At 40.0% G+C, this 144,179-nt stretch overlaps 1 pseudogene; it reads left to right on the forward strand.

Moving 5' to 3' along the window:
• The first annotated feature begins 54,388 nt into the window (after nt 1-54,388).
• LOC142852083 (pyruvate kinase PKM pseudogene) lies at nt 54,389-56,055 on the forward strand (annotated as a pseudogene).
• The last annotated feature ends 88,124 nt before the right edge of the window (nt 56,056-144,179 follow it).

Genomic DNA, 144,179 nt, shown 5'->3' on the forward strand with positions numbered 1-144,179 from the left:
ACCAAACATAACTGGAGGGGAAAGCATCAATGAGTACATCAGTAGATGCCTGATGATACCCTGCTGTACTCATAAACTGATGCCTAGCCCAGTTGTCATCAGAGAGGCTTCATTTAGCCACTGATGGAAACAGATGCAGAGATCAACAGCCAAACATTAACAGAACTCAGGGAATTCTGTCAAAAAGGGGCAGGAAGCATTGTACAAGCTAGAAGGGTCAAGAATACCACAAGAAAACCCACAAAATCAAGTAACCTAGGCTCATAGTGTATCACAGAGATTGAACCAACAACCAAGGAGCCTGCATGAGACTGACCTAGGCAATCTGCATATATGTAATGATTGTGTAGTTTGGTCCCCTTGTGGGACTCCTGAAAGCAAGAGTAGGGATTGTCTCTGAGTCTTTTACTGACTTTTTAGAACTCTACTCCCCATACTAAGTCTCCTTGCTCAGCGTTAATTTCATATGGAAAGATACTCTTTTTTTAATTTTATTTTTATTTATTTATTTATTAAAGATTTCTGTCTCTTCCCTGCCACGGCCTCCCATTTCCCTCCCCCTCCCCCAATCAAGTACCCCTCCCTCGTCAGCCCAAAGAGCAATCAGGGTTCCCTGCCCTGTGGGAAGTCCAAGGACCACCCACCTCCATCCAGGTCTAGTAAGGTGAAGATCCAAACTGCCTAGGCTCCCACAAAGCCAGTACATGCAGTAGGATCAGAAACCCATTGCCCTTGTTCTTGAGTTCTCAGTAGTCCTCATTGTCCGCTATGTTCAGCGAGTCCGGTTTTATCCCATGCTTTTTCAGACCCAGGCCAGCTGGCCTTGGTGAGTTCCCAATAGAACATCCCCATTGTCTCAGTGTGTGGGTGCACCCCTTGCGGTCCTGAGTTCCTTGTTCGTGCTCTCCTTCTGCTCCTGATTTGGACCATGAGATTTCTGTCTGGTGCTCCAATGTGGGACTCTGTCTCTGTCTCCTTTCATCGCCTGATGAAGGTTAATATTGCTCCTGGATTGGGAGGATCAACATAGTAAAAATGGCAATTCTACCAAAAGCAATCTATAGATATTCTTTTTTTAAAAAAAAATATTTATTTATTATGTATACAATATTCTGTGTGTATGCCTGCAGGCCAGAAGAGGGCACCAGACGCCATTACAGATGGTTGTGAGCCACCATGTGGTTGCTGGGAATTGAACTCAGGAACTTTGGAAGAGCAGGCAATGCTCTTAACCTCTGAGCCAACTCTCCAGACCTGGATAGATATTCTTAAGATCTTTCAAAGACTAACCAATATGGCATTTAAAATGTTTTAATAACTTAGGATTTTTTATGAAATGTGACATATCTGCTCCTGGCAGCACCAATCTACTTCAAGAGGATAATGGGCATCAAAGAGGCTCCTTATGAAGTTTGTTAGCCATTTGGGCATGAAACTGCTCTTGCCTGGACTGCCTGATATTATTCTGTATGAACTAGACATGCAGGACACACAGGAAATGACTGCTGAAATTGCCTAAAGAAGGTGAGACAGTCCTTCAGGATTCCTGCTTCATGAAAGAGTCTGCCAGACATTCTGCAGTACATAGAAGAAAGTGATTGACATACTGCCAATATAGGTGGAACTGTCTTGGAAATTTCCTGCTTTATGAGAAAATCTGCTAGATATTATGGGTCTGTAGGCTGAAGATGGATGTCCCAAGGGTACAGAAGAACTTTGGGTGAATGTCTAGGCGTGAGATGCCTCTTTCAATTCTAAAGTTTTGGAAGTAGCTTACAATGTACTTCCTGTTTACTTAGGTAAATATTATACCCTTCTGGAGTCTTTGATGGAGTTGAAGAATAGATAGTTATAGTTTTCCTTAGTTATGTTAAAATATAAAGTAGATATAAATATTGTGACTATAATTCTTGCTTGATACCTGTTTTGTTGTGTGTAATTTTACTATGTTAATTAAAGCCTTAGTTTTATTTTAAAAGAAATGGGGAAATGGTATAAGAAGTTCTTCTGTATATGGATGCTGGGAACCAAACCTAGGTCCTCTGCAAGAGTAGAAAGTGCTCTTAATTGCTGAGCACCAGACTAGTAAGACTTTTTACATAGATCTGAGAGCTCTGACTCTTCAGTTTCCTTTGTCCTGATTAAGGATTTTAATGTGTTATAAGGATCCAGTCAGTGTAGGCAGAGATTGCTTGTTTGTTTCCTGACTGCTGAGACCTGAATAATTACACAGAAACTATATTAATTGCAATACTGTTTGGCCAATCACTTAGGCATATTGCTAGTTAGCTCTTATACCTAAAATTAACCCATTTCCATCATTTTATATTTTACCACGAGGCTAGTGGTTTGTTACCTCTTGCTTTTTGGGCAGCTACATGTCATCTCCCTTTGGCTCTGCCTTCTTTTCTCCTTTATCTCTGCTTGGAATTCCTGCCTTGCTCTATTCTGCCCTGCCATAGGTTCAAGCAGCTTCTTTATTCATTAACCAATAAAAGCAACACATATACAGAAGGACTTTCCATACCAAGTCAGCAAAGGATCACATGACGGAATCAAGGCCCCTGTCATGTAGGTACTGTAGACAGCTAACAGCCACATGAGTAAATTTACAATGGAATCCTTCCTTAGTCAGGTCTTCAATCAGACTCTACCTCTAACAGATAATGATTGCAGCTTTATGAGATTCCCAGGAACAGAGTCCGCTGATAAATGCTTGTGGTTTCAAATCACAAAGTTCGACTTCACCTACTATATACTAATAGATAAATGAAAAACAAACTAAAGCCACCTAATTGATGGCATAAACCAAAAACCCAGGTAGGTACTGCTAGAAGATGCCCTGGACATTCTAGAGGTGCAACATTGTAAAAGGTCCTTGGGTGACTGAGAGCACACCCTTTCCTATGGGATTTTGTGACTCCAGGCCCACAGCACACGTGTGTTCCTGGTTATAACCCTTTCACATACTTGCCATGATGTACCTTCTCAGGGGCCCAGATGACAGGACTACCTGATCCTAGGTTTGAACTTCCAGAGCTATGAGGCAAAAATAAATTTCTCTTTGCTTTATTAGCAACATTTATTGAGTATTTGTTAGAACTGATGCAACTTACGCCAGCATACTATCATTCCATTCCATTCATCTTGCCTCACACACCCAAGATTAGAGAAGGAGGCAGCACCAAAAGGGGGCACTAATTTACAACATATATTATGTCCTGTTAGTTCAAACCTCATAAGATGATATTTCTCAATTTACACATAAAGTGATGTATTGAATGGGCATTCAGTCAGTTTACCAGGTAATTTCCTCCTCAGAGACACAGTCAAATGGATGCAAATCTATGGATATATTTATTTTATCATAAAATAAGTTCTTCAGGCAGAGACATAAAGTATGGGCCACCATGGTAATCAATAGTACATTTATACAGCTCGACCACTGGAGGTACCCAAACAAAGCATTACAGGCGGGAATGACAAGTTTATATCTAGAATACCGTATATCTATAGGTAAACATGAAAGCATACATACTTTCTTGAAGACAAATTGCTACCTGCTTTATAAGGAAGGAAATCTGAAGTACCAACCTACATTAAGGTGACTGACTTATTCCCTAAGGAAAAGTGCCATATATACAGTTTATTGCTGGACACTGTTGCTGACAGATTGGACATTCAGCAATGGTTGTAACAAAATAACCTGTGTTATCAAGCCTAAGCTCAAAACTATAGATTATTGTAGAAAGGAGAGAGAGAGAGAGAGAGAAAGGCCACTTGTTTGTCCCAGCTGCCCAGAACCAAAATAATCTCACAGAAACTGTATTAATTAAACCACTGCTTGGCCCATTAGCTCTAGCTTCTTATTGGATAACTCTTGCATATTAACTTAACCCATTTCTATTAATTTGTGTATAGTCACATGAAAGTGGTTTACTGAAAAAATTTCGGCATGTCTGACTCTGGCAGCAGCTCCATGGCTTCTCTCCGACTCCGCCCTTCTTTCTCCCAGCGTTCAGTTAACTTTTAGCTAAATTCTGACCTGCTGTAGGTCCAAAGCAGTATTTTATTCATTAATGAAAATCACAGCATACAGAGGGAAATCCCACATCAGCTCCCCTTTTCTGTCTAAATAAAAAAGGAAGATTTTAACTTTAACATAGTAAAATTATATATAACAAAACAGGTATCACCAGGAATTAGTAACAATATTATTATCTATTTTATCTCTTATCATAACTAAGAAAAACTATATTATTACTATTTACTATTTAATTCCATCAAAGACTCAAGAAGAATATAATATTATCTTAATAAACAGAAAGTGCATTGCAAGCAACTTCTAAAACTCTAGAATTGACAGAGACATCTGGCTGCCTAAACAGTCACCCAAACATCTTCTATACCATTGGGGCATCCATATTCAGGCTACAGGTCCATAGTATATCCCGAAGAATGTCTGGCAGACTTCACATTTAAAGGGGCATATGCTATAGAGATTTGCATTGGTAAAGATCTTGGTTTATTGATACAAATTTAAGGTCAATCTTGTTATGTATCTAACATGACTACAATATATAATACAAAATATAAAGGTATTGTGATTGTGTAGTTTATTTAAAAATGTAATATATAATTAAAAATATAAGTTAATAGACAATCATCTATAATAGTCATGTTAGTTATATTTTTAGATGTATAGAGAAATATTACAGTTAGATAAGTATTCTTCACAACTTTCAGAGACCTTCAGAATATGGCATTTAAAATGTTTAAGAATTTAAGACTTTTCATGACAGTGAGACACTTCTGCTCCTGGCAGCACCAAGCTACTTCAAATGAATGATGAGCATTGAAGAGGCTCCTTATGGAGTTGGTTGACCATTTAGCAAGAAACTGCTTTTGCCTGGACTGCTTGACAAAGTTGACATGCAGGACCTGCAGAGAAATGACTGCTAAACTTGCATAAAGGTGAGATGATTCTTCGGGGTTCCTGCTTCAGATGCTCACCTAGTAAAGGAGCTCTTTGGTGTTCAAAGTGCAAAACTCAGTTACTTGCCTTTCACTCTTAAGGAGATTCTATTTCGGATTACCATATGCAAGAAACTTCCTCAATAAATCAGATTCCTGACTTGGTTGTTTTTCTTTGATCCTCTGGTACATGAGTCTCATAAAGTATATAATTGGTTCTTGGCTTGTAGAGCCCAATTATCTTCAGGTCTTCAATGTCAAGGATTAGCATGATGCTCTGTGGAATTTCAACACAATCAAATTACTTCAGGGCAGTATGAAGATAATAAGCAGAGAGGCTTTCACAGTCACATGGTAGGAGAAAAATTCCTATCTTAACCGCATGAAGGCAATTGCTGCTGATTACCTTTATAAATTAGTATTTGAAAAGAAGCAAAGCATTTTGTAAATCAACAAATCAACTGGATGCCAACAGCTATGTTGACTAGTTTCAGCAAATATTCCAGCTGTCAGCACTTCCTGACAAGGATTGTAATATACATAGTGTCTAAGGCCACTGGGATTTGCCACTGGGCAGAGTCCTATCAATGAAGGAATCACTAACCCCAAACTGTTGAGTCCTTTTATACTTATATTTATGCCCACAATTCATACTTGGAATTACTTTATTTTTTTGGAAGAAGGGCTACCAATTCCTTCTATCATAATCCAATTAACTTCATGAGCCAGCTAACCACAGTGGGATTGATTCCATCAGACTAAGTATACTGATACCCTTGTCACAGTCTCAATTTTGTATGAGTAACAAATAACCAGAACGTTATATTTATTATCTCACAGTCCTGCAGAAATTTCAGGATACCTGAAGTGTGCTCTCTGCTTGGAATCTCCCAAGTGCAAAATCAAGATGTTGATAGCCTGGGCTCCTACATGGAGGCCTCAAGAAATCACTCTTGCAAGGCAATTCAGATGTTTGAATGAATTTAGTAATCTGCAACTAGAACACAGAGATCTTCAATTCATCTTGGTGTGTGCTCTACTTCCCAAGAACCCCTACACTGAGCTGGAAGGTATAGTTCAGTGGCATGGTGCTTGCCTGGCATATATATGGCTCAATATCCAGACTTAAAAATAAAAAGTCCCCTACCTTGTTTGATATATGCACTTCACACAGCAATAACACCTGCCATCTCTTATCTGCTGATTTCTGCCAGCAGCCAGACTAGCTAGTTCTGTCCAGTTAGGTTTCTAATGCTGTAATAAAAAGGACACTAAAATCCAACTGAGGAAAGAGTGGGCTTATTTCCTCTGATAAAATCTGGTGATAGTCAAGTCTTCATATGAGTCTATCAGGAGGAAGTCACTGAAGGAAGTCAGAGCAGGAACTCAGGCAAGGCAGCTGGAGGCAGGAACTGAAGCAGAGGCCGTGGAGGAACACTCCTTACTGGCTTTCTCCCCAGGGCTTGTGCCATCTGCTTTATTTTACAACTTAGGACCACTATGCAAGGATGGCACTATCCACAGTGGGCTTCTAAATTAGTCATTAATGAAGAAAGTCCTCACAGGCTTGCCTATAGGACAAACTGTTGGGAACATTTTCTCAGTTGGGGTTCTTTCTTCCCGGATGACCCTAACTTGTGTTGAGGTGATAAATAACTAACTGATAGAAGCTCTAAGCTAATATGTTTAATGATTAGGTTAGATCCCTCAGAAAAATGTCCTTGCCCATCTCCCACCCTGAGATGTGGTGCTGAGGATAGATTGAACCTAGGATCTTGTATACACTAGCTACTAGCTGTAGCCCCAGTCCACTTTCTCTTGTATTTTGAGACTTTATTAAATTTCCAGTTGTCTTTGAACTCACTTTGTAGTCAGGCATGCCCCTGAATTTATATTCCCCCTTTCAGAGGCTCTTAAGTAGCTGAGAAAATAGTTCCTGTACCCCAAGCTTGCACCAAACTATGGCCTTTTGGTCCTGTGATGGAAAATATTAAGCATCATGTAAGTGATAGCTCTTCCTACTGCACTCAAAATAAGTGGGGTGGAGGTGTCATACAAAGGCAGAACCAATGGGAGTCAACCCTATAACTCTACCCACCATGCTGCTTATTTTGATTATTTCTTTTACTTTATAGTGACAAATTAACTATGACAATGGAGGTCACCAGCCTCTGAATTGCCTGTAAGATGGACTTGTACCAAGACTTAACTCCTTGACCTCCCAAAACCTCCACTCTGAGTAACAAGAACATATGATATTTCACCTCTGAGGATTAGGCTTCAGTTCAAAGCTAGTGGTTAATAACTTCCAGGGAGTCCAACTTCTTCTTGAATGCCATCTCACAGTAACCTTGGTAAATGGCAGTGTGTCTAGCGTGTCTTTCAGAGGAAGGTTTAGGAAAATGTTAAACAGCTGAACTCTTCAAACATTTTCCCCGAATGAATCCAGCCTCCTACTTAATGAATGGGTTTGGGGTGTGATGGAGGAGGGTCATCAGTCTATGTGTTACTTTCATTAGTTAATAAAGAAACTGCCTTGGCCCTTTGATAGGACAGAAAATTAGGTAGGCAGAGTAAACAGAACAGAATGCTGGGAAGAAAGGAAGTTAGATTATTGGGTGAATTCTTGCCTTGGTGCCTGCCCATCTCCTCCTATTGATCCTATCTAATGGTTCTTTTAAAAACCAGATCAGGTTTCCCTGCTGGCCAAGGGCTCCGCTTACGAAATGCCCTCGCTCTGTTTCCTGGTTCCTGCCGCAGGCCAAGAACCCTCTCACCCCTCCGAAGGGTCTTCAGGACAGGACCAGGCTCCCCGTTTGCCAGTGACCTGGCTAATCAGGGGCCTACCTCCTTGATTTAATTGTAGTAGGGCGATCTGCTCTCCTTATTGCATGCCTGTCCCCGCTGCTTGTGTCTGCCTCTACGGTGGTCCCGGCCGCTTGCATCTGCTGCCGCGCCGGTCCCCCAAAGCCTCTTCCTGAATGCGGTGCCTCTCCACCGCATCTGGACGCCCCGGCCTCTCCACCTCTGTGTGTCTGGACGCCGCGGCCTCTCCGCCTCCGTGCGTCTGGACCAAGAAAGGAAGTTAGGCAGACACCATACCTCTCCTCTCTGAGAAGGAAGCAGGTTAAGAATCTTCCTCGTAAGCCAACACCTCATTGTGCTACACAGATTATTAGAAATGGGTTAATCAAGATGTGAGAATTAGCCAGTAAGAGGCTAGAGCTAATGGGCCAAGCAGTGTTTAAAATAATACAGTTTCCATGTAATTATTTTGGGTAAAGCTAGCTGGTGGATAGGAGCTGGGAGGCAAGAAGTGACCCGCTGCTCCATCTACAGGGGTGCATGAGCCAGCCAAGATCCTACAAAAAGAAATACAGTCATCCTCACTATGGCAGCTTGAGGTAGGTAAGTGTGTGTGTGTGTGTGTGTGTGTGTGTGTGTGTGTGTGTAAAATAAATATGATCCAAGTATACAATAAACCTGAGCAAAATTACTATGAAACTCTATATAATGAATAGATACAAATACTTATTTTTAATAATTATAGAAAATACTTTATGATCTGTTCATTTACCCTGATACTATAAATAGCTAAAAAAGTATCACAGGCTAATGACTTAAACATCAGAATTTGATATACTTGTTCGCAATTCTGAAGGCTAGAAGTCTGAGATTAAGGTGTACAGCTTCTCATGAATCCTTGGCCTATTGATGATTTTTTTTCTCAGGTCCCCCCCCTCCCTCTCTCTCTCTCTCTCTCTCCCTCCCTCCCTCCCTTCCTCTCTCCCTCTCTCTCTCTGTGATAATCTTCACTTCTTAATAGGCTACTATTCTTATCTAATTAGAATCTACTGTAATGTTCTCATTGGATTTTAATTATCTTTTTAAAGACCCTGTCTCTAAACAGAATCACAAGGACTTAGGAATTCCACATAAGACTTTGGAAAGGAAGTATTTCATATCCTAACATGATCCTTCTTACAAAATAAATGAAGCTAGTTATTTCTCCCATTTATAGCAGGCTTACTCTGTAATGTCTTCTGGGTGATACAATGTACTAGAACTACCACTACTCCTTAAACAAAGTATTTGGAATAAAAAGTGTTTTATACTTCAGTGAGTGTTTTTATTTTAAGTCTAGAATACTTGCATTTAGGAGCTGAACTCTCTGGGAAATAACACTCTAACATAAAACTTGTTTGTCTTTCATGTATACCTTATATTCATAGCCTGAGGTGAATCATACACAATGTTTTAAATAATTTTGTACATACATTAGTTTTGAGGTGTGAAATCACCTGGCTTGGCTCTGCTAAACCATTGACCAAAACAGATTTATTCTTTAACCAATGGCAATAAAACATATTCATTGCATACAGAGGGAAAATCCCACACCAGGTGATGATCATTCTCAATCTCCCATCCCCTCTCTCTTCTCTGTGTTTTTTTTTTAAATTGGGACTCATTTCCATATACTCATTTGGCAAGCAATTTACCAGATGAGCCATTTTCATAACCAGTATGCTGGATAGTCAACTCAGGGCTTTATACATACCAGGCACTCTGCCTCTGAACTGCATTCCAGAGACCACCGCAAGAAAAGCCACCCTGCCAAACAATTATCTGCTTCATTAGTCACAACCAGGTTGAATCAAAGAAGTTAATTAAAGATGGTGGCCTTGTGCTTTCAGAAAGGAACTGCAGAGGTCACAAATTGCAGTCGTAAATAGGATACATCCAAGTAATCAGCCTGTGCCATGCCCTCTCTCAGCCCCAGAAGACTAATACTTCTTAAAGGAGCAGAATTTGATTTGATTGGAAATGTCCACTTTGGGTGCTCACTAAACAAGAGTGTGTTTTCTCAAAGGAAACTGAACATGGGGAATCAATCATTCACTGTGTGTAAGTATGCATGCGTGTGACAGAGTAAGTGGACCCAAGGAAGTGTGTGACTGAGTGTAGAACAGTGACTAGTGAGTATCAAGCATTAGCTTGCAGTCAAAGCAGGCTGCTCCCTATTTTGCTCAAGGCTGATTGACAGATTGGATACTTCAAGGTCCCCTGTGGTTACAAATTACAATTTACAATTTTGATTTGATTTTAAATCACAGAGAAAAGACTGTGTTTATATGAAAGCAATTAGTTCTATAAGACAAAATGCACATATGAACACAAACAGTAGCACAACAGTGGCTGTTCCTCCCCCAAACCAGAATTTTACCCCAAACCAGCCAAGTCCATCACCCTGTACTGTCTTTGTTAACTGTCTTAACATAATCCATCTTCAGGCTCTGGAACTCTAGATGATCTTTTCTAAAACTTTTAATAGGATTTCTAAATTAAATCAAAGTCAAGTAGACTTCATCTTCAAGCTGATAAGGGCATCTTCTGCCTTTCCTGCCTGCAGGGCTCATCAGAACTCCGCATAGGAAGCAGAATATGGCCAATAGTGCCATGTGGTCATCACCCACCACCCCTCATGGACCTGGACCTCTAGGCTTAGAATCAGCCCCTTTATCCCCTTACACTTGCTAGACTCATTCTCAGAGATCTTCAGAGAAATCAAAAATAACTCAACAGAAAAAAGCACAGGCCCCCTGTGAGAATGTGGAAACCATTGGGAATGGCCTTTTCACAGCTTCAAAACCCCCCTGGTGAGTGAAGTTTCAAAGTGGAGCGTGTTAGCCTTTGATGATTTGGTGTTTTTAAAGCAGTGTTATTAACCTTTTTCTAGGTCATAGACCCCTCCAGAAACCTAATGAAAGCAATGGCCAATACCATATAAATCCACAAACTTAATGAGTCATCAGCAATTGCAGGGTCCATAAACCCCCAGGACAAGAATGTCTTCCTCTAACATCACATCTTTTTCAAGTCTTCTCCGAAAGAAGTACTGATCCTTCTGACCTCATTTCTGAATATTTTATTTCCTCTCATTTCTTAGTACCATGCTACATTCACCCACCCACACAAAGTTGACATTCAGTAAGAAGATACAACTTAGACTGGATAACTGTGTTCATTTGTTCTTAGACAATTTCATATATCTATATAGTAAGTTTGAGGCATTTTCACCCACTACCATCCTCTTTTATCCCCCTAGCCCAGTGAAACCCTTTCTCCCCAGCAAGCCCATTCCTAGACACACACACACACACATACACACTCAGGTATATGTATCTGAAATATATATAATATGTATAGATATAGATATTCCTTTTGATTCATAGATCTTTAGCGACAGGTGTGGCTTGACAAACCCTGGATCCAAGTATGATGAAATGGTGATTAACCCTGTTCTCTGCAGGTCTTGTACAAGCAACCACAACTTTAGCAGGTTCGTGAGTGTAATAGCCATATCATGTCTAAAAGGCACTGTATTATAGCAATCCTCCCTGTACCAAGTCTTTCTCTGTCCCATCACCCAGCTCCCAAATCACAATACAGAGACTTTCATCAGTTATGAAAGCTCAGCTTCTAGCTTAGGCTTGTTTTTAGCTGGCTGTTATAACTTAAATTAACCCATTTATATTAATCTATGTGCTGCTCCAAGGCTCATTTACCTCACTTAAATATTGTCAGTCATCCTTTCCTGCTTCCTCCATGCCTCCTCATGTCCCTGCCCTTCTCCTTCCCAGCATCTTCTGTGCCTGGAAATCCTGCCTAGCTATTGGCTGCTCAGCTTTTTATTAAACCAATTCAGAGCAACATTTCTTCACAGTGTACAAAAAGAGTATCCCACAAAACCTCCCCAACCTCTGACTCTTACATATATTTCTGCCCTCCCCCAGGATGTTTCCTGAGTCTTTGGAGGTGAGATGTCCATATAGGTGGCCATTTATCACTCCACAGTCACTTGGTCTCTATGCTTTGACCAACTATGAGTCTTTGTATTAACTGCTGCCCACACTAAAGAATCTTTCCTGATAAAGGCTGAGAGAAGTGCTAAGCAATGAGTATAAAGATTAAGTATTTAAAGATGGCTTGACACTATATTTAGAAAGACAGCAATAAGAGGCTCTTCCTCAAGGCTGTGAGCTCCCCAGCACAGGTTCTTGGCCAGGTTTATATTACAAGGCAAGTCACCTGATAAAGTGGAGTACTTTAAAATGCTGTGGTGTTTTTATAGTAAGCATCCTTTCTCGTTACTCGCTCCCCTTGCCCAATAAATGCATTTGAATATTATCCCTACATTAATCGCATATCCATTTGTCTATAAAACATACTGCCCAACTACTTATTCATTCATTTATTTCCCAATCAGTCATTTTTTTCCCAATCCGTCATTTTTTTAAACTTTCCATGTTCTGGGAACTCTCCCATGTCACAGTGTCTGGGGAGACAAGAAGAAACACGCCAGAGATTTGCTACCTATAGTGAGGAGCTGTGGGCAGGCCTGCTTTTTGTCCCACCCGGGTCCCACATGGTTAGCTTTACACCTGAAATAACAACATGGAAACTGTATTATTTTAAACACTGCTTGGCCCATTAGCTCTGGCCTCTTCTTGGCTAACTCTCATATCTTGCCTAACCCATATTTAGTAATCTGTGTAGCACCAGTCTTACCGGGAAAGATTCAGCATGTCTGACCTGGCAACTTGCTTCATCGCATCTGACCCGGAGAGGAGAGGCATGGCATCTGCCTCACTTCCTCTTCCTCCCAGCATTCTGTTCTGTTTACTCCACCCACCTATGTTCTAACCTATCAGGCCAAGCAGTTTTCTTTATTAATCAACCAATGAAACAACAGATAGATAAAGACGCTTCTACATCACCTACCTTTATATCATTCCAATTGAGCTAACAGTATACAAATAAAACATAAATTATGATGTGATGGACTTAAAACTCTCTAGGAGAAAACCAGGCCCTCTGAAAGCATGCAAAAGGGATTTTATCACAGATTCAGAAGGAGAAGCAAAAGTGTGCTTCTCAAAGGTACTGGGAAGAAAGAATGGAAATACTCAACACTGAAGGGAGATTATATAGCTGTCCAGAGGCTTTTATCCTGAAGATAATAAATAACTTCTCAGTTTTAAGAAAGGTTATAATGATCACATCAGACTCTCCCTGGCCTCATTATAGCTGTCTTGATGAAAAAATGGTTTGGAGGAATCAAGACCCAAGATAAGAAAATAGTGAGAAGTTGATGTGATGGCCCATAGGGTGGTCTTGATTTGAATAATGGCTGTAGGACTGGAGGAGAGTGAGTGACTTGGTGAGATATAAAGGGTAGCACTGATAATGTGTGATTGACTGAGTTAGAGGCAAGGCTAAGGGATGATGTGCTGTTTTGTGATTTGAGCAAGTGTCTGGGGGTAGAAATAAGGGACAACAGGAAAGGTCTGTCAAGGAAGTAGGACAAGAAGATGAATGCAGCTTTGGACATGTTAAGCTTGTTTGAGGTGCCTGCAAGACATTCAAGCAGAAGGTTCACAATCAATTATGTCTGAAGTTTAAGAAAGACACAGCCTGACAACACAGACTAGGGGATCAACCACCTCATAATTACTAAAGCCAAGAGTAGACCACTCAAGCACACATTTTAAGGAGGGGCTTGCCACACCCCTTTGGGGACATTCTGAAGATGTAGTGAAGTGTTTTTTCGTTGTCATTGGATTAGCAGCAGTAGATGGGTGGGAGAGAGGGACTCTGGATGCACAGCCATACTAAAGATATTCCTACATAAAGAATGATTTTCTCATTCCAAATGACTCTCTCACTGTTTATAGTCATTTGAGATGAATTGTTACATAACTTCATTGTGCAAATACCAGAGACAGTGAACTGAGATCGCAACAACATAACAAAACAACAGCACCTGATGGGACATCCACTGTCACCAACCCATATTTAATTTTACAATGTTCAACTCTTCATTAGATCCTCTAGAACTACAACTCCTGTAAACATAGCTCATATTAAGTAACTCAAGATGCTGAAATCTTGGCTTCCACTTTTTCATCTTCTCTCTTTGATATCTCACAAGCAGCTCAAAATTAAATTATTCATTAAAGTCCCTTTCCCTAACATCTAAATGCTCCATCGTTCCCACCTATAAGAATAACAATTTGATGATACAACTTCCCTACGATCCTCAAATTTTCTTTTATTCTCACACTATATACTCAGGTCATCTGGAAATCCTCATGGCTCTATCATTAAATACCTATAGAATCAGACCACATCTCTCCAACTCAAGTCATCACCTATTCTGAGTCAAACCAACTCTCTGGCAGCTTATCACATGTCTGCAATAATAATAAAAACCATTTCGTTCAAGATCTTGTCTCTCCCAGACTTCAGATCAGTTCAGAATTTCAACTGTGACCATAATTCCAGGTCAAGTTTGTGATAAAAAGGGGAAGTAATTCAGAAAGTGCACAATGAGTAGAGAGATCCAAAAAAGTAACTCTTCACTAAAGTCTCCAAACACTTTGAACTTTGGGATGGTCTCTGTTTAAGCTTCAGTCTTACTCCTGTTAACTTTTGACACTTGGCCTTGGTTTCACTTTCTAAACTAAAAAAGAACAGTGCTTCCCTTTCTTGCACACATGGTCTAAAGGTTGAATTTAACCCCTCAACCTCTATACTTCCTCCTGCTGTCTCATCTCCTCATCTTCTCATTGGAAAATATCCTTGTCCTTCATCAATTCCTTCTGTGATATAGGTTTGATCTCTTTCTGAAACCTCAGGGTACTCTTACAGCAAAGACCCCAAAAGGCACGTAAAATTCTGGGTGTTGCATGATGGTACATGCCTGAGTGGGAGACAAACACTTCTTGGAGTCTTAGTCAATTGTCTGTCACCTTGTGCTCCTATAAAGGTTCAAGAGCTGGCCTAACAGCAATTTGGAGTTCACAGAGCTCTCCAGAGAAGAGCCTGAGCCAGCAGAAGAAAAGGAAAGGCAGGGAGACTGGAGGAGACTGGAGGAGGAAGCTATTACAGTGAGTGATGGGAAGCCCACTGTGGTACATTGGAAACCCATACTCAAAGCCCTGTAACCCATGGTGATTTGAGGCCTCCTTACACATTTGAACTTAACCCAGGTTAGGAAATAAAGCACATTTCCTCCTAAGTCCTTTAGCCATTCATTTGGATTAAACCAAAATCCTCCTCTTTGTGCATCTCTAACATGCTTACATTTAATTTAAAAAAATGTTTTCAGAAAATATGTTTGGATTATGTTTTCACCTCCCTCAACTCCTTCCACCTCACTCTTTATCCAACTTTATCTATGTTCACTATGTTCATTCTCCCCTCCTCTCTCCTCTCTCTCTCTCTCTTTCTCTCTCTTTCACGCGCACACACACACACACACATACACACACACAAACATACCAAAACCAAAACAAAACAAGAATCAGAACAAATAAACCATAAACCAATGAAACAAAAATGCTGTTTTGTTTACAAATTTTTCTTGGCCTTATTTTTTACTTGTCTGTGTGCTCAGCTTGATTATTTAGGTTTTATCCTACTCCTGCCCAACAGCATACATGCTGGCTTCATAGCGACACTCCATGCTTGTTTCATTGTGTATCCACCATAGCACTGAACTAAGAGCCCCTGGCATCCTCACCTCCTCTAATCAGTTGTATTAAGCTGCGAGGAGGAGCACTGAACTGAAAGGTGCTGTTAAAATGCTCATAAGATGTCTGGGCTCCACAAGACATTAATGTATCCATTAAAACCTTGGTACAGTGTAATTTACTGGATCAGTTAAGAAACACTCAGTATGCAAAGAAGGGCTGAAACGTGGGGCACACATGGTAGACTCCAGAAAGCCTCAAGAGGGAAGAAAAGGAGTGAGGATCAGAAATCTACACACAAATCCACTGAGCTAAGACCTTGGCAGTGTGGGCTTGGGTGTGAAATAAACTGAATTCCACTTTCAGTGCTGCTTGTTACTGATTCTGTGAGCTCTGGAGGGTGAATTAACCCCAGGACCTTCGCTTCTACCAAAGGGCGTGTGCAGCTTACCTTTCACTAACCCAAGACCTTACACATTATACAGCCTCACATGCTGCTAAATGGTTTAGAGACTGTGTCATGGAGAGAGGGGGCTCTTTGAGCCTTAGCCCATGAATGAAAAAATCTGTGAGATGCTAGCCTGACAGAGGCATGAAAGTAGGCTGAGTTATCCTCCATCATATATATATATATATATATATATATATATATATATATATATATATGTACATTTTAGTTAAAATATAATATCACTTTTTTCTTCTTCCAGTCCCTCTCATGTGCCTCCCTCAAAGGTCTCCCATGTCCCCTTTCATTCTCAAACTGATAGCCTCTTTTTCTTTGATTATCACTGCTATATGCACACATATACATATACACAAGCATGTACACATATACATACACTGTGCATTTACTTGCATGTATACATGTACATATACACATACAAGTACACATACACGTGTATATGCTTTTATATATGCATATACACATGTACATATACACGTGTACACACATGCACATACACATATACAATCAAAAATGTATGAATGCAACATGCTGAGTCTGGTTTTGTTGTTCATGTGTGTATGCTTTCAGGACTGATCTCTTCTTATTGGATAACCAATTAGGGATTAATCACTAGGAGAAGTAATTCTCCCTCTCTCAGCAGTCATTAGTAGCTGCAGTACCTTATGGGCCGCATGAGATTTCCCCCTTCTGTAAAGTCTCTACCCTCTTCCTCTGGTTAGCACTTCAAAACAGTGCCTTATTGTTTAAATACACGGGATAGGACTGAAAAGACCCTTGAGTCAGTAAAGTGATTGTGTCACAAATATGGGGTCCTGGATTTTATTTCCAGAGCCTACATAATTTTTCTTGAAAAGCTAGGAAAAATGGCAAGTTTGCAATCCAACACTGGGAAGGTGGAGACAGGCAGACCTCTGGGGCTGGCTCAGCAGTTACTCTAACTAAATCAGACCAACTGAAAGATCCTGTCTCAACAATGGGAATGTTCTATTGGGAACTCACCAAGGCCACCTGGCCTGGGTCTGAAAAAGCATGGGATAAAACCGGACTTGCTGAACATAGTGGACAATGAGGACTACTGAGAACTCAAGAACAATGGCAGTGGGTTTTTGAGCCTACTGCACGTACTGACTTTGGAGGAGCCTAGGCAATTTGGATGCTCACATTATTAGACCTGGATGGAGGTGGGTGGCCCTTGGACTTCCCACAGGTCATGGAACCCTGATTGCTCTTCGGGCTGATGAGGGAGGGGGACTTGATCGGGGGAGGAGGAGGGAAATGGGAGGCGGTGGCGGGGAGGAGGCAGAAATCTTTAATAAATAAATAAATAAAAATAAATAAATAAATAAATTATTCCAAACTAAAAAAAAATACGTACCCATCATGGTCCTCACCTATGCACCATCATCATCTGGAATCTCTTCTCACTTAGAATAAATCCTCTCAAAATGTATGCAGTCCTCCCTGAGTGAGTGGTAGCTTTCCCGTTCTGCCACTTTCTGCCATGTCCACACCACTCTCCTCTTGACTCTCTCCTGTCCCAGACTCTCTGAGGACACTCTGCCCTTCCATGTAGCAGTTCCCTTTTCTAGAACAGTCTTTCCTGCATAACCACCTGCTTCCGGCCTCACTTTATTCTGACTTGTATTTCAATGCCAACTTCCAAAAGGGTGTTCTCTGCCCACCTTCTAAAGTGTGTCCCTCTTCTTCCTTGCGGTCATCTGGAGGACTCTAAGTTATTGACCTCATCACAGACTAATTTGTTAGCATTGTTCCATTGTCAGAGTGTCTACAGAAGCCAGGATGTTCTATATTGGGTGCTTACTAAGCAGTAAAACTCAATAAAACCTTTTGACCAAAAAAAAAAAAAAGATCCTGTCTCAAAAAACAAGATGAACAGCACCTGACAAATGACACCTAAGAGTGTCTTCTGACCTCCACATAAATAACATACACAAGCACATACACACTCACACACACACACACACACACACACACACACACACTCACACACACACACACGACATGGATACTGTCATGCCTCATTTCCTTTTGTCACTGAAATTTAAAGAAAGCAAGCACCTTGCATGTCAGTATCAGGTCTTCCAATTTCCTATTGCTAAGACACCTAATGCCATTTTCACAGACTGTTACCTGGAGATGAAATCACCTGGTATTCAGCCATCACATAGAAGTTCTTTCTAGATGGCACTCTCAGGGAGTGAGGTATGGATTACTGCAGGTAAGCTTTCCCTCACTCTGCATGGGAACTTAGAGGAAAGGTTATTTTATGCACTCAGGCACCATCATCTGGTTTCTTTCCCCAAATAAACCAATAAAATGTGTTGAAATAAGGAGCTGGCTGTGTTCCAGCCCAGCTCCCGCACGGCTAACTTATGCCCTGAAATAATTACACGGAAACTGTATTCTTTTAAACATTGCCTGGCCAATTAGTTCCAGCCTCTTATTGGCTAGCTCTTACATTTTGATCTAACCCATTTCTAATATTCTGTGTAGCATCACGAGCTGGCTTACGAGGAAAACTCTTAACCTGCATCTGTCTGGAGTGGGAGAATCATGGCAACCGAGTGACTCGGCTTCTTTCTCCCAGCATTCTGTTCTGTCTAGTCTGCCTACCTAATTTTCTGTCCTATCAGGCCAAGCAGCTTTCTTTATTAGTTAACCAATGAAAGCAAGAGATAAAATACAAGACTCACCTCCATCAAAAATGCCTGCATGTGCTTACACACACCCTTCTGAGCAGCAGTAGTAAACAATTCATTGACTGCAGGAGCCAAGCACTGACCCTGGGAAGTGTGAATTTCTAGAAGCCCTCACATGCATGTGGCTCCCACTGAAGCAGAGAATTTACAGCTCATGAGTGTATGAACAGTTTTTCAATGAGGCATAATTCTTGTTTTCATCATGTTTACCTGGAGGCATGTGGAAGGAGGAGCTCTGACTAAGTGGGAACTCAACATAGCAGTTACCACTCAAGCAGTGAGATATGTTTGTTGTGTGTTCCCCAAAGTTTCTGAGTGCATAGTTTTACAATGCAAATCTCCTCCCTGATGACTAGGGGATGATTTCCTCTGGCTTGAATAAATGGGCAGATTTTACGACCACCTTCTAAATGATCACTGTATATATGCACTCACTGTTGTGTGTGAGAAGCCTGATATAGCCTGCGGCTCAATTGCCAGCCTCTGAATCCTCTTGATTCTCTCATTTAATGAAATTAAAATTTAATTTAATTTGATCCATCTCACCCTTTTAAGGCAAGCTCTCACTCCTACTAGCTGGAACAAACAGATCTAGCAGCACAGCTTGTCTTCCAAACCAAAGAGGGGGGATGGATAGAGCAGAGACAGATAGGAAGGCATTTGAGACAGGAAGCACGGTGTGATAGTGTATCTGTTTGGAGAAAAGTGAAGAAACCAGAGCACTTGGTGCCACGGACTGGCTGTGATGCAGAGGGAGATGACACTAGAAATATAGGTTGTTGTCAAGTTGTTAAGAAACTCAATTGCCCATCTATGTGGATTTTCCTTTCTTTTTTTCTTCATTATTTTATGATATCTATGGAGAACTACAGAAGATTTTAGAGGAAAGAAATTTGTCCTCATTGTGGTTTCTGTGCAAAAGACAGACAGAAGTACACACTAAAAGCTGTGGGAGTGCTTAGATGTGATCAGTTTCTTACTGAAAAAAATAGAAAGAATGTAACTCAGCCAAGCATGGTTTGTGCCTCCCTGGGTGATGGGCATTGTGTTGATGGCAAGTGTAGACAGGTGAATTGTATTGAGTTCTCACCCTAGGAATCATAATGCAATAGAGATTCATATCCAGCAAACACAATTGGACGTTTACACTCTCCATTAAAAGTGCTTTTACCACAAAGGACAGAACTCACAAATGACAGCACTTACTAATTATCTTAACTGGCTACAGAACAAAGAATCGACATACTGTTACTGTATCAACTTGTCATTCAATTGCTGTAAAACAGATTCTCCAACTTCAGTAGCTACATAGAGCCAAGCAAAGACTTTCACATGCACCCAACTGGTCTTTTCCTAGTTCCATGGGCTGCCCCATTTGTTAGGGTACCTAGGGAATGAATATCAAGTTTTCCTAGCCTACAAATCAAAATGAATTACAAGAAAAAAGATAGGGGGAGGGTCTCCTCTATAGTCTTACCTGTAAGCACTTTCATGCCCAATATTGCCTCATGATATTCATCATCTGGAATGCAGAATGCTTGCCTAGAATACAAAAGGCTGTGTGTTTGACCCCAGAATGACATAAACTGATGTGGACACAATTATAATCTCAGCATTCAGGAGAGGAAGGAGGGAAGATCAGAAGGTCAAGGCCATCCTAGCTACAGGGTGAATTCAAGGCCAGTCTGAGGCACATGAGATCCTGCCTCAAGTTAATTCAGATCCTGTGCTAGGAAGTAGAGATCATTTCCAAATTTATGGACAAAGAGACTGAACCATGGAATTGCAAAACTTATGCAATGAGACTTGTACTTGAGAAATAGACATAAATACACTACTAACTAACTATACTTCACATTAGAATGTATTTGCCTGAAGCTAAAGAGGCAGGAAAATAGCTGTAGAAACCTAGAGGAAGAATTCAAGCAGGGTTGTAAATGAGGATCTACAACAGAGAGTGGAACAAGGACATGTTAACAGCAGAGCCCAGAGTCCTGAAAATGTGAGCAGTTGTATTTTGGGGAAAGAACAAGGAGCAGTTGGAAAATGCAGAGTAACTTTCAAGAAACTAAGATCACAGCACTTATTACTCTTGATGTGTGTTTCATGACCATCTACTTTTACATGTTTAAAGAAGCCAGGTTGGCCCAAAAATCTACAATTCTAAATAAGGAAACTATTGTTGTCTGTAGATAAACTTTCTCACTGGGACCATCAGCTCCCCAATAATGATATTAATTATGCAAGATTGGTCAACAGCTTAGGCTTACTTCTAACCAGCTCTTATAACTTAAATTAACCCATGTCTTTCAATCTATATTCTTTTACATGACATATTTACTATTTACTTTTACTTAATAAAGCCCATGCTGCTTGCTCTGCATCTCTGGAGTTTCCACTTTGCTTTTCTCAGTCTCCTCTATGAGTGGAAATCTTTTTATTAAACCAATCAGAGTGACATTTTCACAATAAACAAAAAGATTATTCCACAACAGTTCTGTCAGGCCATAGTAATGAGTAGAGTCTGATGCAATCACTGGCAAAGAATTTGTATGTGCTTCCAAAATGGTATCTTGTAGGAGATATGAGAGTGTGTTGAAAGCACTTGTAAGATAAATACTAATCCAAAGTACCAATGGATAGCGTACATGACTACCAGTGACTGTGGATGCAGGGATGACCTGCATAGGTCTCCTCCATCACAGCCTACCCAGAGCTATATCCCTCCCATAGTCTCAGTTAGGGTTTCTATTGCTGTGAAGAGACACCATGACCATGACAACTTTTATAAATGAAAATATTTCATTAGGGCTGGTTTAAAGACTACTATTATTGTGGGCAGGCAAACATGGTGCTGGAGAAGGAGCTAAGAGTTCTACATCTTGATCCACATGCACCAGGAAGTGAATTGCCCCAGTAGGCATGGCTTGAGCATATATGAGGCCAAAGCCCACCTCCATAGTGACACACTTCCTCCAACAAGGCCATACCTATTCCATGAAAGCCACATCTCCTAAAAATGTCATTCCATATACACTTAGCATTCAAACACATGAATCTATGGTGGCCATTACTATTCAAACCACCACAGGTATAATAGCTATTTTCTTGCTGTGGCAAAAGAAACTTTGAGGAGGAAGAGTTTGGGGCTTATGTTTTGAAGAGATATGGTTCATCACGGTAGAACAAGCCTGACCACAGGAACTTGAGACAGATGGCCATAGCATTTACAATTAGGACACAGACAAAGATGGAGGTTGGTTCATCAAGAACTTCCTCCTTTACATTCATCTTAGGACAGTAGTCAGAGGGGTGGTCCCATCCACATTCAGGGTATGTCTTCCTTCCTCAGTTAAATCTCTATAGAAAACCCTCACAGGTAAAGCCAAAGGTTTGTTTCCTAGGTGATACTCAATCCACCCAAACTGAAAGCCAAAGTTAAGCATAATGTGATGGCAACTTCCAATGAATAGCAAGATTGTCACCTCTGATGTGTTAGCTATCCTCTCATTGTAATTTCTGCAAACTTGGAGCCAATTATGAACCTGTCACTGTCTCTTTTGTTATGGTTTTCATGCTGACAACTTTTGTAGCCTTCATAAGTCCTATCTATAAACCTAGATAATATCTTCAAGAGGGACATACTCAGTTACGAGCATTTGAGATACTTATATTTCCTGACACCTTTCATATCTGGACATTGTTTCCTGTAGTTGCACATACAAATGCTCCTTCACAACCTAAAAAAATAAAATGAGTCTCCTCCCTCATAATAGATTGCTGTGTCTTTAATATTTATTGAACAGGTGTGTAGTGAAAAAAATTCATAGTGTGTTTAGAAATACTTTAAAAGTTGCACTGTTCAAAACAACATTTAACATATGGGCTGGTGACTGTACATAGGTGGTAAAATGACAACCATGAATTTGTGAGAAACTATATCTATATGTTCTACAAATAATTCTAGAACACTCAAGATTATGAGAACAACTTTTGTAAAAAGTTTTATTGTTTCCAAGTAGTGATTGACCACTGGGTTAAATATTTTACCTTTACAATTCTAAAGTGAAGGGTTTTCCCTAACTTTTGTGATGACACTCATGCTGTAAAGTTGAATCAACCTTCAGAGTAAGAGCACTTTATTTACAGAGTCCTCGAGAGGAAACTACAACCTGTGTCCAAAAGATAGGAAGAGCAGCGAAGCTGAAGCATGGACTGGAACATTGAGCAAATTTTGTATCCAAGCCCTGCCCTTTGACTATCATGGTTTGGGAATTATTTTCTTCTAGAAGCTGAACCCTTACCCCTCTGCCTGAATGAAGCTAACTCCTACTGTTTTACTTCTGACCCTTTTCCAGTCCATATGCTCCACTTGGCACAAGATTCTGGCTTCCAATGTACAGGGTGATTTATCTTTCTACAATACAAATACAGTCAGAGGGGGAAGAGAACCAAGTGATAAATAATCTCAAACAGGAAAGCAACTGTGGAAGTTTGGAGCCAAGAGAGGAAAACAAAAACAAACCCCCAAGAAAACATAAAAGCTCAGGATGATTTATTTTATAATTTAAAACTCAAAATCGCCTTCGGGTGGTAGGACTTGTTTGCCCAGTTTTACCCTGGAGTGAGTCATATATAGCTAAGTTATATACCCTCAGAAAAACCAGGGCTTTTCTAGTGGGAGCACTAAGATGCCATTAAGCCCAGCACTGTGTGCTTGTGCCAAAATCAAATGTCCTTTGAAATTGAGAGCAGCAGCAAGAAAGCCTCAGGGCTATGCTAAGGTCCCCACAGTCTCATCCAGGAGGTGACAGAGAAAAAATAGCAGGAAGGAGAAAATCACTTTGGCCTTAGGAGCAGGGCACAAGAGAGATAAAGACAAAGTTCATAAATTGAAGGTTGGGTGGGCAATGGGGCAAAGGAGAAAGAAGATTCTTATGGCACTGAACAGATTGAATTTTGTCTTCCAAGAGTCACAGACTGGGAGCAACCGCAATAAGCCTAAACATGCATCAATTATCCATTGCCACAACAGCACAGCATAACAAACAACCCCAAACATTAGGAACAAAGTTATACTAGACAGCATTAATCTCTCTCTGTCTCTGTGTGTGTGTGTGTTAACTTACAAGTATTAAAGTCTATTTGGCTATTCTCAGCTGGTTTTGCTATTATATCTTGGTAATATAATGAGTCACTGGGGATTGCTGATTGACAAAGCTTTTATTATCATTGTTTGGAAATTGGTTGCTACCAGTGAAAGAGAAGAGGTAAGAGGCTCCTGTGTCTATTACTATCCAGAAGTGTTTTTCTGGGCTTGTTCAGGGAGTGATGGCAAAATTCCCAGAAAATAGTGGAAATGCAAAAACCTGAATCTGAAGGCTACCCCAGACTCAAACAATGGAAAAATAGATCTTACCTCCTGACAAGAGGAGATGGGAAGATCAGTAGCAACAGACACAGGTGCAGAGAGAAATGCAGAACTGGGGAGAAAGGGAGCATTTTGCCATAAATCTCCTAGAACAGCCCAACTGGCAATGCCTCAGAGAGGAGCAAATACCTTATCATTGGATCACAGGCTGTGGATGAAGAAAACAGAGACCAACCATCTCACAAGAAAAGAATGAGAGTCCAGTCTATCTGGTGATAAAGTGGACTGCCTCAGGAACCAATATTTTGATATAACAACAATTACTAATGTTCATTGAGCACGTGTTATATGCATCAGATAATGCTCCAGAGGTCCACAGAAACCCAACATCACAATAATGCTTGGAACTGTCAACTAGGCATGCTGGGCTGAGAAGAGCCTGCCTAGCTGAGAACAAGGTACACCAAACAGCCCAGGTGTGTCACCAGTACCAACGGCAGCAGGAAAATGTTTTTCTAATTCACATCAATCCAGGTGAAGTAAAACCTAGCAATAACTTTGTCTACTTAGGAGGTTAGCATTATTCTGACTTTCATAGGAATGAACACTATAAAGACTGAGAGAGTTCCTGTCAAAGACCCTGCAATACTCATGTTTTGAGTAAAATGTAGATTTGCACTAAGGCCACTTAGTCCACAGGCCACACCATGGACCATGATGATCCATAAGAAACCTATTAGAAAGAAGATAGCACTTCTATCTCCCAACTCAAAAAACATTAGAATTTGGTGAGAGAATTTAATGTACCAGCACCAATGGAAATTTAGTGTCCATTCACCTCAAAGGTGAAGTAAGACAGGCTAAGATCAGTCCTTGTTGTGCCAATCCCCAGTGGTCAAAAGTAAGAAAAAGCACACACATGGTTTCCCATGTGAAAATAAAACAGGGAAAGATCCAGATAGGACATTTACTTTCCCCTTTCATTATTCCCAATAACCAGGCTGGAGGCTTCTGAAGAACTGTCATCTCATCAAGATGCTGCTCACTGCCTACTGTATACACGGGCTCTAAACTGCAATCTCCTTTGGGACCTTTCAACCTGCTGTACTATTCTGGTGACCGCCAATGGAATCCTTTATAATAGCAGTTCTCAACCCTCCTGATGCTGTGACCCTTTGATACAGTTTCTCATGTTTGTGGTGACCCCAACCATACAATTCTTTTCATTGCTACATCATAACTGTAATTTTGCTACTGTTATGGTTTGTAATGCAAATACCTATGTTTTACATAGTCTTAGGGGACCCCTGTGAAAGGGTCATTCAACCCCAAAAGGGTCATGAACCACAGGTTGAAAACCACTGCTAAAGAGAACAATTTAAAACAAAATGCCTGGACCCCGGAGTAGCATCCCCATGTGTGCAACCATCCCCCACAGGATCTGTGCCCAAAAGAGCCTTTACCAAGACTGTCCCTAAAGAGGTGAGTGTCTGGGTTCCCAGTTAGAGGGCTCTAATCTCTAGGCCCTAGCCCTGGGAGGTACATCCCATGATCCACCACTGCCCACCAAACACCAGAGACCCTGGGGCAGACTCTACACACATTCAATTGTTCTTCCACTGCATCTATGACAGCCAGAGTTTTAACTCTGACTGCTCCTAGAGAGAGCCTTTGCCCCACCTACACCTGGAGGAAACCTAGAAACATCAGTGTCTGCTAGAGGCATGTACCCGACTGTACCTGGAGGAAGAGAAACCACCTGAGTCACAGACCCCACCTTAATCAATCACAGGAAGCGGGAACCCCTGAAGCACAGGACCCACCTGCATCCACTAGAGAAAGAGATGCACAGATGGCAGTGTAAGAAAACACTCAACATCATAAATAGCAATATGGAACCACGGAACCTGGCATCCCTACAACAAGAAGACCAGAACATCCTAACCCAGAAGAAGAATAAAATGACCTTAAATATAACTTTATGAAGATAAAAGAGACCCTTAAAAGGGAAATGAAAAATTCCCTTAAATAAATGGGAGAAAAGACAAACAAAATGGAAGAAAAAATAAATGTCTTAAAGAAAACCATGAAAGAAGGGAGACACACAAACTCTACTACCAAAAACAATAAGAATAACTGGAGTAAACAACCACTGGTCATTAATGTCAATATTAATGGACTCAATTCACCTATAAAAAGCCACAGGCTAAGAGATTGGATACGAAAACAGGATCCAACATTCTGCTGTTTACAAGACACATCTCAACCACAAAGACAGGCATCTACTCAGAATAAAGGGTTGGGAAAAGGTTTTTCAAGCAAATGGGCCCAAGAAACAAGCAGGCGTGGCCATACTAATTTCTAATAAAACTGATTTCAAACTAAAATCAATCAGAAGAGATCGAGATGGACATTTTATACTCATAACAAAAACATATTCGTCAGGATGAAGTCTCAATCCTGAATATCTATGCCCCTAATATAAAAGCACCCACTTATGTAAAGGAAATATTACTAGAACTCAAGGCAGACATCAAACCACACACACTAGTAGTAGGAGACTTCAACACACCTCTCTCACCAATGGACAAGTCAATCAGAAAGAAACCTAATAAAGAACTAAGAGAATTATTGGAGGTAATGAAGCAAATGGACTTAACAGACATCTATAGAACACTCCACGCAAATAGGAAAGAATATACATTCTTCTCTGCAGCTCATGGAACCTTCTCGAAAATTGACCACATACTCTGTAACAAAGGAAACCTCCACAAATACAAAAAAATATCAGTGTCCACCTGTGTCTTATCAGATCACCACGGATTAAAGTTAGAAGGCAACAACCACGCTACCCCCAGAAAACCGACAAACTCATGGAAACTGAACAGTCAACTACTGAACCACACCTAGGTCAAGGAAGAAATTAAGAAAGAAATTAAAGTCTTCCTTGAATTTAATGAAAATAAAGAGACAACATACTCAAACCTATGGGACACGATGAAAGCAGTGCTAAGAGGAAAGTTCATAGCACTAAGTGCCCACTTAAAGAAAATGGAGAAAGCATACATTGGAGACTTAACAGCACATCTGAAAACTCTAGAAAAAAAAAGAAGCAGATGCGCCCAGGAGGAGTAGAAGACTGGAAATAATTAAACTGAGGACTGAAATCAGCAAAATAGAAACACAAAAAACAATCCAAAGAATCAATGAAACAAAAAGTTGGACCCTACAACATATGGGCACAGGAGACCACTTCCTATGTATATCCCCAGGAGCACAGACATTAAGAGCCTCATTGAATAAATGGGACCTCCTGAGACTGAGAAGCTTCTGTAAAGCAAAGGACACTGTCACTAAGACAAAAAGGCAACCCACTGACTGGGAGAAGATCTTCAAGGTCTGATCTCCAAAATATATAAAGAACTCAAGAAACTAGACTTTAAAAGTCTAATCAACCCAATTATAAAATGGGGCACGGAGCAGAACAGAGAATTCTCAACAGAAGAAGTTCAAATGGCCAAAAGACACTTAAGGTCATGCTCAACTTCCTTAGCAATCAGGGAAATGCCAATCAAGACAACTTTAAGATACCATCTTACACCTGTCAGAATGGCTAAAATAAAAAACACCAATGATAGCCTTTGTTGGCGAGGTTGTGGAGTAAGGGGTACACTCATCCATTGCTGGTGGGAATGCAAACTTGTGCAACTACTTTGGAAAGCAGTGTGGCGGTTTCTCAGGAAATTTGGGATCAACCTACCCCTGGATCCAGCAATACCACTCTTGGGAATATACCCAAGAGAGGCCTTATCATACAACAAAAGTATATGCTCAACTATGTTCATAGCAGCATTGTTTGTAATAGTCAGAACCTGGAAACAGCCTAGATGCCCTTCAATGGAAGAATGGATGAAGAAAGTATGGAATATATATATATATATATATATATATATATATATATATATATATATATATATATTAGAGTACTACTCAGCAGTAAAAAACAATGACTTCTTGAATTTTGCATGCAAATTGATGGAAATAGAAAACACTATCCTGAGTGAAGTAAGCCAGACCCAAAAAGAGGAACATGGGATGTATTAACTCATATTTGGTTTCTAGCCATAAACAAAGGACATTGAGCCTATAATTCATGATCCTAGAGAAGCTAAATAAGAAGGTGAACCCAAAGAAAAACATATAGGCATCCTCCTGGATATTAACCTTCATCAGGCGATGAAAGGAGACAGAGACAGAGTCCCACATTGGAGTACTGGACAGAAATATTATGGTCCAAATCAGGAGCAGAAGGAGAGAGAGCACGAGCAAGGAACTCAGGACCGCGAGGGGTGCACCCACACACTGAGACAATGGGGATGTTCTATCGGAAACTCACCAAGGCCAGCTGGACTGAGTCTGAAAAAGCATGGGATAAAACCGACTCACTGAACATAGCGGACAACGAGGACTGCTGAGAAGTCAAGAACAATGGCACTGGGTTTTGATCCTACTGCTTGTACGGGCTTTGTGGGAGCCTAGGCTGTTTGGATGTTCACCTTACTAGACCTGGAAGGAAGTGGGAGGTCCTTGGACTCCCCACAGTACAGGGAACCCTGACTGCTCTTTGGGATGATGAGAGAGGTTGAGTTGATTGGGGGAGGGGGAGGGAAATGTGAGGCTGTGGCGGGGAGGAAACAGAAATCTTAAATAAATAAATAAATAAATAAATAAATAAATAAATAAATAAATAAATAAATAAAAAGAAAACCATGAAAAAACAGTCAAGTAGGTGAAGGAAACAGTTCCAATAGTTCATGACTTGAAAATTGAAATAGAGATAATAAAGAAAACAAACTGAGGGAATTCTGGAAATGGAAAATCTGGGTAAATGAACGGGAATTACAGATGCAAGCATAACTGACAGAATACAAGAGATGGAAAAGAGAATCTCAGGAGTTGAAGATATATATAGATATATATATATATATATATATATATATATATAGATATATATAGATATATATAGATATATATATATAGCCAAGAGTCAATATTAAATACAATGGAGAGAAACTCAATGTGAGTCCACAAAAATCAGGACCAAGAAAAAGTTGTCCACTTTCTCTATATCTATTCTATATAGTACTCAAAGTTATAGCTAGAGCAATAAAAACAACAAAAGGAAATCAAGGGGATACAAATTGAAAAGAAAGCAGTCCAACTTTCACTATTTGCAGATGATTTTAGACAATATACATAAATGACCCCAAAACGTCTACCAGGAAACTCCTACAGCTGATAAACACCTTCAGCAATGAGGCAGGATACAAGATCAACTCAAAATATCAGTAACCCTCCTATATATAAATGATAAAAGGGCTGAGAAAGACATCAGAGAAGCACCACACTTTACAATAGCCACAAATAACATAAAATATCTTGGGGGTAATGCTAACCAAAGAAGTGAAAGACCTTTCAAAAAGAACTTAAGTCTTTGAAGAAAGAAATTGTAGAAGATACCAGAAAATGGAGAGATCTCCTATGATCTTGGATAGGTAGAACCAACATAACAAAAATGACAATCCTACCAAATGCAATCTACAGATGTAATGCAATCCCCATCAAAATCCCAACAAAATTCTTCAAAGACCTTGAAAGAACAATAATCAATTTCATAGGAAAAAACAACAATAACAAAAATCAAGATAGCCAAAACAATCCTGTACAAGAAAGAAACCCTCAGAGATATCACCATCCCTGACTTCAAGCTCTATTATAGAGCTATAGTAATGAAAATAGCTTGATATTGGCATAAAAACAGAAAGGTGAACCAATGGAATTTAATTGAAACCCTAATAGTAATACAAATACCTATCAATATCTGATTTTTGACAAAAAAACTGAAATTATACAATGGAAAAAAGGCAAGCATCTTTAACAAATGATGCTGGCATAATTGGATATCAACATGTAGAAGAAAACAAATAGATCCATATCTATCCCCACTTACATAACTCAAGTCTAAATGGATCAACAACCTCAATATAAATTTAGTCACCGGAACCTAATTGAAGAGAAAGTGGGAAGTACCCTTGAACACAGGAGACCATTTCCTAAATATAGCACCAGTAACACACACACACACACACACACACTGAGAACACCAACCAATAAATGGGACCTCCTGAAACTGAGAAGCTCCTATAAGGCAAAGGACACAGTCAACATGACAAAATGGCAGCATACAGAATGGGAAAAGATCTTCACTAATCCCACATCAGACAGAGGACTGATCTCTAAACTAAAGAACTCAAAAAACTAGACATCAAAGTACCAAATAATTCAATAAAAATGGGGTATAGATCTAAACAGAGAATTCTCAACAGAAGAATTGAAAATGGCCAAAAGACACTTAAGGAATTGCTCAACATCCTTAACCATCAGGGAAATGCAAATCAAAATGATTCTGAGATACCATCTTACACCTGTCAGAATAGCTAGGATCAAAACCACCAATGATAGCTTATGATGGAGAGGATGCAGAGTAAGGGGAACCATCCTCCACTGCTAGTGCAAGCTTGTACAGCCACTTTGTAAATCAGTATGATGGTTTCTCAGAAAATTGTGAATCAATCTACCTCAAGGTATAGCACTACCACTCTTGGGCATATATCCAAAAGAAATACACCCATGCCCCCAAGGACATTTGCTCAACTGTGTTCATAGGAGCATTATTTGTCATAACCAGAACCTGGAAACAGCCTAGATGCCCCACAACCGAATAATGAATAAAGAAAATGTGTTACATTTACACAATGAATTACTACTCAGAAGTAAAAATCAATGACATCTTGAAATTTGCATGCAATTGGATAGAACTAGAAAAAAAGCATCCTAAATGAGGCAACCAGACCCAGAACACAAACATGGTATTACTCTCACAGAAGTGGATATTAGACATAAAGCAAAGGATAACCAGCCTTTAGTCTATGATCCCAGTCAGAGAAGCTAGGTAACAAGAACTTAAGAGAGACATACATGGATCCCTCCAGGAATGGGAATTAGACAAGAACTCCGTAGAAAACTGGGATTATGTACAGGCAGAAGGGAGGGTGGAAGGAGATGGAGAGGGGGAAAGGGAACGGAGGAGAAGAACATGAGGGAATGGGATGGTTGAAATGGGGATAGGACAGAGAGAGAGAGCAAGGAAAAGATTTTTTGATTGAGGGAGCCATTATGGAGCTAGAAAAAAAACCTGGCACTAAAAAAATTCCCAGGAATCCACTAGGATGACCCCAGCTAAGACCCTAAGCAATGGTGGAGAGGGTGTCTGAACTGGCCTTCCCCTATAATCAAATTAATAACTACCTTAATTTTCATCATAGAACCTTCATCCAGCAACTGATGGAAGCAGATGCTAAACAATAGGCCGATATTCCAGATATTCCAGTCCAAGAGAGGGAGAAGTAATAATATGAGCAAAGGGGTCAAGACCTTAATGGGGACACCTATAGAAGCCGCTAACCTGAGCTAGTGAGAGCTCATTGACTCTGGATGACAGTGGGGAAAACTGCATTGGACCAAACTAAACCCACTGAATGCGGGTGACAGCAGTGTGACTTGAGCAGTCTGTGGGGCCACTGACAGTGGAACCAGGATTTATTCCTAGTGCTTGAACTAGTTTTTAGAGCCCATTCTTTTTGGAGCGATACCTTGCTTAGCCTAGATATAGAGGGGAGGGCCTCCGTCCTGCCTCAAAGTGACTTGTCAGACTGTGTTGATTCGCCTTTGGAAGCTTTACCCTCTCTGAGGAGTGGATGGGGGTGGGGTTGGGGAATTTTGGGAGGAGGAACAGAGTGAGAACTGAGATAGTTATGTAAAATTAGAAAAGATTGCTTTTACAAAATTTAATTTATTAAAAAAAAACCAAAATGCCCATTTGACAAGATGGCTCAGTGGGAAAAGGCACTTACTTGCCCTAAAGCCTAATGCCCTGAGCTCAATCCTCAGAATATATGTAAAGGTGGGAGGAGGGAACCAGCTCCACAATTTGTTTCTGACCTCCACACAAGCACACTGAAAGTGCCCTCCCACATCTCTCTTTATATATAAATAGATATAGATTCCTCCCTTCTCTTTCTCTCCCACACACACTCACACACACACACACACACACACACACGTATCACATACATAGACTAATAAAAATAAATAAATAAATGTTTCTATGTGATGGAGTCTCCAACATGGACTTAGAAGGCTCATGAGTAGAAAAGGAGGAAAGAGAATGAGTCACCAGAGGAAAAGGCAGCATGGAAGCACACACCATCCTGATTCTAGTTCCGATCCTTCTTAAATCGGATATGGCAGCCTAAAACTCTTGTGGATTTGGGTGTGTAACTCATTCCTCCTTAATCCTAGCAGGATACCCTGTTTTACTTCTGCATATTTTAGCTGACCTACTCTGCCAAATACCTGCTTCTCCACTGGGAGACATCACACAGTGTAATCACTGACATTGCAGATCCCAGGCTGTCAACCAACAGCACCAGTGGCCACTGTTCAGGCCAGGTGATTGCTGAGTCTGAGACCTTTATCTATAACTAGTTTTCTCAGTCACAAAAGAGGAAAATTCCATCTCCCAGGACCATATTAAGAATCTAGTGACTCGGCTAAGCATTGGGCTGAGCTTCCAGAGTCCACTCGAAGAGATGGAGGAACAATAATATGAGCAAAAGAGTCAAGACCATGATGGGGAAACCACAGAAACAGCTGACCTGAGCTAGTGTGAGTTCATGGTCTCTGTACTGACAGCTGGGAAACCTGCATAGGACAAAACTAGTCTCTCTAAATGTTGGTGACAGATGTATGGCTTGGGCAATTTGTGGGCCACTGACAGAATTTATCCTTAATGCATGAATTGGTTTTTGGAGCCCATTCCCTATGTAAGAATACCTTGCTCAGCCTAGATACTGGGGAGGGAGGGCTTGGTCCTGTCTCAAATGATGTGATAGACTGTGTTATTTCCCATGAGAGGTTTTACCCTCTCTGAGGAGTGAATGGGAGGAGGGAGAATATAATGAGGAGGAGTGGGAAAGGGGGAGGGAGGGGTAACTGGGATTGGTATGTAAAATAATGAAAGATTGTTTTAATAATAAAAGGAGGTGAACTGTCAAAAAAAAGAGAAAAGGAAAATAATCTAATGACCAAAATCAAAAAACACAAAGTTTAATTTAAAAGAAATATATTTTGAATAATAATATTGATGACTATAGCTAATAATGATGCAGCTTACATTTCAAAATAGCTAAGACAGATTTAAAATGTTCACACCAAAAAAGTAAGTATGTGAAGTGAAAGAGGTGATCATTAACTTGCTTTAATTACTAGATAATCTGTGTATATATCAAAACACATTGTTAACACATAAATATATACAATTATTATTTGTCATTTAAATTTAAAAATTATCAGATGATATATTTAAAATGTGCTGGCAATTAGCAAACACTCTATTAATTTACATATCCAGTCTAAGCCCTCTCTAACCCCAAACTGTCTATATCCACATTGAGATCTAGACTTGTACCAATTATACACTCATTTTTTTTACTGGATTCTGAATGGACTGTTTCAAAATAATGTGTCAAACCAAACAGGATGGCACACACGTGAGATCTTAGCAATAGGGAGATGAAGACATAAAGGACAATAGCTCAAGGCCAACCTTGACGCACAGTGAATTTGAGATTACCATGGAGATCTTGTCTTTAAAAAAAGAAAACCACAACTAAATACTGGTTTCCCATTGCTGTTGCACACCATTCCCAGTCTCAATGGATAACAAGGCCAAGTGTCCATAGGCTCGGGTATGACTCAGTAGACAAGAGTGCCTACTCCAAAAGCATGAAGACCTGAATTCAAATCCACAGCTCCCATGTAAAATGCCAGGTGTGGCTGAGCAGACCTTTAATGCCAGCATTGATGAGGTGGAGACAGGAGGATACCAAGAACTCATGGGCCAGATGGCCTATGTGAAACAGTAAGCTTCTAGTTCAGTCAGTGAGAAGCCCTGTCTCAAGGGAGTCAGACAAAGGGTAAGTAATATAGTTCAACTCCTAATACACTATTCTGACTACCACATATGCATACACTGGTGTGTGATCCTGCACACTCATAAGCATACACCAAACCTATCACACACACACACACACACACACACACACACACACACACACACACACACACCACTCCACACAAAGTAAATAAATGAAATGAAATCCTGACTCTTAATGCCAACTGGTAAACCAGGACACCTCATTGGTTGTTTTCAGAGTATAACCAAACCTCTCAATCCTCCAAGGATCTCAAAATGACTAGTTCACCAGTGTATCTTCCCAGGTTGACTGTGTGCCTCCAAAGTTCTTGTTTGTGAAACCTCATCTCCCATGCCACACTATCAGGAAGTATGTGTGGGTTCATAATGATACTGCAGCTGCAGGATCGTTAATCATGAGAGTAGGTTTGTTATGAAAGTGAGTTCAGCCTTCTCTGCTTCCATGCTGTCTTCTATCCTTCCTTCTTCCACCATGGGATGACAAAACAAAAAGCCTTCAACAGCTGCAAGTCTTTACTATGGGCTTTCTAGTTTCAAAATGGCAGGAAAGGTACTTGTATTCCTTATAAATTATCCAATATCTGGAACTTTACTACAATAATGTAAAACAGGCTAAGATACCTGGATTATTCATCAACCCTATTAACTGTCTCCCTTATTCCATGACTGCTGATATTTGAGAGAGAACCTCTCCAATTATAAATACTACCAGGTCCTTTCAGCTGCTCAAAAACGTCTAGCAATCCATTTCACTCTGCATCAAAGCCAAGGTTCTGGCGATGGCCTTCCAGGTCCCATGTGCTGTGCCCACTCCTACTTTCTATCTCCGGCTCCCCTACTTGTTCATTCCTCCCCAGCCACAGGAGTCTCTTTGTTATGTCTTGTTGCATCCCATGTGCACTCCACCTCAGGGCCTTTACATGAGCTGTTCTTTGGTTGCAAATATACATTCCCAGTTCACTTCCCCCTTCACATCACATGCCTTCTGAAAAAACAATCTCCCCTACATTCCATTTGCAACTGTTGCTCTTACCTTCAGACCCTGCAACTGATTTGTTGTTGTTGTTGTTGCTATTGTGTTGTAATATGAGCGGCTTCGGGGCTGCGGGGTTGAGTCCCCAAAACCCCAAGCCGCATGCCCGGCTAGCTTATGCCCCAAATAATTACACGGACACTGTATTCTTTTAAACACTGCTCTGGCCCATTTCTAATCATCTGTGTAGCGCCCCTAGGTGCGCTTACCGGGAAGATTCTAGCCTAAGTCCATCCTGGGTCGGAGCTTCATAGCGTGCGTCTTCCCTGGAGCAGGTAGCATGGCGTCTCTCTGGGGCGTCTGCTCTGGAGAGGAGAGCTGCGGAGTCTGACCTCACTTCCTCTTCCTCCCAGCGTTCTGTTCTGTTTACTCCACCCACCTAAGGGTGGGCCTATCCAATGGGCCTAGCAGTTTCTTTATTGCTTAGCCAATGAAATCAACAGATTGATATATGACACTCCCCCATCACTTCCCCTTTTTCTGTTTAAACAAAAAAGAAAGGCTTTAACCTTAACATAGCAAAATTACATATAACAAAACAGTTATCAAGTAAAAGTTACATCAGAAACATTTATACATATAGCAAAATTGACCGTAAATCTCTATCAATAAAGCAAAATCTATACTAATGCAAATTATTCATGTCTATATCATATCCCCCTTTAAATGTAAAAGAACATTTATAAACCATATTTGGGAACATGGGCGCAGTTTTTTCTCTCCAAACTGCTTCCTGCTGAATGGGGGCGTCGTTAATTAGGTCTTTCATGGTATAACCTGTGTGCTAGTTTCATCTCAGTTGGCAGTTGAGCAAAGCAATTTTCTGAAGATGTTCACAGCAACCCTTCAGGAGGACATGGTCCATCATACCAAATCAGGATAGAAGAAATCCAAAGGGTCTGGTCCTCTGTGAAAACAAAAGAAGACTCTCTCCAAAGCATCATATCCTTAGACCCAAATTCTGAAATCATACCCTCATGATATCCGTTCTGGTTCCACTTGGCAGCCCATATAATGAAATGTCTCTCTGTACTTAGCTCCTTCACAGTCAAAAATTTTAAAGAAAACACAATGTACATAATCCAGACTCTCTGTGAATTTTTCATTTTTACGCGGCTAATTTTTATTTATATCTATAACTATCTGTACTCTGTCTCTTTAAAGACTTTACTTTTACTTTTTTCTTTTTAAACCATTAACTTTATTCTCTATATTCTTTTTCTTCTCTCTCCCAAGCCAACATACATTCATCCAACAGTGTGACTCATTCAGTGGTCTGAATCTGTCCTATTGTGAATCTGCAATTTTTTACTATCTAGGAGCACTTTTGATTTGCGCCTTTAAATCATTAGGCGCTTAAGAATCTAAGCTGAGACATTCCTAAGTTAACTTTTTGCTTTTTGAGCATTTATCTGTGGACCTGGAATAACCCTGTAGACCAGGCTGTCTTTGAACTCTCAGAGATCCGCCTGTCTCTGCCTCCCAGGCATTGGGATTAAAGGTGTTTGCTACTACAACTTGAACTCACAGAGATCTGTTCGTCTCTGCCTTCTAGGCACTGGGATTAAAGGCGTGTTCTACCACACCTTGAAGTCACAGAGGTCTATCTCCCTCTGCCTCCCAAGTGCTGGGATTAAAGGTGTGTACTAGGACACAAAACAACTCTCTTCCTTTTTTGTTTTTTGCTTTAAGAACTTCAACTTTCAGCTTGCATATATTTTAACACACTTTAAACCATTCAGAAATTTTCTCTGTCTTTGACGCTCTCTTTACTGTATATCTCTCTTTTTCTGACCATATGAGCCTTTAAATTACTGAGCAATATCAGTAGGACTAAAGGCGTGGCTTTGACGGCTGGATCCAGCCCATTCCTTAGCTTTTCAGCCTCATGGCTGAGGTACTGGCTGCAAGGTCCCTGCCAGCCAGCAAGCTACAACAGACAACACTCAAGTCCTCTCTCAGTAGCCGGCCCTCCTGCCTCAAACAGTCAGAGTTTGCCCTGGCAGGATGGCCCAGAAAGCCGGCATTTTTAAACAACACAGGTTTGTTCCTGCTGCTGAGTCAGGAAAATTTCAAAATGGAGGACGTACCATTTTGTGCTAGCTCTGGGGCCACCAGGTAGGAGCGGCACTCAGCACTTTAATTCTGAGACTGAGCGTGCAGCACAGAAATTCTTTTCATCCAAGTTACATCCAAATCTGACACGCAGAGCACTGCGCAGTCTGAAAACACGTCCCTGTATGGCGGCAGGAATCTGCCATGCTCTTCAGCCTGCCTAAGCCTGATTCTGCCTTCTGCCCAGGAGCAGTCGGGGAGCTCTGAGTCTCAGAGCACTCTCCTTCCGATCCCAAGCGGGAACACAAACATAAAGCCAGAGTTTGCACTGGCGGCACAGCCCCAGGAAGCAGCGCTTTAAGATAACGCAGCTTTTTTTCTGCTGCTGTTGCCGAATCAGGAAATCTCTCTACAGCACGCCACCAACAAACAGCAAAAATCTGTGTTAAACTCTCTCTCCCTTATTTTTAAGCCTTCTCAAGTTTTTTGTGGACTCAGTTAGCCACACGTCTGGGCGTCATTTGTTGTAATAAGGGCGGCAGCGGGGCTGCGTCCCCAAATCCCCAGCCGCCTGGCTCGGCTAGCTTATGCCCCAAATAATTACACGGACACTGTATTCTTTTAAACACTGCTCTGGCCCATTTCTAATCATCTGTGTAGCGCCCCTAGGTGCGCTTACCGGGAAGATTCTAGCCTAAGTCCATCCTGGGTCGGAGCTTCATAGCGTGCGTCTTCCCTGGAGCAGGTAGCATGGCGTCTCTCTGGGGCGTCTGCTCTGGAGAGGAGAGCTGCGGAGTCTGACCTCACTTCTTCTTCCTCCCAGCATTCTGTTCTGTTTACTCCACCCACCTAAGGGTGGGCCTATCCAATGGGCCTAGCAGTTTCTTTATTGCTTAGCCAATGAAATCAACAGATTGATATATGACACTCCCCCATCACTATTGTTGTTGTTTTTGTTTGGTTTTGGTTTTGAGTTTTTGAAGACAGGGTTTCTCTGTATAGCTTTGGAACCTGTCCTGGAGCTCACTCCATATACCAGGCTTGCCTTGAACTCATAGAAATCCTCTCACCTCAGCCTCCCAAGTGCTGAGATTAAAGGCATGTTGTACACTACAACTTGGTTTATAAAAATTTTGGGTGTTGTTTGGTTTCTAGAGACAGGATTTCTCTTTGGCCCTGGCTGACCTGAAACTTGCTTTGTAGATCAGGCTGGTTTTGGGCTCACAGAGATCTGGGTACTAGGATTAAAGCCTTGTGCTACCACATGTGGCTCTACCCAACCTCTTTTATTATCTCTTGGAGGCCTATTATTTTCTGAAAAGGAAATGGAGAGGGAGTGGATCTGAGGAAGAGGAAAGATAGGAAAGAGCTGAAAAGAGGGGAGGGAGGCAAAACTGTGATCAGGATGCAGTGTGTGAGAGAAGAATCTATAATAAAAATAAAGCTTTTTAAAATATTTATCACTTTCTAGCACATTGCATAGTCACTCGTTATGTTTATTATGTACTGTCTCTCTTGGGGATTTGTCTAGCCTCTTTCCTGATAAATCCCAAGTACTGGACACAGTGCTTATCTTGAAACACACACAGTTGCAGAAGGAAGGAATGAACCAATGGAAATTGTCCGCAATGTTTTGCTGGGTCCCTTATACACAGGAAGCAAGTCTCATTATGTCTGGATCCACAATCCTTACCTCAGGTATTGATATTGCTGAGATGCTCAGTGTAGGTTCACTGAGTGAACAAAACTAGAATCTTCATTCTCTGAAGGAGGGAGATGCTAAACATTGAGCCTATACAGGCTGCCTTAAATGAAAAGGTCCCCAAGTCATGTCCAGAGAGCAAAATTTCCTCAGACATGCATTTAAAACCTGAGATACCTGGATATAATGTCTTCCTCAAGTAAATGGAATCAAGCACAAGCATCAGGGCATTTCCACTCTACCAAGTGGATATTCTGGGTTTGATGCAGACTCACAGACCCTTCTAGTCCTCTCAGATAGCCACCCTAGGGGAACAGGCCAATAAAGCTGACATAGTTGCCATCCAGAAGCTAGTGACCTTATTTCAGGGAGGTAATCACCAATTATATCAGGGCCTCTCTTGAATCAGAGAGTTACCTTCCAAAATTCTATGCTGAATCACTTCCAGCCAAAGAAGCTATAATCTTATGATGTCTTCAATGCTGCAGAATGTGATTCCACCTGAGCCCACAAAACTATCAGACTCCTCACACTACTTTACTGTGGCTAATTATGTTCATAACTCAATGGGAAAGGACTGGCTTCGGTGTGAATTTCCAGTTGGCTAATTACTCACCATGTGGCCTTGAGCATGTCTGTTAGCCTTTTGCAGCTTAAATGTGGTGTACTCCTTGTAGGCTCAGGTGTTTACCCACATGGTTCTCAGTTGGAGGTGCTACTTGGGAAATCATGGAAACTTGTGAATGGGAGGCAAGGTTGGTGAAGGTGGGTGACAGAGGATAGGGTCATTGACATTTACACCCTATCCTAGATCCAGCTCAAACCTTCTTCCTGGTCAGCACCGTGGAGGAAGTCACCACTGAAAATTGCTGCTGACATGGACTGAGCTGCCCCAACCATCTACTTGATGGACTATATCTCCTGAACCATAAGCCAAAACAAAGTCCTCCCCCTGCTAGGTATTCTATCACAGCAATAAGAAAAGTAATTAAAACAACCTCTGCAGAGGTCTAATTCCATCTATAAACCAAGTATTGTAGTGAGAAGGAGGCCGCTTGTTCATCCTGGCCATCTGGTTAGCTTAGACCCAAAATAATCACACAGAAAACTATATTAATTAAATCAATGCTTGGCACATTAGCTCTAGTTTCTTATTGGCTAACTCTTACATATTCATTTAACCCATCTCCATTCATCAGTGTATCACCACATGGCAGTGGCTTACCGGCAAAGTTTCAGCATGTCTGACTCTGGCTGTGGCTCCATGGCGTCTCTCTGACTCTGCCTTCCTCCTCCCAGTCCTGTAACCCTACAGCTCTGCTATAGGCCCAAAGCAGTTCCTTTATTAACCAATGAAAGCAACACATAGACAGAAGGAGCTCTTATACCAAAGTATGATGAAACCTGGCATACATCATACCTATACATTCTAGGTACATGCACTTTGACTAGTAAACCAGAGTTCTCCAGTATGAAGGCTTTCTCCATATTTTTTCAATTATGTTTTTTTCTGAGATCTCCATGGTCTCAACACACAAGCATTTAATCACTATACCTAGCATACAAGAGTTCACAGCTCATTAATAAGCTATCATGAGGTCATGCAATGAGGGAGTGAATAATCACTCTGAGAACACAAAACAGGAAATTACTATACTTAGGGGCTGGGAAGATGACAAGCAGAATGTGACTTATGAATAGTTTTGATTAGTAATTTTGTTGGTGGCCAGATGAGGGGCCAGGGAGAAGGAAATCCAAGGCATCCTGGGATAATATGATGTTTTATAGCCTTCATGATTATAACTCTTCAACCTCCAACACTGAAATCCAATAAAGATTCTAAGCAAACAAGTGCTAAGTAAACAAATATGTTTTAAGGGCTCCACATTCTCATCATGGTCTTTCTATCTACAGCATTCCAGAAGTTTGTTTTGATTCACACCCAATTTTTTTTGATACTGAAGAGAGTCTTGCACTGGAGTTCCTTATGACTGTTTTCTCAAGTCTGTGGAACAACTGATAAGATTTAAGAAAACTCATTGCAAACCAGAGATGATATATTTGAAACATCCCATGGTTTCTGGGATGATGGTGCTATTTTATCCACACACATGGCCTCAAAACCTGCTGCTTTAATGTCTCCTTCTCTGACCAATCCATCCTGGAAAGATAAAGTTTGAGTTGGAGAGATGCAAGATATTCATTAGTATGGCTATAGGATAGGGCCATTTCAGGTTCTCTCTCCTCAGCTGCCCAAGGACCTAGCTGGGGACATTTCTCTGGACCCCTGGGAACCCCTCTAGAGTCAAGACTCTTGCCAACCCTAAAATGGCTCCCTTAATTAAGATGAGTATATATCACCATAAAACGTTCATCTGGCGATGAATGGAGATAGAGACAGAGACCCACATTGGAGCACTAGACTGAGCTCCCAAGGTCCAAATGAAGAACAGAAGGAGGGAGAACATGAGCAAGGAACAATGACTTGAAGTAAAAGCAATCAAAATATAATTTCTTTCCCACAAACATAGTTGTATGAGGTTCTTGCCCCCTTAATCTTAATGAAAATGCTCACCCTAGGAGGATAGGACTTTGATTTTCCTTCCGTCATCGTTTACTGCTTTTGGTCAGCGTGGACAGCACCAACACATAGCAACAAAAGTCAACCGGAACTCCATTGGTATCTGGGACCAAAGAGCAAAAGATGTCAAACAAGGAAGGCAAAGGCCACACACTACCATCTACAAACAACAGTCGAAGAGGGATACCGAGGTCTGTGATTTCATTGTTACATTATGTGATACCTCAAAAGACATCAGCTCTGATGCCTCAATCTTATGACTTCACCCTAACAATTCTAGGACTCAAACAGGTCATGATCTTCTTTTCCTTTAGTTTGGTGCACTTATTTACAACTATCAGAAAAGGACTATCAATACATTTAAATAAATTAATTAATATAATATAATATAATCTTAAATCTTGATGAAAGCCAGGCCTGGGGCAAGAGGAATGGGATAGCTTTTCCCTCAGCATGATGTTCTTAAGGCATCTCTAGTCAACAGACATCCAGAGGAAAAAAATGGTAAAGTTAGGAAGATGTAGTCATTTTAAATAAACTTTAGTCACTTTTATTATTTTTGTAGCATAAAGGCATGTGTGATATGTGGAGCTCAGAAGACAATTAAGGTCACCAGGCTCATGGTGGCTTCTGTTACCCACTGGGCCATCTCTCTGGCTCTCAATCTTATTATTAACTAAGAAGTACAAAAGGAGCGCCCATGAATTCTAGTCTAGTCTAGTCTTTCAGTGTAACTGTCCAGATGCCCACAATTCACTGCAAACAGTACTGGGAGATATGTTCTAAGCTGAACAAAATCAGAAGCAGGAAAATTGATGAGAACACCAGCACACGTGTTGGTTACCTGTTAGTTAATATTTTAACTTAGAAATCCATTAATCATTGTTTGTGCTCCATTATATTAACATACAATTATTAAAATGCTGCTTTGGGGCACGTCTGACTGAATCTGACCCACAGCTCTAGCATTTAATCTTGGACCCTGGGCAAGTTAACCTCTGTAGAATCTGAAAATAGTAAGACTACTCACCTCTTAAGAATGTTACAAGAATTCCAGGAAGTAGTTCAGTGCCCAGGATTGCTGTCTGTTACTATGTAATTATAGGAAAGAGAAAATGTTCTCCACATTAGAGCTGGAGATACAGACTCCTCTAACCGTGCAAGCAGAGTCTGAAGTGTTTTCATGGTCTGCAAACAAAAGGAATGAATAAGCTAACTGTGCCTATCTTCTGGTTTCCATTTATTTACCAACTGCAGTGAGATGGTTGCTGTGTAACATTTCTGTCCCATCCACTTTCCTGAGTGCTTCGGAAGGAAAACAGACGAAAAACTGCAAGGTGCCACTCCTGACTTTTTTGCATTGTAACTAGAATCTAATCAAACAATCATATCCCACTTGCTGGGTGGGTGCCAACGAGCCATTGGAAAAAAGACAGAAGTATCACTGAAAGAATAAACACCAACCCACAAATAATTAATTAAGACTGTCACCCCTTCATGGGCACCAGCATGCACCAGCAAATGCATAATCAGAGTGTTAAAATGAAAACATATTTTGTCATCTCATTTTGGATTTATATGATGAATTTTATGATACCTGAGGCTGCCTACAGGGGACCAGGATGAGACCCCTCTGATTAATGGAACTAAGGATCTTCCCAGAGAGGTTCAGGTTGCTTGAAAATTCAATCCATTAATTAGCAAAAATCCATAGCTGCCTGGGCTGGTCTAGGCCTTATGGAAAGCTATGGAGTTAGTCTCATAGGAAGATCCATGCTGGAACCTGTGGAACCTTAACCTGTGGAGAAGGCTGTGAGTGAGAACTGTTTGAGAGAGGAGGCTCTGGTTGTTTTGAGCACCTTTCCATGCTACGCACTTTAAATGAAATTTTATTTGGTTAAGCCTCAAACAAACTATACAAGGAAGATATTTTCTTCCCTATTTTATAGAGGACACTGAGGTCCTGAAAAGTGAAGTGAAATACCCAAATGCTTAGCTGGTGATAGGGTAGAGGCAGAAAAAAGATTCACCTCTGCTTGCCTTCCAAACCTAAGAGAGGTTTTTTAATTGACTTTCTGCAATTTTGATATGAATTGGCTGCAGTCCTGGAGAAGCTTATGAGAGATCAAACAAATCATCTGAAACACTGAGACAATCCCAGGAAGCACCATGGCAATGCATAGTGCAGGCAATAGCGACCAGCCAGGCTCTGAGAAAAGACACTACAAGGTACCTCAGGAAGTAGGTAGCAAAGGCAAAGCTAAAGACAATTTGTTATTCTGAGGCATGAGACTGACGGCATCTTGTGAAGGTGAGGATTTGACTGAGTTGAGATGGGTACACCTCTGAGTAGAGAAGGAGGAATGCATGAGCTGGATGGAAGCGACCCAAGAAAATCACGTGAGGAAGTGACACTCTCTTCACATACCAGAATGTTTCGTTTCCCTGCCATGGCCACTGATTCTCTATCCTTCCTCCTTCCATCATCTTTTACCTCCTGGCTGTCCACTTCCCCATGCTTTTGCCTGCCCTGTAGCTTTCTTTTGGAAAGTCTACGGAACTCATGCCATCCTTTCTTCAAGGTCACTACCACTCGTCCATTCATTGAACAGATATCCATGGACCAAGTAATCTTGGCAAGTAATCTTGGAGATACTGGGGATGTAGTGTGGGTCAATTTCTAACCTCTGCCTGGTGCAACTTACATTATAGCTGGAGAAGACAGACAGCAAATAAGTATATAAATAAACAGTCTGCTATGTCAAATGGCAGCACAGGCTACAAAGAGGAATAAGCCAGGGAATAGTGGGTGGAAGAAATAAGTAGGACAACTTTAGACCCAGTTGGCCAGGGAAGACTTCTCTAATGAGAAGTGAAGTAGTGACCTATGTGGACATTACAGAAATTTATCTCACCAGATCACTAACCCTACATCAGACAGAGGTCTGATCTCCAAAATATACAAAGAACTCAAGAAATTGGCCATCAAAAGAACAAATAATCCAATAAAAAAATTGAAGTACAGACCTAAACAGAGAACTCTCCACAGAAGAATCTAAAATGACTGAAAGACACTTAAGGAAATGTTCAACATCCTTAGTCATCAGAGAAATGCAAATCAAAACAACTCTGAGATTTCATCTTATACCTGTAAGAATGGCCAAGATCAAAAACACTGATGACAATTTATGCTGGAGAAGTTGGGGTGTAAAGGGAACACTCCTGCATTGCTGGTGGGAATGCAAGCTCGTACAACCCCTTTGGATATCAGTGTAGCTATGTCTCATACAATTAGGAAACAGCCTTCCTCAAGACCCAGCAATACTACTTTTGGGTATATATCCAAAGGATGCTCAATTGTGCCACAAAGACACATCCTCAAATATGTTCATAGCAGAATTGTTTGTCATAGCCAGAAACTGGAAACAACCTAGATGCCCTTTGGCCAAAGAAGGGATAAGGAAAATGTGGTATATTTGCACAATGGAGCACAATGGAGAAAAAAATAATGACATCTTGAATTTTGCAGGCAAATGAATGGAGCTAGAAAACATCATTTTGAGTGAGGTAACCCAGATACAGAAAGACAATTATCACATGTCCTCACTCGTAAGTCTCAATTTCTTCAGCAATGTCTCATTAGTCTTCACCCACCCAATGGCCCTCTCAAGAGACATCATTGGGGGACTCTGGTGCAAGGCATGTGAGACACTTAATAGTGTCCTCCTGTGGTTATAGAAATAGACAGTCTTGGTGGGTGTGGGGCATAATATTAGGTATTCATCACCACATCCTGTAGTCTAGTCTGCTGGAGTCAGCCATCACAGCATCCTGTACTCATCAGAACTGATCTACAGGATTTCAACAGCCTCCTGCAAGGAGCTGGACCCTGTGTATATGCCATATTCAGATTCTAATCATATTACACTGCTTCAATGTGCCTGTTAATCAAAGAGTACCTGCATTGGGGCCTGGACTCCAGGAAGTTGCTAAGATATAGGTAAGAAATTAAGAAGCTAAGATTAAGGAAAGTGGTGTGTTAAACAGAAGTGAGTTTCACATCCCAATAGGCAGATGAAGGAAAAAATTGACTCAGTGTCCTGGTTTGCTCCTTATCTCAGGTACATCTTATCCAAAGTGTGAGAGTATTACAATGACAGAGACATTGTTCTTTCCAGATTGATTCAGGTCTAGGAAGAACATCAGGGATTGAGGATATGTTGGGTTCTATTTAGGGACTATACTGTAGCCTCAGACTAAAAGTTTGTTTAGGTAAGACTAAGGTACCACTCCCCTGTCAACTGGATCTTGCACATAATCTATTCCTGTTTATGTCTATGAGTTGCTGAAGACCCTGTCCAGCAGATCTGGGAAATGGTAATGGGCTAGCCCTCATATCCAACGAATTCTGAGCCTGCGAAGCAATGTGAAACTTCCCTCATGATCCCAGCCCTCATCTCAGTCTCCCAGTCTCCCAATCACAAAGCTCATTTTTGTGCTTCGTGAGCTCTCCGATTGCTGCCAAGCCCCAGAGGAAGTACGAGTGAATGTGGATTATGGCAAGAATCAGGGGTCTCTCCTCCATGTCTTCTGGCAGAAATCATCCCAGAACTATGCAGAACTGCTCTGGGTCACAACACCTAGTCTCTATGTGCTTAGAAAGCAAGAAAGAAAAGACATCACAGGACTCCTAGCTTAGTTGTCTCATTTTCAGACTGGAAAATTGAGGTTTACTGAAGGTCGTGAGGATTTGTGGCATTTTACTTAGTCTGACCTTTAGAAAACCAAAGTTGCTTGTGTTTGCAGTTATCTCCTGACTTCCAGAATTTATTTTAATCTCCATGTTGACACTCTCTTCTTTGGTAAATTTTTCAATAACAATATTCTGGACTGTTGCCATGAAGATGGTCCAGCACAGTTCTAAACTGGCAGGAGCTTAGAATAGGTGGTGATAGCAGAGGTGTCCCTTGTAGTTGTCATTCTTTTCAGGAAGTACTCATTTAGCTCCCTGTCCTCTAAAGACCCAGTTCCTACCAGAGCATCTCATGAAATAGAGAACTAACATCAGAAATGAAACAGGAAGGTAGCCTAGGAGCCCCCATGCACAGGAGATGCCATGTGAGTTGAGTCCTGAATGATATAAATGAGGCAGCCAAGAGGAGAGTTGTGACAAAAAGACTCTAAGAAGATGACCCTTCAAATACAAAAGTCCTGGGTCAGAAGCAGATCATATACATTCAAGAATGCAATAAAGGTATCCAATATAAGTGTCATTGTTGTAACCCAATAGTGGTTATTTTTCACTGCAACCTGTCCTATGACCTTCATAAATAATGACCATTGAAAATTCCTCATGTACATAGTTCTTCACTGATCCATGACTGTATGTGTTGCCCCATGAATCCCAATGTAAAGCTAAACCATACTCTAAGTATAAAAAGAAATACGTAGAGGAGTCAACAGAAGAGCCCTTTGACCATATTTGCATCTGGCACCCATCACTCTGAAGCATGCGGAGTACACAATTGAGTGCAGTGGGCGCCGTGAGAGAAGGCAGGGCCTTGCATGAACTTCAGGTACACAAGTAGAAATGTGTGAATGGATTCAGGATTGATTTTCATGGCCTAAAGAATGAGAGAAGACAGAAATGGAGTAGTCGAGTGCACCATCTCTGAGTCTGCACCTCCAGAACAGAGGTTTCCCCAAACTCAGATCTTCAGCATCCATCTGGGTTTGCTATCTGGATCTCCCGGCTAGTAAACAGAAGTACCCTCTCTTGTTGTTACTTAAAGCTGCAGAAAATTGGTCTGATTGGTTCATTTTGATTACATGGAACTGTAATTTCTTTAGCTTAGGTTATGTGATTAGCTAGCTCACAGAAACCTATGGAATTAAAAGAAAATTTTATCATAGGAAGGATGAATGCTTAGCAACAGCAGACGCCAACTGCTAATGGCACATCATTGCCGTTAAGATGAAATACAAGCCCTTTCACATGAAAGACAATAGCCCTTACCATCTGGCACTGGTACTGCCTACTGTATCCTGTGCAATTGTCACAAACTTGTCCCTGGTAGTACTGAAATACTGCTGCTTGCAACCTGCCTTGCTTGCTGCTCTCAATCTGTGTCTCGAGCAAGTGCTGCCACATGCTTCTTAACCCAAACACTATTGCAGTCAGCTCCAAGTTGACTTTTGATGAGAAAGTTCTTCCTGATGCTCTGGCATACATGTATATGACATTTCTACTTCTCATCCATCAGAAGCACCTTTCATCTGTGTAGCCACCATGAGCTTCTCAAGAAAATGATCATGCCACTTCCTAAATATAACTCAGTAGCATAGACACTGAAAGAAACAATAAATGGGACCCCCGAAACTGAAAAGCTTCTGTAAAGCAAAGGACATGGTCAATAAGACAAAAAATGGCAGTCTATAGAATGGGAAAATATCTTTGCCAACCCCACATCAGACAGAGGGCTGATCTCCAAAATATACAAAGAACTCAAGAAATTGGACACCAAAAAAAAAAAAAAACCACATAATCCAATAAAAAAAATGGGGTACAGATCTAAACAGAGAACTCTCAACAGAGGAATCTAAAATGGCTGAAAAATATTTAAGGAAATGTTTAACATCTTTAACCATCAGAGAAATGCAAATCAAAACAACTCTGAGATTCCATCTTACACCTGTAAGAATGGCCAAGATCAGAAACACTGATGATGACTCATGCTGGAGAGGATGTGGGGAAAAAGAGCACTCTGCCATTGCTGGTGGAAGTGCAAGCTGGTACAGCCCCTTTGGCAATCAGTATGGTGAGTATTAAGAAAATTATAAAACAATCTTACTCCAGTAATACCACTTTTGGGTATATACCCACAGGATGCTCAGTTATACCACAAGGACATGTGCTCACCTATGTTCATAGAAGAATTTTTTGTCATAGCCAGAACCTGGAAACAACCTAAATACCCTTTGACCAAAGAATGGATAAGGAAAATTGGTACATTTACACAACAGAGTACTAGACAGCAGAAAAAATAATGACATCTTGAGATCTGCAGACAAATAGATGGAGCTAGAAAACATCATTTTGAGTGAGGTAACTCAGACCCAGAAAGACAAATATCATATGTACTCACTCATAAGTGGTTTTTACACATAAAGCAAAGAAAACCAGCCTACAAATCATAATCCCAGAGAACCTAAACAATAATGGATCTAATCTACATGTGAAGTAGAAAAAGACAAGATCTCCTGAGTAAATTGGGAGCTTGGGGACTTTAGGAGAGGGTAGAAGGCAAGGGGAGAAGAAGGGAGGGGAGCAGAATAAAAATGTATAACTCAATAAAATTAATTAAAAAAAGCTTTAAAAAAAGAATATGGTCATGTCATGCCTTTAATCTCTATTCTTATCAACATTTTATGTAACTTTGCTTGCTACAATAGTAAATAAGAAAAATTAGAGCCAGGTCAAATTTCTGTTTACAGGAAAAAGGGTAAATAAATCTTGAAATATTCATTAATGGGAATGGAACACCAAAGGCAAAAACAGTGAGCTGGCAGTACCTATGTGAAAGGGTACAATCTGTAGAAAGTTACATAAAGCACAATGTTAACAACCCTTGAAAACATCATCTTGCTTATGAATGCATAAATATAGAGTGCAAGTCTATAAATGTTCATGGGAAAGTTGAACTATGCTCAAAAGAGAGGTTATGCCTGGTGCAGAAAGGAGACTTCGAATGGAGGAGGCATATAGTGTGGTAGGGAAAGTGAACTGTACCTGCAATGCTTTGACTTCCTGAAGTTCTGCATGGTAAACATGGGGATTTTTCACACTAAGATTTGTACAATGGTGTTAGTAAGCACATTTAGCTAAATTAAATTTAAATTAATTAGAATAGACTATAATTAAAAGCTTGGTTACTTGGTCACACAAAATACAATTCATGTGCTCAAATAGCCCAGTGAGATTTATAGACTTCCTTAGGGAAGGAACAGATTATATGACAGTTTCATCACCACAGAAGATCCTAGATGATGGCCCTGATCCATATTTTTGCACAGTTGAATAAGGTGGAACAAAGCCCTTATAATTCTGTCCAGAAGGCAGAATTATATGGCATTCTTATGGTGCTAAGGGATTTTAAAGAACCTCTTACTATAGTTACTGATTCACAATATGCATATTGAAAATGCTAAATTTATACCAGATGATACAGAATTGACTTCATTGTTTATCTAGGTGCAAGACATAATTAGGAATAGACTTTGTCCTATGTATATAACACACATCTGATCCCATATGGGTCTGCCAGGTCCTCTAGTACAAGGTAATGCAGAAATTGATCGATTATTAATTGGAAGCATGTTGTAGGCCTCAGAATTTCATAAAAACATCATGTCAATAGCAAAGGTTTAATGAAAGAGTTTTCTATTACATGACAATAAGCTAAGGAGATTATAAAGAGACGCCCATTTAGCTCAGTCAGTAGAGCATGAGACTCTTAATCCTAGAGTCACAGGTTCAAGTCCCACTTTGGGTGCCAAATGATAATGGAAGCTACAAAATAATCCTACACTAGCTCCTAAACAGCGCTTCTACTTGTTCTCAGGCTGCCTCACTGCAAACTCTGTTTTGTCGGGGAATTAAAAAAAAAAATTCAGGCAAAAGCAAATCTGTACAGGCTGTGGAAGGACTAAGCCTCCAGCCCGGTGGGTGTGTAGATTAAACTCACATTGGACACCAAGTGATGATGGAGAGATTAGACACTTAAAAGAAACCCCACACTAGCTCAGAACTGAAAGAGAGAGAGATTTATTTAGGGGCAAATCAGGATTCAGGCAAATGAGGAACGACCTCATTCCTATGTGTGGAAATGACACTAGTACATTAAGAGACAACTGCATTCTTATGTTCTTTGCAGCACATCAGTGAAGAAATGGTCAACCGAAAGATCTACCAATGAATTAATGGAATTGACCCCATTAATAATTAATAGAATCTCCTCTGTGTGTGTGTGTGTGAGAGAGAGAGAGACAGACAGACAGACAGACAGACAGACAGACAGACAGACAGACAGACAGAGAACCTTGTAAAGAAATGAAATCCTACCATTTGTGACATCATAGAGCAACCTGGAAGACATTGGTAAATGAGATGAACAAGGCATGAAAATACAAGAACTACATGATCTCACTCATATTTGTAATCTAAACTATTATACTCATAAAATAATTAAGTAGGATGGTTGTTAGCTGGAACTCAGAGAAAGGGCTATTATTCCAAAGAAACAAAAATTCATACACAGGAGAAATAAATTCATGAGACCTGTTGTATACACAGTGACTACAACTAATAACCATGTGCTGTCTACTTAAAAATGACTTGAAGATGCTAAATGTCCTCTCTGCAAAAAAAATAAATAAATGAATGAATCTAAGCCAATGAATGCCTATAAGTTAAATAAGTTAGCCATTCCAATACATATATATGCCAAAGTGCCATGATGTATGCCATAAATCTATAAAAATTTTAATTATGAGCTCTAGAAAAAAGAAAATTAACAAAGAAATACGTCCTTTCCTTAGCATCATCAGACCAGAGCTGAGATCAGGGAGAAGCAGAATTGAAGACCAGATATCTTTAAAAAGTGCGCACGCACACACACACACACACACACACCACTTGAGAAGGAGAATTAATGAATAGAAATTCTGAAGAACATGAATCAGAATCAAAAGAAACCCCTTAGCTAAATACAGTGCTACTTTCATTTTATGATGAAGAAGACTGTCCTGTAATGGAGAGCGCCACAGGAGGGATAAGGACGGCAATGACCATTTACCAAGTGCTTGAAAAATGCAGGACCCAAAAGAGGGGCAGTTTAGAATTACAGTGTCGTTGAATCCTCAGAATTATCCCTATTGACAAAATCTGGATTTGAAAAAGCCATAGTCTGCCTTTAATATCATACTGCCTCTGTAGAGTTTATGCCACAGAAGAGAAGTGACCCTGTTCCTATTTAAGCAAACACCAAGTTCTAAACAAAGGAATGGACCCCACTTGGTGCTCTGAGTCCCTCACTGCATGGCAAACATAAAGCTTTTTTATATATTCTCCCGGTGAATGATCCAAAGATGGTGACTATTGTTTTACAGGTAAGGACACTGAGACTCAAAAAGATGAAACAGGGCGTGCAATAATCCCAGGGAAGTTAGGAACCCAGGTCTGCTGTGTCCTCCTGAGAATGATGACATTGAAAACACTGGTTCATTGGGCTGAGATTCCTTTCTTCTCTTTTTGTGTTTCTTTTTTTGAGACAGGGTTTCTCTGTAGCTTTGGAGCCTGTCCTGGAACTAGCTCTTGTAGACCAGCCTGGCCTCGAATTCACAGAGAGATCCGCCTTCCTCTGCCACCAGAGTGCTGGGATTAAAGGCATGCGCCACTACCCGCCAGCTTAAACTGAGTCTTAACATGTGATTTTAAAACCTGTAGACCCCAGGGCTCCCCTTCAGAGTTCTGATTCGTCTAACAGGGAATGGACTTATGACCTGAAGTTGCTTTGAGCTTCTTCCCATGCAAAACTACAGTTCGAGATTTAGGACTATTTGTGAAGAAATGTCACACCCATGGGGTCAGACCCAATGATCAGATCCTCTCTCACATCCAACAACAGCAACCTAGGACTTTGAAAAATAATTCAAAAAGTGTTGAAAATTTTCACAGTTGATTTTTAGTAATTTGGGAAGAGCAGGAAAGGTCTCCCAAGTGGGAAACTATTTCCATTTACTCTTTCACACTCACTTGAAAGGAGCATTACTGATGAGTTAGACCACCTGTACGACCACAGACAAATCACTTAACCCTATAAAAAAGGATTCTGAAACAGGCGCCTCTGTGATCAAAGTTCCTGTAATGTTGTAACAGTCAAGGTTCACTAATGTCTTGGTGCTTTTGTTCCATGTTTGACACTCTTTCAGAGTGAGAATAAGCATTAAAAAATGTGTTTTATCTCTAAGATGTTTATGTTAATATATTTTTATATATTTATTTATAAGTATTTAACCGAATTCTGTATTTTTGTGAACTACAAATACTCTGTTTCTACTTCAAACATCTTTGCTGACTCAAATTATCAAGTAACGAAATCATGCGTGAAGGTATTAATAATTAAGATACATGTTGTTACATTTAATAAGGACAAGGCTTTCTTTGTTATATCCTCTTACATATGAATTATTCTCTGGGAAAACTTTACTTCTCTGTTGGGTTTTGTAATACCAGGTTTTTATTAGATTCTAGATCCTCAAATTCTCATGCCTAGGATCAGTGACATCAACTTCATAATAAATGATTTGGGGGAAGGATAAGAATAAATCTATGAATTAATGAAGCATTCAGAAGCTTCTGGAAGAAGAGTTTCATGGAGTTAAAAATGGTTAGAGCAGAAGAGATATTAACACAGTTGGAACCGAAATACAGAAAAACCATGTCTGGTCCATGAAAACATGGTGACCACCCCCCACCACGGCAGCTTTCATGACCTATTTTACTGGACTCAAAAGCCCTGATAGTAAGGAATTGTGGGCAGGTTATAGTCTTTCTCACTGAATTGGATTTAAAATACAGAATGAGGAAAAGAGACACCATCTGCAAAGGCTTTCTGCTCAGGAAGGTGTGTCTACTATGTAACAAGGCCATTAGAACACATTGCGACAATGGGGCCTCACTGGAGTCGTGATGAGAAGAGGGTTTCCTGAAGACATTGGCACTGAGTGATGGGAAAACAAAAGGCCAAGGCCAGGAAAAGAAGACACTGGAGAATATTCCAGTCTTAGAGTGTGTGGACAACCTCTGACAAAAGGAATTTGATTTTTTTGTTGTGATGAGAGGGGTCACTAAAGACTCTATGGGTCTGTATGCAGTTCTCAAAGGAGACTGGGAAAAGGTGAGGCTGGACAGTCACCTGTGGCAGTCAGAAAATGACAGTGTGGGTTGTATGAACAGTTAGAGTAAAGGGAGGCACTAAAGATGTTGAAGAAAGGATTTGGACAGACCTGATTATGTTTTAGAAATAGAATCCTGATTGATGTGGAGTTAGTTTTCTCCAGGAAAATAAGCTAGAGGTGACTGGAGTATATTGCAGCCAAGAAATGATAAGAAGAAACCATCAAGTAGTAGTAGTAGAATAGAAATTAAAGATGCTCCAGAAGGAGAATTCCTGGAACAGAGTGACAGATTGTACATGGAGGTGAAAGAAGAGAAGGATATGGATGATTGCTGTGTTTTGTGCTTGGTTGACAGCTAAATCAGTAGCATCACTGAAATGAGGAATGTAAACAGCAGTATCAATTTGGCAAGAGACATGAGTTAATTTTTTGATGTGTTGCACTTTAGATGCCTATAATGCTCACAGGTGTTGGTTATTAATAATCAGTTTATTTTATACATCTGCAACTCACAAGTGTAACTATGTAAAAAGTAAAAGAATCAGTGAGACATCAGCAAGGAGATGGGGGCAGAATGTACAGGGACGGGATCACCTAAATAGGAATGCTGGAAACTTGATCCTCATGCTCATCTGTTGATGGCATTTGGAGATGTAGCCTTTGGGAGAAGTTGGGGTTGGATGAGGTCACAAGAATGGTGTCCTAATAACGGGATGAGTGGCTTATAAGAAGAGAGACCTGAGCACTCACAGGCTTGTTCTGTCTTGCAGTGTCATATCATCTGACATTCTTGTGAGATTTGACTGTTCTTCAGCAGATGCAGTCATGATGCTTTTGGACTTTTCATCCACTAAAGAGTAGAAATAGCCGCACAGCAGAAACTCGTCCTGACCTTTCAGTCGTCTGCTTTGGGTATCGCTGCAGGATCCGGAGTACACCCGAGGACCTCATGAACCATGACGAAACCACACAGCAAAGCAGGGACTGCCTTCATTCAAACCCAGCAGCTGCATGCAGCCATGGATGACACCTTCTTGGAACATATGTGCTGCCTGGACATTGACTCCACACCCATCACAGCCCACAACACTGGCATCATTTGTACCATTGGTCCTGCTTCCCGGTCTGTGGAGATGCTCAAGTCAGGAATGAACGTGGCTCGTCTCAATTTCTCTCATGGAACTCATGAGTACCATGCAGAAACTATCAAGAACGTGCGTGCAGCCACAGAAAGCTTCGCCTCTGATCGCATTCTTTACCGGCCTGTTGCTGTGGCTATGGACACAAAGGGGCCTGAGATCTGGACTCATCGAAGGCAGCGAGTGGCACTGCAGAAGTGGAGCTGAAGAAGGGAGCTACCCTGAAGATCACCATGGACACTGCTTACATGGAAAAGTGTGACGAGAACACCCTGTGACTGGACTATAAGAAAATCTGTAAGGTGGTGGAAGTGGGTAGCAAGATCTACATAGAGGATGGGCTCATTTCACTGCAGGTGAAGGAGAAAGGCGCTGACTTCCTGGTGACAGAGGTGGAGAACAGTGGTTCCTTGGGCAGCAAGAAGGGTGTGAACCTCTCCGGAGCCGCTGTGGACCTCCCTGCTATGTCAGAAAAGGACATCCAAGACCTTAAGTTTGGGGTGAAACAGGATGTAGACATGGTGTTTGCGTCTTTCATCCACAAGGCAGCTGATGTGCACGAGGTTAGGAAGGTCCTGGGAGAGAAGGGCAAGAACATCAAGATCATCAGCAAAATTGAGAACCACGAAGGCGTCCGCAGGTTTGATGAAATTTTGGAGGCCAGTGATGGGATCATGGTGGCTCATGGGAACTTGGGCATTGAGATTCCTGCAGAGAAGGTCTTCCTGCCTCAGAAGATGATGATTGGACAATGCAACCGAGCTGGGAAGCCAGTCATCTGCACCACACAGATATTGGAGAGCATGATCAAGAAGCCCCTCCCCACCCGTGCTGAAGGCAGTGATGTGGCCAATGCGGTCCTAGATGGAGCAGACTGCATCATGCTGTCAGGAGAAACCGCCAAAGCGGACTACTCTCTAGAGACAGTTCTCATGCAGCACCTGATTGCCGGTGAGGCAGAGGTCGCCATCTACCACCTGCAGTTATTCCAGGAACTCCGCCATCTGGCGCCTATTACCAGCCACCCCACAGAAGCTGCTGCTGTGGGTGCTGTGGAGGCCTTCTTCAAGTGCTGCAGTGGGGCCATTATCGTGCTCACCAGGTGGCCAGGTACCGCCCGCATGCGCCCAGCATTGCTGTGACGCACAATCCCCAGACAGCTCGCCAGGCCCATTTGTACCGTGACATCTTCCCTGTGCTGTGTAAGGATGCAGTGCAGGATGCCTGGGCTGAGGATGTAGACCTCCGTGTGAATTTGGCCATGAATGTTGGCAAGGCTAGAAGCTTCTTCAAGAAGGGAGATGTGGTCATTGTGCTGACTGCGTGGAGCCCTGGCTCTGGCTTCACCAACACCATGCATGTAGTGCCTGTGCCTTGATGGCCCTCTGGCGCCCCTCTTCTAGCCCGGGAAAATTACTGTCGCTGAAACATGTAATAGAGCCCAGCTGTCTGTCTATCATATGGCCCTACCCAAGCCAAGGGAGACAGAGGAATGCAGAATTAGAAACCCTCTGGCTTTATCACAAAGAGGCAGAAACATCTCTGTGTACTTTGCTCCTGTAGAAAGTTGCCCAGAGAACTCCCAGCCCTGGCCTGGAGTCAAAAGACAGCAAAAGTACGGGCTTAAGGCATGGGGGCCCAGGTTCCTGTGTAGATAATAACCTCTGGCCCCCGGCCGGACTTGCTTCCGCAACAGCTTTGGCCTCTCCCGCTGCTCCTTGTGCACTTCTCAGCTGTCACTGCGGTCACACCCTGCACCTCCCATTCTACTGTGCAGCATCTCCAGGCCTGTTACTATAGTGCCCACCTGAGTGTCAATAAACAGCAGCTGAAGCAAAAATAAATAAATAAAATAAAATAAAAGAGTAGAAAATAATCTAGGTTCTTTATGAATAATGTGACCTCGGGTGTTCTGCTATAACAGCAAAAATGGACTAATAGGTTTTACAAGATAAGAGTAGTCTGATTGGCCAGAGTTGAAAACACTAACTGGCAATTTAAAGTGGGTGTCATCACTGCATGTTGAGAAATAATGCACATGGGCATTTCCAGGTTTCCTAGCTCTCTACAGTCAAAAGACTTGACTGAAATAACTGTTTCTCAGACCCTGTGCTGCTCTCAGGTAAGCAAATAGACTTAACCAATTTATGCTTCAGTAGTAAACATTCCAAAAGATCAAAGAGGCCTCTCAAAGCATTTATTTCCGAGTTATGCAGCGTGTCTGTTGCATCAGCTGGAATTTCTGTTTCATATCACTGTAGGACCCAAGTTTCACACTGAATTATGTGAAGAATGTTATATGGCCTCACTTCAGAAGGTTAATATGGTGAAGTCTTATTATGTTACTCTAAAAAAAGAACTAGATTTAAGTAGGGGTTGTGAGAACTCCTTCAGCCTTTGTGATACCAGCCCACTTTGGGTGTGATCAAAAGCATGAATGGGCTTGTTTTTTTCTGCTGGATTCAGTTCCAGGTCCCAGTGTATGCAAAGGACTGTAGATCACTACCCTTACTGTGAGTTTATCCCCAAATAAATAAATCTTTGTTATACTCTATTCTGGACTATTGTGGAATTTTTTGATATAAATACAATTTGGTGCCCATACATTCAATCCCATATAGGTCTGCCAGGTCCTCTAGGGCAAGGAAATGCAGAAATTGATCAATTATTGATTAGAAATGTACTGAAGGCCTCAGAATTTCACAAGAAAATATGTCCATAGCAAAGGTTTAAAAAATGACTTTTCCATTACATGACAACAAACTAAGAATATTATAAGAAAATGTCCTACTTGTTCTTTATACCACCAAAGACCACCACCTGCAGGAAGTAACCCAAAGGGTACTCAAAAGAATAAAATCTGGCAGATGGATATATTCCATTTTGTAGAATTTTGAAAATTAAAATATGGTCATCACACTATAACTATTCAGATTTTTGACAGGCAACTGCTTTGAGTTCAGAAAAGGTTGATTCAGTAATCACATATCTACTAGAAGTTATGGCCATCACGGGTATACCTGCACAAATAGAGACAGACAATGTTCCATCATATGTCTCTAAGAAAATTAAGCAGCTTTTGCTTATTATAATATAGAGCACATTACAGGTATACCAAACAATCCTACAGGTCAAGCAGTTATAGAAAGATCAAATAAAACTATAAAAGATATGTTAGCAGAAAGGGATGAAAAAGACCCATGGAAATAGACTGTAGAATGCATTATTAACTCTGAATTTTCTTAATGCTAATGAGAAAGGAACAATGACAGCAAAGAGACTTTGGATAACAGAAAAAACTTCAAAATTAATCATCCAATATATTTCAAGGATTGTTAACCTCAGAATGGAAACCAGGAGATGTGCTACATTGGCAAAGGGGTTTCACTCTTGTTTCCACAGGAGAAGCAAAGCTATGAATACCACCAAAATTAATCAAAATTTGGTTTGCAAAGGAGAAATTTCTTAGTAAAGAGAAGCGACTGCCCATCCACAGAGATAAAAATACTATAGGTTTTAAGGAAACCTCATAAGTGTTGGGACAGGGTTCTGTTCTTGTTTTTGCAGGAAGATACCAATCTGAAAAGTCAAGAGACATTGGGCAACTAGATGCCTAAAGAAGAAAAGATAGCTGTCCAGAAAGAATCACCAAGCAAAGAAAAATTTGACTTATAATACCAATATCCTCTGGAGGGTAAAATCTCACTACCTAACTGTACATATAATGATAGTTACAACTCATAAAAAATCAAAGCTGGCTTTGGAGTTGGACTGTGGCTTTCCTCTAAATCCAAGCATGTTGTAAAAAGAAAAATTCAGAGGTTTTGTCTCATATTAGAAGACACCTGGTATGGGACAGAAGGAAAATAAAATCTAGGGACTATTTTTCAAATTGTTTACTTCTCCCCATACCTATTTTTGACTTCATGGTACCTTCTATATTTCTATAGAAATTCAAACTTTCTCTTTTGATATGGATAATGTTTAAGTTTTCCACAATGAATAATAAGTTTCTTACCGTAATGTTTGAAGTCTCCAAGAAGATGGGGCTTCACAACAATTCCACCTGGTTGATATAATGCCATAAGCTGATAGCATCTCTCTAAGATCAGTTTTGTGTTACAACTTGGCTAGTTGAGATGATTCACCTTCTTAGAACATTCTGTCCTGAACTTCAAATAAGAACTTCATAAAAACCCTACTGACTACTCACAGACTACCTCCAATTATACCCAACAGTAATCTTGAAACTTAACCATCATTTTAGTTTTTACAGGATTCCATTGAAATAGTATTGCCCCCATGACTGCTGGAAGTAATTCTGGAAAATGACATTACCTCATCCAACAAAGTTTGTCCTCAGGTTTAGGGACATCTATTAGGGGTTGATTATAACGGTATAGGGTTGGGGTGGAAATGAAGTAGGCTCAGTGATCTCTCTTGAAAAAAGGGGTGGGATGAATGGGATGGGATAATAGTGTATCTACTTGTGAGCTATTAGTTTTAGATAACTTACATTGATACAGATATTTGTATATTGATATAAATTCAAATTATATTTGTTATATTGAATATGCTTCTATTTTGTTTATAATATTTGTGCACCTGTGCAAAATTATTTTGTCATTTTGTATGCATGCATCTTTCTACCTCTGCTTAAGAGACTTGGTATATTGAAGCAATTTCAGGATATATTTATCACATTACACTGTACATTTCTACCTTTGATAAAGATACATATATATGTATATATAATATATATATATACATACATACATATATATATTGCTTACAATTTGAGGTCATTGTCCTCACTTGCTGCATAACTGTTTAAAGATTGTTTAATTTTTAATGTGAAGCCTTAGCCTTTAAGCTATATGGATATTAAGCGTTATAGGTCAATAGTCACCCATGTTTGTCACACTTATAGTTAGACTAGTTGGGTTCTTTAGATGCATAAAGATTGTATTCTTCATAGATATAAATCTACTTCAAAGAACTGTAGAATATGACATTTAAATAATTCAGGATTCTGTTAATGTAAAACACAATTGCTCTTGGCAACACCGATCTGTTCCTGAGAGAAGGTTGAGCACCAAAGACACTCTACTTGCAGCTTGTTTTCTTCTTGGCAAAACTGGACTTTGGGCAAAGAACTCTCGCTGTATGGACTAGTAACAAAATGTACAGTGTCCAAGCTGGACAATTAGGATAAAAGCAAAAATGACTATCCAACCTTGCCAAGACAAGTTGCTGTTATAAAACACTGTGGCCATCCTAGAAGGTAACTCTAATGAAGACTCCTAGTAATGAAGGATACGGAGTCTCAAATGACCATCTCTTGAAATCAGACAAGACTTCTGGTGGTGGAACAAGGCTGCATTTAATTGAGTTGTTGGCCATGGGGGTCCCTTGAAAATCCCCAAACAACCCAGAATGTTGCTAAGACAAAGGGTTGCTCTCTGTAAACTGACACCTCTCATTGAACATAGATAAGTCCAGTTGGTGCCTACATGAAGCTCTCACCCCTATGTTCTAGTTTCTGGTCTGGAAAGGTATTCTGATTACGAGAATGAGTGTCTCAGACTCTTGTTTCTGCTCTTGGGATTCTTTTATTCCTGTTGGATTGCCATATCCAACTTTAATATGATAGTTTTGGTTTCAACTGACATTTTCTTTAGTTATGTTTGGTTGTTACTTCCTAGAAACCTGTTCTTTTCTAATGAGAAACAGAAAGGGGTGGATCCTCTGGATTATGTAGAGGAACTGGGAAGCATATAGGGAGAGAAAACTATAATAAGGATATATTATATAAGAAAATAATCTATTTTCTTTGCTTTTATTTATTAAAAAAGGAAAAACAAAACAATGTGGCCCGAAGTAACATATGAGAGAAAAGGGTTTATTTGACTTATACTTTGTGGTCATAGTTCATCATTGAGGGAAGTCATAATCCTTACATACCCAATCCTTACACACAAAATCAAACTGGGTGGGGGAAGACTTCCCTCCCATGATACAAGGAAAAAACAAGTGCAATTACTTCCTTATATCTCAAAACACCAAGAAACTGTGCTCTAAGTCAAATATCCTGTTGTCTGGTCATTGAGTAGCAAGACACCCAGTAGCCACACCTTTGGCCAAGCATTCTTTTATTTGTCCTTGAGACACAAGAGTAGGTTTGAACTCTCTGACATTTAGTCAAGATGGAATGGATTCAAAACTGTGGGCTCTGACAATTCCCCCCTTTTAAATTGTTTTTGAATGTCTATGCTTCTACCATAGGAGAGAGGACTGTGCCTGCCTTAGGTTATCTTTTTCAACCTTCCAGATGTACCCATCATTGGTACACACATTCAATCATGCATGTCCTTTCCTAGGTTGACTGGAGGCAAAAAGATCTTACCCATTGCTGACTATCACTCTCTGTTTATCAAAGGTTAAGGGATGGTACATAGCTTGATGCCATGCACCTCTGAGCCAACTTTCCATTGAGACTTCACAAGAAACTTGATAATCATAGGGAAGCAAATAATGCCTGGCCATATACATGTGCCTATAACTATAATATCCCCTAATAAAGGAGTAAGGGATGACTATACAAATTGGTCCAGGATATCTTCAGCAGTTTTAGTTGCATAAGAATCCAAATTTGTCTTTTTTAGCCAAATCAAATCTAAGGACTGATTGGCATCATGTCAAATTCCTCTTATATGAGGAGTTCTAACTTTTTCCATCCATTAACTCTTTCATAGTGAAAGAAGGGGTTACAAACAATACAAGTACCATAATCCTAGTTTGATTATTAACAATCAACACACATTGGTTAAATTATAATTCTCATGACTTAGATTCAATCAAGGGAAATGTTTTTATGGTAGGCGAGGTATGAGTCTTTTCCCTCTCCTAAAATCCAATGTATTGCTGCTATCAACATTCAAATATATGTTTGAGTTATTCCAGTCCCAAAGTACTGAATACCAACAGCAAAACCTTTTTATCACTCCTCCTCAACAGTTTGAGAGGGGTTTCTTCAGTACCTCCAATTTGGTTTTTTGACAAGTCTACCAGATATTTCTGAATTCTAGTGACAGTATACTGAAGAGGGGCTTTAGCCACACTTCACCTCCATAAGTGATTGTTCCAAGGAGTCTCTTTCCCACAAAGGGGAAATTTCTGAGGCATGTGTTCTCTTGGACTTCAATTTCAACAGCAGATGAACACTATACTGGCAAAAGTGACCTTCACATCCCAAGACAAAGTGTGGATAAAATGGCCAATCACTCAGTAGGTGTTCCTTGGTCATATCCAGAATAATTAAAACTCACAAGGTCTGGTAAATTGGTGCAGAAGGTCTCTCAAGAAGCTGGGAATCATTGATTGCAGTGCCATTCACTAATGAAGAAATTGACAAATTATGGGCAGAAAAGAGCCTGTAGTAATTTTGGGGGAGAAAGTAATAACAAATATCCCAAAAGAAAGATAATTCAACTTGTAAAGAGAACTAATTGTATCCTTCCTCACAGTGTATGGGAAACACCAATATCTAGAGCCCCTACATTCTATACTATTGAAAATGAATCAGGTCTGGCAAGATACAAATCAGAAAAATTCAGTAAAGTAGATCTAAGCCTTTATGATTCTGCTCAAATTCAGAATTATATGCTATTCTCATGGTACCAATTTATTTTAAAGAATCTCTTAACATAGTTTCCAAATCACAATGTGCAGAAAGAGTTATTTTGCATATTGAAAACGCTGGATTTTTACCAGATGATACCTAAGTGACTTTATTATTTATTCAGTTACAAGTTATAATCAGAAATAGAATCATCCCATATACATAATCCCATATGTCTATGCCAAATCCTCTAGCACAAGGTAATACAGATAACAATCAATTATTGATTGAAAATGTGCTAGAGGCCTCAGAATTTTATTTAAAAAAACTCATCATGTTAATAGTAAAGGTTTAAAAAAAAAAGACTTTTCCTTCATGTGGCATCAAGCCAAGGAAATTATAAGGAAATGTTCTACTTGTTGTATATACAACCAAATACCACTACCTGCAGGAAGTAACCCAAAGGGTACTCAAAGAAATGAAATCTGGCAGATGGATGTGCTCCATTTTATAGAATTTAGAAAACTAAAATATGTATACCATACCATTGATAACTATTCTGGTTTTCAATGGGCAACTGCATTGGGTTCAGAAAAAGCTCTAAGAAAATGAAGGGGTTTTGCTTTTGTTTCCACAGGGGGAAAAAGCTATGGCTACTACCAAAGTTCTTCTGCAACATTCGGGAATCCATCTTCAGCATGAAGGCCTAAGATACATGACAGGCTTTCCAATGAAGCAGGAATTTTGAAGAACTTTTCCACCTTATATTGACAAGGTTCTACAGTCACTCACTTTTGTGTCCTGCTTGTCCAGTTAGGACAGCATATTGTCAGAAGTCAAGGCAGGGGTATTTTCTTGCCCAGTGACTTACTTTTGCCACAAAGAAAGTAAACACACTAGTTAGCCATAGAGACTTGGAAGTAGTGGTCCATGTCTTTAATCCCAGCACTAGAGAGAAATATAAGACAGGAGGAGAAAGATCTCAGGTCAGCCTTATTCTGAGGATTTGTAGAGGCAGGATCACCATTTTGGTCTCAGGTAGAGGTAAGATCCAGTGACTGGCTGCTTTGCCTTTCTGATCTTCAGATTGGATCCTAGTATCTGTCTCTGGGTTTTTATTATTCATGCTACAAAACCCAAAATCTGTCTCTGGGTTTATATTATTCATGCTACACTTCTTATGAGCCAGCGATATTTAGCACCATTTGTAATATGCCTGGGGAAACTAGGATCACTACTCTTCTTAAGAATCTTATTGGGGGACTCAAGATCTCCCATAAACAACTTCAAATAGGGCCATAGACATTGAATATCTCGCAATAATTTCTGAAGATCACTCAATGTTTGTAAGCTATCTTTCCTAATTTCCAATTTCTGAGGCTTAGTTTCTTTAGGATGCAACGTATGTCACAAATAATGGAAAGGCAGCTGTCTTTGCACTTTCTCTGGGGCAAAATCTAACCCTGCATGGGCAAGGCTCTGCTGAAACTGTCCATATGTTACAAACAAAACTCCTTCATTTTTATAGTCAAGTGAAATATCATTCATACAATGAATAATATAAACATGTGGAAATTGATCTCTAATATTTTCTATAGCCTGAACCACAAATTTCTGACACAATGTAGCACTATTGGCTGTACCCTGAGCCAAACCTTCCAATGGTATTTCCCCGTGGGTTCCTTGAAATTAACTGAAGGAATGCTAAATGCAAATCTTTGACAATCTTGGGGAGCCAAAGGGATAGTATGAAAACAATTCTTTAAATATAAAATTATTTTACAGGTATCCTGTGGTTTGACTGTAGAAGGCAGTCCAGGCTGCAAAGTTCTCGTTAGCTGTATGGCCTCATTAACTTTTCTTAAATCTTGTATTAATCTCCATTTTTCAGATTTCTTTTTAATCACGAAAATTCCAGGGGGAATTAGAGGGTACAATATGGTAACTCTCTAGTTGTCCATACACTAACTGTTGGGCAACTTGTATATCCTCTTATGTTAGAGGCCACTGATCTACCCATACGGGCCCCTCAATGTAGGCATATGGTCAAGTGGAGTAGGGCCACCACTTGGAAGCCCTGACCCAGCACTGTACAACCAATGCAGAGGAGGGAAATGGAGGTTTCTTTGTGAGAAAACTTTCTCTCTCTCTCTCTCTCTCTCTCTCTCTCTCTCTCTCTCTCTCTCTCTCTCTGCCTCCCTCTCCCTCTCCCTCCCTCCCTCCCTCCCTCCCCCCTCTCTCTCTTTCAGTGAAAATCTAAACTATCCCAGGTAAATCAAGGGCACACCTACTATACAAATTCCAAAATTTTCTGTATTTGTTTCTGTTCTACTTTAGCTCCTCTGGCTTTTAAAATATCTTTAAGCAAATGTACAAACATCTGACTACTATAACCCTGCCCCATGTTTACGATTTTGCCCCAAGTTATGCACTGCACTTCTACTTCATTATTGCCTGAGTGTTCATTTTCACCTGTGGTGTCTTTCACTTTACCCCATTTTCAGGTCCCAGATACAGGCACCATTTTTGGGTCTGGTCTGACTTATTCACACATTCCTAAAAAAGGGAGTGAGGATTGAGGAAGGAAATAGACAAGAGACAGAAGATAGAATCTGGAGGGCTTTCAGTGATTCTGTATCTGCCTCATGTTTTTTATTCATAGTCATTATATACCCCAATCTAAAGGGAAGAGCAAAAGACTTCCTTCCCATGATACAAGAAACAAGCAAGTGTAATTACCTCCTAAGATCTCAAAACACCTAATAACCATACCCTATGTCTTTAGCCATTAAGTAGCAAGACATTCAGTAGCTACACCTTTGGCCAAACATCCTGTTTTTTCTCCTTGAGGGGCAAGAATAAGTTTGAATTTTCTGACCTTTAGTCAAAGAGAATGGATTCAAAACTGTGGGCTCCAACAGGCCAGGAACATTTTGCCCAAGAACTCATTCTCAATGACCTATTTCTCCTAGCTAGACCCTACCCCCTAAGACTTCCAGGACCTCCAAAATAGCACTATCATGTGAGGATGAAGTTCCATTACACAAACCTCTCCAAGGGGCAATATTGTAGCTAATCTAGAACAGAGACAAAAGATATGAGTCACCTATGCTCAAACTTGAGGCAACCAGGTCAAACCAAGTTTGTCCAAAGTGTGCACTATGATAAATACACACTGACTTGCTCAGAGTGAAGTGACATTTTTCCCACATCTTCCCTTCTTCAGGCAGTTCATTGAATGGGGATGAATAACAGAAAAACGTTCAGGTGCATCTGGGTCCTCAGACCATTTAACATCATGTACCAATAAAATTTCATCTACCTTCCCAGAGGAAAACTCTAATAAAATCAGCATTTTATGAATAGAAAAATAAGAACCTGGGTAGGGTTAGCAGGGTTAGCTAGAGACTGAAGAGAATCAATGAGACTGAAATAATGAAACAAAGGAAGGCCATGAGGAATGGAGAGTTTCTGTAACTTCAAATGACCATAGGACATGGAATGAGATCTTTAGTTGCAATCACTTTGAAGTCATGTTTTTATGAAACTTTGAGGAGATCTGGGAAATAATCTTTGTATTCATATCCAGAGGGGAGAGAGGGCCAGGGAAAGAAGAGTTTAGGATGTAAGAGACAGGGGTGAGGCATAAAGGAGCTAAGTGCAGACACCTCTTCTAGGGAACTCTTTACATATTGCATACATTCATACATGTATACAATGAACTATGGTCATATCTACTCCATTTTTCCCTCAAATCAGTCCACATTCCCTTTATTACATCTCCTTCCTAACTTCCTGTTTTTTAATGTAATGATGGAATATAAGATGGGAGGAGACAGTCCTCAAGTCAGTTTCATTCTGAGGATTCCTGAAGGAAGGATTGCCAATTTGGACTGAGGTATAGGCAACAGCCAGTGACTGGCTACTTTGGTTTTCTGATCTTCAGGTTGATCCCAATATCTGTCTCTGGGTTCTTATTAGTCATGCTACAGTGAAAAACTGAGAAATTAAAAAGTGAGGTCACATATGGAAGCCTGGGACATTAGTGGCAGAGCCAGGCTGGAGTCTAGTATCACTTAAATCACGACCAGTTCCAAGTGGCTCATCCTCCCACCGTGCAGACAGCTCTCGTGTTGTGCCTGAGAACCACTGAACTTGGCTCTGGGGAATTTTCCTTCTATGCAGCATGGAAAACGCACAGAATTTCTGATCTGCTGAGTAACACATGGAGGCAGGGTAATTGAAGGGCACACACTGTGGAGTGAGGGTGGGAGGGAACTACCAGAAGAGTAATTGAAACATTTATTTCAGGTCCAGAAAGCGATTAAAGACCATGACACAGGCTTATTAACCAAAGATCCAGGTGGCCACAGGATTGTACACACATGGTAATTTGCTAAGAGCCTCTTTGAACCCCCATGGTGGGCACACAGCACCATACTCCACCACAGCAGTGGAGGCGACAATAATCTTTTTTTCAACATATAAAAATAGATATTTATTGATTTTTATTTTTTAATATAATTCTTACATGTCTTATTCAATTTCTTTTCTTTAAACATTTCTGGATATGGGGATCAATATATTGTCTTAGAATGGCTACCAACATGAATATGAATCTTGTATCATTGTATTATCTTTCAGTCACTGCAAATGACTCTATGCATTAAAAGTTCTCTTAGTGATAGAGGAGAAAGCACACTTGAACTATTATAACACAAATTAAAGACAGATACTTCTGAACATGGTTGAATTGGTAAAAAGTGATCCATGTTTTTCTGAAGACTTGTTTTTTACCTTACATCCTCACTCCATCTGCTTTTGTTCCTCTCATTAAGCACCCTCCTTACATGTTCACTTTCCATGTATTTCATTTATCCTTTACTTTTACAGTTTCATTTGTTTTAAATGTGATCTTGTACTCGTCTCTCTTTATTTCAACCTAAATTGCTACTGTGAGATTTGAGTGCTTGTAACTTTATGGCTGATTACTACAGAGTGAATACAACCTCTGTCCCTTTCTCCTCCCTCTCCTCCCTCCTCCCTCCTCCTCCTTTTCATTCCTCTCTCTCTCTCTCTCTCTCTCTCTCTCTCTCTCTCTCTCTTTCTCTCTCTCTCTTTTTCTCTCTCTCTCCCTCTGTCTCTAACTCCCTCTTCTTCCCCCTCACTTTCGCTCTCTCTCTACTCTCTGCCCTCAAAAGTCTCTTGTTGTTGAGGCCATCGTCACTACATAGCTGAGGATGACTTTGAAATTCTGATGTCCTCCTGCCTCCAACTCTCCAGGGCTGGAATTTCAGACAGCACCATCATGGCTGCTGTGCTGAGATTCAAACCCAGTATTTCATAGATACTAAGCAAGCACTCTACCAACTGAGCCACGTCTGCAGCCCCATGCTACACCTCTTTTTTTTGCTATTGTTGTTTTTCAAACAAAGACCCAAAGTCAAATCTTAAGACAGCAACACGGCTGACTACACATTTTTCTGTAATGAAAAGGGAAAGGACTGCGGAAGCAGGGGGCTGCTTTTCTGTCTAGCCTTCTTCCAATCTTGTCAGCAGCACTTGTTGCAAATGTTTTAAAAAGTTTCCTTTGTTCTGTCTTTCCCAGGCTCCAGCCAGCATCTGTTTGTATATTGGATTTCCAGGAAAAAAGTCTTATCTGTCAGTTCAGGATGTTTTCCACTTATCTTTAAAAGAAAAAGGAAGTATTAAAGAGACACAGACCACAAAATGGCAGGCATCTGCTTTAATTTTCTTTCAAAGTCTTCCTAACCAGGTAGCCTAGAGGAGGCCAGCTGGAGGGCTGATTTTCAGAACCATCTGCAGGCAGATGTAGAAGACAGCTGCTGCAGGCCCATACTCCTCCTGCCTGCTGCTATCCACTTCTTTCCCCATCCATTGGTATGTTCACTTTAACTTAGATAAATGCATTTTAAAATAAAACACTCTAAGACAAGAATTATTTGTGCCTAAAAGAGACTTGCAGAAAATTAAATCAGTGAGGAGCCTCTGTGTCTGCATGTCTGACTGAGCCCCTCCTCCTAAACTTAACTAGAAATGGCCTAGTCCAAAATTCCCAAAAGTTGGGCAGTGGAACCTAACTGTCCCCATACACAGATACACATAAATATAAGTGTGTACATTCCTCTCTCTTCTACTGCCTCAACTTCCAGGGCACCACAGAACTCAGCTGTAGTAATATGGGGCGGCGGCGGGGCTGCGTCCCCAAACACCCCAGCCGCCTGCCCTGCCCGGCTAGCTTATGCCCCGAAATAATTACACGGACACTGTATTCTTTTATAAACTGCTTGGCCCTTAGCTCTAGCCCTTACTGGCTAATTCTGATATCCCAATCAACCCATCTCTAACAATCTGTGAGCACCAGTCTTACCGGGAAGATTCTAGCCTAAGTCCATCCTGGGTCAGAGCTTCATAGCGTGCGTCTTCCCTGGAGCAGGTAGCATGGCGTCTCTCTGAAGCTTCTGCTCCGGAGAGCAGAGCTGCGGAGTCTGAGCTCACTTCCTCTTCCTCCCGGCATTCTGTTCTGTTTACTCCACCCACCTAAGGGTGGGCCTATCCAATGGGCCTAGCAGTTTCTTTATTGCTTAGCCAATGAAATCAACAGATTGATATATGACACTCCCACATCACTTCCCCTTTTTCTGTTTAAACAAAAAAAGGAAGGCTTTAACCTTAACATAGCAAAATTACATATAACAAAAGTTATCAAGTAAAAGTTACATCAGAAACATTTATACATATAACAAAATTGACCATAAATCTATCAATAAAGCAAAATCTATACTAATGCAAATTATTCATGTCTATATCATATCCCCCTTTAAATGTAAAAGAACATTTATAAACCATATTTGGGAACATGGGTGCAGTTTTTTCTCTCCAAACTGCTTCCTGCTGAATGGGGGCGTCGTTAATTAGGTCTTTCATGGTATAACCTGTGTGCTAGTTTCATCTCAGTTGGCAGTTGAGCAAAGCAATTTTCTGAAGATGTTCACAGCAACCCTTCAGGAGGACGTGGTCCATCATACCAAATCAGAATAGAAGAAATGAACAGGGTCTCATCCTCTGTGAAAACAAAATAAGAATCTCTTTTCCAAAGTATCATATCCTTAGATCCAAATTCTGAAATCATACCCTCATGATATCCGTTCTGGTTCCACTGGGCAGCCCATATAATGAAATGTCTGTCTGTACTTAGCTCCTTTACAGTCAAAAATTTTAAAGAAAACACAATGTACATAATCCAGACTCTCTGTGAATTTTCCATTTTTTACGTGGCTTATATTTCTTTATTTCTTTTAATCTCTTAACTATCTGTACTCTAAAGACTTTACCTTTTTTTTTAATCATCAACTTTATTCTCTATATTCTTTTTCTTCTCTCTCTCAAGCCTACGTACATTCATCCAACAGTGTGACTCATTTAGTGGTCTGAATCTGTCCTATTGTGAATCTGCAATTTTTTACTATCCAGGAGCACTTTTGATTTGCACCTTTAAATCACTAGGCACTTAAGAATCTAAGCTGTGACATTCCTAAATTAACTTTTTGCTTTTTGGGCGTATATCTGTAGACCAGGCTGTCTTTGAACTCTCAGAGATCTGCCTGTCTCTGCCTTCCAGGCATTGGGATTAAAGGTGTTTGCTACTACATCTTGAACTCACAGAGATCTGTTTGTCTCTGCCTTTTAGGCACTGGGATTAAAGGCGTGTGCTAACACACCTTGAAGTCACAGAGGTCTATCTCCCTCTGCCTCCCAAGTGTTGGGATTAAAGGTGTGTACACACAACAACTCTCTTCCTTTTTTTGTTTTTTGCTTTAAGAACTTCAACTTTCAGCTTGCATATATTTTTAACACACTTTAAACCATTCAGAAGTTTTCTCTGTCTTTGAATCTCTCTTTACTGTATATCTCTCTTTTTCTGACCACGTGAGTCTTTAATTTGCCAAGCAATCTCAGTAGGACTAAAGGCGTGGCTTTGCCAGCTAGATCCAGTCCATTCCTTAGCTTTCCAGCCTCATGGCGGATATACAGGCTGCAGCCATGTTTATAGCCACAACTGGCATTTCAAGGTACCTGCCAGCCAGAGAGCTACAACAGACAACACTCAAGTCCTCTCTCGGTAGCCGGCCCTCCTGCCTCAAACAGTCAGAGTTTGCCCTGGCAGGATGGCCCAGAAAGCTGGCATTTTTAAACAGCGCAGCTTTTTTCCTGCTACGGCTGAAAACCGAAAAGCATGCGTTCAGCTTTTCGTCAACACCGTTTAAGTGTTTCGTGGCAAGACCTCTTAATGAGCTGCAGGCTTTTGCAGCTAAAGCTGAGTCAGGAAGCCTCTCTTAGATGAGGCGCTTGCTTGCCTCTAGCAAGCAGAGTAGACCCGAGAAATTGCCACATGAAACACGCTTTACTCTATTCTTTTCCAATCTTTCTCAGGCTTTCTGTGGACTCAGTTAGCCACACGTCTGGGCGTCATTTGTAGTAATATGGGGCGGCGGCGGGGCTGCGTCCCCAAACACCCCAGCCGCCTGCCCTGCCCGGCTAGCTTATGCCCCGAAATAATTACACGGACACTGTATTCTTTTATAAACTGCTTGGCCCTTAGCTCTAGCCCTTACTGGCTAATTCTGATATCCCAATCAACCCATCTCTAACAATCTGTGAGCACCAGTCTTACCGGGAAGATTCTAGCCTAAGTCCATCCTGGGTCAGAGCTTCATAGCGTGCGTCTTCCCTGGAGCAGGTAGCATGGCGTCTCTCTGAAGCTTCTGCTCTGGAGAGCAGAGCTGCGGAGTCTGAGCTCACTTCCTCTTCCTCCCGGCATTCTGTTCTGTTTACTCCACCCACCTAAGGGTGGGCCTATCCAATGGGCCTAGCAGTTTCTTTATTGCTTAGCCAATGAAATCAACAGATTGATATATGACACTCCCACATCACTCAGCCACTTAGTATGGGTACATAGTACTTATGAACAATGCTACAATCTGCCACAGGATGGGGTTTCATGGACTGAGGTTTTTATCCCACCTGGTCCTGCAGTCATTCTGTTCCAAAGAAGACACAGAGGTCTATATTAATTATGAACTGGTTGGACTATTAGCTTATGCTTCTTATTAACTTTTATAACTAACATTAGCCCATAATTTTTATCTGTGCAGGCACATTGTAGGAGGAGGGCCCACTTACTCATCCTAGCCGCCCAGCTAGCTTAGCCCCAAAATAACCACACAGAAACTATATTAATTAAAATCACTGCTTGGTCCATTAGCTCTAGTTTCTTATTGACTAATTCTTACATCTTAATTTAACCCAATTCTATTAGTCTGTATATCACCACTAGGTCGTGGCCTACCAGCAAATTTCCGGCAAGTCTGACTCTGGCAGACTCTCCATAGAGTCTACCTCACTGTGCCTTCTTCTTCCCAGCATTCAGTTCAGTTTTCTCCACCTACCTACGTTCTGCCCTAGCAATAGGCCAAGGCAGTTTCTTTATTCATTAATTGTAATCACAGCACACAGAGGGGACTCCCACATCACCTCACCTTTTCTGTTTAAATAAAAAGGAAGATTTTAATTTTAACATAGTAAAATTGTATATAACAAAACAAATATCAAGCAAGAATTGCAGTTACAATATTTATATATACTTTATCTTTTATCATAACTAAGGAAAACTATAACTATAAATTCTTCAACTCTATCAAAGACTCCAGAAGGATGTAATATTACTTAAGTTAACAGGAAGTGCATTGTAAGCAACTTCCAAAATTCTAGAATTGAGAAACATCTTGCTGCCTAGACAGTCAGCCAAAGTTCTTCTGTACCATTAGGGCATAGTGTCCATCAGACCTTTCCATGAAGCAGAAAATTTCAAAGACAGTTCTACCTATATTGGCAGCTTGCCAGTCACTTTCTTCTGTATCCTGCAGAATGTCTTGCAGACTCTTTCATGAAGCAGGAACCCCAAAGGACCATCTCACCTTCAGGCAAATTCAGCAGTAATTTCTCTGTGGGTTCTAGATATCCAGTTTTTACAGCATACCATGAAGCAGTCCAGGCATGAGCAGTTTCTTGCCCAAATGGCTAACCAACTCCTTAAGGAGTCTCTTCAATACCCATGTTTGGTATGGCCAAGAGCAGATGTGTCACACTGTCATGAAAAATCTTAAGTTCTTAAACATTTTTTTTATTATTTTCTTTTTTTTTATTTTATTGATAAAAAGGAAAAAAGAGCTTCCGCCTCCTTCCAGCCTCCCATGTTCTGGCTTTGTGGGAGCCTTGCCAGTTTGTATGTTCTTAAACATTTTAAGTAGCATATTCTGATGGTCTCTGAAAGATTTGAAGAATACCTAAACAAAATATATCTCTATACATCTAGAAAACCCAACCAACATGACCATTATAGATGAACATCTATCATCCTGTATTTCACAATCATACACTACACTTCCAAATGAGCTACACAAACACAACACCCCAACCAAGACCAAGGTGTTCTCATCTTGTTTCCTCTGTATCTGGATGTTGATTGTCTATTTCCTCTTCCCAGAATTCTCCTGTTCTGGTTACCCTACTTATAGGGTTTGAGGTGGATTATTTACTATACAAATACCAGAACCAGTCAGCATCTCTCTAACTCCCTGAAAGAAAGAACCTGAATTCAGTGGTCAAAGTGAAAAACTGTTGAGTGACTGTTTGTTCAGTATCTGGTGAACTAGGGAAACATAAGAAATGAGACATTAATGTTAATCAAAGGAAGTACATGAAATATTATGAGGAAATATATATTCTAAATTTTAAAGGATAGGTAAAATTTTAGCATAAAATTTATAGTTTGGATTTAAATAGCATACCATAATCAATAAGTGATTAATATTTGGCTACTCATACTCAATAAACCAATGACACTGCAGATGTTTGACCCTCAGTATGGTCACTTTTTTCCCAAATCTCTTGAAGGATCTATGTAGACAATAAATTTATAGGTGTGAAGTTTATGGAAAAGTCTGGAGTTCCATGAGGACACAAAAGATAGCATGAAAATAGTATGGTAGGCCACTTAGGTGACTTATAATTAAAGTTCAGTCTCTCAAAAAAAAACCACTTCTTTCTAATTGTATCAGGAGCTATTTTACAAGTAACAGAGTACCTTAATTCAAACTGAACAAAATGAGGAAAATGTTCATTTTATCTTCTGGAGGAAGTGAGGCAGTGTCAACTTCAATGTTGTTCTTCCAAAGGCTTAGTAATGCCATATGGGGTCCATAATTTTGCTTTGCCACTGCTGATGCTATCTTCATCTTGAAGTGAGGGCTGCCTAGACTTAATAATGTTTCCTTCTTTGTGTGTTATTGATTTCCATGAACTGATATCAACACTGGCAATGGGTTGTGATGACCAGAATAACTTTAAACCAACAATCTATAACAAAATGGATGTCAGATAGTAAAATAAGATATTTTTCCATCTCAGACCCAGAGAGGCTAAATATGTATCTCCCTGAGAAATGGAAATAGAATAGGTCTCCTGGGTGGACTAGTTGTGAGTAGGGTTTGGAACATGAGGGATTAGGCTAAGGGATGGATGGAGGAGAAGAGTACTGAAAGAGATGACTAGAAAGGGAGCATTTCAAGGTCAGGTAGAAAGCTGAGGCAAGGGAAACTTTCACAAATCTACAAGGACTCTTAGCAATAGTGGATACATAGCCTGAACTAGAAATCTCCTGTGAACAAATTGGTGACTCTCCCAATTGTCATCAGAGAACATTCATCCAGCAACTAATGTAAACAGATGCAGAGACCCACAGTCAAACATTAGGCCAAACTCAGGGAATTCTGCTGAAGAGAGGAGGAAAGGATTCTAAGAGCCAGTGGGGTCAAGGACATTACAAGAAAAGTCACAGAAACAACTACTTAGCTCATAGAAACTCACAGAGTCTGAACCAACAACCAGGGAGCATGCACGAGACTGACCTAGGCACTCTACATATATGTGACTGTTGTGTAGCTTGGTCAACTTGTGGAACTCCTAACAATGGTAACAGGAGCTATCACTAATGCTTTGACTTTGGCTGGCTCTTAGGACACTGTTCTTCATACTGGATTGCCTTGCCGAGACTTAATACAAGGGAGGTAATTAGTCTTCATGGAAGTTGATATGCCATGCTTTGTAGAAAGGGATGGCTGCCCCTTTCGGAACAGAAACAGAGGAAGAAGTGATGGAGGAGGGTCATCTGTCTATGTGTTACTTTCATTGGCTAATAAAGAAACTGCCTTGGCCCTTTGATAGGACAGAAAATTAGGTAGGCAGAGTAACAGAACAGGATGCTGGGTAGAAGGCAGTAAGGCAGTCACCATAATTCTCCAAACCGAGACAGACATAGGCTAGAATCTTTCCCGTTAAGCCACCATCTCGTGGTGCTACACAGATTATTTGAAATGGTTAAGCAAGATATGTGAGTTAGCAAAGAAGAGGCCAGGTATAATGGGCCAGGCAGCGTTTAAATGAATACAGTTTGTGTGTTGTTATTCTGGGGCTAAGCTAGCCATGCAGGATCCAGGCAGGATGAAAAGCAGGCCTGCCCGCAACTCCATCTAAAGAATAATAGATTGAGAAGGAGGGGCAGAGGAGAGGAAGGAAGGGAATGAGAGGAGAAGAGGGAGGAAAAACGGCAGTCAGGATGTAAAATATATAACTTAAAGGTAGGAAGGAAAAAATAACGTTCCAAAATGGAAGAGATAGAAAAATAGTTAGATAAGAAGATAATGGTTAGACAATAAATAGGAGATGAAAAATTATTGATTGATAGATAGTAGGTGATAGGTAATAAATATAAGTAGATAGATAATAGATAGGTAGCAGATGATAGATAGTATGTAAGTAGGTAGACAATAAATTTAGATAAATGGATACTGCTAGATATATAAGTTGATATATATAGATAAGTGATAAATGCATAAGTAAATAGATGATAGATGACAAATGTGAAAGTAAACAAATAGTAGACAGACAGGTTGATCACACAAAAATAATAGAAAATGACCAGACCATTAACTGTGAAGTAGGTCAAGCTTGGGGTAAATTCTTATTTCACTGAATCACTGCCCACAAACACATTTTTGTTTTCATCTCTGCTTTACCAGTACAAAAACTGAATAACTCACTTGAGGGCCCACCAGGCATGCCCAAGATCTCATCCACTTATTTAACTCTAAAATACTACAACTATGTAACCTTAACTCTTTCTCTGCCCTCTACTATTGTGTTTCATATTGATAATATTTTAAAGGGAAGCCTGTTTTATCAACACATGTGCACAGTTATATAGCATGCTCACACAGAACACACATACACATGTGCACACATGCACACACGCTAACCTTTTTGCAAAGATTCTCAGAGTTCTACTCTCTCCTTTGTCATATATGTGTATTTTGATATTCCCTTTCATTATGATCACTTTGTAACAACCATGTACTGCTTTCACAAGTAAACTTTTCCAACATGGGAAGTTAGTCCCAATGCAACAAACCACAGACAACACTACCTAGCAATTCTTAACTCACCAGGAATTCTTTACATTTTTTCATTAGATTATTTCTTCATTTTCTATCCTGATTAGGAGAAATATTGAGCCATCAGAAAAAAAAACACAGCTCTAGACATGCCCAACAACTTTCCCCTGCTACACACATTCCCTAAGTGTGCTGTTCACAAACCTAAGATCTTGATCCAATGAATGATCTCTATATTTTACTATTCAACAGAGATAAATGGCAAAATCCATTTTTGATAACCAAATAGATCAAACACATTCTGGTTGTTTAATTTCTACTTCCATTTCCTCTGTTCACATCTTTTAGGGGCTATAGATGGTGGACACTGAGAAGTAGATTGAGAAAGCACTGGGATATAGGCCCATTTCAAGAGAAGACCTGTGTAAAGGAAAAACTGATTCCCTAATAACCTGGGCTTCTAAGTACTGAAAACATGTTTTCAACACCCAGCAGTAAAGCCAGAGGTGTGAGGCTCTGTTGGGAGCTGTTAGGGGAAATGTTTTTACTGAGGTTTATTTGGTTTGTTCCAGACAGTACAATCATTTCTTAGCTCAGTTTTACCATGTGAAATAAATTACTAGAGTTGTATCAATCAGACACATGAACCAATTGAAATTAGACTTAAATAATCCTACACTAGCTCCTGAACAGCGCTTCTACTTGTGCTCAGGCTGCCTCACTGCAAACTCTGTTTTGTCGAGGGATTAAAAAAAACATTCAGGCAAAAGCAAATCTGTACAGGCTGTGGAAGGACTAAGCCTCCAGCCCGGTGGGTGTGTAGATTAAACCCACATTGGACACCAAGTGATGGTGGAGAGATTAGACACTTAAAAGAAATCCCACACTAGCTCAGAACTGAGAGAGAGAGAGAGAGAGAGAGAGAGAGAGAGAGAGAGAGAGAGAGAGAGAGAGAGAGAGAGAGAGATTGATTTAGGGGCAAATCATGATTCTCTGCTTGAATGGTAGATGGAGATGAAATCCAAAAAAACGAGAGCCTGGAGGAAGAGAGAAGGGCCAGATGCACTTCGGCATCTGGGTAAATAGTACATGAGGCCACGCCCCAGTAGGCTGGTAATTGCTAGCTATAGTAGTGCAGGACATTGTTCTGGAAACCAGAAGAGGACACAGAGAGTTTCCAGTTCAAATGAAAAACAAACAGGCCCCTACTCCCACACGATATCTCAGTCATAGGTTTCACCTCAGGTGAAAGACTTAGCCATCTTGGGCACATAGGTCCATCCACCAAATATATTCTTGGTCCACATAAGATTGAAAATAGTAATGATTAACCAGAAAAACCTGTAGCCACTGGAGAAGACAAGAGGGTACATTCATCCCAATCAAATCACTCCTGAATGGAGCACCAAGAATACCTGCTGTCATCCATTAGTCCTTAAAGTACTGTGGTGGAATGATAGCTAGGGAGGTCATTGAAAGGGTGTCCCTGTCAGAACCACCCATGTTCCATGCGATCTTGGATAAGCAACTCTCCTTCTCAATACCCCTTCTCTCTCTCTCTCTCTCTCTCTCTCTCTCTCTCTCTCTCTCTCTCTCTCTCTCTCTGCATTTCTGACATGAATCCTAAATTCCCATAGAGATTAAAACTTGGAAAATAGATTAGTCTTGGTAATGTTGGAGTTCAGTGTATTTGGTAGAAAATCCAAGAGTATAGTGTAAAGAGAGAAACGGAGTAGTGGCCACAAGCTAAAGACTGTGAAGACCTCCTGTCTTGGGCATTTGAAACCCCAAAACCCATCCCCAGTGACATACTTCCTCCAACAAGGCCACATCTAATCAAACAAGGTCACACCTCCTAATGCCACTCCCTAAGCATTCTAATATGAGTCTGTGGGGGCCATTCTTTTTCAAACCACCACATCCTATAAGCAGAGGGTCTGAGTTCAGATTGCCAAGAGTCACATAAAATCAGGTATAGCAGCACATCTCCTATGCTAGCCCCAGAGAACAGGAACAGCTCCAGTAAGTGCATGAGCTCTAAGTTCAGTGAGAAACTTAGGCTCCAAATATAAGGTAGAGAGCAACTAAAGAAGACACCTTGTGTTGCCCTCTGGCCTCCACACACACAATGACACACCCACACAAACATGTCAGAAGACTGACAGATGACTTAGATGGAGGAGTGTATTAGGAATAATTCTTAAGACGAGCTTCTCCATTGATGCAGATAATTCCAATCAGACCAAATTAGACCGAATAAAAGATGCCCACATTTAATGCAGCTCTCCCAGGTGGCACCAGGAAAGCATGACAAGAGAGAGAGAGCAAAAAAGACCAGGCAAGACCTGGAGACCTGTTGAAATAAGAAGCGGCGGGGTTGCATTCCTGGCACCTGGCCGCCCACATGGCTAGCTTATGCCCCAAAATAATTACATGGAAACTGTATTCTTTTAAACACTGCCTGGCCCGTTAGTTCCAGCCTCTTATTGGCTAGCTCTTACATATAGATCTAACCCATTTCTAATATTCCTGTAACAACACGAGGTGTCTTACCAGGGAAGATCTTAACCTGCGTCTGTGTCCAGTAGGAGAATCATGGCGACTCCCCGACTCAGCTTCTTTCTCCCAGCATTCTGTTCTGTTTACTCCACCCACCTATGTTTTAACCTATGAGGCCAAGCAGTTTCTTTATTATAATTAACCAATGACCTTCCTCCATCAGAGACCACCTGTTCCTTTTCTGGGTGGCAGCCTAAATAGCCTGTGGGAGTGGTCCTAACCTCCCTTGGGGAGGGATCAGTACTTGGTGGGTTTTCCGGAGGTGGACTCCAGACCAAGGCAACTCCCAGGGAGAGTGTGCTTGAAATGGAGCTTCCTGCTCCATTCCTGCTCCAAGGGTGGGTGCCAGGGGCTGGGGTGACACTTTCAATCAATCAGAAAGTGGCCAGAAAAGTGTGAGGAAAAGGCAAGGAAACTAAGGTGTCAGAACCCATTCCTGGTCAAAAGGGAGTGTACAATAATGTCAAGAAATAAGGAACAAAAGAGATCCTAGGGCTTGAGTGACAGCTCCTTTCCCCTTGCAAGGGGAGTTTTTGATCCCACCCACCCCCATTCATTCTTGTGGCAGAGGAGTCTTTCCTAGGGAAGTCTGACAGGGTGAAGGATGGGAGTAGAAGTAGGAGGCTGAGGAAGGTGCTGGGATCATCCATGTATTCCCATGTGGGTAATGGAGTCTAATAAACCAGTACCCCATTCCCCTCCCCAACAAGTTTGGGAACTTAAACTAACGGTAAAAAAAAACATTCCATGTGTTCCTATTAGTTGAAACCTCATTATCATGTTTTGCCTTGCAATGTGCCCTTCATTTAATGAAATAGAGTGTGGGAGCTAACTGTCTGCTTGAGAGGTGGGGTTCGATGGTGGTGGCTGAGTTTCTGGATTTGAGGATTATTTTTTTCACGTTTTATTCTTCTCCTTCCTTCCCCACCCTAATTCTGGAAGTGGAGGGGGGCTAAGGTAAAACAAGCAAAAGTAAAAGAGAAAAAAAAGACAGGACTTGAAAGAGCCCTCAAACCCAAATAATAAAAACAGCAATCACTGTATTTCAAAGCCAGCACAAATTAGACTCAATGGCCTCTGAAGTCAAATGGAAATCGTAATTCTTCAAGTCTTTTACAGCTCAGGCATGTAATAGGCTTGGCAAGGAATCAAGGAAAACAGGGGCCAAGCTTCAGTGTGGTTCAAGGATTATAAAGCTGCTCGATGTGGAGAAGCTAGATTCCTGCACAGCCCAGGGTGGGAGGGGCTGTCTGGTCAGGTCACACTGGTCTGGTAATATTACTGTTGTGGTGGGCCCTGGACCTCCTGGAGAGTGGAGAGCCTAGGACAGGACAGGTTTGTCCTTTAGAACTGCAAACCACCCAGGACCAGGAGCTCCCCAACAGCCTTCTTTAGAGAAACAGACAGCAGTGTGAGGAGGCTGGCTGCAGAGTCCTGTGAGAGGACGCATCCTGTTCAGGAACTCTGCCGGCCGTTCCCCTTCACTTCCCTGATCAGTCTTCAGGCTCCAGCTTCTCAGAAGCTGAGGGCTCAGGGGAACTGCCACTGGCACAGTAGGAAAAGGTGAGAGTCTGGACTTGAAACTGATACTGCTCACTGCAAAGCTACCATGGGGTTACCAAGCTTTCTATGAAGTGTCAAATGGCAAATGTTATCAGTTTTTTGAGCCCTAAAATCTTTTTGACTGTGTTGTTCTAGCCCCAAAGTGTCATAGAGCCACAAGCAATATGCAATCAGATGAGAGTGACTGTGTTTCAATAAAACTTCATTTACAAAAATAAGTAGTGGGCTTATTTTGGCTCACAAGTATAATTCAGTCATTCTTGCACACACATGCATATGTATTCATACATATGCACATATACTTTTTAATTTTTGCAAATGAAGAAGAATATTGGTCTAAAGAGATGATCCATAGAATAAATTATTTGCTTGCAAACATGAGGACCTGCCCAAGTTCCCACAGCACCTACATAAAAATTGTATGGACATGGGATCTGAAACCCTAGAACTTGTCAGGAACAGGGAGAAGTAGATCCTGAGATCTCACTGACCAGTCAGTCTAGACAAGACACTGCGTTCTAATTGTGGTAAGAGATCCTCTCTGAGAAAATAAAGTGGAGAATCACGACACACATTTCCACATTGAGCATACACACATGTACAAATATGCCACATATGCACATATGTACATATATATATATACACACATGCATATATATGCACAAACATACATACCATATATACACACATGTATACACATATAGACACATTTACATACATATAGACACACATGCACACACATAAACACACATATAAATACACATAAAAATATATAAATATATATCAAGAAATGTATACACACACACACACAAAGCATATGGTAATTTGCTAGCATAGGAACCACAATATGTAAGAAAAGTTAAAGCACAAGTTTTATGTTAGACAGTCCTGAATTGAGGTCTGACATTGCTTCCTACCCTGGATATCCAGGTCAAAATCTTTTTTCTCTTTTATTTCATTCATTTTTTAAATTTATTAGATTTAAAAAAAAATACCAATCCAAGTTCCCACTCCCTCCCCTCTTCCCATTCCCTCCACACACCCTCCCAACCCATTCCCTTCCAATCCTAAAAAAGGGTAAGACACATTGCTTTGTGGAAGGTCCAAGGCCCTCATTATTTCTAGGCTGAGCAAGGTATATATCAAAAGAGAATAGGATCTCAAAAAGCCAGTACATGCAGTAGGGAAAAATCCTGGTGCGACTGCCAGTGGCCCCTCAGTCTGCCCCAGCAATTCGGCTGTCAACCACATTCAGACAGAATAGTTTGGTCCTATACTTGCTCTTTCCCAGTCTGCCTGGAGTTAGTGAGCTTCTATTAGCTCAGGCAAACTGTTTCAGTGGGTGAACCCATCATGGTATTGACCTCCTCACTCATATTCTCATTTTATTCCACTCTTCAACTGGACTTTGGGAGCTCAGTCCAGTGCTCCAATGTGGGTCTCTGCCTCTGTTTCCATCAGTTGCTGTTTTCATGCAGGTTCTATGGTAATATTTAAGATGTTCATCAGTCTGGCTAAAGTGCAAGTCAAGATCAAGCACCCTCTCCTCTATAGTTTAAGGCCTTATCCAGGGTCATCCTTGCGGATTCATCAAAATTTCTCTATAGCAGGTTTCTGCTAACCAAATAATAGCTCCCTCAATCAAGATATCTCTTTTCTTGCTCTCATCTCTGTCCTTCCTTCATCTCAACTATGCCATTCCCTCAAGTTCTCGTCAGCCCTCCCCTACCCCCTTTATCTTCTTCTACCCTCTGTTCTCCCCGCAACCCCATGGTCCAAATTTTGTCAGGCAATCTTGTCTGTTTCCAACTTTCCAGGGGGATCTATATATGTTCTTCTTTCTATTCACCTTATTACTTAACTTCTCTAGGATCATAAATTATAGGCTCAATGTCCTTTTTTTATAGCTTGTATTCACTTATGAGTGAGTACATACCATATTTATCTTGTTGGGTCTGGGTTACCTCACTCAGGATAGTGCTTTCTAATTCTATCCATTTGCATGAAAAATTCAAAATGTCATTTTTTTTACTACTGAGTAGTATTCTAATGTGTAAATGTGCCACATTTTCTTTATCCATTCTTCAGTTGAGGTGCATCTAGGTTGTTTTCAGGTTCTGGCTATTACAAATAATGCTTCTACGAACATAACTGAACAAATGCTTTTGTAGTATGATTGAACATCTTTTGGGTATATGCCCAAGAGTGGTATTGCTGAATCCTCAGATAAGTTGATTCCCAATTTTCTAAGAAACCACCATACTGATTTTCAAAGTGGTTGTACAAGTTGGCATTCCCACTAGCAGTGGATGAATGTTCCCCTTATTCCACATCCTCTCCAGCTTAAGCTAACATTGGTGTTTTTAATCTTAGCCATTCTGACAGGCATAAGATGGTATCTCAGAGTTATTTTGATTTGCATTTCCCTGATAGCTAAGGATGTTGAACATTTTCTTAAGTATCTTTTGGCCATTTAAGATTCTTCTGTTGAGGATTTTCTGTTTAGTTTCATTTCCCATTTTTAACTCGGTTATTTAAAATGTTAATGTCTAATTTCATCAGTTCTTTATATATTTTGGAGATCAGTCCTTTATCTGATGTGGGGTTGGTGAAGATATTTTCCCATTCAGTAGGCTGCCTTTTTGTCTTATTGACTGTGTTCTTTGCTTTACAGAAGCTTCTCAGTTTCAGGAAATCCCATTTATTTATTATTGCTCTTAGTGTCTGTGCTACTGGGGTTTTATTTAGGAAGTGGTCTCCTGTGCCCATGCATTGAAGACTACTTCTCACTTTCTCTACTGTCAGGTTCGGTGTGGTCAGATTTATATTGAGGTCTTTAATCCATTTGGACTTGGGTTTTGTGCATTAAGATAGATATAGATCTATTTTCATTCTTCTATTTGTTGACATTTAGTTATACCAGCACCATTTGTTGAAGATACTTTCTGTTTTGCATTGTATAATTTTAACTTCTTTGTCAAAAATCAGTTGTTCATAGATGTGTGGATTAATATCCAGATCTTCGATTTGATTCCACTGGTCAACCTCTCTGTTTGTATTCTAATACCAAGTTCTTTTCATGACTGTAGCTCTGTAATAGCTCTCAATGTCAGGGATGGTGATGCCTTCGAAAGTTCCTTTATTGTGCAAGATTGTTTTGGCTATTCTAGGGGTTTTTTTCCATATCAAGTTGATTATTGTTCTTTCAAGGTCTGTGAAGAATTTTGCTGGGATTTTGATGGGGGTTGCAGTGAATCTATAGGTTGCTTTTGGTAGGATTGACATTTTACTATGTTGATCCTATTTAACCAAGGCCATGGAGATCTTTCCATTTTCTGGTATCGTCTTCAATTTCTTTCTTCAAAGAATTAAAGTTCTTGTCAAATAGGTGTTTCACTTCATTAGTTAGTGTTACCCCAACATACTTCATGTTATTTGTGGCTATCATAAAAGGTGAAGTTTCTCTGATTTCCCTCTCAGCTTCTTTATCATTTGTATATAGGAGGGTTACTGATTTTTTTGAGTGGATCTTGTATCCTGCCACATCACTGAAGGTATTTATCAGCTATAGCAGTTCTCTGGTAGAGTTTTTGGGGTCATTTATATATATTCTATCATATCATCTGCAAATAATGAAAGTTTGACTTCTTCCTTTCCCATTTGAATCCCCTTGATCTCCTTTTGTTATCTTATTGCTATTGTTAAAATTTCAAGAAATATGTTGAAGGGAATGGAGAGAGTGGACAACCTTGCCTTGTTCCTGATTTTAGTGGAATTGCTTTGAGTTTCTCTCCATTTAATTTTATTTCGGCTGTCTGCTTGCTGTATATTGCTTTTATTACATTTAGATATGTTTCTTGTACCCTGATATCTCCAAGACATTTAACATGAAGGGGTATTGGATTTTGTCAAAGGGTTTTTCAGCATCTAATGAAATGATCATATGGTTTTTTTCTTTTAGTTTATTTATATGGTGGAATACATTGATAGACTTTAATATGTTGAACCAGCCCTACATCTCTAGGATAAAGCCAACTTGATCATGGTGGATGATTTTTTTTTATGTGTTCCTGGATTCAGTTTGCCAGTATTTTATTAAGTATTTTTTCATCTATGTTCATGAGTGAGATTGGTCTGTTATTCTCTTTCTTGGTTGAGTCTTTCTGTGGTTTTGGTATCAGAGTAACTGGATCCTCACAAAAAGAGTTTGGCAATGTCTCTGCTGCTTCTGTTATGTGGAAAACTTTGAGGAGTATTGGTATTAGCTCTTCTTGGAAGTTCTGGTAGAATTCTGCACTAAAACCATCTGGCCCTGGGCTTTGTTTGTTTGGGAGGTTTTGGAAGCCAGGTCAAAATCTTTAAACTATTTCAGCTTCTATCACCTTTTGTATTAAATAAAGATAAAGCCAAATCTGACTCTGGTATTAGTATAAGAATTAAATTAGAAAAAAAAGAATTAAATTAGAGCAATTATTTTCTTAATGTAGACACTGAATTATGCTAAACATTTACTAAATACTATCAGCATCTATTTCAATGGATACTCAATCATCAATAATCCCATAAGACACAGTTTATCTCTTGCATAGCATGACTTGGGACTAAGGGCTCATAAGCCTTAGGATGAGGCCAGTGATCAAACAGCTGAAGACTAGAGCTGGATCAAAAGTTGAGTTCTAAAAAAAAAATGAGTTCTGTGAATATAAAGATGATTTTTTATCCTAATTATGACATAAAGACAAACCCAAAGACATGTAATGATAGTATAAACTAAAACCCATGATATCCAACACCAAAACATGGATATCTGATATACTACAGGGTTACTTAGACAGAATTGATATTGTCAACTTGACAGGAGCAAGGAGAGAATCTTTGGTTATGCTGTAAAGGATTATCTAAATTAAGTAAATTGATATAGAAAGACTCACCATAACTGTGGGTGGTATGGTTTTACAGGCTGGAATTTTGGACTAAATAAAAAGTAGAGAGCAAGCTGAGCAGCAGCAGTCATTGTCCTCTGCCTCTTGACTGTGGAAATCACGTGAACAGTCACCTCAACCACCTGCTTCCTGACTGTGGCCATGTGAACGGTCGCCTCAGCCACCTGCTTCCTGACTGTGGAAGCCATGTGAACAGTCACCTCAACCACCTGCCTCCTGACTGTGGCCACATGAACAGTCACCTCAACCACCTGCTTCCTGACTGTGGAAGCCATGTGAACAGTCACCTCAACCACCTGCTTCCTGACTGTGGCCATGTGAACAGTCACCTCAACCACCTGCTTCCTGACTGTGGAAGCCATGTGAACAGTCACCTCAACCACCTGCTTCCTGACTGTGGAAGCCATGTGAACAGTCACCTCAACCACCTGCTTCCTGACTGTGGCCATGTGAACAGTCACCTCAACCACCTGCTTCCTGACTGTGGAAGCCATGTGAACAGTCACCTCAACTGCCTGCCTCTTGACTGTGTAAGCCATGTGAACAGTCACCCCAACCACCTGCTTCCTGACTGTGGAAGCCATGTGAACAGTCACCTCAACTGCCTGCCTCCTGACTGTGGCCACATGAACAGTCGCCTCAACCACCTGCCTCCTAAATGTGGCCATGTGAACAGTCACCTCAACCACCTGCTTCCTGACTGTGGAAGCCATGTGATCAACCACCTGCTTCCTGACTGTGGCCACATGAACAGTCACTTCAACCACCTGCCTCCTGACTGTGGATGTCACATGATCAGCCATCTCAAGCTCCTGGCTCCAGAACTTCCTGGCTATGATGGACTGTGAATCAAAGCAAACACTTTCTTTGTTACCTTGTTTTGTGGTGGTCTTTTATCACATTTAGGTAAAGCCACCTAACCTGAGAGGCATTCCTCAGAGCTCTTGTCTGTTTGGGGGTCAGACTTACAAGACAACAGAGAGACCACAGACTTCATTTTGACAACCTTAAAAATTCAGCCTCCATGTGAAAATTGATTTCTTTGAAGTACTCTTAGCCAAAGCTTGAGGACACAGAGATGTTTTCTATATTGTCTTCTGACTTACTTTGACCACTAGAGAAAGCAAAAGGAGATAGCTTTTGTTTCCTCTCCCAGGGAGACAGCAAGGCCACCCTGAAGTTCTAATCTTAGTTAGTTCCCTAGTAAGCAAAGGAAATTGCCAGAAAACTCTAACAGAAAAGCTTTAAGGTCTTAATTTAGAAAAACAGTAAATAAATAGACTTTGAAAAATCACTGCCCTCTTTACATTCTGAACAGGTGCCTCATTCTTTACATCTTCAGGGTGTATATTAGATTTTCATAGCTACTTCAACAAATTACTGTCAAACAGGTGCTTTATGAAGAGAAAAACTTATTTCTCACAACACTTGAACCATAAAACTAGGGATTAGAGGGACCGTGCTCTGATGGGGCTCTGCTAGGAAGACACCATTCCTTGTTCTTTGAGATTCTGGTGGTGCACTGGTATTCTTAGGCGATGGCCATATCTATTCCAGTCTCTGTCTTCATCTTCACAGTCTTCGCAGTATGTCCTCTCCCTATGAGTATGCTTGTGATTGACTTAGAGTCCAGACGGTACATGGTGATCTTTTCCTAAATATTCATATACTTGAAGATGAGGCATTAGGATATAGACATGCATTTTATGAGTTATATGAGACTTAATCAGTTCACTGCAGAACCAAGGAGATGGACTGGGGAGATGGCCCTGCAAGTGGAGTACTTGTCATGCAAGGGATAGTACCTACCTAGTACAGAGCTCTGAAATGTATCAGCAGGCATCCCTAACCCCAAGTCTCCTACAGTGAGGTGGAGGGCAGAGGCAGAAGCCCATAGTGTAGTGAGCCTGGTTTACACAGACACAAACCACAAGAGACACTTTCTCAAAAAAGATAGCAGTACAGAAGGTTATCCTCTGACATCTGAATGAGTATCAAGGCGTATGTGGCATAGAGTGAGAGGGGGTGGGGTGCAAGGAATGAATCAGAGATGTTTCCTAATGCCAGAGAACTCCTGAGTGTCAGAGCAGGACTGTACTCTATGCCCCTCTAATTTCTTTCATTTTTTCCTATGAGGAATCAAGCAACCTTGATTATAAGTTACACACTCAAAGGAGCAGAGCTGAGCCTGCAATCTTGTAGGAGGAGAGAGCCACTTGTTGGTTCCCAACCACTTAGCCCTGAAATAATCACACAGGAGCTGTATTAATTAAATCACTTCTTGGCCCTTAGTTTTAGCTTCCTATTGGCTGAATCTTACATATTAATTTAACCCATTTCTATTAATCTGTGTACTGTCATATGGCTGTGGCTTACTGGCTAAATATTGGCATCTGTCTCTGGCAGGGCTACATAACTTGTCTCTGACTCTGCCCTTCTTTATCCCAGCATTCTGTTTAGTTTTCCCAACCTAGCTCTGTTCCCCTATAGCACTGCTATAGGCCCAAAGCAGTTCCTTTATTAACCAGTGATATTCACTGCATACAGAGGGGAATCCCACATCACAATTTAACCCCCCAAGACCACTATTTCTCCTTATATTTTTTCATTCTTCCATATTTTGAAGTAAATGCACCTCTGACTCTCTACCCACTGTGTTCCTGCCTGATCTGATTGGACAAACATCAGCCAGTCCCAGGAGATTGGGATTTTACAGATCATACCACATTGTCATGAGCTTTCAGAGAATATAATCTTGGTTAATGTCATTAATTTTGCTTTATCCACCCTCTCTTCTCTGATGCTAGCTTTGAGGCTTCCCACTGGACATTGGAAAGTGTTGACTTGAACCTGAGTTTTTTGACTCAGGGTAGAAGGGCCTCTGGCCCTTTGTTTTCCAGGGAGAAATTTACCAGCAGAGACAGTGGCAAAAATAAAAATAAACAAGACGGGGCTGGGACTGTCAAACCCCTGAAGTTTTACAGAAAATTGAAGGTGTGTGTATTCTGTTGCAAATAATTTGAGAGCATATACTAATGGGAAAAATAAAGGATCCATCAATAAATATCTAAGAACCTATTATGCATTCTTGACCATAAAAGTGGAGCTGACAGCTGCAAGTTTAGTTAGCATTTCTTTGTTCATCTACCAGCCATGGTAGCAGTTTGGCCTGAAGGAAATTAAAATTATCACACTAGTACAAAAATCACCACAGAGGACTGCAAAAGGAATGTGACCCTCCAAAAGCCATTATTTGACCACACTACCAGGAACATGCTCATTGGGATTATTGGCTGGAAAATCTCAGCAAGACCTGGAGATTTACTCTTGAAACAGCTGTACTCTTCCCATATCACTAGTGCATGTACTTTATTTTTCTGACTGAGATCACAGAGAAATTTTTATTGTATGTAGTGAAGTACTTAATGAAATCACATACTTAATGGATAGTATGTGTATGACATGGTAAATTTTCTCAATTAAAGTTTTAGTTGTATGATAAAGGGCTCATGGTCACCTAAGAAATAGCAATCAAAAGAATTCAGAGTGATTAATACAGAACCAGGTGTTTAGAAACTTCATATATATGGCAACCATTACTATTAAGCAAATCTGGCATGCAGTGCTGTTGTCTAAGGCTGTAATTGTTTATCTTTGACAAGATGACTGGAGTCAAAACAACTTAGGAGGCATGCTTCAGAATGTGCCAATGACGACTTTCTGGAGAGATTTAACTGAGGAGGGAAAATCTACTCTGAAGGTGGAGAGCATCATCCTGTGGGCTGAGGTCCTATACTGAATAAAATGCAAAGAAGAAAAAAACAAGCTGAGTAGCAACATTGCTGAGTAGCAACATTCCTCTCTCTCTCTCTCTCTCTCTCTCTCTCTCTCTCTTTCTCTTTCTCTCTCCTTCCTGTCTATTAACACAATGTGACCAAATGCCCTATTCTCCTTCTGCTATGTCTTCCTGGTCATGGTGGACTGTATCTCCTCAAACTGTAAGCCAAAATAAACCCTTCTTTCAGTTTATTTGGTTATATCAGTCATAAAATTAGTTAATGCAGATAATAAGTGTACTGGGAAATATCACCAGAAGCTAAATTCAGAAACATGATAGGTATGATATGTTTGACTCTTCCATTTCAATTCAACATAGTTCTTGAAATCCAACAATGATGATGAGTCTCCATTAGTTCATCTTTCATAAACAATTTGTGGGAAGAGATTACCACAGTCAACAGATCCAGATCCAAAGAGTCCCATAGTGCCATAAATGTCAGAGCTCTAACCTGAGCTTTGAAGTTTTTATCAAAGAAAGGGAGTTTATAAGCCAATTGGTCTCTGCAGTTCATGCTGGTGTGCATAAATGTCAATGATTCAATGACTCCTTATTCAAGGCCATAAATCTTATTAAATTACACTGAAATTGGAGTCATCACACTGGACTCATGAACTTGATCATGGACTCCAACGTGTTTCTCAATTTAACAAAGAAAAGGGACCTACCCAACAACAAACAACAAAATGATGTATTACTGAAGAGTTAAATAATTACACTTTGTTTCATGACTCTGAGCAGTTCAAAACAAGAAATTGCTTTCTACAAATAAATAAATGGTCAAGATAATGGGTCACTATCTAAATTAAACTATTAAATTATTAAACTAAAATCAACCTACAAGCTGACTATATAGCTACAACTTAAAAAGCAGCTTGGAATCAAGACAGAATCTTCTTTGGCTCAGACCTAAATGGATCCTGGGCAGCTCACTTTCAAAGACAGAGCAAACACTTGTGCACTATGCCATCATCATCACTGATCCATCAAGCCACGGGACTGTGGAACTGGGAAATGCTTTCTTTCAGGGGACTGAAGTCTACTTCCCTAGTAACTTCTTCCATTTGTCTTTTCAGATTTTTGGAAACAGAAGAGAGCTGCTTTCAAGTTCATCTCTCCACAAGGTAAAAATTCCATAGAACATTTCTTCTGTACGATTGTAAGGCTCCTGGGCATCTATGCTGTCCTCCTCTAAGCATAGTCTTTCTTTGGGACACTCATCCCCAGGATAGTACCACAAGCCAGCCTCATTGCCATGGGAATTTATCTCCAGTGGCTCCTTCATATCTCCCTCCACTAATTTCCTCAATTGTGACAGGTTTATTAAAACCCTGGTTTTAGACTCAAGAAGACCTTCATAGAAGTTCCAGAGCCTCTTTTTTCTACCTCTCTCATTACTTCAACACAGACTGTGGGACTGCAGTGAGAGCTGGAGGTGATGGTTCCAAGGGCTTATGGCACAGCTTCCTCAGTTTTACTTCTCTTGCTAGGTAGTCACTTCTGCTAATTAAGTCTGACATCACAGGGTAATTGGTCCACAAAGTAAGCTTTGTTCTTTGACAAAATGTCCTATATGTACTTCCATTTTTTAAAAAACTCCCATAATCTCTCCTGGGATAAGTAGATTTGTAACCTACCCCCCCCCCAGAGCATAACGAATCCAATTACAAGCTGCTCTTCTAGGTTGCATGGCTCCCTCTGTGCTCATTCTCTTGTGCCTGTGAGCAGTGCAGTCTACTTTTTCACACTCCTCAGATCTGGTCATTTCTCTTGACCTTCTATGACTTCCTGTTTCTTCAAAACAGTGCATAGGCCTCTACCTAACACTGAAGTCATCCTGATGGACCCTTAACCCAGCAGTAGTCCAGAGCCAGGGCACCCTGGGGTTTGCAGGTTACAGGGGAATAGCTTCTTGTAGTTGTGGCAAAAACTTGATGAAAACAACTTAAAGAGGAAGAGTATATTCTGACTCACAGATCAAGAGCACATCCATCATGATGTCCCCATCACTGAGGAAGCTGGTCACATCAAATCCTAGTCAGAAAGCAGAGAGAGGTAAATGATGGTGCTCAGCTCACTTTTCTTCTTTTTATTCAGTCCAGGATCCCCGCCCACAAAATGGTGCAGTGCACATTTAGGAATCTGTACATCTCCTTTAACTTGATCTAGTAAATCCCTCATTTACATGCCAGAGACTTGTTTCCATGGTGATTCTAAATCCATTCAAGTTGGCAATTGAAACCAATATTCATTTCCTTCTATCTTTGGTAATTCCACAAAAAACTTTTTCAAATTTTTGACACAAAAATGAAGACAGACTCCAAATGAGAGCGCAGGAACTGCATTAATATACACATGTGTGTGAGTTTAGATACAGGCTGCAGAAATATCTATCAATCATTTAGTGTCAAGGTCATGGTAATAGATCTCAAAGATATCCATCACTAAATCCTGGAGTATGTGACTATGTTACCACACATGACAAAAAGTATTCTACAGGTATGAGTAAGTTAGGGAGAATGTTTCAAAGTGTGTTAATGGGCCAGTACAACAACACTTAAAAGTAGATCCTTAAAAGAAGAAAAAAAAATTGAATGCAGGTAATGCAACTGAGAAAGTGGCTCTTAACAGGAAAATGAGGGCCAGAAATAAAAAACAGTGAGACGGTTCTAGAATTATAAAGATCCTACAACATCCAGCAGGAAGGCAGACCTCTAGATGCTCTGGTTTCAGTCAAGGAAAACCTGAGTCAAACTTCTAGCCCACAGAACTCTAATCTAGTAAACTGCTGCTGTTTTTAAGGCACTCCTTATGTGGCTGTAGTAAACTAATATACTCAGGAAAAAGAGATAGGAAATAATATCTAGAAGAAATAATCATCAAGACAACCCATGGGGAGTGAGAGTTTAAAGAAGTAGAAGAGGCAGGCCATGCCAGTCAGAAGAAAAGATAAGAGACCTACCTGTCCTCATGCCCTCAGTTCAAATCCAAAAGACCCAAGTTGCTCATGGCTTCCTGTGCCACCACATGCCCCTGCTGCCATCCCCTGGTGCCACACATATGGATCTCCACTGTTCAGGTACAGGCCACACCAGAAAAAAACAGATAGGTGAACTCAGACTGAGACTCACTCCTTAAGCAGAGGCCACACCAGCTGCCAGAATTCTGGCTCCCAATGATGACAGAGACACCTTGTAGAACCAGAGACTATACTAGAAACCAGAACCTCAGATAGGCGACCCACCCTTGGACTTCCTCCATACTCTCAGTGCCTCCCTCCCCCCACACATTATCTCCAATCCTCACTCCTTTCTTAATCACCTTGTCCCACAACCCAACTCAGGAAGGGATCCCCTGCTGGAACAAAGAAAGCAAGCTACCAGAAGTCTAAGCCACTAACTCGGACAGAGACTCCCTGCTGAAACAGAGGTCATGCTGGCCACCAAAATTCCAAGTCACAAAGCCCAGAAGACCCAAGAGAAAACAAATACCAAGGGAAAAAATGCATCAAATAAAGACAAACTTAGAAACTGAAACCTAGATGTATAATCATCCCAAACCCAGATTCCTAGGTACAAGATCACAATCAACAAAAGGCAAGGCAAGATGGCACTACTAGAGCCAGTTATTCTAATGCTACAAGTCCTGGACAGACCACAACTGAAGCACAGAGAATGTCCTTAAAACCAATTTTCTTAAAACCTCTATCAAAGATGATAGACGCCCTTAAAGAAAAAAATAAATAAATCCCTTTTAAAAATCCAGGAAAACACAAACAATGGAAGGAAGTGAATAACTACCTTAAAGAAAGTCAAGCCAACCCAGACTACTATACCCAGTAAAAATTTTCAATCACCATAGACAAAGAAAGCAAGATATTCTGTGACAAAGTCAAATTAAAAAATATGTATCCACAAATCCAGACCTAAAGAAGGTGATAGAAGGAAAACTCCAACCTAAACTAAAGAGAGTAACTGCACCTATGAAAACAAAGAAAATAAATCATCTCACACCAGTAAAACCTAAAGAAGGGATACACACACACAGAGAGAGAGAAGAGAGAGAGAGAGAGAGAGAGAGAGAGAGAGAGAGAGAGAGAGAATAACAAAATAACAAAAATTAACAATCATTGGTCATTAATATCCCTCAAAAATAATGAATTCAATTCCCTAATAAAAAGACATAGGCTAACAGAATGGATCCAAAACAGGATCCATCCTTCTGCTGCATTAAAAAAAAAAAATCCTTCAACATCAAAGATAGATATTACCTCAGAGTAGAGGATTGGAAAAAGGTTTTCCAAGCACATGGACCCAAGAAGCAAGCTGGCATAGCTATTTTAATATCTAACTAAATAGACTTCAAACAAAAATTAATCAAAAGAGAAGGGGGAAGGACATTTCATAGACATCAAAGGAAAAATCCAGCAAGATGGCACTTCAATTCTTAATATCTATCCGCAAACATTTTAAAAGAAACTTTACTAAAGCTTAAATCACACAATCAAACCTCAAACATTAATTGTAGTGGCATTTCAATTGTATTTTAATAAATAAAGACTGTCTGAAGATTTGAGAGTAAAACAGCCCCACTGGTCAGCCTTACAGACCAGGTTATGGTAATGCACACCTTTAACCCAGTAACCACACCAGTTTCCATACAAATCAGGTGGTGCATGCCTTTAATCCCAGTGGTGCATGCCATTAATCCCAGCCCTAGAGAGGAATATAAGACAGGGATGAGAGCAGTGGACAGCTCTCAAACACAGTCTCATTCCTAGACTCCTGGAGGCAGGTCGCCATTTCAGCATTAGGTTGAGGTAAGAGCCAGTGGCTGGCTGTTTTGCTTTTTGGATCTTCAGGTTGAACCCCAATTTCTGACCCTGAGTTTTTCTTAATCATGCTTCAATTAATAGTGGCAGATTTAAATATCTCACTCTCACCAATTGAAAGGTCATCCAGACAAGAATTAAACAGAGAATAATGAAACTAAGAGATGTTATGAAACAAATAGACCTAACAGATATCTACAGAACATATCATTCAAATACAAGAGACTATGCCTTCTTCTCAGAACCTCACAGAACTTTCTCCAAAATTGACCACATACTTGGTCACAAAACAAGTCTCAATAGATACAAGACAATTGAAATAACCCTCTGTATCCTGTCAGACTATCATGGATTAAAGCTAGATTACAGAAACAACAGGAGGCCTACAGACTTAGGAAACTGAACAAATCTCTACTAACTGACTACTGGGTCCAGGTAGAAAATAAAGAAAGAAATCAAAGACTTACAGAATTTCAATGGAAACGAATTCACAGCATACCAAAACTTATGGAACAAAATGAAAGCAGTGCTAAGATGAAAGTTAATAGCACTAAGTGCATTCGTTAAAAAAAATAGAGATATCTTATACTAGCGACTTAACAGTATAGCTAAAGTATCTAGAACAAAAAGAAACACACCAAAGAGAAATAGATGGCATAAAATTATCAAACCGAGAGCTGAAATCAATAAAACAGAAGCAAGGAGAACAATAAAAAGAAACAATGAATCAAAGACTTGGTTTTTTTTAAGAAAATCAATAAGACAGAAAACCCTTATCCAAACTAAATAAAAGACAGAGAGTGAATATTCAAATTAACAAAAACAGAAAGTAAAGAGAGACATAACAGAATCATTAGGTATTACTTCAAAAACCTCTACTCCACAAAACTGGAAAATCTGAAAGAAATGAACAATTTTCCTGATAGATACCACTTATCAAAGTTAAATCAAGATCAGCTAAACCATTAAAAAAAGTCTATATGCCTAAGGAAATTGAAGCAGTCATTAAAAGTGCAGAATTTGACCAGACTTGCAAAGAAGAGCCAATACCGATATTCCTCTGGTGTAGGATATCCTTTTGTCTATGTTGCTTTCATTAGTTAATAAAATAACTGCCTTGGCCTGTTAATAGGTAGCAGGGAAGACAGAACTGAATGCTGGGAGGAAGAAGGGTAGAGTCAAGAGAAGCCATGGATCCTCCTTCTGAGACAGACACTAGTTAAAATCTTTGCAAATGAGCCACGGCCATGTGGCAATATACAAATTAATAGAAGTGGGTTAAATTAATATAAGAGTTAGCCAATAAGAAGCTAGAGCTAATGGACCAAGCAGTGTTTTAATTAATACAATTACTGTGTGACTATTTCAGTTATAGGTGGCTGGAACAAACAATCGGGCACTCCTCCAACACTCCTCAAATTGTTCCACACAAAAGAAACAAAAGGAATATTGGCAAACTCTTTTTTACAATGCTATATTTACCCTGATACTCAGACTACACAAAGATTAAACAAAGAAAAGTTATAGACCAATCTCCCTTATGAACACTGATGCAAAAATACTCAATACAATACTTAAAAACAGAATCCAAAAACACATCAAAAGGATCCTCCACCATGACCAAGTAGGCTTCATCGTAGAGATGCAAGAATGATACAACATGCTAAAATCTGGCAATGAATCCCCTATATAAACACACTGAAAGAACAGAATACACATTCATCTCATCAGATGTTAAAAAAGGCTTTGACAAAATCCAACACCTCTTCATGATAAAAGTCTTGGGGAAATTAAGGATACAAGGGACATACCTAAACATAATAAAGGCAAGCTACAACAAGCCAATAGCCAACAGCAAATTAAATGAAGATAGGCTCAAAGAAATTCCACTTAAATCAGGAACAAGAAAAGGCTGCCCACTCTCTCCTTATCTATTCAATATAATACTTGAAGTTCTAGCTAGAACAATGAGACAACTAAGTGAGATCAAAGGATTATGCTTTGATCTGAAAAAGAAGTCAAAGTACCACTACTTGCAGATGATATGATAGTGTACACAACTGATGCCAAAAACTCTACCAGAAAACTCATCTATCTGATGAAGATCTTCAGCAAAATGAGTGGATACAAGATTAATTTTTTAAAAAAAAATCAGTAGTCCTTTAATATACAAATGATAACCAAGCTGAGGAAGAAATCAGGGTAAAGGGATGCAGTCTGGGGTCGTTGGGGGAACTTTAAGAAGTATTAGTGGGTGGCATTTTACCTAGGGTCTAACTCATAAAAGTAAAAGATAACTATGCTACAATCCACAGACACAGAACAGAGTAGCAACAAGGAGGGCTCAAGGTGAGACGTGAAAATCTCCCTGGGAAGGGAAAAGAGAAGAGAATTTATGAATGGACTGCAGGTGGGTGAGGATGGGAACATGAGTGATCAGGATGCCGGGGGTCAGAGAGGGAGTGCTGAAAGAGATTACTGGAAATGGGGGACATTTGGGGCTCAGATAGAAACCTGGCACAAGGGAAACTCCCAGGAACCTACAAGGATGTCCCTAGCTAAGAAGAGTAGCAATATCAAACATGTAGCCTGAACAAGCCATCTCCTGTGACCAAGCAAGACTTCAAGTGGGGGGAGAAGGAAATCGACCCAGCCACATAACCTTCAGCCTACAGTGTGCCCTATTATGGAATGTGCTGGGGTGAGCATGGTCCTAGAGCTTGGGGTAGTGGTCAACAAATGACTGGTCTAGCCTAAAACCCAGGCCAAGAGAGTGAACCCACTCCTGACACTGCCTGGAGCACCAGAACTCATAGGCTAGATGACATAGAGACCTAGGATAGAACTAAACATGACTAGAGAGAAAAATTGTCAATGTACTGATGTCTGCTGATATCTGCAATACTCATAGATTGGTACCTAGCCCAGCTGTCATCAACCAGCAACTGATAGAAATGGATGCAGAAATACACAGGCAAACATTAGACAGAGCTCAGAAAATCCTGAAGAAGAGTGGGGGAAAGGATTGTGCTAGTCAGAGGGGTCAAGGACACTACAGGAAAACCCAGAGAATCAACTAATCTAGGCTCACAGAGACTGAACCAACAACCAGGGAGCATGGGACTAACCCAAGCACTCTGCATATATGTTACAGTTGTATAACTTGGTCCTCTTGTGGGACTCCTAACACTGGAATCAGGGATTGTCTCTGAGTCTTTCACTGGCATTTGGGACCCTAGTCCTCACACTATGTCACTTTTCCCATCCTTAATACATGAGGTGCTTAGTCTTATTAAAACTTGGTATGCACGATGTGGACCTAACCTTTACTAAACAGAAACAAAGGAGGAGTAGATGAAGTGGTGTATAGGAACAGATGGGAGGGGGGAGGGAGTAGAAAGGGGATGAAAACTGTGGTCAGGATGTAAAATAAATAAATAAAAATTTTAGGTAAAATAAAATATCTGACGTAAAAAGAGAAAAAAGAAAGATCAGGTAAACAATAACCTTCACAATAGTGACAAACAATATAAAATATCTTGGAATAACTCTAACTAAGCAAGTGAAAGAGCTGTATGACAAGGACTTCAAGTCTTTGTAGAAAGAAATTGGAAATGATATCAGAAGATGGAAGATCTCCCGTGCTCATGGATTAGTGATATTACCACAGCAAAAATTTCAATCTTACAAAAATCAGTCTACAGATTCAATGCAACCCCCATAAAATTCCAATATAATTCTTTATAGTCCTTGAAAGAACAATACTCAACTTCATTTGTAAAAAAAAAAAAAAAAAACAACAAAAAATCCAAGGATAGTTAAGACAATCCTGAACAATAAAAGAACTTTAATCCCAGAATTTTAGGAGGCAAAAGCAGGAGGATCTTTGAGTTTGAGGCAAGCATAGTCTACAGAGTGAGTTCCGGGACAACCAAAGAAACACAGAGAAACGCTATCTCAAACAAACAAAAACTAAAACAAACAAACAAAAAAACCAAGAACTTCCAGAGGTATCACCATTCCTGATTTCAAGTTGTACTACAAATCTATAGTAGTAAAAACCACATGGTATTGATATAAAAACAGACAGTTTGATCAATATAATCAAATCAAAGATTAACCCATAAATCCACACCCTATTGACACCTGATTTTTGATATAAAAGCCAGAAATACACGATGTAAAAAAAAAAAAAAAGAAAACATCTTCAACAAATATGGTTTCTGGTCTAACTGGAAGTCAACATGTAGAAAAATGCAAATAGGTCTACCACCCTGCACAAAACTCAAGTCCAAGTGGATCAAAGACCTCAACATAAAACCAGATTCACTGTACCTGATAGAAGAGAAAGAGGGAAATAACCTTGAACATATTGGCACAGGAGATGATTTCCTGAACAAATACCATAAACACTAACATCAACAATTAATAAGTGGAACCTCATAAAATTGAAAACCTTACTTAAGGCAAAGGACACCATCACTAGGAGAAAACAGCAGCTGATGGAATGGGAAAAGTTTCAATCAGTCACATATCTGGCAAAGGGATAATATCTAAAATATATAAAGAACTCAAGAAACTAGATATCAACAAACCAAATAATCCAATTTAAAAAATGGGGTACAGATCTAAACAGAGAATTCTCAACAAAGGAATCTCAAACAGTTGAGAAATACTTAAAGAAATGTTTAACATCCTAAGCCATCAGGAAAATGCAAATCCAAAGGACTCTGAGATTCCATCTTACACCTATCAGAAAGTGACAATTCATGATGGAGTGGTCATGGAACATGGCAAACATGCCATTTCTGATGGGAATGCAAACTTGTATAGCACTATGAAAGTCAATACAGTGATTTCTCAAAAAATGGGGCATCAATCTCAAGACCCAGCAATACAACTCCTGGGCATATATCCAAATGATGCTCCACAATATTATAAAGACACTTGCTCACCTATGTTGACAGCAGCTTTATTCATAATAGCCAGTGACTGAAAACAACCTATGTGTCCCTCATTCAAAAAACTGATAAAGAAAATGTGGTACATTCCTACACTGGAGTATTGCTCAGCAGTTCAAAAAACAATGACACCGTGAAATTAGCAAGCAAATGGACAGAACTAGAAAAAAATCATCCTGAGTGAGACAATCCAGACCCAGAAAGACAAATGTGGTATATATTCACATATAAGTGGATATTAGTTGCAAAATAAAGAATAATCATGTTACAGTCCACAGACCCTAAGGAGCTAAGTAACAAAAAGGGCCCAAGAAAGGATACATGAATCTCCCTGCAAAGGACAAATACAGTAGTTTTTGAGGGTGGGCTTAGGGTGGATGCCAGCAGAAATATTAGAAATCATGTAGGGGTGGGGTAGGAAGAGAGTACTGGGAGAGAAAAAAGGAATTGGACTGGTGTGTGGGGGGGGGATTCCAGGAACAAGGTAGAAACCTAGTGCAATGGAAATTCCCTGGAAGTTACAAACGTGACTCTAGTAAAGACTCCTAGAGCCAGTTACATTCTGTAACCAGGCAAGGCTTCCATTGGAGGGATTGAGACACCAACCCAGCCACAAAACCTTCAAATGTACAATTTGTCCAGCCTGCAAAATGTGCTGGGGTAAAGGTGCAGAGCTTGTGGCCAACCAATGATTGGTCCAGCCTGACACCCAGGCCACAAGAGGGAGCCCACACCTGGCACTGCGTGGAGGGCCAGGATCCAGAGTCTTGATAACCAAGAGACCTAGAATAGAATAAACATGGCTGTCAAAGGAAGAAAGAGATAGAGAGAGAAAGAGAGAGAGAGAGAGAGAGAGAAAGAGAGAGAGAGAGAGAGAGAAGAAGAAGAAGAAGAAGAAGAAGAAGAAGAAGAAGAAGAAGAAGAAGAAGAAGAAGAAGAAGAAGAAGAAGAAGAAGAAGAAGAGAAGGAAAGAAGGAAGGAAAACTCAATAAAATGATTCCTAATGAGATTCTGCTACACCTGTAGATTGGAACTTAACATAATCATCATCAGAGTCTTCATTCAGCAACTGATATCAGATGCAGAGACCTGAAAATTAGGCAGAGCTCAGGGAATCCAGTGGAAGAGGGGGAGAAAGGATTATAGAAGCCACAAGGGTCAAGGATACCTCAAGAACACAGGTCACAGAATCAATTTGCTGGGCTTATAGGGGCTCAAAGAGACTGTGTTGGACTGATCAAGGTCCTTTGAATATATGTTATAGTTGTGTAGCTGAGTGTTCTTGTGGGACTCCTAACAGTGAAAGTGGGGTTGTCTCTGACTCTTTTGCCTGATTTTGGGACCCTTTTCTTCCTACTGGGTTGCCTCGTTCAGCCTTGATGAGAGAGCTTGGGCCCAGCCTTATTATAACTTGTTATGCCATATTTTGTTGATATCCCTGGGCTGTTTGCTCTTTTCTGAAGGGATAAGGAGGAAGAATGGATCTGAGGAAGAGGAAAAATATGCAGGAAGATGGAAGAGAAGAGGGAGGGGAAACTGCGGTTGGGATGTAATATATGAAAGAAGAAAAATTAAAATGGGGGGGGGTGGAAGTAAAATAAATCAAAAACTGCAGGGTCAGATGAGATAAGAAAAGAACAAAGTCCTGATTCTTTTCTGCCTGGATACTAACCACACTCCTGTTTCCAGCTTCACCACCAATGACAAAAATGCAACTGTCTCCAAGGTGATAGTTCTTAAAGAGACAGAATCACCTCACACTCTAGTTTTGAATTCTTTCTCAACTCCCCATGACAATAAAGTCTAAAACGGCTTATCCATAGTCTATTCTTGGACCCTTCTCTAAGACTGTGCCCTACTCTCTCCATAGTCCCAAACACACCCATCATTGCAAGCATGCTGGTTCACCTAGAAGCCATTCAGCAAAAGGATACTTGCAGAACTCATATGCCCTTATCTCAAGATGCTCATCCATGGTCTTAGCCTCCCCTAGGTCAGTCTTTATGCCCTGCAGTAATCCTTATGATCCAGATTACAGCCTCCCCCGAGGTGTTCGCTCATTCTTGGCATTTTGTGTCACCCAGCTTTCAGTAGTAGTATCTCAAGCCCACACCTTAAGTAAGTGTGAGATCCCAAATATAAGTTAGATCAAGGTTATCACTGAGAGCCAAAATTAAGACGTTACTGACCTATGGATACCAGGCAGGTATGAGCACAACACAAGAAGAGATGTTGTCTCAACCCTGTAGCGGGAATTTGTGTGGCCTTAGAAACATGCTGTTCATTTTGCCACGGATGGACGTGTATTACTTAAATTGTTGATCCTGTCTCTCAGGTACCTGACTTTGAATTCCATTGATATACAGTTAGTTTAATATTTAAGTAGGCATAGGTACTCGATGACTGATTGTAGCATGCAGAGAGTGAAAAGGCAAGGTGAATAGTAACAGCCAAATATCAAAGCCAAGGTAAGGATGACTTAGCAATTCTGAAAGTCATGATGTTAAAAGCAGTAACAAAAAGCACATGTAACACCCTTGCATTAGTCATTCTGCTATGAAAGGAGCCAGCTCTCCTAAACAAAACAGCCAATGCTGGAGTCAGAACCAAGAAGGGAAAAGAAGGTCTGGGGCATCTGGCAGTGTCAGGAAGCAAAGATGAGAATACATGCATGCACATACGTGTATACATATATAGACATAAACACACACTCTCACACCTGTAACTTGAAAAGATAAAGTCATCTTGGCATTGTAAGTAGTACATGTAAGAGTTGCTAAAAAAAAAAAAACTCCCTCTTTTCTGAAGCTCTCAACAGTAGAAAATTGAAAGGAAAGACACACACACACACACACGAGGACAGAGACACCTCAGGTAAGTTATGGGGAAGATTGGCTCCCTCTCCTGGAAGTCTTATGCCACAGATCTTGAAGTGCAATCTTCCAAATGCCCATGTCAGAACTAATTCCTTTATCCCTCCATTCAATTGGGACAGTAACTTCTCTTATTTTTATGAGATATTGGCTGTGAAACCAATGTATCAAGGTTCTGGGAGAAAGTTAAGTTCTATAATGAGAGAAGACAGGAATGGAGTCTGAGAAGGCTCACATCTCTTTCACAAAAATAACTCATGCCATTACCTTAGTTTCTCAAGTTAGAACTTCTGTAAATAATTCACAGTAATGGCTTTGAGAGGGAGTGGTAAATTATTTACAGGAGTGGTGGAATAGGGAGCCTAACACAATCTGTACGGAGATTTGGAGTTACATTAGGCATACATATAACCAGGCCCTATCTGAGGAAAGGAGTACTGTGAACAAATTCAAGTCTTATACAGCTAAGACATTTTGGGCATGGCCTCTGGGATGGTGATGATATTAAAAGCTGAGTTCAAAGAGCAAAAGAGATCCCCCAAGTAATGGTTGCTTGTATGTTGTTGCATGTAAGGTACATATAACTTCAATACATACGATGGATGTATCTCTCCTTAGGTAATATGGGGGAAGAAAGAGACTGATTTGTGCACTAAGTTGGGGCTCATTTTTGTATTCAAAAGAATGTAGAAATTCTAGAATATTTAATAACATAATTTCACTATATAATAGCTTAAGTCTGTGGTATTCTTTCTTTGCCTTAATTTATGCCACACGAGTCCACAATAGTGACAATTTTATTGCTCAGGTATCATCAGGGACCTTAATGAATATGTATTAGTAACTTTTCTATTTATCTAATAAAATACCATGACCAAAAGTGACTTATGGAAAAAAGAATTTATTCTATCTTATAGTTTCAGAAGAATAAGAATCTGTCATAACAGAGAGGCATGGCAGCCAAAGCAGAAAGCTGATTGATCACATCCAATTACAAGCATAAAGTAAGAGAGAGAAAATTGGAAATGACTTGAGGCTTTAAACTCTCAAAGCTCACCATTAGCTATGTACTTCCTCCAGCAAAGCTGCTCTCCCGACAGCCCTTCCAAACAGTACCACCGGGGACCAAGTTTTAAAATTCCTGCACCTATGGGGAACATCCAAACCACCATAGTATATATGAGAAAGCTGAGTTAATGAGAAGTGTAATTATTTTGTCTGTGATCACTGTTTAGAAGGAGAAACCCTGGACCAGAAACTGAGGTCTACCTTCACAGTCATATTTTCTCATCTTGTCAGTTAGTTTCTGTCAGTTTCAACATGTACAATATTTTGGCCTTTCTCTTTGCCTACAGATAGATACATACCTGGACTTCAGAAGGGAAACAGCATTGGCTCTGGGTGAGATGGATCTGGGCTAGAGCCCATGCATCCTTGTCAAATAGATGTCTGACACAAACCAAGTTCTTCAACTGTGCTAAGCCTGGGTCCTTGCTAATTCATACCACAGATGATTATTGAGCACATATCTTGGCCTAGTTGATAAAAGCAAAGAGACAAACATAAACATGCCTTTATCTACAGAAGTGATGTTTCAGTGCTTATGTTGGGAAGGTCACTCAGAACAGAGTGGGAGAATCACAGCAAAGTAAATAAGAAGACTCTATAGCAAGTTAGAAGGTGCTGGACTTGAGGGAGACGAACAAAGAGGGAACATTCAGGCAAGGCTACTTTTCAAGTTGGTGATCAAAGAAGGTCTCATGAGGATGAAGATATTTAAACAGAAACTTAAAGTAGGCCTACTCAAATTGTTCAGTTATCTGGTAGTGGAAGAAAAGTCCCAGACAAAGGGAAAAGCAAGGACAAAATACAGCAGGTGGTAAGATTTTCTCTTGTGTGCTTGTGGTTGGAATAAAGGCAAAAATAGAGGGGTAAAGAGAAAACACCTCATTTGGGTAAAATGGGAGCCATGGGAGGATGACGAGAGGAAGACGAGGCTTGCCATTTGAGAACCCCACCATAGCTGCTTTGCAGTGGTGTTACAGAATGGCGCCCACATGAATAACTTCATCCACAAAAAGCCTGAGAACGCTTGGGAAAGACTAGAATAAAGCATTTTGGTTTTCAGCCATAGCAGGAAAAAGAAGCTGGCTGTTTTAAAATGCCGGCTTTCTGGGTCTTCCTGCCAGGGAAAACTCTGACTCTTTCAAGCAGGCAGTCCAGACTATGGAGCTATGGACACAATGTTGCAGCTTGCTTCCTGGCAAGAAAATGCCATAGGAGCTTTTCAGTGTTATTTACACACTGTTGCAGCTTGCTTCCTGGCAAGTACCTTGAAACTCCATAGAGTTGTGACAAAAAACTTCTCCATATTCCTTAGCAATTTAAAGACCCATGTGGTCAGAAAAAAGAGAGATATACAGTAAAGAGAGATTCAAAGAGAAAGAAAACCTCTAAATGGTTTACAATGTGTTAAAAATATATACAGGCTAAAGGTTAAAGTTCTGAGAGGAAAGAAAGAAAAGAAAGAGAAAGAAAGAAAGAAAGAAAGAAAGAAAGAAAGAAAGAAAGAAAGAGAATAGCCTGGGAGGCAGAGATAGACAGATCTCTGTGAATTCAAGGATAGCCTGGTTTACAGAGGGAATTCCAGGACAAAGATATATAGAGAACCTGTCTCAAAAAGCCAAAAGTTAAAAGAAAAAATAAAAGAAATAGAGGTTAAAATAAAGCCACATAAAGATGGAAACTACACTGAGAATCTTGATACTGTATGCTATTATGCTCTCTTTAAATTGTTTAAATGCTGAGGAAGGAGCAACAGCTGCTAAAAGATATTTGCTTATAAATGCTGCAGAATTAATTCAAGATAGGTATTTTGAAAATACCTTGACTTCACAGTTGAAGTCAAAAGGTATGTTACTTTGGAGAGAGATTTTGTTTTTGTTTCCACAGAAAATGAGAGACTGTGGATTTATTCAGAGTTAAGAAAAATCCAGTTTGATCAAGGAAGACCACCTGAGCAGTCTCCAGCAGAAATAGAAGGCCCAGATGTCTGAGTTCTTCATCCAGAACAGATTCAAGACTGCTGCCTGAGATGATCAAGACTCACAAAATATTTCAGTCAGGACTTGATCATAAGTCTAAATTTTCTTTAAGTCCCCATAAGATTATCAGAGCCCCCAACCAGCTGGAAGTAGCCTGGAATACTATGCCCACATTCCCAAAAAATGGACTATGGATATTTTTTTTTCTTTAAAAAAGAGGGGGAAGTGGTGCAGAAGAATTGTCTGTATTCTGTCAATCATGTTTCAAATAAACACTGATTGGCCAGGTAGGAAATATAGGAGGGAAAATCAGAAAGGAAGTAGAAATAATGTAATAAGAACAGGAGAATTCTGGGAAGGAGGAAATTGATTCCTCCCATTCCTGCACAGACCACCAAAGCAGCAGGATGATCTGTCCTACTGAAAAAAGGTACTGAGCCATATGGCTAAAATAGATCAGAAAAATGGGTTAATCAAGATGTGAGAGTTAGCCAGTGAGAGGATAGAGCTAATGGGCCAATCAGCTTTATAACTTATAGAGATCTGTGTGTGATTTTTCTCTGGAACTAAACTGTTGTGGGGTACCAGGTGGGACAGAAAACCCAACAACAAACAGGATCCCCCTCCATGTTACACGGTGGGTACAGCTTTGAGAGACAAAGCTTGTATCCCACCAGGCATACAATGATAGTGCTCTGTTGTAACCATAAGCAGAGGGTGACAATAGCTGATAAGAGGGTGAGTCTTGCTGATAAGAACTGTTTGATTGCTATGGGAACTCCCTCAGCCAAGATCCTTTAAGATACCAGCCCACTTGGCCATAGTATCTTATACTATAAATGCAGCTATAAAGTTTACACACTCTTTCTCCCAGCTGCTAGATTCGATTCCTGTTCTTTGTTCATGAAGAGGACTGTGATCTGAGTCTACCACTAAATAAATAACCATTTATTACACTCAATTCTAAGTGTGGGAATACTTTATAGCATCCATCTTCAGTTGATGTCTGTTAGGCACTTGTTATACACAGAACACAGTAAGTCATAGTTCTTATTACATGGATATCTTCTCAGGAATGGCATCCTGTTTTCACCGTAATTCCAACCTCAGTGATCTATATGCAGTATTTATCATTAAAGCGATGAAGCTTCTAGATAACAGGGAATATATCTTTGAGATTTCCTTTGTGTAGTTCCATATGTAAGTATGACACACACACAACCTTCTTTCTGAAGGAAAACATACCAGAAAATGCAAATATCTCTTGCTTGCTTTAAGCAATAAATTCCTTTACATCTAGAACTGCAATGCTAAAAATAAGCAGGCAGCTCACTGCACCTCCTTGTTGTGAAAACTAGTGACTTTACTGACTCCAATTTACAAAATTGCTTACTGAAGTGATTTTTGGCACTTTTTGTAAAATATTTTAACTTTAGTTGAATTTTCGGTCTTGTTGATGGCCATTTTAACACCAGAGATTTCATGAAATTGGTGGCTCTCAAGTTATTTTTCTTGGATTTTGGGTTGTTCTCAAATATAGTAACCATTCCTTTGATCAACGAACATTCACTTGCCATGCAACACCACCCAGTATATTGGCTACTGAACATACAAAGGAGAAGAAGCACAACTCCTGACTTTATGACACTTCCAGTGAGTAAAGAGAAAGAGAAAAATTCACCAGACAAGGAATATGAGTCATACCTTTCCAGCTTTTTTTTTGTTTTTTTTATTGAAAAAAATTTCCGCCTCCTTCCAGCCTCCCATTTCCCTCCCCTTCCCCCCACTCACCTACCCCTCCCCCAACTCCTCTCCCCGTCCCTCTCCAGTCCAAAGAGCTGTCAGGGTTCCCTGCCCTGTGGGAAGTCCAAGGTCCTCCCCCTTCCGTCCAGATCTAGGAAGGTGAGCATCCAGGCTCCCACAAAGCCAGTACATGCAATAGGATCAAAACGCAGTGCCATTGTCCTTGGTTTCTCATCAGCCCTCATTGTCTGCCATGTTCAGAGAGTCCAGTTTTAGCCCATGCTTTTTCAGTCCCAGTCCAGCTGGCCTTGGTGAGCTCCCAATAGATCAGCCCTGCCGTCTCAGTGGGTAGGCACACCCCTCGCGGTCAGGACTTCCTTGCTCATGTTCTCCCTCCTTCTGATCCTCATTTGGACCTTGGGAGCTCAGTCCAGTGCTCCAATGTGGGTCTCTGACTCTATCTCCATCCATCGCCAGATGAAGGTTCCATGGCGATATACAAGATACTCATCAGTATGGCTATCAGATAGGGTCATTTCAGGTTCCCTATCCTCAGCTGCCCAAGGAACTAACTGGGGACATCTCCCTGGACACCTGGGAACCCCTCTAGAGTCAAGCCTCTTGCCAACCCTAAGATGGCTCCCTTAATTAAGATATATACTTCCCTGCTCCCATATCCACCCTTTCTTTATACCAACCATCCCATTCCCCCAAGTTCCTCCCATCCTCCCCACTCACTTTTCTCTCCACATCTCCCCTAACCCCCATCCCACCCCACCCTCAAGATCCCAATTTTTGCCCGGCCATCTTGTCTACTTCCAATATCCAGGAGGATAACTATATGTTTTTCTTTGGGTTTACCTTCTTATTTAGCTTCTCTAGGATCACAACTTATAGGCTCAATGTCCTTTATTTATGGCTAAAAATCAATTATGAGTAAGTACATCCCAAGTTCATCTTTTGGGGTCTGGTTTACCTCACTCAGGATAGTGTTTTCTATTTCCATCCATTTGCATGCAAAATTTGAGAAGTCATTGTTTTTTACCGCAGCGTAGTACTCTAATGTGTATATATTCCACACTTTCTTCATCCATTCTTCCATTGAAGGGCATCTAGGTTGTTTCCAGGTTCTGACTATTACAAACAATGCTGCTATGAACATAGTTGAACAAATGCTTTTGAAGTATATAGTAAGGAGGGCCTTGGACTTTCCCCAAAAAAATAGGTCTGAAGGGTGGATGGGTGTGGGGTGAGGGGGTAGGTGAAGGGAATGGGAGGAAGGGAGGGAGTGGGAACTGGATTGATATGTAAAATAAAAAAGTTTGTTTTCTTTTTCAAAAATAAAACATAAAAAGGAATAAAAACATGAAAAAATATTTGAAATTGTCTAATTGTCCAACCTCAGGTACAATACTTGACAGAAGCTGAAGAATTATTGGTTATGTATTTCACTTGGAGAAGGATTTCCATTCTTAATTGCAAGCTAAGAGAATGACTTGGTGTACTCTAATGTTGGGAAGAGGCTTGTCAATGATCCTATTACCTGTAAAATTAAAATGGTGTCAATACTAGACTATAATATGATAACTAATCCAGAAGATGGCATAGCAGGATGTCCATGTTTGCTTACCAGATTTCCTGGCATCTAGTAGATACAATACCTAACCCTACATAGAACTGTCAAAATAACTGTTGAATTTTCTTGTGCTCTACATTAAGTAACCTTATAAAGCTGCATAGTTCTAAAATCGAAAATGCATGTCCAAAGGAAAGAACACAATAAGATGTTGTGATTTAAGAAGCTAAGGTGGGCTAATTCTGTGAATAAACTGACATTTGACAGTGTGATTTCTACCATCAAATAATGTGGGATGTCTTTCTATACACTGCTAATATATGTTGCTTTTATTGGTTGATGAATAAAGATGTTTTGGCCTATGGTAATACAGAATATAGCTAAATACGAAATCCAAGCAGAAATACAGGGGGAAAGACGGTTGAGTCAAGAGAGATGCCAGCAGTTACTGGAGGAATAAGATACCAGAACATTACTGGTAAATCACAGGCCATGCGGCGATACACAAATAATAGAAATGAGTTAATTTAAATGCAAGAGTTAGCCACTAATAAGCCTAAGCCATTAGTCAAACAATTCTAATTAATATTAAGCCTCTGAGTGGTTATTTTATAAGTGACTGCAGGACTGGGCAAGACCCAGAAAAACCTCTGGCTACATTTGATGCCCAACATGGGTCAGAAATTTCCACATAAGACCTAAGAAAGCTTTAAAACAATGGGGGTTCTAGAATACATAAATAAAGCCAAAAAAGCTTCCTAGTTGTGTCTCTCATGCAGGCCATTGTACAAAGATGCTGTTTTATGTAAACTTAGCACAGCATAGTTGATTCCTGCCGTGGTAAGCAGAGACATCTCCAAGCCACACAGGACACTGTATGGCAGATTTAACATTTACTCATATGGGCAAAAAAGGTTTGTGGGCCACCTGCATGCTACCTGATGGCAGCATTGGGGGATTAAGCATTACTCTCCTAGCACCTCCACCATGTTGGGAAGCCAAATGAGGTGGATTCCACAGCCAAAGACTCTGCTTTATCCTAGCCAAGCCCACATAGAAGTTTAAAGCAGTAAGCAGGAAAATATTACAAATAAAAAATAAAGACAGATACAAACAAAAAGAAATCTCTAAATGGGTCACAGTATGTTTGAAAAATGTACATAGGCTTGGGAAAAAGAAAAAGGGGTATGGACAATTATAGAAAAAATAATTTAAAAAAATAAAATGAAGTCTTTAAAGAGATAGTAAAAGTAAAAAACAGCCACATAAAGATGGAAATACAAAGGGAGTTTGTATTCTGTAAAGTATTGTACTGATTTTGATGTGTTTTTTTTTGAGTTTTGAGTAAATGGGGTCATTTATTTTAGTTTATGCCTATGTGAACGTACGAAACACACTTAATCTAAAACAAACAAAAGCCTTTCTTATTTGCCTCACATTGAAATAAAACATAGAACCCCCATATTTTTCTGGCCACCCTACGAGCCTCTGCTTGCCTTGACCTCCATCCAGCCTTCTGTAAAATCACTCGGCAGGAGTTTATATAATGATTTTTTGTCTTTTCCCTGCCGGTGATAAAGCAGACAGTCTGAGTAATGTCTACAGATGTAATTATGATCTCTTAGTGGGCAATCTATTCACAGAATGCCAACTATTGACAGGACCCATAGTTTCTACATCAGTGTGTATAGAAAAGTGTCATTGTCTAGCAGTACTTGCAGAAGGTAGAATGGATAGTAAGTTAAGAATCTATTTGATTAATTAACACCATATGATTTAGCTGAAATGTTTCTCAGAGGTTACTCTTAAATATGACATTGTGTCATTTCATAGAAATTAAAAAGGTGTGTATACCTGATTTTGATTTTTTTTTGGTTGCTAAAAAGCAAAGGACAACTGCTAAGAGATATAACACTAAAAGAGATACTGATAAAGTATACCAACCTAAGTATTTTAAAACTGACTTAACTTTAAAACAAAAAATGAAAAAAAAAATCTATTTGTAAAATAAAATTTAAAGGAGACATTGCTTTGAAGAGGCAGTTCTGGTTTTGTTTCCATAGCGGATAAACAGCTGTGCATTTTTTCCAGGTTAATATTGTTTGATTAAGCAAGACTCCCTGAAGGTCTCCAATGGGAACATTGGCCCAGGTGACCCAACATCCACAACAGTTTCAAGGATACTGACTGACATGGACCAACCACACAAAATACCCCAGTCAGGATTTGACCATAATTCTAAATTTTCTCAGAATCCCCATAATATTACCAATGCCAACAATCAACAAAAATTGAGCATAGTATAGAAAAGTATGCTCAAATTCCTAAAATATTATTTATAAATATTGGTTTCATTTAAAGGAGTTGGTTATTAATGGTCATAGTCAATCTCTTTCTAAAACAAAGGGGGATATAATATAGAAATTAATATTTTACTTTGGTAAGGATTTTAGCCTATTGATACAAATATAAGGTTAATTTTGTTATGTTATATGTATATTCTACTATAGTATATATTTATGTATGTATCTATCTATGTATATATTTAAAGTATCATGTTTATATGACTCATTTTAAATGTAATATATAGTTAAATACAAATTGATAGTAACCTATAGTATTCAAATTTATAGTCATGCTAGTTAGGTTTTCTATATATGCAGAGATATATTTCAGATGGATAGGTAATCTTCAAACACTTTAAAGATCTAAAGAATATGGAATTTAAAATGGTTTAAGAACTTAGACTTTTCTCAATGGTGAGAGACATCAGCTCCTAGCAACACCAATCTCTTCAAGAAGATGATGGGTATCAAAGAAACTCCTTATGGAGTTTGCTTTCAATATATCAAGACTAGCCATTTGGATACGAAATGGCTCTTGCCTGGACTGTTTGACAATATGCTATATAAAGTGGATGTACAGGACCCACAAAAAAAGATTGCTAAACTTGACAAAACAAGGTAGGACAGTTCTCTAGCATTTTTACATCATGGAAGAGTCTGCCAGACATTCTGTAGAACATAGAAAAAAGCACCTGATGAATTTTTTCCAAAGACAGTCCTTCAGATTTCCTGCTTCACTGAGAAATCTGTTATGATCATTTATGATAAAAGATAAATTAGATATAAAACATTAGACTCACAAAGATAGAATAGAGGATAGATTAATTTCTTTATTTTGCCAAATACAAATAGACTATAATTGTAAATTGTTTGATACCTCTTTTGTTACATATAATTTTATAATGTTGAAGCCAAAGCCTTTCTTTTTAATTAGACAGAAAGGGGAAAATGATGTGGGGTATCTTACTGCACACTGTGGATATGTGTTGCATTATTGGTTAATGAATAAAGCTACCTTGACATATAGCAGAGCAGAAGATAGCTAGGCAGGAAATCCAAGCAGAGATACAGGAAGAAAGAATGTAGAGTTGAAAGAGACACCAGCAGTTGCTGAAGGAGTAAGATAAGAGAACATTACCGGTAAGTCACGGGCCATGTGGTAATATTCAGATTAATAGAAATGGGTTAATTTAACTATAATGCTAGCTAGTGATAAGCCATCAACCAGCTATTATAATTAACATTAAGTCTCTGAGTGATTATTTTATAAGCAGCTGTGGGACCAGGAAGGAAACAGAAAAGCTTCCAGATACAGTCAAACATTAAGATACCATCTCATGGTCAAGAGTTAGAGTCATCCATGAAACACCTCAAAAATGTGCAGAGCCATAGAACAAGTAGCATGGAGGTGGATCTTATCCCATTCCAGTTCTGAAGTTCTTTCAATGGCTGATCACTTGAGAGTGTTCTCAAATAATGAGTTATTTAGCATTAATGCCTTCTGGTTCAAGACCATGTGTGCTTCAGCATCAACTATGCTAACAGACAAGATAAACGTACAGTCTAGATTTCTCAGCTGGATATTTGTGATTTAACTTGAGAAGCATGCTTACTTTTGGCAACATCTTTTACTTCCTCTCGGTGGTGCTGGCGGTTGTCAGTCACAGAGCTGTCCTTCATCCCCATTACCTCAATTTCCAGCACTGAAGGACAAAGCTTAGCAGAAGGCAGAGAAATCTGATGTTCTTTAAGAAGAAAAACATGAATCTTAAGCAGAGGTCCACCAAGACAGATGTTTACCTTTGGTTGTTGAGTATAAATGACCCACAGAATGGATTTATGTACTTCTAATGATGAGAAGTTAGAAATGTCTCGGTATATGTTGGTTCCTTTCCTTTATACCAGGTGGTGTTCCAACAAATATTGTCACTCAAGTAACTATACAACAGCCTTTGAATAAGTGCCCCTCTATAATTTAACCAGTGGTTCCATCTCAAGTGAATAATAAAAAAAAAACTCCTTGTTTTAGTTCTATGACTAATTCTGCATAAAGGACTTCCTGGTCCTTCATCAAAGGTATAGCACAAGACAAAAAAAAATGCCAGCATTCCAAGTCATCCATCAGATGCCCATATGGCAAGAATAGGTATGTAGAAAGGATGTATGTTCTCCTTCTAGGATTTCTTCCAACTTTGTTCCCTCCTTATGACCTATATTTTCAAGTGAGAAATGAATTGCTCTTATTATGGGAAGTAAAGAGGAATGGAGGGAGCCTCATGAGAAGAAATGAAAAAAGAAAGAAAATAGAGAGGGGGATGCATGTACCTTGCTATAGTAATCACCCTCAAATTGCTTTTGCAACTGTTCAAACTGTTCAAAAATGTCTGAGCCATCTAATTATCAATTACCAGGCTGTCAAACCACAAAAGTTAAACATTCCCACCCTGGCTACCTGTAGTAAGAAAAAAGGGAGAGAGTTCCGGCAGTGTAGTACCAGAGCCCCTCTATCATGGCATTCAAGATAGAAGTCATTAACTTAGTTAAGACAACAGGCAGCCTTACATTTCCACACTTCTAAAAGTAGTGAGAATCAGAAAAAAAAGGTACTGGGGTCCCAGCATTCAAGCAAGCTTTACTCTTGTTCCTCACCTTCCTGATAAAGTCAGAAAGAATGACACAGCAGAAATGCTGGGGCTGGATTACATGGGCCTGGATTCAAAGTTTACTCCTATAAAAGAGTAATGGGAAGCTGAAATAGATCTCTTTACTTACGGCTACTATGCAGAATCCATTCTGGTCCTTCCTTCATAGCAGAAAATTCAAAAGGTGCATGGGAAACATATGGAAATAGTTTATCAATAATGGGAACCCTGATAAACAGAGATTTGAGGTGGTGGGTGTCCTGCAAAGATTCACACTAGCTCCAAACCATGAGATCTTCTTCTAACCCTCACAACCTCCAGAGATCATGGTAGACAATTCCATACATGAAACTGAGCTGAGAAGCTTTTTGAGTTGTACATAGAACCACCAAATAATGTTCACCCTGTGTTTGCTGTGAACTAGCTTGAAAAAAATCTCCATGTGAATTGAGAGAATGGTGGTTTTATGTAGAGTTTCCTAGCACCAGCAGCTATCCTAATTCTATCCCCCATGGCAAAATGGCCAGCAGCATCTGAGTGGCTCTGATCAAACAATATCCCTGAAAATGAGACCTTCAAATTCATTGTGATTTTGGGCACAAGTACCTTACCACTTCTTATCTTCTGCTGTAGAGTCAGCTGGTACATTTTTATATTATTAAAAATTAAAGTCATTAGTATATTTTTGACTATATCTTTACTTTTGTTCTCCCTTAGCTTATAATTAAGGGATATATGTTATTTTGGATTTCATGTTGAAGTAGGTATAATATCTATAAATTTCATAGGAGGTAACATAATAAAATATTTATAATATGAAAATGTATACAATTCAATTTCTTAGGAAACAAACCTAAGATGGCCATGTACAAGAAGAAACATTGGAATGTTTCCTTGACATAAACTGCAGAGGACCAAAGAAGTAGACAGGTTCTGAAGAAGGTTCTGTAACTCAGTCTTGACATTAACCTCAGTTCATCTTTCAAGGAATGTTGATGATTAGATGGTTCCTGAGAGTACTCTTGGTTTGAGGCAAGACTTTAAGTCCTTCTATACCCACACCTGATGGTCATTAGATGTAGGATGCTCTTATGATAGGCATTCACTTAGATGAGGATGTGAATATCTGTGGAGAGGAATTCTAGAAGACTCAGCAGAGTGTTCCGTACATGCTGCAGGGACTTAAGGCCTCTATCCTGAAGAAAAAGAAGAAAGGTGGGATAGCACATCACAGCATCCACTAGAGTTCACCCTTGTTCAGTCCTGATGCACAGGCTTCATATATTGAATTTCAGAAGCAGCCACTATGTAACTACAGTAGGCCTCTTCTGGAAAAAATATCAAAGAAGTGGATTAGTCTGCTCAAGTTGTAATAACAAAACATGAGTCTTCTGACTTAAACAAAACTATTTCTCAAAGTTCTGAAGGCTGAAAAGATTTAAGACCTGAATGCCAGCAAGGCAGACTTTAGCCTGAGACCTCTTCTCTTATGGGTAGGCAGCTCCCATCCCACAGTGTGCTCTTCTTTGTGCATGTGGAAAGACTATAGGACTTATGGGGAGGGTTTTTAGTAAGCTCTTGAGAGTATTTTCTCTATATGACCACTAACCCTGTCTGACTCGGGATCCACCTCTATGGCATTATCTAAGCCTAAGTATTCACTAAATGCTCTATCTCCAAAAACACCAACACATAGAGCTTCAACAAATTATTGTTGAGAGGGAAATTATAACAACCAGTCCATAATACCGCATTTGTATTGAGACTCTTCAGAAACTGTGTAGAGAGATGGGTCAATGGGTAAAATGCCTCCAATACAAATAGGAGAACTGGTAAAGCCAGACATGATAATGCTAACTAGCACAACATGTGTATAATCCCCACACTTCTACTCAGAGACTGGACACTCCCTTGAAAATTTAATGTAAGCTTTCCCAGCAGACCCAGCGGCAAAAATGAATTCCTTGACTCAAGCAAGATATAAAAGTGAAAACTCATGCCTTCACATGCCTTCTTACACACACACACACACACACACACACACACACACACACACACACACTCATGTTTTTGTAAATCTGAAGATAAAGAAAACCAGCCCATAAAAAAACTCTTTTCTACAGGTGATTTGTTGTTCACCAATTTGTTGTAAGAAGGCTGTTTGTTCCAAGCTGCTTAGTCCCAAAATAACCACACAGAAATTATATTATTTGCAATACTGTTTGGCCCATTAATTCTAGCTTCTAATTGACTAACTCTTGCATCTTAATATAACCCATTTCTAGTAATCTGTGTATGACCAGAAGGTTGTGTCTTACTGGGTAAAGTTCCAGTGTCTGTCTCCAGCAGGGCTACATGGCTTCTCTTGACTTTGCCTTCCTTCTCCCAGCATTCAATTTAGTTTCCCCTGCCTACCTATATTCTGCCCTGAGCAGACCTAATACAGTTTCTTTATTAACCAATGGTAGTCACAGCATACAGAGGGGAATCCCACATTACCTCCACTTTTATGTTTAAAAAAAGGAAGATTTTTAACTTTAACATGGTAAAATTACATATAACAAAATAGTTATCAAGCAAGGATTACACTTATAATATTTATGTCTACTTTATCTTTTATCATAACAAACAAAAAACTGTAACTATTACTATATATTTTTAACTCTATCAAAGACTCCAGAAGATAATATTACCTAAGTAAACAGGAAATACATTGTAAGCAACTTCCAAAACCCTAGAAAGGACAGAGACATCTTGCCACCAGAGACAGACATGCCAGAAACTTTCCAGTAGGCCACAGTCCTCATGGTAAAATATAAAATAATGGAAATCAGTTAAATTAAGATGTAAGAAGAGGTAGCCTAAAAGAAGCTAGAGCTAATAGGCTAATCAGCCTCATGCTACAATGGTGGTATATCAAATAAGTAGCATTGACTATAAATGAAATCAGTGGTTGTGATAAAAACCTAGATTAACCTCCATATTTAGGTGGTAGCACAGTTATAACCTCCACCCCAGCCACCATGACTGTTCTGTTATAACATTATTTTATGTCTATAACAGGCTCAATGACCCCAACTGGCTAGGTCATTCTGTCTATATGTTTGCAAAACAGCTATTGACAATAGATATTTAAAACCCCATTTTTAATAAGCTGCTAGAGTTCTTGCCATATAGTAAATATTTAAAAGCAGAATTCTCAAGAGGAAACACATCATCACTGCAACCTACAAAGTCCTGTCAAGCACTTTGCCCTCTCTCTAAGAGAGAAAAAGACAAACTGCAATCATTTGTTCTTTATTTTGAAAAGGGTACCTTCTACCTTCCAATTCCTAAGAAGTTCAATGACAGTGAGAGTGTCTTAAAATTTACCTGGGTTGTTTAAAACTCTATGATGTCTTTGACTTGCCCTGGCCTTCAACATACTCACCAGCTCTTGATTATCAAGAGTTAAGGTTTAAATAAGAACTATTTTTCATAAACTGAAGTATTAAGGCACTGGTATCACTGTTGCAAGAAGATTGGATCATGAGAGACCCCATTTATTTAATTAATCGATTAATGAATTCAAACTTTAATAGCATTATTAGAGGTGGTATGCACTAGGGGTGTGGTTTAGTTGGATAAAGTCAGTCACTGCAAAGATTCTTTTATAAGGTAGGGTTGCTCCCACCCCGTCTTGTTTTCTCACAGGAACACTCTCTGTCCTTCATAGGGTGAGCAGATTTTATCACTGTGATATTCTGCTTCAGCTTGGCCCAAAACAATGAAGTCATAACAAAGGCTCCGAAAACTTGAGACAAAATAAATTCACTCCTTCAAGTTGCTTTCCTTGAGGGCTTCATCACAGTAAGGAGAAACCAGCACAGTGGAGTTGACCAACTTCAGATTCTTCTGCATAGTCAGCAATGTGATGTTCTGTAGGGACCCTCATCAAAGTCATCTTGTAATTCCATTTCTTTCCCCAGTACCTGACCTGGGCATGACAGACTTGCCAGTAATAAGAATATAAACTCCTCCAGGATTCTACTTTACTTTTAATCAATCCCCATCCTCAACCATCACTTCTTTCCTACAGGGGATAAAAGTTGAATCTTCCCATGCTGCATCATCAATAGGTGATGATTGGTCCCTTTCACCCTATCTAGAAGTAAAAATGGAGTGTTGAGCTGTCATTCTAAGTCAATGAAATATAAAATAAGCATACCCTGAGGAATACTGTAAAGATAAAATAAGTATACGTTAAGGAGTACTCATGCCTGGCCCATAAAATGCTTGCGCCATTTATTCTCCACAAAGATCCCTAGAAGTCAACATTATTATTTCTAATGTACAAAATGGAAGCTGGAGCTCAGAGATACCAGGTAAGAAACTCAAGGTCACAAGAGTCCCAGAGCTAAGAAGAGCAAGGGCCTCTAAGTACAGGGCTGCATTCTTTGAACTCTGAACCCAAGCAGACAATTTAGGACCAGCTTCTCAGTGGTGCATTTCAGTGGGCCATGAAGAATGACTACAGTAGACAAAGTCTGTATAGATGAAAGATTCATGAAGAATGAATGGGACTACAGTAGACAAAGTCTATATAGATGAAAGATTCACAAATACAAATAAAAAACACAAAAGATCTGGAAAGAACACAGTGTGACATTTAGATAAAGCATAAGAAAGTGACAAAAACCTTTATATGTTACTTGGCCTTTTTCCTTTGCAGCTCTTAATATTCTTTCTTTACTCTGTATGTTTAGCATTTGGATTATTATGTGGCAAGGGAATTTTTTTGATCCAATCTATTTGGTATTCTGTAAGCTTCTTGTATTTTTATAGGCATCTCTTTCTTTAGGTTGGGAAAGTTTTCTTCTATGATTTTGTTAAATATATTTTCTGTGCTTTCGAGTTGAACTTCTCCTTCTTTTATACCTATTATTCTTAGGTTTGGCCTTTCATGGTGTCCCATAGTGCATGGATATTTTGGGTTAACTTTTGTTAGATTTAATGTTTTCTTTGACTGATGAGTCTATTTCCTCTATTGTATCTTCAGCACATGAGATTCTCACTTCCATCTCTTGTATTCTACTCTTCATACTTGTGTTTGTGGTTCCTGATCATTTTCTCATGATTTCTGTTTCTATAATTCTCTCAGATTCTGTTTTCTTTATTGCCTCTATTTCAGTTTTCAAGTCTTGAATAGTTTCTTTCATATGTTTGATTACTTTTTCTTGGTTTCTTTAAGGAATTTGCTGATGAATCAAGAACCCAGATATTAATCCACACACCTTTGAACACCTGATTTTTGACAAAGAAACAAAAATTATCAAATGGAAAAAAGCATATTTGACAAATGGTGCTGCCATAACTGAATATCAACATGTAAAAGAATGAAAATAGACCCATATCTATCACCATGCACAAAACTCAAGTCCAAATGGATCAAAGACCTCAACATAAATTCAGCCACACTGAACCTTATAGAAGAGAAAGTGGAAAATACATTTGAATGCACTGGTACAGGGAACCACTTCCTAAATAAAACCCCTGCAGCACAGACACGGAGAGAAATAATTAATAAATGGGACCTCCTGAAACTGAAAAGCTTCTGTGAAGCAGATGATATGGTCAACAAGACAAAACAACAGTCTACAGAATGAGAAAAGATCTTCATTAACCCCACATCAGACAGAAGTCTGATCTCCAAAATATACAAAGAACTCTAGAACAAAGAACATCAAAAGAACAAATAATCCAATAAAAAATAGAGTGCAGACCTAAACAGAGAACTCTCAACAAAGGAATCTAAAATGGCTGAAAGACACTTAAGGGAATGTTCAACATCCTTAGTCATCAGAGAAATGTAAATCAAAACAACTCTGAGATTCCATCTTACACCTGTAAGAATGCCCAAGATCAAAAATACCAATGACAACTTATGCTGAAGAAGTTGTGGGGTAAAGGGAACACTCCTGCATTGCTGGTGGGAATGCAATCTGGTAGAGCCCCTTTGGATGTCAATGTGGTGATTTCTCAGAAAATTAGGAAACAACTTTCCTCAAGACCCAGTAATACCACTTTTGGGTATATACCCAAAGGATGCTCAATTGTGCTACAAAGACACTTCCTCAACTATGTTCATGACAGCATCGTTTGTCATAGCCAGAAACTGGAAACAACCTAAATGCCCTTGACCAAAGAAGGGATAAGGAAAATGTGGTATATTTACAAAATGAAGTACTACACAGCAGAAAAAAATGACATCTTGAATTTTGTAGGTAAATGGATGGAGCTAGAAAACATCATTTTGGGTGAGGTAACCCAGAAAGACAATTATCACATGTACTCACTCATAAGTGGTTTTTAAACATAAAGCAAAGAAAATGAGCCCAAAAATCACACTCCCAAGCAGTGGGCAGCAGGTCCAAGACCACAACAGGCCATGAAGGCAGCCAGTGCCAGGCAGGGAGCCCCCAAGTGGCCCATGGGCCATGAGGGCCAGTGGGTCCTAGGCAGGGAGCCACATGGCAGGTCAAAGACTGAGATGGACAGGCATGCCATGAAGAGTGAGATTGGATATTTATTTAGTGGGTTATGGAAGGGAAAGGGAGAGGGAAAGAGAAGAGGGATGAGAAAAGAAACAGAGAGTGAATCAGAGAGAGAAAGAGAGATAATCAGAGAGGGGGAAGAGGAGAGGAGTCAGAGCAGCAGCTACCTCTTTGGGAGAAAGACAGAAAGGAAGAGACTCGCAGGCTGGAAGCAGAATAAAGATATGCCTGCCTCAGTGGTGAAGAGGGGAGGGAGTGGGCAGGGCTTGTCTCTTAAAGGGACAAGACAGATCATTACATTCCCATCTCTTTTTATAATAAAAAGGCGGGAGGTTAGGTACAACAGGTTAAAGGAATTGGGGCAGCAGACTCTCAAGACTCTCTCCTTCTTATTTGTGGGTGTCATCTTGGGGGGGGGGACTTGAGAAAGCTAGGTGCTGGTCACATCCTGGGGTAGCTGGTCTCTTTGCTCCTGTCTGGTGTTTGTGGTATAGAAATGTCTGGTGTCTCTTATACATGTTTAAGGTGGATCCTTCAATTCAGCTCTCTGGAACTTACAAGAATTCTTTGGGTTTGTGAAAACATAAGTTTTAGATATATGTATTGTATAAACAGTAGCATGTTTATGTCAGAATGACTTGACAGATGTTTTTGCACACTAAAAAGTATTTTTAAGACTATGGAAGGCAGAGTGAGAAAGAAATTTGATTAATCTGTATTTATCCTCACACCTTTATAACTTGCAGTTACACTCCTTAAAAACTTGTATTTTACTGAAATTTGTTTGGTGGGTTATCCTTTTAAACTGACCAACCCTCTCAGCTGTCGAACTGTATCAGAGATCTTTGAGAAGGATAAAATTTTTCCTTTAGTTATTAATTAAAAAATTACAGTCCTCCATGGCCACTGAGGGTCGTATTTGCTTTTTGCTGTTTAGTACAGGGCCTACCAGTCTCCAGAAGATCCTATGGGCTAAGAAATCTGTTAGAAGAGAAGCCTACCTTGACATGAAGAGCTAGGCTGTCGATTCCAGTGATTCTGTTCATGTCTGGATCTCTTCAGTTTAGATGAAAGGCAGTGGTCAGCACTTGGCAGTTGAAGTGAGTTGCGGATGGACATAGTTTTGTGACCATTTGTCTTCTGTCTTCTTTGGAAGAAATTGAGTGCTATGGCTAGGAGCCAACCTGTCTCTTTTTATCATGAAAAGTTTTTAATAATTAAATATTTAAATGTCATATTCCCCAGATCTCTGAGCATTTGAGTAAGGGCTGTTTACTGGGTATAGATGAGTTATAACTACAGTATAGAATTTGCCTGGAGTGCTGCTGAGTCTGAGCTTGACTGTACTGGCTCATAACTCAACAGGTAAGATTTATACTGGTAAAAAGACAGAAGAAAAAGACTGCTTACAATAGAAGGTGAACGACCGAACTGACAATAGTAGAGAACAGCTCAATATATTTTAAATCAGGGTTGGATTAAATATACTGTATTTTTGTAAGGGATTTACATGTATGCACACTGTAGTCTGGAATGAGATACAATGAACAGATAATTATGATATTTAAGAGTAAACATAGGTGTATTTAAGTTACAAATATGCACACACACATACACACATACACAATGAACAGCAATTGCATGAAGCAGATCTTCTTGATGGGCCCTACCAAAGGCATGCCACTGCACAAAATACACACGGAACAGAGTCGGAAATGGAAAACCAGGCAGGCAATACCTCAGTAAAGATGGCAGAACTTGGTCACCTGACCTGGTCCTCAGTTAAGATGGTGGTGAAGTCACCTGACCTCAGTTAAGATGGTGGTGAAGTCACCTGACTTCAGTCAAAATGGCAGCAATCACATGTTGTATGGAAAAGCCATGATTTTTGAGCTGCAGGGTTTTTTTTAACATAATAACAAGAGAGATCTACAGACATTATCCACCCTGTTTCCAAGCTGGTGTGCCACATGCCATGGTGGGAAGCAAAGGCTGGAATTGAAAACAGCTGCCTCATGGATCTGACCAATCCACAGGACCAGCGGTAGTGGTGGCAGGGACAGTTTCAGGAAAAGCAGAGCTGACAGGACACTGGCAGAGCATTCACAGGTGGGTCTCTGATAGTTTGAGGGTTTATACCACAGCTGAGAACATGAAAACCCACGGAAAACACCACAGAGCCTATAGAAGAGTATCCCCTCTATATAGGCTGGGTTTAAAATGGTGGTGAACACCACAGGGCCTGTAGAAGAGTGTTCTCTCTCTACAGGTGGAGTGTTAAAGCCTCACTGGCTCCAGTCCAGGTGACTCAGAAGCCAGAGAGGCAAGAGGCTGCTCCTAGCAGTCTCTCACAATGGGGACCACTTCTGAGTGGTAGAAAAGAAAAGAAAACAAAAACAAAAATCCCAGGGACCCTGGACCCCCAAATTTAATGCGTCACACTCTGTGTGCAGTGCTGGCATGGGAGGACCAACCCTGAGTCATCCAGTCACATTTTTAGCTACAGAAAGCAACCAGAGATGAATATTAGTGAAGGTCTCAACGGTAGCCATGAGGGCTGTGGTTGGGGGCTGGAAGGAGAAAATTTACCACCGAAGCTGCTAGTGTGTATAGAGGTCATGTTCAGGCAGATAGAATGTAAAGCAGTTGTAAAGAAACCTGTCTCCAGAGCCCAGGGTTCCACATTTCCTCAGCCAGAGGGAATGTGGAAAGCCTGGCCAAGTCAAGTCACAGGCACCAATGTAATGGTTTAAATAAAATGCTACAGGTCCCCAAGTAGCTGCAGTCGGCAGTGGGTTTTACAGTTTAAATAAAATGCTGCAGTTCCCAAAGGGGCACAATGGCAGAAATGCCACAGGTCCTCTAGTGGCGGCAGGCAATGGGCATCAGGTTCCAAGATGATGGTGAGCCACAAAGGCAGCCACTCCCAGGTAAGGAGTCCCCTAGTGGCCTGTAGGCCATGAGGGCCAATGGGTCATAGGCAGGGAGCCATGTGGCTGAGAGACTGAGACAGATAGGCATGCCATGCAGAATGAGGTTGGATATTTATTTAGTGGGTTATGGAAGGGAAGGGGAGAGGGAGGGAGAAAGAGAATGAGGAAAGAAACAGAGAAGAGAGAGAGAGAGAGAGAGAGAGAGAGAGAGAGAGAGAGAGAGAGAGAGAGAGAGAACCAGAGGGGGGAGAGGAGTCATGGCAGCGGCTAACTCTTTGGGAGAGAGACAGAAAGGAAGAGACTCACAGGCTGGAAGCACAACAAAGATCCACCTGCCTTGGCAGGACGGGGGGAGGGAGTGGGCAGGGCTTGTATCTTAAAGGAACAGAACAGACTATTACACTTGATACCAAAAGTTGTGGGGTCCCTTCTTGGGTCCCCTGAACTATGGCAAATTCTAAACATTATAGGTCACAGTACCAGAAGGCTGTGGTGTCTTTTAATCTTTTAATGTAGTGACATGGAAAGTTCCAGAATAGGGCACAGAAACCATTCAGACAATCTTTGGTGTTAACATGAAGAAAGGCAGTGCAGCAACTGTGGCTTCATGGGTCTCACAGGGGTTTGAAAAGTTCCATTAGTGCAGTTTTGTATACAGAAATGTTCACTCATGGCTCTCAATGTACCTATATATGCTGTGAGCCAGAAAACTACTCATGGTCCTGGTGAGAAACAAGACACTATAACAGATGGCAGTGTCCAGGCTTGGGAATAAGCTGCGTGTTTCTGCCAATAATGCTAGCCAGAAATGTGGGGAGGTCATCACTGGTGGGAAAATTAGGCTGGTGTCCTTGGGCTTCTTTGAACCATGAAACTCAAACAGCAGTTATCATTCCCAACCATGGGTTTTTGAGGCCTTAGCAATCTCTTGTGAGTATGAGGCAGAAGTCCAATAAGTACCACTGACAATCACAGCCTTGCTCAGCAGACTCAGACAGGGGAGAGGGTGGTAATTAACATAGCATGTGTCCTCATAACCAGGCACACAGCATCACTGAAGAAAAATGAAAACAGCTTTGTAGAAAGACAGGAAACACTTCGACTTTCTGGCTTAGATGCTAAGCTCTTTGTTCACCCTACAGGCTCAAAAGAATAGTGAGTAGCTCTATTCACAGCAGGAAGAAACAGGGCAAAGAAACAAGACACTAGGACTGAAATGCACCTCAAACTACTTCATTCTTTTTCAAAGCTTTAAGCACTTTTGGAAGCCCTACCTTCTATATCTCACAGCTTGAAAAACCAGTAACACACTCATGTATGTCACAAGAAGATGATTAATATCACCTGAGTAAAGTTGCAGTGGGCAGGTTAGCCCAATATGGTATGGCAGAAGTATTTAACACATTTCCTTGCATCATGCATCCACCGTATAGCTTGGAGACAAGGATACAGACAAGTCAAGCTGGAACTGGGCTGAGAGCATCCTCCCTGCCAGCTAGCTCTCATTTTGCCAAAAGATGCTAGGCAGGCTTCGGGAGGAAGAAGTAGCAAGAATCAGCAAACGAGTTGTAATTGGCCTGGGATAAATAAACCAACTGATGCTCTGCTCCTGTGGCCACACAAGTGAAAGGCAAAATTTTATGAGAGTTGTTGGAAATTCAACAGAAATAGCCTACACCAGACCAGATAAAGGTCATAAGAACAGCAGCAGCCTCACGTTAATGGGCCTAGCCTGGTGTATGTATCTTGATCCAAAACCTAATGAGCATAGGAAGGGAAGAAGCTCTTTTGGACTTGTTTTCAGTGATGTGCTGAAAATGCCTCTTAACAACCATGAATTTCAATTTGGCTTAGTAATCCTGACAAAAGCAGAACCCAGTAGGAGAATAAGCAGGACATCAGACTGCAGTGAACTTTAGAAGAATCTGAGGACTGGTCAATAAATGGCCAATTGTGAATGTTTTGGTTGACACAGAATCCACCCATCCCCAGAGGAGAAAGGCTGTCAGTAACAAAGAGAATGTCTAGTCTGGATGCAAACCCAAGAAACTGCAAAGGCAAGGAGTGTGTAAACTGGTGATGCTGAGGGAATAATTCTTTACTGTTATTAACATTATCAACACCATTATTTTACAATCCCATGTGAGCCAGTATATTCCAAATCATGTTGGTACACGACTAAAAATTACAGAACCAGGGCAGTTTTCTCTCAATTCTAGCTTAGTGTCTATTGGCATGTAGGACTCCAGCTCCTTTTACTTTCCCTATAAAGTTGTCCCAATCTCACTCTTTCCCCAGACAAGATGCTCACCTATGGCATGGGTTACAGACAAACACAGGATATCCAAAGAGCAAATTAGCTAGCTATTCTAGCCATGTTGACAAGCTCTGTGTTTGATTAAGAGGCCTTGTCTCACTGAACAAGGTAAAAGAGGTATGGAGGATGATCTAAGACATCAACTCCCATCTCCATGTGCATATGCCCACACACACGTGCATATACACACACACACATAGTAAAGGGAATGAAAAGTTTAATTTTTACTAAGTACCTCTAATGCATAAAAATTAAAATCTACTTTTTACTGGCTTTATTTTCTTTAATCATTCAAGTTGCCCTGTGTGGTAAAGCAAGAATATCCCAGCTAACAGAATCTCTTCAGAGGAAATCAAGTTATATTCACACTATATTTCCTAATTTTAGGGTACCAGCTTGGAAACCAACTATTTTTCTCTTTGGAAAAAGAAACATGTTTTATGAGAAAGTTACTATGGTAATCATAAAGATTGAGAAGAAAGGAAGACTAGGAAATTGCTTCTTCTAGAAAAAAGAGAAAGGTCAAAGAAAAAGCACTGACTGGACTGGCTGGCACCAAACAGTTCCAATAGCATCAACTTCAGAGAGAGAGAGAGAGAGAGAGAGAGAGAGAGAGAGAGAGAGAGAGAGAGAGAGAGAGAGAGAGAATGAAAGATAAGAAGCTGGGGCATAACCCCAGAGGTGTGCGAGAACAGGGCTAATCAGTTAGAAGACAGTTTGCTGCTTACTTATGTGTGAAGAGAAACTAAAGAGACTTCTTTGAAGTTGAAAGTCAAAGGCCAACTCCACAGGTGGGTGTTGGATCTGAACCAACAGAAAAGTAAGTACCAGATCAAAGCATTGGATGAGAAAAAAACAAATGATCAGAATTCAGACACTTTCATGGAGAAGAGCCAAAATCACAGGTAACCGTGTGACTACAGCTAATTAGATTTCTCCAGTGTTTCTGCATATGAGGTCAATATACAAAAATTGAATTTCCATGTTTAGATTTACAGGAAACTGCCAAGATACTTTCTAGTGTAGCTAAGTGGATCTTCATCAATAATGGCTACAAAGTCCTTTCTCTGCATCCTGGCTGCATTTGATGCTATTGCTCTTTGTGCAAAGCCATTCTCACAGGTATTTGGTGATATTCTGAAGCAGTTTTTATGTTTCCCTTATGGGAGAATGTTGAAAGGCAACTTACACATTTATTCTGTGTGTGTGTCTGCCCCCCCCCTCTCCTCATGCCTTTTATCCTTTTCCTAAATGCTTACTTGACTCCTTTGTATTTCCATGTTCTTCATGGATGCTAGCCCTTGCCTGCATGTGCCCTTTCTAAGTACTCTCCTACTCTGCAATTTTTCCCTTTATCTTCTTATCAACTCTATGCAGAGCACTCTTTTACATTCTGATGAGCCTTAATTTATCAATTTTCTGTTCTCTTATAGTTTTTGTGTTATCTAAAATCTTCTCTATCTGGCCTAGTTTCTTTTTTTTATTATTTTTATTGAGATTATAGGCCTAGGCTATAAAGATTTTTCTCCCATATTTTCTCAAAGCTTTATGGTTTAATACTTAACTTTCTAATATATTTTGAGTTAACTTTGTATAAGGCATGAGGCTTCAGCCTCTGTATTAGTCAGAACACTTCAGGGAAAAAGAACCAATAGAAAATGTACAAAATGTGGTACATTTACACAATGGAGTACTACACAGCAGAAAAAATGATGACATTTTGAATGTTTCAGGAAAATGGATGGAGCTAGAAAGCATTATTTTGAGTGAGATATCCCAGATACATGAAGACAATTATCACATGTACTAACTCATAGGTGGTTTTTCAATATAAAGCAAAGAAAACCAGCCTACAAACCACAATCCCAGAGAATTTAGACAACAATGAGGACTCTAAGAGAGACTTACATAAATCTAACCTACAGGGGAAGTAGAAAAAGACAAGATCTCCTGAGTAAATTGGGAGCATGGGACCTTGGGGGGAGGACTGAAGGGGGAAAGGGAGAAGCAGGAAGAGGAACAGAGAAAAATGTAGAGCTCAATAAAAATATATGTTAAAAAAAGAAATAAAATGTAAAGGAGTATTTTATTTTAGACTGGCTCACATGACAATGAGTTAAATAGCACCACAATTACCATATGTGGATTGAAAAGCTAAGGAAACCAATAGCTATTTGGTCTAAGAAGCCCAAGGTCTCAGAATGAAAGAGAAGCCAATACTGCAGCCCTGATTCAGGGACAAAGACCTGAAAGCACTTAAAAACTACTAGTGTAATCCCATTGCCTAGAGGGAAGAATGTGGACTCTGATATCCCTCATTGGCAACTAACACCTTTAAAAAGAGTCAAGTGTGAAAGAAAGCTGGGAGAGAAAGCATCCTCTTTACACCTTCTCAATCTCTCAAGGTCTCCAGTCTACTGGGAGACAAGTACATTCAGGGTGAGTCTTTCCATTCAGTTCCTCCATGGAAACACCCTCACAGAGCTGCCCATTGAATATCTCTCAATCCAGTCAAGTTGACCACAAAAATTGGCCACCAAAGACTAAGGCCACTTGTTTGTTCCTGGCTGCTCAGTCCCAAAATAATCACACAGAGACCATACTATTTGCAATACTGTTTGAAATATGTTTGAAATATGCTTAAGCATATTTCTGCTAACTTGTATCTTAAATTAACCTACCTCCATAAATCTGTGTATCGTGATGAGGATGTGGCTTACCGGGTAAAGTTTTGGCATCTGTCACCTGCAGGGCTATGTGGCTTCTCTCAGAATCCTCTTTCTTTCTCTCAGCATTCAGTTTAGTTCCAGGTGCTCCAAGTAACAAATGTGATTAATCTGTGATGGGCAGCTCTCTAGGAGTAGCTCCTGATTTAGAAAACCATTCAGTGTCTACCCAGGCAACAGTCAGATCTCAGAATGAACACACACACACACACACACACACACACACACACACCATATATATTTTTATTCAAGTTGTCTTCTCACTCTCATTAAATTTACATGAAACTACAGCCTAGGCAGCAAGGTTATTCCCAAGACTGACAAGTAGGACATACCAGAGTTGGAGATGTAACATGGACCTCTAATCTAATCCTGAATCTTATGGATTCTCAGAGATAAACTGGTCACTTAAAAGCTATTTGGTTTGGTTTCGTTGAAAATTGAAGAGATAATTAGTTAAGTTGACAACAGGATTTCTTTGGAGGTTGAAAGAGGCAAAGGTATCTGTGTAATACAAGCACACACACTAATTGTATGATGTTCTGTTCAGTATACTCATGCTAAATTCAGAAGGAAGCCATGAGTGAGTAAAGTCCTGAGTGAATGTGTGTTGTTGACATGGACAACAAGCCAAGAGCCCCTATTGGCTGACCCCAGTCTTCTGTCAACATACCTGTGTGTTTGTCTTTTCTTCATTCCCTTACTACCCCAGTCAGATCAAGTCCCTGGATGGCATGCCAGAAATTGGAAGATGATCACATAATCTCACCACCAGTTGAGGAGGTGTAGGCATTTGAAAGCTGCTTGGAGAATAAATATCAGTTCTTTCTAATATTACCCACAGTAGATCAACCACACTCTAGAGAAGGTCACATTCCCAGAAGAAGTGAGGAAACGCAAACTGAACTTGATAAAAAAAAAAAGAAAAGAAAGAAACTCAAACTTAGATGGCTACAGAGGTGTGGGTAAAGAGGGTACATCTGGTAGGAGTTGTAGGACAGACAGATGAGTATAATCCAAATATATTTTATGAAATTCTCAGAGTAAACAAATCTTTTTCATGTAAGGAAACATAAAATGTCTGTGTGACAAAATGATGTGGGATTCCCCTCTGTATCCTTGGATTATCATTGGTTAATAAAGGAACTGCTTTGGGCCTATAGAAGAGTTATAGGGGAACAAAGCTAGGAAGGGAAAACTAAACTGAATGCTGGGAGGAAGAAGGCAGAGTCAGAGAAAAGCCATGTAGCCCCACTGGAGCCAGGCAGAACTTTAGCCAGTAAGCCACAGTCACGTGGCGATACACAGATTAATAGAAATGGGTTAAATTAATATGTAAGAGTTAGCCAATACGAAATTAGAGCTAATGGGCCAAGCAGTGATTTCTGTGTGATTATTTCTGGGCTAAGTGGCTAGGAACCACTTAGATTAGAAAACAGCAAGCGGCCTCCTCCTTACTACAACAAAACCCACAAAATATTGATGCACAGGATGAAAAATGTCCTACGTATATGAAGAGGCATATGTTCATGGATGAGAGGCCCAGGGTAGTGAAAATGTAAGTTCACTTTGCATTGATTGGTGAATATTACACAAATTCAGTCAAAATCCCAAAATCACTTTATTAAAGGGTAAGTCGATTCAAGATAGCACAGATAAATATAGTAGAGCTACCCTTGTCCAAACAATTTCAAAAAGGAAGTAAACATATTATCTGAATTTTGGACTTCTTGTAGAGCTATGGTGATTCAGGCAAAGAGATGTATAGAAGAGTAGACACATATATCACTGAGACAAAATAAGCATTCAGAAAAACACCCATACAACATGAGATGTGATTATTAATAAATACATAAGGGCCATTCAATACTACTTTAACTACATATTCTTATTCAAAAGGTCTTGATTCACACATTGACCTATACCCCAAAATTAACTCAGAATCACAGATCTACATATACAATATGACATCAAAAAAATTTAGAAAGAAATATATGTGAGGTGGCTGCAGCAAAGATTCATAAATATGACATCAAAAACATGAGCTGCAAAATAAACAAATATATTCATTTCATAGTTCTGATATACAATTACATTAGAAAACATTATTTTGCAAAAGACATTAATGAAAAATACAAGATGCCCTACAGGGATAGAATGGACCAAAGTGTTTACAAATCAGAGCTATGATGGGAATTTTGATGATGAACACATAAGAACTCTCAAAGCTGCTTAATTCTCTGATAAAAAAAAAAGCATAATTCAAAAATATGAAAAAGACCAAAATAGACATCTCACCAAAAATACTCAGTATTTCAACCAAGAAAGAAATTCAAAACCATATATATCAGCATGTATCTTTTAGGGCATGTGTCTTTGTGTGTATCTGTGTGTGTGTGTCCCCATGTGTGTGTGGTCTGGCGATGATTTCAAAAAACAAGACCTCTTAAACATTCCTGATGAAAATACAGAATTGGCAGTTTCCTATACACCTTTTTGCCTATTATATTGCCAATGTAATATCACTTAGCATAGTTTTTCTTAAGTCTTCATACTCAATATTTATTATAATTATCAAAATTGAGCTTGTGTCTTTCACAAATTGAACTCTTTGAATACTGCTCCAGTTTGACTCTGTTCTTTCATGTTAGCTATATGTTAAACCTTTTTATTCTTTTGGAGTTTATTATAGTCAATCAAGCATCTTTTATTTCTCTTGTACATTTCAATCTAGATAATTTCCTCTGTGGTAGCTCCAGATTATCAATTTTCTTTCTAGTTGAGCCTGATCTGATGATTAGTTCAAATATTTTTTAATCTATGATAATGTTTTACACCTTTAGAAAATTCATTCTTTTCAAATATTCTACAACTTTAACATAAAAATACCTCTTTTGATCATATAGACAACATACACAAAGAACAGAAAGAAAATTTTAAAACTATAATTAACCAAATCAAAAGTTACAAAAGTTATAGGTTCATCTCAATGCACATTGTTGAGAAAGTACTTTCCAAACTGGGAAAAGAGCGGAGCATTCTCTTTAAACAGATAAAATATGATATAAGAGAGCTGATGAGATTCAAGCACAGTATGTACTCACACAGCAGTGAGTATTAGACATAAAGTAAAGGATAATAAGCCCACAGTCCACAACCCCAGAGAAGCCAGAAAACAAGAAAAACCCAAAGAGATACATACATGAATCCCCCAGGAAGGAGAAATAGATAAGATCTCCTGGGTAAAGTGAGTGGGGGAAGGGGTGGGTGAAAGGAAAGTGGGGAGGGGATAAGAGGAAGGGGAGGAGAACATGAGGAATTGGTCGAGTTGAGGGAAGGACAGAGAGGAAGAGCAAGGAAAGAGATATCTTTATAGAGGGAGCCATTATGGAGTTAGTGAGAAACCTGGCACTAGGGAACTTCCCAGGAACACACTGATGTTCATCAGCACACACAGATAACCCCAGCTAAGAATCTATGCAATAGTGGAAAGTATACTTCAACTGGCCTTCTCCTATAAGCAGATTAATGACTATCTTAACTGTGATCATAGAACATTCATCCAGTAACTGATGGAAGCAGATGCACACACAGATCCACAGCTTAAAGCACAGGGCTGAGCTCCTGAAGCCCAGTCATACAGCAGGAGGAGAAATAATATGAGCAAAGGGGTCAAGATCATGATGGAGAAACCCACCATCTGACCAAAGCTAGTGGGAGCTCGCTGACTCTGGACTGACAGCTGGGGAACCTGTTTATAACTAAACTAGGTCCTCTGAATGTGGGTGACGTGCGCAGTTTGTGGGGGCATTGGCCTTGCATTATCCCTAATGTATGAACTGGCTTTTTAGAGCCCATTCCCTATGGAGGGATATCTTCCTCAGTCTAGATACAGGGAAGAGGACTTTGGCCCTGCCTCAAGTGATATGACAGACTTTGTTGACTCCCCATGGAAGGTCTCACCCTCTCTGAGAAATGGATGGGGCAGGGGTGGGGGAAAGGCGGAAAGAGCAGGAGAAGAGGAGAAGGTGGGAACTGGGATTGGTATGTAAAGAAAACAAGATTGTTTTCTAAAAATAAATTTTAAATTTAAGAAATGAAATAATCCACTTATGAGTGAGTACATGTGATAATTGTCTTTCTGGGTCTGGGTTACCTCACTCAAAATAATGTTTTCTAGCTCCATCCATTTTCCTGCAAAATTCAAGATGTCATTTTTTTCTGCTATGTAGTACTCTACTGTGTAAATGTACCACATTTTCCTTATCCATTCTTTAGTCAAGAGGTATTTAGGTTGTCTCCAGGTTTTGGCTATGACAAACAATGCTGCTATGAACATAGTTGAGCAGATGCCCTTGTGGCACGATTGAGTATCCTTTGGATATATACCCAAAAGTGGTATTACTGGATCTTGAGGAAAGCAAAGAAAACCAGCCTACGAATCACAACCCCAAAGAACTTAGATAACAATGAGGACACTAAGAGAGACTTACATAGATCTAAATTATATGGGAAGTAGAAATAGACAAGATCTCCTCAGTAAATTGGGAGCATGGGGACTTTAGGGGAGGATTGAAGTAGGGAGAGGAGAGGCAGGGAGGGGAGCAGAGAAAAATGTAGAGTTCAATAAAAATCAATTTAAAAAAAAAAGAAAAAGGGGAAAATGTAATAATCAGAGTCACTTAAGAAGTTAAGTTCATTATCATCATGGTGATGAGCACTAGGTGGCCACGGGTACCATCTCCTGTCAGATACCAACAGAGCCTTCTCCCTCACTTGCTCCAGATTCCTCTTCAAATTCTATCTTATTGAGTGTTTCTATGTGGAACCTAGATTTTTCTAGACACAATCACATCGATTTCCACAGTGAAGAATGTGTTGCTGTTTTCTAAGAAAGGCAAGCTGGGGGCTAGAAAGATAACTAAGTACTTGGCATACAAACATGATGGTCCAAATTCAATCCCCAGAACCCACAATGGAGGGAAACAACAAACTCTCAATAGTTGTCATCTAACTTACACACAACAACAACAGCAATCTCCCTCTCTCTGTCTGTCTCTCTTTCTCTCAACTCCTCTCTCTCATAAATAATATATATAATAAATTAATAATAACAATAATTTTTTAAACCAGGTATAGTGGCGTTCTACTAATCCCAGCTCTAGGGAGACAGAATTAGGACCCCTGCACTCACTGGCCAGGCAATCTAGTCCACTTGGTTGTCAGGGTCCGGTTTTAGCCCGAACCATAAATCATTTCTCTTGACCAGACCCCAACATAAACTCTCTCTGGACAGGCATGGAGGCACAGGAATAAAGACACAACTCACGTGGCTTTATTGGGAGGGAGATTCTCAGTGGTCCCTCATGAAGTCCTGAGTTCATATCCTGAAGAATTCCTCTCATTTATTCTCCAAACAGCTTTTATACCAAAACATAAACTGAGTGGGAAATAAACCAGCATTCTGTCTCCTAGGTAACCAGGTGAATGACTTTTTGTCATGTCCACAACTACCAGTCTGCTCTGTATGCTACCTGTCACATAGGCTTGAATCAGCATCTCTATCAGGCATCCTCCAAATTACAAAGAAAGGAGCAACAACATCCTGACCTTTTCTTAGGGCAGTGACAGCCTGTCTGCAGGGCTATGTGACCACCTCAGGTGGGGCCTATGGCTTCAGAGCCTGGCTGCTACACCATATAGAAATATGGGCCTACACTTAGTGAGTTTCAGTGTGAGACCCTGTCTCAAGAATAAGGCGGATAATGCCTAAGATTGACTTCTGGCCTGCATGAGCACACATACACACACACATGCATATATACATTCATGCACCTGCACATATTAATAATATATGTACACACACACACACACACACACACACACAGAGAGAGAGAGAGAGAGAGAGAGAGAGAGAGAGAGAGAACTGGAATACATAAGCCTCTTGGTCAATGACAAGGCAAACCTCTCCAATTTCCAAAGATGTTGAGAACTAAGTCCTTTTTCCTCCTGCAATCCCCAATGCTTAAATGTTGCCCTTCCTGTCATGGTTTTTGGTCCCCTCTGTGTCTTGACATATGCTAAAATTTTTTGCTTGGCTCCCTTTTATGTATATTCTCCTTCCAACTCCTCTATATCTTGGTTTTTTAATAAAAAACTTAGATGAGACGTTCAGGTCCTATTTATTTTCTATATCCCATGTAGATGTATCTTCTATTCATTTCAAATCCATATCAACAAACTGGTCTCCAGACCAAATAAGGCTACCATTTGTCTCTGTAGATACAGTTTTATGGAGACACGGGTATACCTTACCTGGGATCTATACTCCTGCACCAGACCTTTTTCTGCAACATTTACTCACTGAAGCTTACAGACAAGACCAGCATCACAGCATGAGCCAAGTTGCAGGCAATAGCTGCCTGTTCCATCCCTACACTACAATGTGCCTTCTTGAGCCCTTCTTGGCCTCACTTTTTGGGTTTGTTTTTTTTTTTTTTTTTTTTTTGGTTAATAGTCTGAGTCTGAAATGAGATTCTCTTGTTTTGTAACTCATTTATTATCTGACATTAAAAAGTTGTTTTACTTTTTGCTGTTTTCTTGTTAATTAAATAAATTTAATAACAATGTCCACTTCTTAACCCTAATAAAAGTTGACAAACTGTTAAATTAGTACATTGCAAGCTTCTTCTCACAATCACTATTATATGAAATACACTATATATAAACCACCAATGTTATCATTCCTAGACCCCATCAAATAGTACTCAGTGGAGGTGTTTAATATTGAATTATTTTTTTCTTGGGTTGTATCTATAATCAACAAATTACTACATCTTCTGTAACTAGACGTCCATATTCCTCATCCTGAGACCATACTAGCTATCATTGGCTACTGTTCTCTTCATCTTCAACACCTTCTTGTTCTTCTCCTCTCACTTCCAGAGTCAATGACAAGATTCTATCCAACCTCATCATGTGTAAACTCCAGTTACCATATGTTATAGCAATGTTGACCCAGGTCACCATCATCTTTAGCCTGAAAAACTTCAGCACCAGTTGGCTTCTACTTTGGTTGGCTCTTGCTATGCACGAAACTACCCAAAACTTACTAGTTTAGAAAAAACTAATTGTGTAGTCCATGATATTCTGGGTCAAAAAAAACCTGAATTGTCAACTATGTTCATAGCAGCATTATTCATAATAGCCAGAACCTACAAACAGCCTAAATGCCCCAAAACCAAACGATAAAGAAAATGTGGTAGTTACAAAATGGAGTACAACACAATGATAAAAAGTAATGACATCTTGAAATTTGCAGGTGCTGTTGGAAATGCTTTTGTACACTGTAAAAATTTGCCACTCATATTAGTTTAATAAGGTGTTGATTGGCCAATAGCCAGGTAGGACATGTAGGTGGGGTAACCAGACTAAGAGAATTCCGGGAAGAGAAAAGTCTCAGTCTGCAGTCACCACCCAGACGTAGAGGAAGCAAGATGAAAATGTTGCACTGAGAAAAGGTACCAAGTCATGTGGCTAAACATAGATAAGAATTATGGATTAATTGATTTGTAAGAGCTAGTTAATAATAAACCTGAGCTAATAGGCCAAACAGTTTATAATTAATATAAGCCTCTGTGTGTTTCTTTGGGACTGAAGGGCTGAGGGACCAGGGACTACAGAAACTTCTGATTACTAGCAGGAAATAGATGGATCTAGAAAAAACATACTAAGTGAGGTTACCCAGACCCAGAAAGATAAACATAATATTACTCACTCATAAGTGACTTTTAGATATAAAACAAAGAAAAAACAGCCTACAGTTACAACCCCAGAGAACCTGGGAAACAAAGAGGACCCTAAGAGAGACATATATAGATCTATATAGGAAAGAGAAAAAGACAAAATCTCCTGAGTAAACTGAGAGTGTGGGTATCACAGGAGAGGGCAGGAGTGGAAAGGGAAGGGAAGAAGGGGGCAGAGAAAATGTATATCTTGAAAATAAATAAATATTCACTTTCATGGCCCCCCAAAAATTGAACTGAATTCATCTGTGTGTGGTTCTTCTGTCTTTGCTGAACTCCATTCTGTGTCTGTAGTATGCTGTTGGGTTTGTCTGAGGACTGGTTGGGGACTGGCTGGTCCCTGTTGGCCTCTGCTAGGACATTTTCTCTCTAGTTCATCCGACTTTTCTGTTCCAGCAGATCAACCCAAATACATTCACATGCATTAATATCCAAAAAGATATCAGGGTCTTTTGATACCTGAGTTTGAGCAAACTCTACTACACTCCATCAAAGAAAGCAAATAACAACCCCAGCATAGATCCAAGCTGTTAGGAAAGAAACCACATTTTTTGATGATAATACTTAAGAGATCATGGTGTAAGAAACAAGGAGGGTGAGAAAGAAAGCATGTCTGTCCGGGTAAACAATTGATGTAGCCTCCTCACCCATCCAATCTGTGTACAGAACTCAGAAGGACCTTATGAAAATGCAAGTGGGATCAAGCTACATCCTTGCCTGGCATCATCCCTGGCTTTCCATTGCTCGTGGAATTAGATGTTGACTTCTTTATTGTGACTTGCAAAGTGCATTTATTGTCTTCTCTTTCATTCCATTTACATGCTTGTGTTGTACGAGGAGGGTGGCCCTTTGTTCCATTCTGGCCTCCCGGCTAGCTTACACCCAAAATAACTACACAGAAACTGTATTCATTTAAACACTGCCTGGCCCCTTAGCTCTAACTTATTGGCTAATTCTTATATCTTGATTTAACCCGTTTTTATTAATCTGTGTCGTCATCAAGGGTGAATTTGTTGAGCCATGCTGTGTGCTAGGTTCCAGGTTAAGAGTTGATTCTCACTTTCTCAAGTAATCAGTGCAGCAGTCCTATCAAATAAACATTTTATCTCAATTTTATAGTTGCAGAAATTGAAACCTAGAGAGGCCGATGTTCTTTGGAATCTGTAAATCATTGTCAGCAGCAACTGTTCCTTCTTTGCCTTGCACTTCTCAAGAGAAGCTTTTCATTACAATGTGTCATTTGTTTATTCTGTTTTGTAACTTGTGCAAGAAGTGGCCTGAGTCTAATATTTGGTGCCTGATTTTGTTTCTTTGAAGTGTCCACTTTACTACTGACTGAAGGAAATCAACTTCTTATCAATAGAAACACTGTCCACCTTGGTCTCTGCTCCATCTCCTGTCTCTAGGCTGGGGCAGCCTGTTACACCTCATCAATTGTCACAAGATGATGAAGATTAGGTAAATCTGAAAACATTTCTGACCTAGAGAGGGGAGACTTACTGAATGGCTCCTTATTACCTCTATACTTAGCTGTTGTCTCCTCCTATGGACTTCTTCCCTGACGCATGCTTAATGAGGGATTTGTAGTTGTCATCTCCTTCATTTCTGTCTGTCTACCATATCTTCCCACCTCTCAGTTCTTGTATATCAACTGAGTCCATTCAGCAAATGTGGAGTAAGATTAATGCCTTCAAAATCACCCCATAGAGCAAGGTTCCCTGTGGCTCATGGCTTACCAAGTAGATGCCTATCTTCCTAAAGGCGCTCAGCTCCCCAGAAAATAGCCAAAAATATCCCCTCAAAAGAGACAGCACTATCTTCTCCCTCCAGTAAGCACACCTACATTCCCATCTTCTGGTCCTTGCCCATTACCCCCTCAACATCATCCTTGCTTTTGCCCTACCGGGAACTTCAGGGTCCCGCATCAAGTTGGGATCCTGCACAGGTCATCTTCAATGGGTGACTCTTCCTCCATAGACACCAAGTTTTTCATCTTCAATAAAGGCTGACAGAGAAAAATAATTCAGTCTTCCAATAATATTAAGGAAAAATAGATTTGATATGGTTAGGTCCCTACTAGAAACTCAAAACTATTGATTTCTGTTCCTCTTATCTGTGGGTATTGTTGTTTTTGTTTGTTTGTTTTTGTTGTTATTGGTTTTGGTTTTTGAGATGGTGATTCTCTGTGTAACAGCCCTAGATGTCCTAGAATAGCTCTTGTAGAACAGGATGGCCTCAAACTCATAGAGATCCACCTACCTCTGTCTCCCAAGTGCTGGGATTAAAAGTGTGCACCACCACTGCCCAGCAGCTGAGAGCATTGTTTAAAGCACAAGTCACTAATTATGCACAGAGAAGCAGAATATCTGGAACAAGAACCCTTCTTCAGAGCCTGTGCAGGTGTCAACAGTCCTGGCCTTCCTTCTGGAAGGCAGCTAGTTAGTATCCATTCTGTGTACGTGATGAACCTTTATCCATATCTCCTCTCCTGCCACCACTCCAAAAGATTCTCTGATAAGACTGTAATCTTTCCAAAGGTAAAACCTCTGCATGCCCAATCTTATGCTGACAGCTAGCCAGCCTTCAAAACATTGTCTATGAGCCAGCTCAAGGCTGATTGTTTTCTCCACACAGTTAGCTAGAATGGATCATGACTCTCACTCCAATCCTGGCAAATGTGCTGTGAGATTTCCTCCCAGGAGAGGGACTGATTACCTGAGAAAGATCTTTTGCTATATCATCAGTGAAAAATAATAAGGTTATTATGATAAAGACTTGAGATCTATGCACAGAAATCTAGTGCTGTCTTCAATATCTATCCCATAGCATCCTCATTACAAAGTATGCATCCAGCCCCTCACATTACAACCCTGTTACTTCAGTGTCATTAAAAATCTCACTTTGGGGCTGAGGAGATGGCTCAGAGAGGAAAGTGCTTTCTATGCAAGCCTGAGACTCAGAGCTCAGATCCTCAATACCAATGTAAAAAGCTGGGTGTGGCAGCATGTAACTGTAATTCTAGCACTAAGGGAATGAAACAGAAAGATATCCAGGCTCGCTATCTAGTCTGGTTAACTGACACATTAAGCTCAGGCTTAGTGAGAGAGCTTTTCTCAAAAATAAAATGTAGAAAAGCAATGGAGAAAGACAGCAGATGCCAACTTCTGTCTTACACACATGTGTGCATGTGCCTATGTGCATTCATGAACACACACACACACACACATATATCAGACTTCAGAAGTCCACATCTGGGTGAATTTCTTAAATAGGCATTTTAATAGGATAGAATGTCCCTCCTTAGAGATCAGATAGTCGTTAGAATACAGCTGTGATTAAGTCCATACCTGTCAGCACTTACTGCATGCTACACATAGTCAAAAATCACACTTGAGAAAAAAAAACATTAAGATGGGGAATTGTTGTCAAACCTTCTTCTTCGTAAGAACACTGAACCCTCCTTGCTTTCCTTTACCATTATCTTACCTATTCCTACAAGCTGTTCACTTTCATTAATTTGTCTTTGGCACATACACACAGAAAATTTTTTTCAACCATAAAACACAAAGTCACCATTTGTGAAAAAAAAAGGCATGCTGCTGAAGACAATCATATTTAAAAAATTAATCCACTCCCCCAAATACAAATGCTATATGTCTTCTCTCATTTATGTTTTCCAGATTTGTCAAACATGCATACAGAAGATCATGTATGTATATATGACATAGAAGTACTAGCAAATCTGTTAAAGGGGAATAGCCACTGATGTGAGGGTAAAAAGTTGAGAAAAGAAAGTGGGGAGTGCAGGGAAAAATGCGTTCGCCACACAATACACACATGTACAGAAACTTAGTTTTTAGATATGTTATAAATACTGCCTTAATTAGAATTCCTATTGCTGTGAAAAGACACCACAACCATGGCAACTCTTATAAAAATTTTATTTGTGACTGGTACATAGTTTTAGAAGTTTGGTTTATTATCCTGGCAACTTTTAGGCAGTCATGGTGATGGAGAAGGAGTTGAGAGTTCTACATCTCGATCTGAGGGCATCAGAAGGAGACTGTGTCTAACAATGGGTATGGTTTGAGCATATAAGACCTCAAAGCCTGCCTCCACAGTGACACATTTCCTCCAACAAGGCCACACCTCCTAATAGTGCAACTATGGGTCAAGCATTCAAACACATAATTCTATAGGGGACATTCCTATTCAAACAACCACAACACATAAATTAAATATTAAAACATAAGTGACCAGCTAAACAGCAGAGGCATTCCTCTTGGGTATATAAGTCTATGCCTGCTCTCCAACCCAACCCCATACCAACCTCTGACATTCTGAAACCTGAGATACTTAAAGCAGCCATTTGGAGATAGGTTTGTAAGTATGTGGGTAGATAGATGAATTGACTGACAGGCAGATAGACAGAAAGAGAAGTATTTACCAAAGCAAACCCTTAAGAAGCTTACAGCCACAAGCTGGAGAAATCACATTGGGCGCCTCAAAAGTCCCCTTAACAGACACCTAAAAGAATTTCATTAAACCAATGTGTTATCTTCAGCACAACTAATGTGCTCGCTTCTGTTCTAGCAAACTCATGAATAATAGATAAAGGAAGCTTCGTCTGTTTTAATTAATTTGGTCTTGAAATGAATTCAATCCAATACAAAATTAGCAGGCAATTAAGTCTCATTGGCTCAACTGGACAAAAACATGCCAATGTTATTGGCTAGAAAAGCAAATTGGATATGGACAGGAGCCATGGTACATTCTCCCAAAGCAGGACCAGGAAAAGGAAAGGGGCATCTGCCAGTTCCCACAGGGACACAGCTTGCTTCCCTTTCCCGGTCCCAGAACTAATTTCCTACCTCATCCCAGGAGTTTCAGGATTCACATGTTAGGAAATCTTGAGAGAGATGTCCAGTGCTTGTCAAGATTATAGGCTGGAGAGGTGACTCAGTTAAAGTGCTTTCTGGACAAACATGAGGACCTAGTTCAGGTCCTTGGGACCCACATTAAAGCAAGGCATGAAGGTAAATATCTGGCTGAGCAGAGATGAGTAGATCCCCAAAGCTTGTTCCCAAGCCATTCCACCCAATCAGTGAGCTCCAGATTCAGTGAGGAGATCCCGTCTCAAAGTATAAGGTGGATAGTAATAGAGGAAAATAATTGGCACCAACTTGTGGTCTCTGCACAGACATGCATAGATCCCACATGCATATGCACACGGAGACTGATTGTATGTATGTTGTGTTTGTTTTATAAACCTTCGAATAATTCATGAGAATTATCTCTGTGCCTAAGCAATGATATAATTATCAACAGCATTCTTGGACATATGTAATAAATGCATTAAGTTCCAAGAAATTATCCCAGTTTATTAAATACATGAGTTTTGCAGATTCTTGGCTCCATTATCCATTCACCAATTAAATACAGTGTTATATAAATAACTTGTCTTAAAATAGTGCTTTTCTTCATTGTAAAATAGTAAAAATATAAGATTGATTTTCTCCTCCAGGCTATGTGCACTTTTTACTTAACCTTTTAGAATTGGGAAGACATAAACACTGTTGAAATTACTTTAAAAGGCAATGTCCAAGGGTTCAAAGATTAACTACACAGGGGTATATAATCACAGCAATTTACATTACTTTTGAGTTTATGTATATTACATAACTGTGCATATGTGCATGGACTGTGTGTGAACGGAGGTCAACAGTTGACATTGGGTGTCTTCCTCAAATGGAAATAATTGAATTTAAGATTTATTTATTATTTATTCTCTCTTCTCTCTTCTCTCTCTCTCTCTCTCTCTCTCTCTCTCTCTCTCTCTCTCTCTGTGTGTGTGTGTGTGTGTGTGTGTGTGTGTGTGTGTGTGTGTGTAGAAGAAGGAGACTGAAGTTGGGTATCTTCTCCAATAGTTCTATATTTTTTAAGACAGGGTCTCTCACTGAACCTTAAAGTCACTAATTTGAATAAATTGGCTGAACAATGAACTCCAAGGATGCTCTTCTTTCTCAGCACTGTAGAACTAAACTCTTGCCCCAGTCCTTGTGTGGTAAGCACATTACCAGTTGAGCCATCTCCCAAGTCCTCCAAATAACTTTAAAGATATTTACTTCAACCCCTTATTCAAGAATTGGATTATATCTGCCTATTCTTAAATGTCTATAGCAATGGGAACTTAGCACATGGAACTGCCCATTCAATGTCTAAAGAACATTACTGTTGGATTGAGATGAAATTCATTTTCAAGTAAACATATACTGCTTCCACCTCAGACCAACTTGGTTCCTCTTCCATGTGTATCTTTTTTTTTAAATGTTTATTTATCATGTATACAATGTTCTGTCTGTGTGTATGTCTACAGGCCAGAAGAGGACACCAGACCTCATTACAGATGGTTTTGAGCCACCATGTGGTTGCCGGGAATCGAACTCAGGACCTTTGGAAGAGCAGGCAATGCTCTTAACCTCTGAGCCATCTCTCTAGCCCCATGTGTATCTATATTCTCCTCTATTCTTCAGTTTTAACCACCACTTCCCACCAGCTCTTCCAGTCAATTTCATGACATGACTCTGAGCCCGTCATTGATCTGGTCATGCCCTTTGGAATTAACTTCAATGGCCATGACCATTAAGGAAAAATAACTACTTGTGTGCCAGGAAGATATGGAGCTTTGTCTTGAGAATATGATTCTAAAGCCATCTGTAAAAGGGCTCTATGCTTAATCCTTTCAGCCTCAACATCTTCATCTACATGAGTAGGAGGGTCCATCTTGTATGATTATTATAAGGTAATATACTAAGTATGCATCAAAACGTCCCATACATTTCAGTGTTCAGCCAATGGAAAACAAATTACTACAGTTAATTCCCATAAGCATTTTCACATTAACTCACATACACTTCACAACTAGCCATAATATTATTACACTTCCTATTAAATGAATAAAGTAAGTTATATGCTAGCTTATTTTCCCAAGTTCACACAGCCACCCTCAAGAAAGAGCCAAGTTTTGAGTTTATGAGGCGTGTCTAACCTGTGATGACATGCATGCAGCTGAGGACAGATATGAATAAGGCCCAACACAAAACTACAAACTTGGCTAAAATATTACATGTTTTGTGATATCTTTGTAACTTGATTGTATAGTTTTCAAGTATGAACTTCATGGATGCTGGGTTGCAATGTCAAAAAGTTGGACATGTTTGAAATACAATCCAATTTTAAAGTTGCTGTCTGACAGCCTACTCTCTGGGATGAAATGCTTGTCTGATCCAAGCCAAGTGCTAGACCAAGACTTTGGCTTCCTCATCAACATACAATTATACTATTGTTTCCTCATATGGGCTTCTTCTTAATCCAATATTTCCCCTCCATGATGTGTTCAGCATGGTAAATGGAAAATAGCATTGAGCCCTTTTCAATGGCTTGTCTCTGAATGTACTAAAAAGTCAATGTTGCTGGTGTCTTCTCAGAGACTGATTCTCATTCAACACATAGCCTCTGCTCTCAACTTAGGGTTTTTCACATATTTGATGAAAATACCTTCCCCAACTCTGTCATAGAAAATTATTCGAAATGTCAGCTCCAACAGGACATTAGCCATATGAGTTCTCTCTCCAAGATGATGTGGATATATTGCAAATCAGTGGGTTAGAGATCAATCCTGTACAAGATAGATTCTGGTTCACCTTCTCTGGGAGAGCCAATTACTTTTGTCACTGTCGTTATTAAATCTTTCACTTGGCACTCAAGTCATTCTGGTTGACAAAGTAAGAATCCACAGCAGTAACTAAAAACTGAAACCACATGACAAGACTTTGAAACTTTCTAGACATTTGTAAAATGGTGAGTAACTTGATAACCCCCAAGGGACCTTCTAGCTCTTACACTCTGGGGAAATTCCAGAGTGTGCCAGCTACTCTGTAGTCTAGACTTTGCCTCCCCTGAAGTCTTAAATCCCAATACTAGCTTCTAACACTCTAGCTAGTCACAAAACTTATCCAGCTGTGTTATCACACTCTCTGCTGTGCCCCCCATATGCACAGTGATTTTACAACTACTATTTCCTCTACATTCACTTGTTCAGATGACATGCCTGTTCACAAAGCTAACTCAAACAAAGCAGTTTCTAAAACAACTCTCTAGGTGCAAAAGGAATATATTGGTTTAGATTTCAAGGGCTTAGAAGATGGCTCAACCAATAAAGAACCTACTCAGCAAGAATGAGGACCTGAGTTCAATCCTCAGAACCTACAAAGAAAGGTGGATATAGTGGTGCATGTTTGTAATCTAGTGCTGGGTATGGGGAGACAGGAAGACCACCAAGCCTCACTTGCCATGCAGTCTTAGCCTAATTAGTGACCTCCAGGCAATGAGAGACTCTGTCTCACAGGAGGTAGACAGCATTCTGAAGATGACACCCAAGACTGCACTGGCCTCAGCATATTTGTACACATACATGAACATGAATCCCACATGCATGAACAGGCACATATAGAGAAAAATGTATCATAAACTTACCAGGAAAATATAAAATTTTAGTAGTAAACACAGGTAGAAAATTCTTTGTGACCTTGGGTTAAGCAAGGATTCCTTAGCTATGACACTACAAGCATGATCTATTTTTAAGCCTGATTCACTTTATTTCATCAAAATGAAGACCACTGCTTTTAAAACAAAGTTCTTAAGAAATAAAAAGACAAGTCACAGAGTAGGAGAATAAGTTACAAATGATATGTAAATATAGATAAATATCTGAGTCCCACCCCCAAGACATGCCTTTCTTTCACATTAAATACACATGTATACATACATGATGCAGAATGCCAGGCACATTCTCAAAATTTAGGCTTAAAGCAAAGATCTTAGGCTTATGACATTCACATTCTAACAGGGGGAATGTACAGTTTCAGGATAATGGCAGGCATAGACTCCACACTTTTGACTAATCTTTTTCTTTCAGGCCCATCAGTGTATCCTGTCAATTCAATTCTGCAAGTAGCTGAAGAATCTAGCACTGCTTGTATGCTACAGTGCAATACCTCTGGTCCATACCATCTCTGCCTCCTTAATACTCACCCTCCATCTAGCTACCTTCCCCATTTCAGAGGTTTCTACAAGCAGCA

This window comes from Microtus pennsylvanicus, chromosome 6 (genome assembly GCF_037038515.1).
Source record: "Microtus pennsylvanicus isolate mMicPen1 chromosome 6, mMicPen1.hap1, whole genome shotgun sequence".
In the NCBI taxonomy this organism is placed as follows: domain Eukaryota; kingdom Metazoa; phylum Chordata; class Mammalia; order Rodentia; family Cricetidae; genus Microtus; species Microtus pennsylvanicus.